Here is a 127,594-nt window from a genome sequence, read left to right as displayed (position 1 = left end):
TTGGGGCAAGGTTGGCGAGGTCGGTGGCCGCTGCTTTTGGGATATTATTTGTGAATGCTGCCCTTTGTGGTTTAATGCAAGAATTCCTTCAGGCGAGGAAAGCTGCTTCTGCAAAAAGGAAGTCTTCCATTTCCCCCGAATAGATAATACCTGTCATGGGGAGAGGAGACTGCTCTGGAAGCACCTGTTGAGCTTACTAGGCATTCCTGCCGCGCTTGGCGACTCAGTAGTGCTGGCTCCTGGAGAAAACCTGATTTATTTGTAGCAGGAAAAAAATCTAGCATTGGAAACTGGGGCTTGAAAAGCAGGGCGAAGCTCCTCCTTGGATGCTCTTATATAGGTAACGTTTTGGTGGGCAACCCTTTTTTTTAAATCTTGAATTGTAAGAAAATTTCCAAGCGTTGCATGGAAAAAGCTAGACGAATACGAACTTTTTTCTTGCTCTCATTGTTGGAAGCAAATCTAATTACACGTGCATGTACATACAATACTGTGCAAAAAGTTTTAGGCAGTTGTGCAAAAATGCTGTAAATTAAGAATGCTTTCAGAAATAGGAAGTGTTAATAAAAATAAGGATGAATTTCCTGACAGTTGGAACAATCAGGGGAACAACTTGCACTCCAGAAGTTGTGAATGCTCCAACACTGGAAGTTTTCAAGAAGAGATTGGACAACTATTTGTCTGAAATGGTATAGAATTTCCTGCCTAGGCAAGGGGTTGGACTAGAAGACCTCCAAGGTCCCTTCCAATTCTGTTATTATGTTAATAGTTTACTTTGATCAGTTAACAAAATGGAAAGTAAATGAACAAGAGAAATCAAAATCAAATCAATATTTGGTATGACCAACTACATTTTGAGTTGCATTTGCACAATTCAGAAGCTGTGTTTATGGTCCCCTGTGTTGTGTGAATCACCTAACAGTTCAGAAGGGTTTCCACATTGGGGACTTTTTCAAAGCTTGAATCTGGGGGCTTTGGCACTCAAAACAGATTTTTCAACCACTAGGTATGTTATATTCTGGGCATGGGCGCAAGGAACGGAGACAAGGCAGTGAACTTCAACTCTTTATTAACGATCAGGAACAGAGCAAAAACCCTGGGCAGCAGCAGCTCTTTTATAGGGCTGGCTGCTGTCCCATTAACCAATGACTTACGTTAAAACGTTTAAATTGTACCCAATGAGAGACGTTCCGCTAATAGCCAATCAGCTTGCTCCGTAAGGACCAATCCCAGCTCGCTATTCACGGGCCAATCAAAAGTGCAGGATTACGAGCCTGCTTTTCTAGCAAGGTTGTCAAGCTTTATTAAATATGTTTATGTTAGTTCATAACACCCCTCCCCCCTAGGTTCCGTTTGAGGGGTGTGGTGATATAATCGCGTAGATATGCAGGTCGTTTCACCTGCCTGTTTGATTTTCGCTGTTCCACCGGTTTCTGTCTGCAGTCTGATTCCGGTGGAGCGCTTCTACGGTTTTCTGGTACGGTTGGTTCCGTTTCGGTGCGGGAGGACTCGGCGCGGCTGCCATTGTTGTTATCCCAGTCTCCTAGGGTTACTTCCGGGTTCCGTGGGCTTGCCTCCCTCGTGGTATTTCCCCGCGGCGAGGCTACCCCGCTTCCTGATTCTTCTTCAGTTGGCACGCTTCTTTGGGTTGGTTGCTGGGTTTCCCTGATTACATCATCATCTATTTCGTTTTCGGCCCCCTCGATATCCCCTCCCCCCTCAGTTTGCGAATTAGGGGAGTCGCGGGAAATGGGTGGCAATCTGGATCGAAGCTGATCTATATGGCGTTTCCATACTCTCCCGTCATTAGTCTGTAGGCGGTAGGATCTGGGGCCGGTGGGTTGGGTAATGGTTGCAGGGACCCACAATGGGTCGCCGGAAAAGTTCTTAGCAAACACCAAGTCGCCTACCTTGAATTCGTGGCACTTCCCGCTAGACCCGAAGGGTTTTTCTGGTGAATAAGAAGGATGTAGACGGTCGAGGTGGGAGCGAAGTTCCCGCCCCATTAACAGTTCGGCAGGAGTTTTATTCGTGACGCTGTGTGGGGTGATGTGTTGAAGAAGCAGGATTCGGTTCAGCTTGTCGTCGATGTCCCCATAATCCATTTTTTGTAGTGTTTTTTTGACGAATTGGACCATTCGCTCCGCCCTTCCGTTGACCGCAGGGTGCGCCGGCGAGGTTAGCGCATGGCGGATGCCCCGGTCTGCTAGGTACTGTTCAAATGCCAGGGCAGTGAACTGGGGCCCGTTATCAGAAACTAAAACGTCTGGCAACCCATGCGTTGCGAATAATTTGTTCAGTTTGTTAATGACTGACTCAGTTGTGGTTGTCTTCATTTTATGTATTTCTAGCCAGTTGGAATAGGCATCCACTGTTAGTAGAAAAGTGTGTCCTTTGGTGGGTCCCGCAAAATCAATGTGGATGCGGGACCACGGACCCCGAGGGGTTTCCCACTCGGTTGGCGTCGCTTTAGGTGGGGCGTTGCTGACATCTTGGCACTTCCGACACGTAGTTACCCAGGCTTCGATCTGTTTGTCGATGCCCGGCCACCACGCGTAGCTCTGTGCGAGCGCCTTCATGCGCACGATGCCCGGATGTCCATCGTGCAGTACTTCTAAAACTGTCTGTTGTAGCCTCTCTGGGATGACGACTCTATCTCTCCAGAGAATGCAGCCCTTCTGAGAGAAAAGTTCTGTCTGCTGGTTTTTGAACGGCGCGAAGTTGTCGTGGAGTTGGTCGACTGGCCACCCTCGTTCGACCCAGCTGAGAACTCGTGCTAGGACAGGATCCCATTTTGTCTCAATGGCGATGTCTCTCGCCGTTAGCGGCGGCGAGTGCAGCATTTCAATTTGGAGCGTCGTGAGGGTTGGAGCTGGGTCGTCGACGGCTTCCGGAAGTGGGGAACGGCTTAAAGCGTCAGCGTGGGGAATGGCTTTCCCCGGGCGATGTTGCAGTAGATAATTGTAGGCAGCTAGGAACTCTGACCAGCGAGTCATTCTTTGCGATAATATATAGGGGGTTGGCTTGTCTCCCGCTAAAATACCAAGCAATGGCTTGTGATCCGTAATTATAGTAAATGCTCGTCCATACACGTATTCATGAAAACGCTTCACAGACGATACAACAGCAAGAGCCTCTTTATCGAGTTGGCTATAGTTCCTTTCGACCCTTGATAATGTTCGTGAGAAAAACGCAATAGGTGCTTCATTTCCGTTTGGTAATACATGACTTAAAACTGCTCCTACTCCAAACGGTGAAGCGTCGCATGTAATAGTCAAAGGTAAAGTCTCGTTATACTGCATCAATACAGCGTCGGAGGTTAGTAAGTCTTTCACTTGTCGGAAAGCGCATTCCTCTCGATGTCCCCAGACCCAGGTTGCTCTTTTGTCGAGAAGTCTGTGTAGGGGCTCAGCTACGGTCGCCTTCTGGGGCAAGAAGATGTTGTAAAAGTTAATGAGCCCCAGAAAGGCTTGGAGGTCTGTTCTATTCTTAGGTGTTGGGGCGTTTTTAATTGCTTTTAGCTTGTTATCAGAGGGATGGATTCCTTGACTATCGAGAAGGTATCCAAGGAATTCCACCCTCTCAGTACACAGTTGACATTTATTTTTTTTAACCTTCAGGCCGGCGTCTTTGAATTTCTGGAGAACCATTCTGAGACGCTTTTCTAAAACTTCTTTATTCGGGGCAGCAATTAAAACATCATCAAAATATGGCACGACTCCTTTTATGCCTTGTAAAAGTCTCTCCATCAGACTTTGAAAAATTCCCGGGGCTACGCTCACTCCGAATTGGAGTCTATTGCACTTAAAGGCGCCTCTGTGCGTAACGATAGTTTGTGCTTCCGCAGTTTCCGCATCTACGGGTAACTGTTGGTATGCCTGCGCTAAATCCAACTTTGCAAATATTTTCCCGCCACCCAGAGAGTGGAGAAGGTGTTGAACCACCGGCACCGGGTAAGCACTCTGCTGAAGTGCGTGGTTCAGGGTGGCCCGATAATCCCCACAAATTCTTAACGATCCATCTGGTTTGATGGGTGTTACTATTGGGGTTTCCCAACGGGCGTGGTCGGTTGGTTCTAAAACACCCTGGGCTATTAATTTATCGAGCTGCTCGTCGATCTTTGGTTTGAGTGCAAAAGGCACCCGACGAGGCTTAAGGCGGATGGGAGCTACTTCAGGATTAAGGCTAAACGATATTGGGGTCCCCTTGTACTTGCCTAGCTTTTCTGAAAAAACGTCCTGGAATTCTTGGACGAGAGACTCCTCCCAGTCTTCGTTTGCCGGGTCAGATGGAGCGGGTGGTATGGCACCACTGGACATATTGCCATTGTAGGTGCGCCTTCAGCCACGTGCTCTGTTTGTTGCGCTGTAAGTGTTCAGTCAGCTCTGATGTCTCCGCATCCCACCTTCGTCGCCAGTGTTATATTCTGGGCATGGGCGCAAGGAACGGAGACGAGGCAGTGAACGGTGAACTTCAACTCTTTATTAACGATCAGGAACAGAGCAAAAACCCTGGGCAGCAGCAGCTCTTTTATAGGGCTGGCTGCTGTCCCATTAACCAATGACTTACATTAAAACGTTTAAATTGTACCCAATGAGAGACGTTCCGCTAATAGCCAATCAGCTTGCTCCGTAAGGACCAATCCCAGCTCACTATTCACGGGCCAATCAAAAGTGCAGGATTACGAGCCTGCTTTTCTAGCAAGGTTGTCAAGCTTTATTAAATATGTTTATGTTAGTTCATAACAAGGTAAATTACTGAGTTCACACAATATACTAACTATGCCAGAGGTGGCTAACCTTTTGGGGCTCCTGTGCCAAAAATTGTGTGTGCACTTTCATGCTTGCGCTCACGTGCCAGCACCCAGAAGGCAATGCGTACGCCCCCCCATCACTTCCCCCCGCCCCTTACCTGCATTGTGCCTCCCAGCTGATTTTTGGCTTCTCAGAGGCTTGAGGAAAGCTTCTGCAGGCTTTGCAGGAAGAAAAATGGGCCTGTATTTCCGGAAACAGGAAGTGATGAAACGGGCCTATTTTTCGGCCTGCAAAGGCTTTCCTCAAGCCTCTGGGAGGCTGAAAAAGCCCTCAAACAGGCCGAAAATCATCTGGATAAAGCATGATTTACTAATCATCTGGGGTGCAAAGCCACCAATATGTTTATTCCACAAACCATGAGCACACAAACCATGATTTAGTTGAGTGAACTCAGCTCTGCCTAGCAATGACTATCACTGACTTCCTGTTGCCTATGTATTCTTCCTAATGTTAAATTAAATCCTTTCTAAATGGCTCCCAAATACAAGTGACAATGAGACTTTTCTGGTAACTCCTTTTTGATACTATGATTAGGAATTTTTTCATAGTTCCACTGGCCAAAGAATTCTGGTCTACAAGTCTCATTAGTTTAATCTAAATGTACATTAACAAACTGGACTTTTACATTTCATTTTTCTGCCTACTGCAGCAATGTTATGTGGCATCAATTTCCAGAAACAATTCTGGTACCTTTTAAAACACACAGCAGGAGAGAGGCTTTTATCTTTAAGTAAAACACGTTCAAATAAAGAAGTAAATAGAATTAAGGTCTGAGTAACTTAATGGAGCTGCAAGTTTGTTAAGAGCTGTTTATGCAATCATGCATAGCTGATTCAGGAAATATACATCAACTTCTTTGACTTGGATGGATTTTAAAAGTTCATTGATTTTAAGTCAACCCTTGATATACTTGAGAGAATTGGAAATGTGACATGCTTGTCTTTCAAACCCACTAATTCCCAATTCTGGCAATGTAGCTATGCAGAACAAATTGCTCTGCTTTAACTGTTAAGTGGTCTTCTGACTTTCAGTTTCCCCAAAGCAAATAGAGGCCACATCTGATTAAGTAAGCATTCCAGTTGCAGATTTATTTTCACATATGCTTCTCATTATTGTATTTCCTTTAATGTGTAATTTTCTTGTTTACAAACCAGAATTGCAGTAGCATCTTGAGTGACTAAGGAAATTGTACTGTAAGCCCGGGTAATAAATATACCATAGCCATATTTTGGCAGAAGATACCTAGCCACGCTGAAACTTTCTACATGTATAAAAAGGACAGCTGATGCCTTTCTCAGCGGAGGTTTGTTTTTTACATCCGTGTCAAGCTATAAACAATATTATGTGCATAAGTGGAGAACCTATATTAAAAGATGCATCTCCTTCTAAGCTGAGTTTGTTTTTGAGGCAATCAACTGGAACTCGTATTTAAAACAAAATCAACTGAGATGCTGTACTGTTCACAGAGGCACCACGTTAGTAAATCTTTCAATACGGCCATAGAAATGTGCTTTAAAATGCCATACAGCATTGAAACGGTGTTTTTATGTTTGTGTAAAGCTTGGTAACAATAAATTAGCACATAAGTAAGTGTAAGCAGGATTGTCTGTGTTTTCTGCTGAATTTAAGAGCCAGTTTGGTGTAGTGGTGAATGGTGCTGGCCTAGCAACCATGAGGCTTTAAGTTCTAGTTTTGCCTTAGGCATGAAAGCAGCTGGGTGACTTTGGGCCAGTCACACTCTTTCCGACACAACCTACCTCACAAGGTTATTGTCAGGAAAATAGGAGGAGGAAGGATGATTAGATAAGTTGGCTGCCTTAAGGTATTTATAAAATAACTAGCCCGATACCCGTGTTTTTCTGGTCAGGGTTAGTTTTTGGGGAGGAAAATAAGGGGGGAAAAATTCTGTCTCTGCCTACCAGCTTCCATCGGTATTCATCTGGCTAGCATCCTGTCAGTGTATGAGAGAGTTGAGGGCTGTTTGGAAACTGACACAGTATTTGCTGTGTGAGCAAGGAGACAGCAAGGAGCCTGTTCTGTACTAAAGCTGGTTGCTGCTGTGAAACTAAAACTGAAACTCCTCTGCTTGTGTTTTGCATTTGGAACAGATTTCAGGTGGCCAGGAGGAGTAGAACTCCTTAGCATCATAATGTGTTAATAATAATATAGGAAATACTAATGCTGTCATGGTCATTTTGAAAAATCCTTTCTTAGCGAGCACCTAGAAGCCAAGAGGAACATACGCGCCAAATTTCAAGTTTGTAGGCTTTACGGTTCTGGAGATTTTGTGATGATACATGAGTGGTATTTTGCTCATATATTTTATATATATTTGTATGTATGTATGTATGTATGTTTGTATGTATGTATGTATGTATATATGTATATGTATATAAAATATATGTGAGGTAAAAATCAAATATGCATTTTTGTCTGAATAGGCTTTTATATATGTTTTTAAAATTAGGCTACGCATGCTTGGGACTGCAGTAAATGTGTATGAACATTAATACATGTTTTTATATTAATTAGAAATTCCATCTTACATAAATGACTATCAACCAAAAGAAATATAATAAAATTCATAGAACAAACCAAAGTTCCAATCCTAGCACAAAAACCAAGGCAGGATCTTAATTAGGGCTTATTTTGGGGTAGGGCTTATATTGGTCACACATAAAAATCAAGCTAGGACTTACTTTCAAGGTAGGTTGTATTTTCAGCGAAACGATATTAAAGTTAGGTTTAAAATATAATTTTTAAAAAATCCTGACAATGTGCTTGTTCTCCATTGTCTCATCAATGTAATGTCAGATGATGTCTCTTCTAAGCATTAAGACGGGTCATTCCTGCAGAATGTCACCTTACCTATTTTATGAGGGCACAATCCCTACAAAACACCCATCAGTCACATGTCAGCTTTGAAATATGAGCTCATTCAAAGCTCTTCTGTGTTTATGGGCAAATGGATGCAAATGGCCTGTTTTATGAGCCGAAGCACAGCCATCAGCAACTGGAACTTGGCAAGGGATAAATTTGGAAAAATGAAAACAGAAAACATCCTTCAGAGATGGTAATTTAAATGGCAAACGGTAAAAGTGGATTAACACAACAATGGCTTGGTTCATGCATAATATGGTGGGCTGTGTGGATTGTGGCTGATCACAATTTTCAAATCCACCCATTTTATGTCTGTTGAAGCCCTATGGAATTGGTTTCAACAAACCAGTTTTAAACAGATTTTTATTACCTTTGTCAGAGTACATATGTACAATGAGATTGGCTGAGCCTCCCTTCGTGCACACAACCCCCCCCACACACACACAACTCACAGTGAGGACAGAAGTCCCTAACCCAAACCCAATGTTATTTATCCTATGACCTTGTTGCACAACGTGCCGGCCCTGCAAGCTTAACATAACATGGAAACTAGCCATGTTAAGTCTTTCATTAAAAAGATTGAAGTTAAAGACTAAATATTCTGCCTTCCTGCAGTAAATTTCAAGCTTTCAATAACTGTCTTATCCATTATTTAATTCTTCCAAAGTTAACAAGTCATTAGTAATTTCTGTATTATCGCTGTGTGGACTGTTCAAATGAATTGTACATATGTTGCATGACTTAATACCTCTTCATCAGATCAACAGCAAATAATCCAGAACAGGTTTTCTAGACAGTCTTCCTGTAATGTCACCAGAAGTTTATATATTAGGTTCTTTACTGGTTTTGATCTTGTGTATTGCCAAGGTAATGATATAAATATTTCAGAATTCCCAGAAAATACATTGATTATTTTTCTGGTTTCTTATTGTTGTTTTGTTTTGTAACAAATTGCACAGGACACATTTTGCTATTCTCACAGTTTTATTTGTAAAGACCATTGCATGAAAAGCTGCATTTCGTTTTAATCCAAACCCTGGAGAAAAACAAACCCGCTTCAGTCTGTGATATGTATGCTAAAGTGCTTGAAATAACAATACTTTTCAACCAATATTCATTTCCTGAATATTATCCAATCCTGATTAATCTCCTAATGTGAAAGATAAAATAGCAACATATTCCAAAGAAACAATGGTTGAGGAAAATGAAATATTTAGTAAGTACACCAGGTATTTTGTACATTTCAAGTTTAACACACAACATTTCCTTATGTGATAGACACTTGCTTGGGGAGGAAGGTGTATATCAATGAAATAACCACAAGCATATTCTTAAAACATATTCAGAAGAGACAATTAACAGCACAAACCCAAAATTCTTCACTCAGAGGTAAGTCTCATTTAACACAGTGAAACTTAGCTTTTGAGCAAATGGGTTGCAGTGGCAAAGTTTGCAATTAAAACAATTTCATTATGGTTACATATTAATCCACTTCTCAATTGTATTCTGTTTTCTCTGGTATTTTTTTTTAAACTATGCTAGCATAGCAATACTAGAAAAAACATAGCGTTCTTCCTTTTACTTTGTAAGTTAACAGAAAGCTTTGGTAATTTTAAATATTCAGCTTCTATAAACGAATAACCGGTTAACACTGATATGAATAGGATGTGCTAAATTTTAGAAAGCGTGATCTTCGCCATTTTGAGAAGTACATCTTCATGATTTCTGAATGTTTGACAGACCAAATCACTCGGGCCCAAGTGATCAGTGCTGCCTGTTTAAAGGAGGGGAAAAGTTGCACACTATAGGTAAGAAGTCACCAAAAACTGCACTCCTGAAGTCATCAAACAGACTAATCTATTAGAGCTCAATCCCATGCTTCAAAAATACCTCAAGGCTGTAATAATACTACATAGTTATACAGTACTTTATTGCCTAAAAAGAACATACTGTACATAATGTTCCTTGCACACCATTCATATGCTGTGAAACAAAACTATGTCAGGGAAGATAGTGAGCATGACATATGAGGGAAGATGTGACTTTCGAGCATAATGCATTTAACATTGTTTACATCCTGTCAGCAGGAAAGGATTTACAAACAAGACCCACGGATGCAAAAATGGGGCAGAAATCTGTTCAGCAATCTAGTTCGCTCCTGGTTCATCTGGAATGAATGGAGTCACCCAAGTAACATTAGCCTTTTTTTTTTAATGCCATACTATTGAAAACAAACCTTGGCATCCAGAAAAACAAAACATGTCATCTGTATTTTTGACAGCCTCAATTCCTTTTCTCCATCTGGATCCTTTCCTGCATCTGGGTCCAGATCCCCATTTTTGAGGCATTAAACAAAAGGCCATTAAACCAAAAGCTGAAATGGAGATTAAATAGAATCACAGTCCGAAGTCTGTCTCTTCGAGGTAAGGTGAGGGACTGGATACGAAATTACAATTATTCTCTGCTTATGGGAAGGTTGAAGCCAAGAGCTGAATTTTCAAAAGCTTAATTGTGAAAAGTACACACGTATCAAATAAGGAAAAATGACATAATACCCTTCTCATCAGCTTTAATTAGGATTGCATCTTAGCTCATTGGACAAATATGCCATGTCATAGACACACCTGCTCGGCATCAATATTACTCTACCTGGGGTTCCTTGTGGTATTTCAAGATCTTGTTTCCAATCACTGGGATAAAGTTCATAGTAAGGAATAATTGGACTCTTGCTTTCTTCCTGCGGAAGCTATGTGGAGATATTTTTTACACCTCCCGGTTGGATTTGAAGTTGCTGGCCTTCAAAAGCCAGTTTCACATTCCGCTTGTGAAATCCCCCTTGCGATGAATTTTATCCACTTGTATATGTCTCCCGGGGTAACCTGTGAATGCTAGGATTACATGGGAGAAATTACATTTCAGTCCATTTTCTGTGCTACCATTGCGTCTTCCCCAGTGACTATATGTTCCTTATCTTTGAATGGTGTGTTAAGGAGCAATGGAGAACTAGTTCCCAAACCACACAGGTACAGTAATGTAACTTACCGGCTTTCAACATTAAGTCTGTTCTGCTTAGAAAGCCATTTCTATATAAAAACCAGATGTGGGTGGGGTCTTATCTACAATTTTTGCAGCAAGGTTCTTGTTCATGCGAGGAATCTGAGCAGAAATATGAGCACACCATCAAATGGGAAAGTCGTCCAATATAATAAGCAATGTGCGAACTTTTCGAGATACAGGAGAGGAGAGGGAATAGACACAGGTTTATGAGCTGAGCTGCATACGTTGCTTAAATGCATTATGATTTGGTTTTGGGTTGTCATTACATGCCAGTGAGTTGGGGGCTAAATGGTAGTTAATTTAGGGTATTTTTATTACTCTTACTGTGGTTTGGAATGTTAATAAGCCTGCATGGTATGGTTTTTTTCCTGGCTTATTCCTGGTTTGTTTTTATCCAAATCAATCGGCACAGTGCAAGAACAGCAAAATAAACAAACCAGGTAAAATAAGCCTGTTTTGCACTTCTGCAAGGCTAATTCAAACTCAATACAACAAACGGGGTTTAGAATGAAGCATGGCTTATTGCAGTCTTTATCCAAAATTATTTGAAGGAACTCTACCTAAATTGCTGATGGCAAAGCATCACATTTCTTCCAAGTTTTCTTTCTACTCTTTTAGGAAAGTAATATGGAAGAAGCATTGTGAGCCTAAAATGAGCAAAGGGAGGAAATTGAAAATATAATTAACAATCACAATTATAATACTGTTTTTCTTCCATTGTTATCATCTCCAGTGGCAAAATTTCTAAAACATCTTCCTGTTCGTGGTACAAGGATTGCTCAGGGTTAAAAAAAAACCCGATTCCTTGAGCTGACGGACAAGATCCATCAGGAAGATGAAGAATCTCTATGTCCTGGAGATGATTCAGTGCACAGACAAAAAAAAAGTTTGAATCTACAGTAAATGGCATAACAAGAGATCAACATATACGAGGAAGCGGCAAACAACATAGACTCACGCAAGAGGTTCAGCAGTGGCTACCTTTGCAACACAACCTCCTTACCCCCCACTACATTTGTACAATATTTACAACATGAAGTGGTTCCCCCCCCCTTATGCGCAAGTAATACTTCCTCCCTTCCCCTACAAAGTTATTTTAAGCTACATTCCCCTCACCCCTGGCTCTAGAACACTGATTCTAAGAAAAAAAAATTAGCATTTCTAAAGGAAGACAGCCTATTTACACACAGTCAACACATGAAAATACTCTTTTGTACAAAACCTCTCATTTGAAAACTATGATACTATAGCTGAGCTCCTTTGCAGCGTTGGGGCAGAGTAAAAATACGAGGCATGTGCAAGTCTTGTCACAGCCACTTCCCATTTACCAACAAGCCGATCTACACACAGAGCGGGATAGGATCACCAACACAATTGCATTTTTACAGATTTCTGCCCATGCGGTATGTTTCGTTTGCCAAGGAAAGGAGAGAAAGTGTGAGAGGGAGAGACAAAAATTGTTCTGCAAGGTTACACATCCACCCCTTTGATGAGTGACCCTTCCAAGACAATGTTGAAGTCCTGCAGTGCCTGTAAGACTCGGATAAGGGAGTTGACCATCATGCGATCGCGCAGAAGAGCGTTTTCTTCATACATCCGACTAAGCAGAGGACATTCCGCCAGTAACGGAATCCACTGGGCAAGCAAATGGTCCCTGTAGAGAAAAGTATCACCAAGTTGTATCAGGTGTGACTATATTGTTGGCATAAGATGGAAAATGGATTTAAATTAAACAAAAATAAAATAAAATTAAAATAAATCCTGACTGCCAGGCTACATCTAAAGTAGTTAGAAACATGATTAAAGACTGGATGCCAAGAAGCCATAGGAGGATTTTGTAATGCATTCAGGGAATCAATTTTGTTCTGTTTTATTCTGTTTTTGCTAATAACATATTAATGAATTGCCTGAAAACCTAGGGATAGGCTGAAATGCATATGGCTTACCAGTAAATGCTATTTTTGTGTTATTTATTCATCTTTTTTTTTTTTTTTTTTGCATTTTGATAATACAGGGAAGGAAAAGAGCAGCTGCTGCTATCATCCTTTCAAGGTAGATCATTCTAGGGATACAACTTTATGTAGGTCAGGACTACTTCTAGTGTAAATTAGGGGTGTGAAACTCAAGGCCTGTGAGCCGAATCAGGGGCTTAGATCTGGCCCGTGGAGCTGCCCTGGAAACAGGGAAGGATCAGCCTGGAGTGCCTTCTGCCAGTGAAAACAGAACTTGGGAGCTCCGTTTTTTCTGGCAGAGGGTTGCAGGAGGCCATTGCAGCCGAAACTGGAGCCTGGGAGCCTGTTTTCACTGGCAGAGCCCCTGACAGGACTGATGTTGAGCTGCCCACGCTCCCCCCCCCCGATCAAACACAATCCTGATGTGGCCCTCAGTGAAATCGAGCTTGATACCCCTGGTGTAAATCTTTAGTAACAGAAACTTGCAAGTGTAAAATGTGTTTCCCCCTCCCTCCCTTTCTCTTTGTGGGAATTAAGGAGGGTCATATCTGAGACATTTACTCAGATTACATTCCTGCCCCACGCTCAGTTCTCCTTTATCTGACATTGTCTTTGTGGTGCCTCTGCTCTCTGCATTCATCACACACTCATCTATTAGTATCCTGCCTTTATTATTTTTTTCAAATAACTCAAGATGGCAAACATATGCAACACACCTTCTTCCTCTTGTTTTCTCCATAACAGCCACCATGAGGTTGGCTGGGCTAAGAGTGATTGGTCCAAAGTCACCTAGCTGGCTTTCACAGCTAAGACAGGACTTGAACTCACGGTCTTCAACTTCCTAGCCTCAACCACTGGACCAAACTGGCTCTCTATCTTCTGCTCATCTCTATCATCTGGTCACAGTGGCAAGAAATATTTTTTTCCAACCAGTATACTGAACTCTTAGTTCTCTCAAGGAAATAAAGGGCATTTGACCGTTTCTGTCTATCTGGATAGGACACCTGGATTTTTTCCCCTCCTTGGAAGAACAGGTATTCATGGACCCAAGACTATTTTTCGCACATGGGATGGTTATGTTTTTGAAGGTAAATCTATTTTTCCTAATGAGGTCTAAATATGCTAGAATGATACCTTAAGACAACAAAATACATCACTGATTTTATATTAAATACAATAATTATTTCTGACAACCCTTAAAGTAACAAAGTAAATGATATTTTTTAGAAAAGAGGTTAGATACAGATTATAATTTGAAAAATCAAATGAAAAAGCCTATTTAAAAAAAAAAACACCCTGCTTTCAAAATCCTAATTTAAAGGATGCCATAGAGGTCCTAGGCAAGTCACCACTTATCACAATTGTGACATTGGCTTGTACTTCTTCCAACAGAAGAATTAGTCTTACAAAAAATAGCAGATTGCGCAGAAATGGCTACACTCACACTAAAAATGAAGGAAAAAGAAGAATCTGATTATTACTCAATTTGGCATGGTTAGAAAATAGAGATAAGGACTGAAAAAAGATTATATAGGAGAATTCCTAAGAGAGTGATACATAGATATGTAGATATGTAAAATAGATAAAAGGTAGATATTAATAATAAATATAAGTAAAGATAACAATTATTTGACAATTGTGACATTGGCTTGTACTAAGAAAATCATATATTTCTTTGAAAGATTCACAATCTGCTTTTCTTCCAGGAATATAAGGTGGCTTCGTAGCACGCCCTCCTCCAACCTGACACCATTATACTCATTACTCTATGAGTAAATGAACTGAGAGATAATAGAACAGAACAGAATAACAGAGTTGGAAGAGACCTCGGAGGTCTTCTAGTCCAACCTCCTGTTCAGGCAGGAAACCCTATACCATTTGAGACAAATGGTTCTACAGTCTATTCTTTAAAACTTCCAGTGTTGGAGCATTCACAACTTCTGGAGGCAATGATGAACAGATCATGAACGGATAATGGTTTTGGTCAGCTACCAAGGCTGAGAATTTTGGCCTCCATCGTTCAACACCATTCCACGGTGCATAGCATTCCAAAACGCTTTTATGTTTTAAGTCTCTACATACCGCGTTCCAAAGCAAACAAGAATTTGGAATTTGCCATCCTTCCCTATGTTCCGCGGAGCAGTATTGATGGCACTGACGTAGTGGCAAAAGGTTTTGCGAGAGGATTTTTGAAGAAGGACATTGTCTTCATTGTCTTCAATCTGGTCAGTCATCTCGAAATAGGCAACAGCTTTTTCTGAACATGGACAAAAGAGAGAATGAAGTCACCAAACACAGAACAGTGTCTTAGTCAGTGAATTTGCTATTTTATCCAGGAAAGTCACTTGATTAAAAAAAATAGTGTTCCAATAGAGTCCCTGCCTCTTGCCTTTCTGATTTTTTTCAATTACTCAACACATTTAGGAATGAATTGAAGGCACACGGTATATTTCCACTGAACTCAGTGGCGCTTCCTTCTGACCCTTCACCCAACTCAAAAATTTTGGAGATTAATATAAGGCCCTTGAGTTTATTTTCAGATAAAATGCATTTGGATTTTCACAAGGCATTCAACAAAAGCTTTTCTTGGTAAAAGTAGGCTGCGCTAAACAGCATGTAGGTAGTCCTTGACTGACGACCACAACTGAGCCCCAAATTTCTGTTGTTAAGTAAAACATCTGGGTTTTTTCCCCAAATTTTGTTCTATTGTACTTTACTAATTTATTTGATTCTTTTTGTTAGTTTTTATTATTTTTTATTTATATTTTTTGTTTTAAATATGGTTTTACATTGTGTAAGCCGCCTCGAGTCACCATGGGCGAATAGGCGGCAATATAAATCAAATAAATAAATGAATTTTGCCCCATTTTGCTACCTTTCTTGCCACAGTTGTTAAGTGAATCACTGCAGTTGATATCTTAGCAACCTGGTTGTTAAGTGAATCTGGCCTCCCCATTGACTTCGCTTGTCAAAGGTCACAAAAGTGGATCACATGTCCCTGGAACCCAGCAACGGTCATAAATAGGAGTCAGTTGCCAAGTGTCTGAATTTTGGTCAGGTGACCTTGGGGATGCTCCAAAGATTGTGACGGTGAAAAACAGTCATAGGTTACTTTTTCCAATGCCGTTGTCACTTTGAACAGTCACTAAATGAACTATTGTAAGTCGAGGACTACCTGTACTATAAAAAATGGAAGTACTGCACCCAATTCAAAGAGATGATTGCAATATATGTTAGCTGTGCAATTATGTAGCTGAGCACAGTTCCGTTTTAAGCGTTACCTCGAATGTCTAGCTAGCAAGCCAGCATTAAGACAAGACTTTATTTGTGCCAATTATCACTTTGCAAATGCTTATTAAGTAAGGAAAAGTTAGAGTAAATTTTTTGCAGTTAGGTATGGAGTGAATGTTATGAATGACAGCAAAGTCAGTGCTAGAGCCACAGCTAATTTAGGTCCATAAATGCATTCCTAACATATTAAGACACTGTAGCCATGGATTTAGAGCTAATTGCTACCCTTAAGGCGTCTACTGCAGACATAATCTCTGCATTCTCTGACTTGACACTGGAACTGTAAATTAAGAATCACTCTGCAAAGGCAGACCTGTTGAAACAAAGGGAAGCTATGGCACAGGATATATTAGCGATTTGGAGAGATTCTGGCTACAATATGGGGAACAGTTAAACCATTTGTCTCCATCATTACTCTCTTTCAGTCTCAGTGTTTGTAGTGGGGGAAGAAACCCCAGCCAGAGCAGTCCCCCAAAAAACAACTGGATTAGCTCAGAAATAGCTCATTTTGACTATTCTAAAATCAACTAAGATCAGAGAGTTCCAAGGACCCCATAGTTTAATCCTGAGTTACAGTCTCTTCTAACAAAACTGCTTTCATTCCCACCTTTAAAAGCCCCATTACTCCAAAAAAAAAAAAGGTTTCAGACATCACCAACATTTGGGTGGGAAGGCTGGATGGGTGGGTGGGGGGAGCCCCCAATAAGGTTCTAGAATTGAAGGTGGTGGTCTCTGAATTAAGAACTAAACCAGAGGTCTCCAAACTTGGCAACTTTAAGACTTGTGGACTTCAACTCCCAGAATTCCTCAGCCAGCAAAGGTGCCAAGTTTGGGGACCCTTGATCGAAACTGTGGTTGCCTTATTTAATGACCATAATTCAGCCTGGAATTTTGGACATTAAGTTGTTGTGGTCCTTAATGAATCATTGCAGGAGCTGACTTGATTTTGCAATTGTTTTTACTATGATGCTAAAGCGAATCATCCTGGCCATTAAGTGAACAATATAATGGTTAAACAAATCCATTCTCCCGGATCAGCGTTCTTTTTTTCCAGAAATGTGCGAAACCAGCAAAAAAAGAATTAAAAACTGTGGTCACATGACCGCAGGATACTGCAACCACTTGTAATCTGAGCCAGTGCTTGAAAAGCAATCACATGATCGCGTCGGTGTGGTTGGGGTGACTGTTGTAGTAACTTCGTAAGTGAATTTTTTGGGATTGGTCATACCTTTGAATGCCCATCAAGGGTCCAGTTGTTAAGTGAGGACTACCTGTAATTCATACCAAACAACAACCAGCCAAACCTTCCACATTTTAGCACAGCTGCTGACTAACAGTAGGCTTGCCTTAGCTCAGGGGTGTCAAACTGGATTTCTTTGAGGGCTGGATCAGCATTGTAGTTCTCCTCTTTGGGCCGGGCCAGTGGGGATGGAAAGGGGAGACGGGATGGCGCCTCTTGCAGCACTTTGCTGGCCAAGCAGGGTGCAGGAGGCCATTCAGGCCAAAAATGGGCTGTGCGGGGGCTGCGTGGGTTCCCCCATGCCCTGTTTTGGCCAGCAATGTGCTTCAGGAGGCTGTCCAGGCTGACAACAGGCCGCATCTCCTCCCATGCCCCATTTTGGCTGCCAGAGGCACCGCAGGCCAATCCTTTACTATTTCCAGGCTGGCCCCATGGGCCACATTTAATTACCCGGATCTGGCCCACGGAACTTGAGTTTGACACCCCTGCCCTAGCTATTTTCAGCAATAAGCACCACTTACTCCAATGGATCTCTACTACCCAGAGCCCAACTGAACTAAAGAAGCAGTACATTACCTATGAAGTCCCAAATGAAGACGTTCTTGTGGAAGATACGTGCGGACTTGAAACCATGGTGGAAAACCTGCTCCAATGCCATCACCAGGCCATTTTCCCCACACAGAAGAACGGTAAGGCTTCCCCGCTACAGAAGGAGGAAAAAAAAAAATCTTGTTCAGAAATTTACAGAAATATTGATAGAGTTTTGCTGCAACTGGAATAACGCATTGCTGAACTGCAAGGTAGCATCTCTTCATTTTCGCCTATTCAGGAGAGGCAACTAAGCAAAAGAAAGCATGCATTTACAGGAAAAAAGGGGGCGGGGAGTGAAAGGCTCAAAATATACATTCTGCCCCAGGAATATCTAACACCAATCAGAAATGCTGTGTTAGCACTTTCTTCTGAACCTTTATTTTCACAGGCTCATGAAAACAGAATAGTGATAAGCTTCTATAGATTTTCACATACAGTATTCATATTCTTAATTTGGTACATTTCCAATTATAGACCATTCTTTTGCCCATTTAACCATTTTATATATAACTTTAAAATATTTTTTGTGATGCAGGGGATATAAAGAAGGCCCCAGAACAAGCAAGGGTTTATGCCTGTTTTCATTCTGAAGTGTAGAGCAGGGTCCCCAACCGCCGGTCCATGCGGACGTGCCGGACCGGGCCGCGGAACAAGCCTTACCGGGCCGCTGGTTGCTGGGCGCCGCCATCTTTTGGGAAAGCTCACCGAAGCGCTGTTTCGCCATAAAAAGATGGCGGGCGCTTAGCGCTTCGGTGAGCTTTTCCGGTAGAAAGCCATTTCTACCCGAAAAAGCTCACCAGAGCAGCGCGCCATCTTTTATTTCAGCGCTTCCGGTGACGCCACCGGAAGCGCTGTTTCGTCATAAAAAGATGGCGGCGCCCAGTTGACGCTGCCGGGCCGCGGCGCCCAGCTGATGTCGGAACCGGGCAGCGCGTCCGAAAAGGTTGGGGATCCCTGGTAGAGTGTTCTCCAAGAATGTCATTCCTTGGTGCACAGGATTGAGGAGATATGCCAGGGAGGCTTAAATGTCACTGTGTAATTCTCCAAACATTTGTTTTCTAAAGAAGATGTAGAAGAGAGGTAGGTAATTTTTTCCCCAAGGGCAATTATTGCTGGGATGATCTGGGGTAACATTACCTTTCTGGTATCTTAAAGACTAGCAAATTTATTACAGCAAGGTAAAATTGCAGGGCCTGCAATTGTGGTAATCACAGCACTCCAAAAGAGTGACTATAGAGAAGAGTCCAAAAAGTCAAGAAGGTAACTTAACAGCACAACAGACACAAAAGTTGTCCCTTTTTGTGGTTTGCTCCCATCTCGAGCTTTTTAACCAATGTTGTGGACATCCTGTTGGGTAATATTTTATTTAACCGAATGAGGTATGTGATGTGTTTGTGTGTGTAAATAAAAACAGGGCTTTAGTTGCATGAACACAATTGTCATCTTAAGTGTTTTGATCACCCTCCCCTGATGTTTCTGAAAAACAAAAACTGTTTGCAAGATGGCACAACCCTTGTTTTAAAATGCTAGTTCACATTTCATTGAGAATGGAAAGTGCTTGCACCAGAGTATATATATCTTCCATTGGTTTAAGGGCCCCTATAACAAAGTGTCCAAAACTTGTACCAAAGTTTGTAGTTGTTTAGGGACTCTAAGTGGCATTGTGATTGTTTTGAAGCTCCTCATAATGCATAAAGTAGCTGGGGCTGAAACAATAGGAAGATTTGTGCACCTTGGAGTTGTTGAAGCAAATTTCATACTTTCAGCCAGCCAGTTTCAGACATATAAAAGTGTAGGTATGCTATATGCATGGAGTTGTCTAATTTACGCTGCAGGATCACTGTTATTTAACAAAGATCTAATAAGATATTAATAAAATGAGGTAAAGGACTTCATGATTTGTGAGGACGATGAATCTGATGTGATATAAAATAAATATCATTCTGCCCACCTGTACAACATTTCACCAACCATTAAAGTTATTTGCTAACGTGCCCTATTACATCAAATGTTTAAGAGACTACCTCTTTTTCAGGCTTATGGAAATGTTTCACAATATTGTTCACAGCTTCCCCTATGCCTTCTTGGATTTGACCTGCATTAGGTTCTGAAAGAAATAAAACAGTAAGTAATTTATTCATTAGACTTATATGTCTCCAAGGACCAAACCGTGATGCATATAGTATTCTCTCTTCCAATGTTACTTCTACAACAAATCTGTGATTTAGTTGACAGGGAGGGAAGTCACCAAGTGACTGACCAAAAATCATCTCAATAATTTCCAGGGTTGACTTGAACCAAATTTCAAATCAGGGTCTCACTGTTCTAGTTCAATAATTTACCAGAGCGCTGCACTGTCTTTGTCTCTCAGATATACACTTTCAATTTTGCTGAGAAGTGACTTTAAATTTAGCACTTCAAGCACAGCAGCCAGGAGATTTTGAAAGATGGCATAGGCAGGGTCCACTATTATGAGATGCAGTGCCAGCCAACCATACTGTAGGTTTTAATGGAGGGCAAGTGACAAACCCTTGTCAGGATATCATGGCCCAAAATATCACTTATGGCCTTGCAGCCAATGTCTGGCTTGAGGGTAGAATGAAAGGCAGGGGGTCTGCATCATGCATATTACATTGTTTTTTTCATTATTACTGTTAAATAGTAGGCACCTACACAGACAACTTGGACAACTGTAAAATATGCACTGTATTTATGGAGTGCAAGATAATCAATAGCCACCAATCGTGACATCTGTCATCACAGAGTTGAGTGCCTGAATGTCAGTTGTTTGGAAACAACAATAAGTAGGACAGCGTTACAGCTGTGAGGCTTGTGAGCTTCTCAAAGAAATATAATTGCTTCAGGTAGCCTTTCTTTGCTTGCTTACTTGCTTGCTTACTTGCTTTTTTTAAAATGGTACTTGATTTTTAAAAAAAATCAATGCTTTTATATTCACCATAACATTAAAAATAACAAAAATGTGTATTTCAGAAATTGGGACTAGACCAACCTAAGAAAATTTTGGTCCATTAGAACTAATTTTATATTAAAGCAGGGATGCTTGTTTGAAAAATCTCACTTCCTAAATATCATCAGATTCTGGCTGCAATGTATGAGATGTCACTGAAGAATTAAAATATCAAGAGCAGGGAAGTGTTGAAAACACCTGGACTAAAAGCTCAGTGAAGCTTAAAAGTCTGGTAGAGTAACAGGATTCTTAATTAATAGAAGCTTGGCCTGACTCAGCCAAGATCCTTATGTATCTACTACATGTGGGAAAAGTTAATACGTGTAACACCAAGTCTACTAAAATTCTAAAGATTTATCTCTCTTTGGCAACAGATTTCCCCCAATAACTGCCTTGTATGCCTAATATCAATGCAAGAAGCTATTACTGAAGGTAGCTACTCGTACTTATATTCTTCCCGGTGAGGGAAGTGATGCTCAATTTTCGGGCCATAGTTGGGGATTTTTGTTGAGGTGGAGTCCGGCACTGTTTCCCCAAATCTTCTTCGGATGATGATGGTAATAACTCTCCAATGAGTATCCGTTCCAAGCTTCCATCGTCAACACCTTTTCCCAACCATCTTCCACAAGGGAACCTGAAGGCAGAAAGGAAGATGCAGTTGAGTTCTGTGTTCTTGCCAAGACAGGATTAATTGCACAGCATCTTGCACACAAGTGTTGCATATCACATTCTCAGTTTCTGGTCAGCCCAGAAGTTTGAGATCACTGCAGAATCAATATATATCTTAGCCATGAAGACTCCTACAGCCAGAAGGGAGAAGTTATTTGCAGTATCAACTCTTCTGCACATTAACTGATTTCCTAGAATTGTTTGAATATTGTATACATAGATAAATGGTGCTTTATGGTATAATGGGACATGGAATTCGGCTGGATTTTGGCTAAGCAACATAGAAACTGAAGTGTTTTTCTAGCTATGTTGTGCTTCCTGAGAATGCTCACTCTTCCCCACCCACCCAAAGCACAATGTTCCTACAAAGATAAAACTTTTTTAAAAAAATCCAGAGCAGAGAATGCTTTTAAACTTTTATAGCTGTAATATAATCAAGAAAAACAAAATACAAATGTTTGTACAGCATGTAAATCTGATTTATAGAGCTCAATTTCCTTGTCTGATTTGGTCTAGCTCGGTTCAACTTTTGACTTTCTATTAGCAGATGAATGCTTGGTGGTGGTGGTTTTGCCTTTTTTGGATCTGTTGTTAAGAAAAGGACATCTTTCTACTTGAAAACTTGCAGATTTCTTATAAAGCACTGCCAGACTGGACAAATAATTATTTTCTCTTTGAACAATTAGAATCTACTTTGAGATTACAATCTGGCGAACATTAAAACCACTCAATAAAAACTTTTAAATTTTGCTTTAAACAATGGTCACATTTTCAGGGCCACCGTAACTTCAAAAGGTCACTAAATATATGGCTGTAAGTTGAGGACTACCTATACATGAAAATAGTCCTATCCAGTTATGCTGACACTGCAAGGACATGAACATGAAGTTGAATCTGTGGTGGCCATTTAGAAATGATTTGTGTTTTCCGTGCTTACTTGTAGGTGTGCCCAGTGATTTCATTCCTGACCATGACACAATCCACGAGCCACTTGGCTAACAGTCCAGAATTGTCATGTCCTATCTGAACTGTGGTTAGCTTTCCCAGGTTTTGACACTGTAAAAGAAAAGGAGGGGGGAAAAAAAAGGAGGGGGAACATTTATATCCTAATTGTGCTTCTTGTATACAGAGTAGGCAAAAATCACCCCTCCCCTGCTTTTTTTTTTTTTTTTTGCTTAAAAAAAAAAGGTTGGGTTGATGAAGCTTGAATGTATATTACAAATGAATGGTCTGAGAGAACAAAGCAATTGTGGTCTTATTCACATATGTATCCATTGTTTGATGACTGTATGGATTGCTGAAATCCAATGAGTCAGACAGAAGTTTGTTTCAGCAAATGTCACTTCCAGCACAAAGCAGTTAATTCATACAAAGAGCCATTCGCCATCCAGGAGAATAAACAAATATAATACCAAATGATGGACACGCACACTTGAATAGTTTTGCTGACTGGTAGCTAAATGTGTGAAATCAGGCTTCCGAAAGCATTATGTCTGAAGCAATGTGGATATTTCATAAACGGGGGAGAAAGGCTAAAAACAGTTTCCTTAAATAAGGCTACATTTGAAACCCTTTATTACCTGATGTAATAAAAGGCAGGGAAGTGGACACCTGTCATATAATTTTTTTAAAAAACAACAGAATGAACAAATTCATTTTGATAAAAATGAAGACACACAGAAATACGAAGGGCAGATTCAGGCTGGGGTTGAATTCTATATGCCAAGTACTTTCCTCAACAACCATAAGATAAAAATATGCCACTCTTATAGAATTGCAGCTGTTATACAAGCTACAATGACATGATCAGGCAAATCATTGTCAAGGCTATGAGAAAAAGTTCTACGACCACTATTAACAATTTCCTTTATTTATTCCATTAGCTGACAATAATATTCAGGCTCTTACGAATTTGATTTACATCATTAACGCAACTCTGGAAATGAAACATCACCAGAATATCATGTTATGAGTGATGGGGGGGAGGACTTTTTTTTAAAAAGGCTTTATTGCCAAATCTTTAAAAAAGGAAAACAGGCAGGATAAAATTTGCTTCTATTGCATATGACAGTAGAGGTACTAAGGGTTTATTGAACAGCAGGCATGTTTCTTTACCTACCAACAATGCTGCACACATTTGTGCATTCACATTTGAACGGAATGCTGTGCTACGCTCAAAAAGTTTATCCCAGGTTTTTGAACAAGCACTTTCTGCAGATACTCAAAAATCCCACACTTGCTGTAGCAGGCAAGGAAGCACCCAACGTTGAACTCACCTCAAAGGTCATTTCTAACAAGTTCTTTGGAATCTGCATAATGCCAGTATCACCCAGTTCTCCAGAAACACAAATCCAAGGGTTTGATGTGGTGATTACGTTGCTTAGCTTTTTAATGGGGATAATCACAGTTCTATATGGAATCACTGTAATAGCAAAACGATGATAATTACAAGTCTGTTGAAGCCAGCCATAAATACAGCTTCTAGCAAGAAATAATACTAATGTATTGCAATTTCAGCAAAAAAAAGCCCAAATTAGAACAGCATCTAGACAACGTAACTGTTATCCAAATACACCCTCATTTTGCCCCGTGTCCTATACAGCTAATCCTTGACTTATAACCATAACTGGGACCAGAATTTCCGTTGCTGAGCAAGATGGTTAACTGTGTTACACCTGATTTTATGTTTTTTTTACCACTGTTGTTAAGTGAAACACTGTGGTTGTTAAGTGAATCGTGCAGTTGTTAAGTGAATCTCCCTTTCCCCCATTGACTTTGTTTGTCTGAAGCCAGCTGGGAAGGCCGCAAATAGCAGCCACATAATGCAAGTGGATTGACAAGTGCCTGAATTTTGATCATGTGACCATGGGGATGCTATAGAGATTGTATGATGACCCAGGGTGGGATACAAAATAAACACAGTCACAAAAAACAGGTGAAGCCCCTTTTATTCCTTCACTTTGCTTCCAAGCTCCAAATATCCTTGACTGGAGACAAAAAACTTTCATACAAGCAGTTACAAGGAGGAGGAAATGCCGTTTAAATTATAAAGAGTAAAAAACAACACAAACCAGGCAAGATAAGGGCTTGAAGACATCCACAGATATCAGAACACACACCGGGAAGGACGCCAAACTCAGAGAGGAACAATAAACTAGAGATATTGCCACGCTTTGTTTCCAGCACTCGCCCGTAAGCATGTCTGTCCTCTTATCCAGTTGTCACAGCTGCAGCCCACGAAGAGGATCAAGGCCCTCTCCTCCCCAGTAGACCACGTGTCTTCCTTATTCTCTCCTCCCTGCATGCCCTAGGATGGAGAGGGGATGGGTCTGGGTTCCCCTCTGACTGCCCAGCCAGCCTCTGCCCTTTTTCTCAGCCTCCTCCACAATCTCTGGAGCCACATTTCCACTCCGTGGGCTGTTCCTCCTCTCCCTCAGAGTCAGTATCCACCAGGGGCATGACAGATTGTAAATACTAGTCATAAGTCATTTTTTTTCAATGCCATTGTATGTCTACTGAATGGTTGCTAAATGAAGGTTGTAAATCAAGGATTCCCTGTACTCAAGGCTCTAACTTGTATATTGCATTTAAGTATTATTGCTAATGGATATTGATTGACACATTCCTATTTAATTGTTTTTCTGAATGGAAGGCTACCTACCACTTTATCTTAAGGTTTCTGTTATGTGTGAGCCACACATTTTAAAATCAGAAAAGTATTGCTTAGAGGCAGCCCAAGCATTAAAGAGAGAAGAAAAACACTTTATATCATCTAAACATGCTAAAAAGTAGCTCATATTCTGAAAAGCAAATAGGCTTCTTAAACAGGAGTTTCAGTCACACATTTTTGAGAAGCAGCTTCACAAAGAGTGCTCCTTCTCTCACAGGATCCAAGGCTAGTCAGTTTTTTTCCCTATAATATATAACATTTTACCACCACCACCCAATACATTCCTTGTATTTGGTTCTCTCTCATGCTTTTTAACATTTATAAGAAGCTGTTAGAAGAGTCATTTGTCTTCTAGCCGCTTCTAGATCTAGGTGAGGTACATTATCAATATGCAGATTATGCCAAACTGTTCATCAGTACCCTAAGCCTGTCTGAAGAGAACCTTGCTACAGTGACCCAAACTTTTATTGTCACTTGTCTAGACGACCACTACTACTACTACTACTGAAATGAAACTACTCTACATGAGGTTACCTTTGAAGATTGCTCAAAAGCAACAATTCAGAATGTTAGTTGGCTGGCACTCATAGCCATGAGCATAATTACACTTCTCTTGCTGCCAATAGGTTTCTCAGTGCAATTCACAGTGCTGGTTTTTAAGCTGTAAATCTCTTTTAAGCCTTTATACCAGAGGTCTCCTAACTTGGCAACTTTAAGACTTGCTCTATGCTGGCTGGAGAATTCTGGGAGTGGAAGTGCACAAGTCTTAAAGTTGTCAAGTTTGGGGACCCCTGCTTTACACCTTTGTACCTGGAGGACTGTCCTCTCAAGTCAGAACTGACTCATCCTAAGATTTCAATTCTGGGGAAATTTGCTGGTGATGTCCCATCATCATGAGATTTTGCTGGGCTGAGGCAAGGAGATGCTGCTTTTCATTCACGGCCTCTGTACTTCAGGACAACCTCCCTCCTGGAAGTTAGATTTGGAGGCAACCTTCTAAAAGTTAGCTAAACTACTTATTTTTCATTGTGCACATTAAAATGGTTTAAACTGTTTTAAATGTCATTTTGCATATTCAGTACTTAGGTACTTGTGAGGCTAAGTTTGGAAAATCGGACAATTAACAAATTGAAACCAAGCTTCCCTGCAGGGATGTTGAATTCTGCACAGAAGAGAAAATAACATCAGCATGACTTGGCTAGCTGAAAGGATGCATCTTGCATAGCAAAATCGTTGTCTTTTTATTGTATGCTAACGTGTGCATCCACTAGATGTTGCTGTTACTACACAGCCAAAATGGGAAGACAGATAAATTTAGAAACTGCAGATTCATGTCATTTTTATTTTTAGAAAACTGGAAAAATCAGAGGCAAAAATCAAAGAAAGAAGCCCCAACCTAAAAAAAAAAAGAAGTCATTCTTGTCCCGTTTCCATAGCAGCAGGTTAAGGCATATATTACTATGGAATGATGCTCACAAATAAATGTTATTTGTAAGATATGTAATACAAATGTATATCTCAGTGCAATACATGGTTCAGATGTGTCACCTTTAAGCTGTTGCCATTATCCCTGAGCTGCAAATATTTCTATCAGCACCAGGAAGGTAGTTCTACCAGTTGCCTTCCAAATTTTCCCACAATGCTACCAATATATCATTCCAGGGCATTGTCGGAAATTAAGACCTCTTTCTTCCTTCCTGCACAAAGCTTAATCCAGCTGAGTCCTCCTCTTCGGGGTGGCCATTTTAAACCACAGCTGCATTCGTCTTCAGGGGGGGAAAAGACCAAGCCCAGGAGGGGAGATGCGGCTCCCCTCAACCTGGCTTGCGGCTTCCCCTTACTCCGTCGCCCCCCGCAAGACAGCTTCAGCCCCTAATCGTAATGATCGGGGCTCTCCAACGAAAGAGCACGGACCATAGCCGCAGAGAGTCGCAATCTATGGTCCGTCAGCGAGGAGGCTCCGCCTTCTTCCCAATGCTTTTGGTTTTTTTCTATTGATAGTTAGAACTCTTCTGGCTTGTTGTGTTTTTCCTCTATCTGGTTTTTTTTTACAAGCCACACAGAATCATTCAGGAATTGGGTAGATAAATACATCAACAGTACTATTAGAAGTGTTCGTATTGTCTTGGGAATCATGCAAAAATGAATGGAAACTACACTGTATGTATGAAGTGGTTGTAAATCAGCAGGTCTTGCAAAAAAAAACCCCACCCCGATAGCAAACCAGGGCCATATGATTGACGTTATGCTGATTCCCAGAAGTTCTCCATCTTTGTTGTTGTGACCAGATGGCTGGATTTGACCCAAGGGACTTTCAAACAGTGGCCCTGTGACATCTCTGACTCAGCCTAAACCCACTTGCAGATTTGGTGAAAAAGACAGAAATCCTGGATCATTCAATGCCTGATATATTAAGTTCAGGGAAATGAGTATGATACACATCATTTAAAAAAATATATAAATTTTAAAAACCTAGAAAATTAAAACAGATTATGTCAGGATTCCATAGTATCTAGATTTTAAAAATCTTTTAATTGTTCAGACCATTAAACCTCTTTTGCTTGGTCACATTTAAAGAGAAGAACTCTAGCAGCATTTCCCAGGCAACCCATGGATCAGAAGGCATTATTCAGATATTATTTTGTAATATTATTTTTGGCTCAGAAAAACACAACCTGGGGTGAGATGGGAGGTGGAGAGAGGTAGAGGACTATGATCTACTAAAAGGTTATTTCACTGAATTATTTGTAACTTTTTTTAAAAAATCCAGTCTGTTATAGAAGCAGGCCAGAAAATAAATACATGAACCTAAACTTAAAATAATCACAAACATGTCTAAAATTAACATGGATTGAAATTAGCGTGAGCCATCTATTAGAATGTTATAGGTAACTGGATGTTTTATATGATCCAATATGTTTTTTCATCTCAAAGTGTTTTATTTAATTATTTTATCAATATCTGCCCATCTGTTAATGTAAAAAAATATTCGCTGTTTGGCTTAAATGGAAAAATAGCAGATACGACAACAACAAAAATATCAGTCTAAAAGCAGCAATTAAAATAGCTTCAGGATAAAAATTACTTATTTTCAAAAATAAGCAAGTTAATCTGGCAATGGAGAAATTAGAAATTAGAAATGTTTCCTCCAGAGGGTGTCCATAAATATAAACAAGGAACTCTAAGGACTCTGGGATCTGTTAGGTAAATACAAGGACACCTACTTTTTTTATTTTTCAGATTCTTTTTAATTTAAACACATAAAGTGATGTTACCATGCTGCAACCAAAGCAAACTGTATAATCTTAATTTCCAAAAATTTCCTGGACCAACATTTATCCTGAAGGGATTCTCTGCTTTCTGATAAAATGAGAGTTTTATGATGTCCACCACTATCAAGTCAACCATTTGGGGAGAGTGCTCTTCAAATGCTCCATGAAGCCACCCCACGGTCCACCCCAAATCTAGTACTGTTATCCTTAAGACATGCCACACCCTCAAGATTAGCAGCAGAGTGGCAGTTATAATCTGGAATAGAATAACTGTTACTAAACTTTTGTACCACAACTCTAACTCATACCTGTTGCTTGACGTTACAATGGATAACAGGGTTCCATGGGTGAAGAAAACCCACCATTCAAAAGACTATAGTCTAGAACATTTGTTTTTGGGTTAATGTAAGCATGATTTAAACTACTTTGGAACCATTAATTAATACAGTCTATTGATTAATAGAGTGAAAATACCATATAACCATTCAAAATCCTGGAAGTCACCTGCCTTTTTGCGAAGACCTAAAGATCTTGGGTCCTGCAGAAGACCTTCTCCATAAGTATATAATAAAGTTCTTGAATGCACCCACGTTCTGAACCTTGGAAGGTGGTAGGAAGATGGGAATTTCTCAGGAATGGCCCCCTGACTTCACCGTGCTTTGCAGCTCTAGACTAAGATGTGTATATTCTTCCATATTTTAAACACTTTAGTTATCCAAGATATATTTCTGTCCCTTATGCATTATTTTAAAAGTACGTAATTTTATATTGTGCATTTCTTTTTTATTCTGATTTTATTGTGTTATTTATTTATTCATTCAAATTCTATAGGCACACATCTTAACTAAGTGACTCTGGGCAACTATGAAATATCATGCTATAGAATTCATTTACTAGGCATTTAAATATTGTAATGATAATTTATATTATTATTATTAAACAAGTTATATTATTAATTATAGTTAAATAAACAAAATATGAATTTGGCCACTTCTTAAACTGTCTTCCCCAACTGAAAATCTTTTAAATTTATAGATTTCAATTCTCTCCCAGCAGGTCCATTGCTGAGAATTCTGGGAGTTGAAGTCCATATTAGCTGGAAAATATCCAGGTTGGGAAAGTTGTAACATAACATAATGTAGCATAACATACATTGTGCTATTATCCTGTGATAATTCCCAGAAAATTCCAGATAATTCCCTTTGGATGGCTTGATTACAGGTTTTTTAATGGAAGTATACAGTCAGCCTTTTATCCCTACTTACTGATGGTAGTGAAGACACTTGTAAAGCAGAAGTAATTCACAGCATTGAGAGAAAGAAGGTGATAGAGAAATTGTTCCCGTTCTTCTTCACAACGCAGGAAGGCATACCGCTTGTACAGTTTCCTGCAGGGAGTAAGAAATATCTTACGAACAACGAGTAAAGAATCAAAAGAATTCTGAGCTCAAGAAACTCAGTGACGTAACAAAATCTAACTCAAACTCTCCCCCTCCTCCATTTCAATTCTAGGCCAGTCAAGTTTTCTGTCTTTCAGTCTCATAATTTAGAACTGAATGAAGAGTTAATTGCCATGCTGGTTGAGGCTGATAGTAGTACTTTCAAGAACATTAACTGGAAAAGCTACTTTGGAACAACACAGGATCTTCACTGAAACTCAGGCTACTTCAATTCCAAGCAAAGGTTCCTAATACTCAAGTAGAATTAAAGAGAGGCTTCATATGCAATCCCAAATTTGTTTAATTTGTTTAATTAGTACGAAGCCCCCTTTGACTTTGAGTGACTTTCTCTTGGAAAAGATTCACATCCAATTGCTACCTGAAATGAAGATTCTAGAACCGTAATGGCGAACCTATGGCACGTGTACCACAACTGGCACGCACAGCCATTTGTGCCAGCACACGAGTCACAGACAAACTTACCTCACTGCGCATGCTGATTTTTGGCCCGTTTGAGGCCTTTTTTGGCCTCCCAGAGGCTTGAGGAAAGCTTCTGCAGCCTTTGCAGGCCGAAAAATAGACCTCTTTTGTCATTTCCGGTATTTCCAGAAATAAGGGAAGTGATGAAACGGGCCTATTTTTCAGCCTACAAAGGCTGCAGAAGCTTTCCTTAAGCCTCTGGAAGGTTGAAAATCAGCTGGGAGGTGCAGTGCAGGTAAGGGGGCACTGCGGGGAGGGATTGCGCATGCATGGTCAGGGGGTGTGGGAGGGCGCATGCATTGCCTTCTGGGTATTGGCACGCGAGCGCTCACATTTTTGGCACAGGAGTCCAAAAGGGTTAGCCACCACTGTTCTAGGAAGGACCAACCTTGGAGAACTTACTTTGCCAGAGCTTGATTAGAGAGGAGCTGTTTGAGATGTTGGGATAAGAGCTTCTTTTCAAGAGACAGTCTTATCCATGCCCGAGCCCGACCCACATCAGTTTTTATTTCACTCATGTTCTGAATGTGCCTTCAGGAAAAAAAAAAAAAGAAGAAGCACAATTAACATCTATTGGAAAGCATTTCCACACTACAGAAAAAAATTGACTATTAGTGTAAGGCTGGAGAAACCTCAAGCTCATGGAATAAGAATCAAGAGAATGTCCTTTCAGCTCATTAACAAATTGTGTGACCAGCAGTGAGATCCTACCTGTTCCACTACTGGTTTGGTGATCACACATGTGCGCGCGCACCTAACGTGCACCTTTCCACACACCAACTGAGGCCTGCAGCTGAGAGGATAAAGAAAAGAAAAGCGCAGAGGCGGGTGGAAGGGCCGATCCTGCACTTTTCTCTTCCTTCTCCTCTCAGCTGATCCTCGGAGGCTTTTTTTAACTACCAAACCGGGCCAAACCAGTAACATATCACCACTCTGTGTGACCCAGAATCTCCATCTAGAGCAGGGGTGTCCAACCTTGACAACTTTAAGACTTGTGGACTTCAACTCCCAGAATTCCTCAGCCAGCAAAGAGTTTCTTTGCAGTGAAATTAAAGGTATGTAGGGAATGGTAATAAAATTATAAATAAGAAGAGAAATTTAAAAGGGAAGTCTAGTTTTCTACATGATTCACTACAAAATTTATGTTGTGATCTGGTCAGCACAAGATAATAAAACAAGGCCTATAGATTTGGACTACTTGGGAGTTCTCAGAATGAATTATCATCCCTTTGGTATAGTAGAGCTACTTTGGTGTAGAGGTAAAGGTGTTAAAAACCAGGAGACTGTGAGTTTTAGTGCTGCCATAGGCATGAAAACCATCCGGGGGACTTTGGGCCAGTCGCTCTCTCTCTCAGCCCAACCCTCCTCCCAGAGTTGTTGTTGTTATGGAGATAATAGGAGAAGGAAGGAGTTATTAATTATACTGGCCATGTTGAGTTATTAAAAATAATAAAGACAGGGTAAAAATATAATAAATAAATTATGGAAAAGGAAAGAGTAGCTTAGCAAGCTGAAAAGGCTTGGTCATTGGGCCTGTACAGCAGAATAGGGCTGGTGCAACTTTTTTTCAGTTTAAAGACCATGCTTAGTCTTTGTACAGTGTGCTGGGGGAACCATTCCCCCAAAAAATAAACAAGGTTAGAAAGCAAATTGAAATGAAGAAAATGAAACAAACCAGCCACTGAAATATATGCAAAATCCACTGATATGTGCAAAACTTATGTTTTCTCTCACACTCAAAAGTAACATCTCAGCAGCAAATTTTTATAGAGGAGCCCCACAGTCTGTGAACCTCAAGGTCCCAGGATCTCAGCCATGGCCCTGTAGTTGGAGAAGTATGACCTGAAAACCGCATATTTAGGGCAAGCTCCCATATATCATAAATGGCACAACGACAAGAGTTAGGCTAAGCAAGCAAACCAAGCAAAAGTTGTGTGTAGTCAAAAACAAGTGCATTTTGACGGAATGGATCCTGCAATTCTGGTTCTTTGCGCCTTCTCCCAATTCCCATTCTTAGACCAAGTGAGCAAAGGGAAGGGATGGTGCAGTGAATATGTGCTGCTTGGAAGAAATTTCCTCCCTAGCACCTCCCTATGCCAGCCCTGCCCCCATTCTTGCAGCAATTGCTGCACCGTTGTAGCAAAGGTGGATTCCACCGTGTACCACACGGCTGCAATTCATTACAATGTATGGAAACTTTAAAAAAAAAAATACTGCAGAGCTTGCTTGCTGCTGCACTGGAAATAGTGCTGCTGTCAACACTTAATTAACATATCCCAACCTTCCTTCATCAGTTTTTGCACACAATAACAATGCAAACTGTGGTTCCCTCCACTGCTTGCATGAAATTAAGAGGTTAAATGAGCCCTTCTGATTCATCCAGCCATTTAAAGAGTGAGATAATCTTCTCCCAGCTCCTTTTGTAGTTTTTAGTGACTCCCACAGCTCCTCTCCTTGAGCTGTGACTCACACAACCATCCAAGCTGCTATAAAACAAGACTCCTCTCTTTTTGGGGGGGCACTGTCTTTGACAAGCAGCTCTTGGGGCAACACACACTGCACAACCAGGCATGTGATCAAAAGTCTTTGAGAAATATGATAAGCACGTGATGAAAAACACTCACTTGTAACTATTTAAAGCCTTTTGATAGAGACAACATCAAAGCTGAAACTTCCCACTCCTCGATTTTTGATGAGTTCCATTTAAAGCACAGCTTTGGTGACATCAATCATTTTCCTGATACTACCAAGGAAAATGCAAGCAAGCGAGTAACAACGGGAGAATAAATAATATTAGTGGCACCCAGGAGAAGCCCTAGCAGCCTCAGATCAAAAAGCTAAAAGCTTCGTTCCTGGCTTCTGCTTTCTCTGCTGTATGCATAAATATGCTCAAAGCAATGAGGCAGGGAAGCAGATCAGACCTGGCCAACGATAAGTCTATTATGCTGCAGCTCAGCAGGGTGCTATAATCTGGGAAGGAATAATCATGTTCAGGCTTTTGGCAAGGATGCTTTGAATATGCCGTCCTGTGCACTAGCTTGGATCTAGATCAAGGGTGTCAAACTAGTTTTCTTCGAGGGCCGGATCAGCTTTGTAGTTCTCCTCTGTGGGCCAGCTGGGGTGGGGAGATGGGACGGACGCCTCCTGCAGCACCCTGCCGGCCAAAATGGGGAATGAGGGGGCATGTGCTGGAGGCCGTCCATGGGGGGCTCCAGTGCTGCAGGAGGCCGTCCAGGCCGAAAACGGGGCATGGAGGGCCACACACTGCCCCCGTGCCCTGTTTTGGATGCCAGAGGCACTGTGGGCTGGCCCTTTGCTATTTCCAGGCTGGCCCTGTGGGCCAGATTTAAGTACCCCATGGGCCTTGAGTTTGATACCCCTGATCTAGATGACTGAAACCAGTGCATATGTGCTTTCTCATAGAACTCGACAATTACCGGTAGTCCTCAACTTACAACTGTATAATTGAGCTTGGCAGTACATGTAGGCCACCGGCCGAGCATCCAAAATGCAGTCACGTGACCATCATATCTGGATCTGGGTCACGAATACCTTTTGGGAGAGCTGAACTGAAAGTGAACATTGTTTTAGAGACAGAGACAAAGAGGATATGAAGTTTGGGCTTTTTCAAATGAACTGAGTATTTGTGTAGCTCAAAATACTTACATAGAATGGAAATCTCTTCACGTACACTCATGGCATACATACAAATTGTTTATCTTAAGACACATCCACATCCACAACCAGAAAGGAGTATGCATCATAACAAAGCAGGTAGACCTTCAGAAATGGCAATGGGCCAGCCATATTACACAACGAACAGATCAACACTGCACAAAAATAACTCTTGATTGGTTACCATTTAACCTTAAAAGACCCAGAAAATGCCCAAAGAAACACTGGGGAGGTGATGTAATTCATTTAGAGGTGTTACCTGCAAACAACTTGCAGCATGTTGAAGCATTTGGAAAGCAGCTCAAGGGGCCTTCATTCTGGAGTAGAATGATATGGGATGATAATACAGATAGTCCTCAACTTACAACTGCAATTGGGACCGGATTTAGAGTCTTAAGTTGTTACGGTCATAAGTTAAAGCGCCCATGTGACTGGATCTGATTTTACAACATTTTGGGGCGAGATCATTAAATGAATCGTTGTAGCCGTTAAGCAACCAGTCCTAAATCAAGAACCACCTGTAATAATAATGATAGATAATTCCATCTTCCTTCCAGGGCCTATAGGCAACATCCATAAACTACACTAACAGAGATGTTGTCAAGCCTGAAGCTGACCTGCCTGTGGCCTGTCCCTTTGCATTGGGGCTTTTGTTTCTATCGTGAGTTATCCTCACATGGTTTCAGGCTAACACAATTTGGAGTTGAAGGGGGAGAGTAGAGATAGATCAGAGTTTTGTAGTCAAAACAACATAGCTCTCTTTTTAGTCAGAGACATTCCAACGGCTGGCTGGCTGGCCAGAGGAGGAGGAGGAGAGAAGTCGCCAAGCAACCAGCCAGTATCCTGATTGGACAATGTGATTTATTGTTTTGAGAAAACAAGAAACTTTTACTTTTAATGTGGTGGAAAGCGCGGGAACCTTCAGTGCTGGCTTTCCACCAGTTTGTGCCTAGATGATGTATCTGAATAATGTTCTGACCAAGGCTTCCTAAACCGTAATTACGCACACACTTAAGACTTAATTTATTGCAACTCTGGGAATTGTTTTCATTCCCAGTTGGAATTAATCTCAAACAGTCCCGAGAGATAGGCACACACCTTTCCTTTTCTGTGAAGTGCTGCCAATAACAGATGTATCAAATGAACTAGAACAGGCATGATATTCCCCTCTGAAAAAAAAATCGGGGCCGGCCAAAAGAGACCCCCACCGCGTGCCAAGAAATCGCTGCCCAGCTCCCTTTTCCTGCCGCTCAGCGGCCTCTGCTCGCACCGCCCGCCCGCCCGCCCGGCTCCGCTCAGGTATCCAGCTGGGGCTGTCAGGAGTTGCTACCGCCGGCGCGCTCAGCGCCAGTCCCGTTGCCTGGGAAGGGAAAGGCAAAACCAGGAGCCGCTGCTGCCGTTGCAAAGCGCCGCCACGGCTCTTCCTTTTGCCTTTCCCTTCCTGAGGCAACGCGGACTGGAGCCACGCAGAGCCGCGCCAGCGGTAGCAACTCCTGACTCGGGCCTCCGAGGGAGGGGAAGGAGGAGAAGAAGGGGGAAAGGGGGCGATTCCAAAAACCGGAATTCGATTTTAATCGGAAGAATATCATGTCTGCTAGAAACACAAACCAACCGAAGTACAAAAAAACCAACCGAAGTACAAAGAGCTTCAAGAATGACTCTGAACCGATCGAACTATTTTGCTTCCTGCAAAGGTTTCATCACCTTTGCCTGTCCTTTATACCTTATGGGAGGGGCAATCACCTCCAAGCCTTACTCCCAAGTCACCCCTTTTGTCTCAGCTGCTCTTGCCTTCTAGCAGCTCTGCGCATACTCGCACTGGGAACAGGCTCCCCTGGGTCCTCTATCTCGCTGGTGCCAGACTCCGAAGGCTCTGGAGTCAGCATCCCACTCCCAGATGGTCCTGGGCCCATCCCTGCATCGAACGCAGGACCTTCGTCCAAGTCCTCTCCAGACTCCCTGACTGGTCCCTGTTCTTCCCCACTGTCCGATTCCGCTACCATCTGTACCAGCTGCCTGCGAACCTCAACAAATAAACCTGTTCTTTGAGGAGATGGATTGCCTTGGAGTTCGGTTTGCGATGGGTATATTAACCTGACAAATGTGATGAATGGCCTAGGTGTCCTACATGATTAACTGGAGGGTTGAACTGTTGTCCTAGCCTAGTCTACCATTACTGTCCAATTTACAACATTTCCTGAAAGGAGGAATCCTGTCTCACTTCCTTCTCATATTATTTTTATTCAGACTCACAAACCTCTCCACGGTAAACTGTGTTTGACAGCCATAAAGCTCTGATGCATAAAGTAGCCCTTTTATTTTTCCATTTGAAGCATAAATCTTTAAAACCAAAGTTTTAGGAATTAAATGTCCTACCTCATATCACTGATAAGTGAAACTCTTAAAGTAGGTAACATAAGACCCATGTCAGATTTCCTTCTTTCTGGTCCAACAGCAACTGTAGAGTGGTAGCGAGGAGAAGATTCATTAATTTATTAGTAACATGTTCAGTACAGAAATCTACTAAAGTATTAAACCTCTTTGAGAAATCTACCCAAATTAAGTCACAGAAAGAATAGCCTTGGCTGTGGCAGTTGGCTGTCCCTTTTATTTAATCCAGAGCTACGTCTGAACATTTCAAGGGGAATCATCAAAAACTTGACTCTTGATTTTGTTGACAAGTAGGGGTTTTTTTTTTCGTATCCGTACTGCAGAAGGTTGCCATTGCCTTGTTCCATGATGCTTTTTGACATCCCAGTCTATTTTCTGTTCCAGATGAACTTCATCCACATATTAACTAGGACCAATTAAGTTTAGCTTTTGTGCTAGACAGGGCAAGCCAAAGGTTGGCACCAAACTACATTTATTCCAAAGAATTTTTACACTTGAGAAAAGTTTTAATGTAAACATACAATGCTAAAATAGAAAAAAAGCAACTTATACCTAAACATATAACCTGATATCAGTTTTTACATCTCATATTTTTCATATCAGTAAAATAAAAACACTCCCTGATCTCAGTAAGTTTGTTAGAATTATTCATTCTGACCAGATAAAGACTTAAATATTTATACAATTTAACAGGTGAGAAAAGAATTTTTGACCTTCCTGACTAAAATAAAAGACTTTACTTTCTGTCCAGTCATATAATCCCAATTGATTCCTTAGATCTTTCACTTTTGTTTTACTCTCCCAAACTTTCATCATCATTCCCAACTGACAAATATTTGTACCTTCCTAATCAGAGAGCGAGGGAGAGCATTAAAAATATGAATACATGCCAACAAATCTGCTTAAATGGATATTTGTACCTAGAAGAGGTACGGTAAACCTTTGATTTGTGCTATTTTCTTTGATGGAGTAAAATAATCATTTATCCTAACTTACAAGAATAATAGCTTTTTTAATTTCATTATATACATTATACTAAAATGCTGCAACTATGCAAGACCATCTGAGACATTATATTCTTGGGTGTAAATATGCATCTACCACTAAAGATATTATTTTATTACTGAGTAGAAATCAGATGGTTTAGATGAGGGGTGTCAAACTCAAGGCTGGGGAGATGGATCCGGTCTATGGGGTGCTTAGATCTGGCCTGTGGCGCTGCCCTGGAAACAGTGAAGGAGTGGCCCGCGGTGCCTCTGCCAGTGAAAATGGAACTCAATGTCCGTTTTCGCTGATAGAGGGTTGCAGGAGGCCATCACAGGCCAAAATAAAGCTCAGGAGCCTGTTTTCTCTAGCAGAGCACTCGGGCCACCACAGGCGCCGCTGACACAAGTGACGTTGAGCTGGCCATGTCCACCCCAGCCGCCCGAAGTCAAACACAACCCTGATGTGGCCCTCAATGAAATTGAGTTTGACACCCCTGGTTTAGATCCACTATTTCAAGTCCAAAGAGCAATTATTAAAAAAAAAAAAAAAGGATTTGGGGGGGGAAAAAACTAGAGTCTCTGTCAAAGGTTCCATCCTTCCCAAAGCTGAGCTGTCATTTACTTTTTCCTTCATTGTCTCTTAATAGTCCTTCTAATAGTTCTTGGAACATTATCCCTGCAAACATCTGTAATACTCACCTGGAGATTCTGCAAGCTGCTCCTGCTTCTCTTCTCTTTCCTGGTACTGAATTAAATGGGACCACAATGCAGATTTCCCCTTTTTATAACAATAAACAGATAATTAGAACACAGAATATAACAGGGTTGGAAGGGGCCTTGTAGATCATCTAGTCCAGCCCGCTGCTCAAGCAGGAGATCTTATTCCATTCTGAACAAATGGCTGTCCAGTTTCTTCCTGAAAACCTCCAGTGATGGAGCACCCACAACTTCCAGAGGCAAGCCATTAATTGCTCTTACTGTCAGGAAATTTCTCCTTAATTTAGATGGGATCTCTCTCTTTAATAGAACTTAAAACCATACCAGATTATAAGAATCTGAAGTCTCATGTCAAAATTTACATGAGATTGCTTGGAGATTTCATTTACTGATTTGGAGTTTGGAATCATCATTAATTATAATTTGACTCTGGACCAGTCAAATTAGGCTGTTCAAACATTTCCAAACCTCTTCCAAGACATGGGACAAGATATTCAGCAATGAATGTTTTAGGCAAAGCAATGTATAGAAGTAATACAGAAGATGAACATATTTGAGTTTTCAAGTCACTAACCTGTTTGATCAGTAATCCATGGCTCCAAATTCTTTCCAGCAAATCACAAAGACTAGCAATCAGTGTATTCTCTTCTAGCCCTGTGATGTTGGCCTCTCCGTGGCCAAGTTCCACTGCTTCGTGGCCCATCTTCTCTACTAGCATACGTTTGGTCTGCAGACAAGCAAGTGATTTACAAAGCTTAAAATCCTCAACTTAAACTCAACTTTGCCTTTTCTGAAATGTCAAAAGGCAACTATATCAAATGGAGTGCCCTATCCTTAGGAAACTCTCAACAGGATGATGCACTTGGAATCATGATGTTATTTTTCTTAGTAACAGAAATAATAGCAATAACACTTAGACTTATATACCACTTTACAGTGCTTTATAGCCCTCTCTAAGTGGTTTACAGAGTCAGCATATTGCCCCCAACAATTTGGGTCCTCATTTTACCCACCTCGGAAGGATGGAAGGCTGAGTCAACCTTCAGCCTGGTGAGATTCAAACTGCTAAATTGCAGGCAGCTGGCAGGCAGCAGAAGTAGCTGCAGTACTGCACTCTAACTACTGCGCCAACGTAAATAACCCTTTTATTCTTCTAAAAAATTTTTAAAAGGTTTGAAAGTTTTCTGCTTTCATGCTTTCTGAATGCATAATTTTCTGTGGTTTTATGGATGATCCTGTTCTATCTTATGATGTAATTTTACATGTAAATTTTGGAACTCACCCTAAAAAAATGATATCCAACAATACAGATCTGTTCATTCAAGAGAGACAGGATAACAATAAATCAATCATATTTTAATTTCTGTCCATGTGAATTTCAATTGCATTGTTTACCTGAATTGTTATACCAAGTAAACCACAAAGTGGGACCCTCACTAGAATGCGGAACGATGACCATTTATCGTTCAATTCAAAATCCCAGAACAGCAAAATGAAAAAGCATTGGTGGGTTGGGAGACTACCTAACTTTATAACATGGATGTTTTGCCTGTGCACGTACATACAACAAACTTACCTTCATTCGACATTCTTTGAGCAAACCTTCTACAAATTTTGAATTTGTCTGAGCAATTACAGCAGGAGAAAGATCAGAGAGTTTGGGTTGCCTGTGATTTTTCCCCAAGGTCCTTGCTTCTTGCATGTATTTCTAATCCAGTAAGAAAAGAGAACATGAATGAACATAAAAAAAAACCAGTACAGGCAGCACTGTCCTGCTTAATCTGATATAATTTCCTAATTAACTTTGTACCAAAATGTAATAACTATACATTATGGTAATTTGAAGCTGGCAGCAGAGGATACTAGTACAGAAGGGTTTTTTAAAATGGTTTTGGGAAAAAGCATTATCATTCCCTATCCTTTAGGGAATTGTTTTTTGTTTCATGTAAGGCATTTACATGAAGGCAGAAGCAACATGTTTCAAAGAGTAACATGGGCAACAATGCGAATTGTTTTTAAGAGGATGCAATATATACAATATATACACAATTACCAAAGTAATTGGAAGAGTGTCAAGACTTAGCTCTTGCCACTGGCATGAGGAGAGGCCTAAGAATGATATGCACCCCTAGGAGTGGTTGCTTGCTTGAGGGAATTCACTTTACCTCTTAATTTTGTTTTTAATTGTTTTTTATCTGGTTTTGATAGTACTCTATGTTTTATTTATAAACCACCCAGAGTCACTCAGGTGAGATGGGGAAGTGTAGAAATGTAACCAATCAACCAATCAATCAATCAATCAATATTTCTGCTGGCTGCCTTTGGAGAAACACATAGACCGGGCTAAACCTGTGATGCTTCTCAAAGAGTAAACCTCCTGCTTCTCAGTAAATAATTTCTGGAGATCAGGAACATCTTTTCAACAGGGGCTGAAATCCTCAAGTTTTCCTGGCTTCCTTCAGCCTTTCTGATCTTTGAATTAAGTACACTGCTATCATGAATCAACTTCATGGTTGATTCCTCCCTCCCCTCTGTATGTCCCTAAATAAATACACACATAACACACAGAGGAATGGACAACACTACCGCAGGATTATCAGAAATGTCTGTAAGGCTTCCCTGCCCTAAAACTATAACTGTATTACAGTTTTCATGGATTTATTTATTAATCTAATTTATATAGCTTCCATGTCACAAAAAATGACTTCAGTGTCTTACAACTATTCCATCTGCAGTAGCAGAATTCTAGATAGCAAATAGATTTTTTTTTTTTTTTTTGCATACGGGGCAAGCTTTCATCTGGCTTTAGTTGGCATGTTAATTGCAGGCTTCCTAGGACTGGAAATCCCTAAAAACTGTGATTCATGTACTCATCACTTTATGTTTCAGCTACTGCAATATGCTTTATATGGGACCACCCATGTAATGACTCTCCAGCTGCAACGGGGCCAAAATGCAACATCCCAATAGCAGGAAGTTACAAGTTAAGTAATGTTACACCTTTGTGGAATTCACTGCATTGATTACCAATAGGCCTCCAGCCCCTGTCCAAAGTGCTAGTTTTATCCTTAAAGGTCCTACATGTTCAGGCAGATATATCTAGTAGTAGTATTTCTCCCGACCAGAGTAAGCCAGATCTGAGCATTCATCCCAAGAAAGATTGCTGAGGTCTCCACTCCACAAGAAACAAAGGGAGGACATTTTCTCAACAGTGGCCTCCATGTTATGGAACACATTGACATGTTCACTTTTGGCAACGTTGTTAAGACCAAAATTGTTCCAATAAGCTGTGGTGCTGACAGTAGATCTGAGTTGCTTCTATAATTGATTACTGTATTATGTTTATGTTAATTTCATGAGGTTTTTTTAAAAAATGTTGTACTATACTGTATAAATCACTTGAAATACGGTAATGCACATCATTTGAATGATGGTAAAGATCAATACTGGGAAAGCTTGAAACTTCCAACTTCCTCCTAAGTTTAGGGTATGTTATATAATCCATAATTTTGTAGCAGCATTCCATAGTTTATACACTCCCCCCCCCCCCCAATTATCCTGAATATATCAAGCAGCAACTAACTGGAAAAATGAAAGAACATTGTAATGAACAAACTAAGAAAAAAAAGAAAAAAAGAAAGAAAGAACAGGAAGGGAATTTGTGTTGGCCATTCAAAGCAAGGTTCTCATTGAATAAGTTGGAGTAAACATCCAGTGATATTGTCTTTATGGACTGTTTACAAGACTATATCTAATTCAATTTAGAGGTAGAAAAATCTCTAGCTAGTGAGGCAGGGAGCGATAGACCAAGGGTGTCAAACTCTATTTCATTGAGGGCCACATCAGCGTTGTGTTTGACCTCGGGGGGAGGGGGCACATGGCCAGCTCGACTTCAAACTGCGGGATGGGAATGGTGGGGTGGACACAGCCAGCCATGTTGTAGTTGCTTGTGGTGGTCCAAGTGCTCTGCAAGTGAAAACAGACTCCCAAACTCTGTTTTTGACTGTGACAGCTTCCTGCAACTTTCTGCCAGCAAAAACGGAGTTCAAACTCTGTTTTCACTGGCAGAGACACCACGAGCCGGTCCTTCACTGTTTCCAGGTATCAAACTCAGGGCCCGTGGGCCTTGAGTCTGACACCCCTGTGATAGATTTTGAAGAAGATGTCTAATTCTAGGGACCGAAAGCCCATCAAATAATCACCAAGGACGTTGCAATAGCAGCAGGTAAGAAGTCAACAACAAAACACAGCTGATATTATAATCAGGATAATTAAAGTATGTGGAGCTAATCAGGATGGCACACACTTGTATGTGTGCAGATATGTGTACATGAAAACGCAAGATATAGAGTTATAGAAAACTAGTCTAGCAGTTTAATATGCCTGTTTTATTTTTACTATGAAAATTATGCTGTCTTTTTATTTGAAAAAAATGCATGCCATCTATATTATGTAAAACAACTCTAGGCAACCAATGAATGCACGAAGATTAACACCCTAGAACACCATCAGCACTATAATGGTACTTTCTTAAAAAAAGCACACAAAAAAGACTTAAGTTCACTTCCCATCACATCCCAATGCTTGAGGGGGAAAAACCCCATGATCTTAATGAGGATGGGCTCTGGAATGAATCTGAAAGCTCAGAAAATTAAACCTCTGGTCCCAGTGACTGACCCAGATTGGACCCATGACCATAAAGTCCTTTCAGAAGGCAAAACAGGTTGGGACTCTCCATAACTCAGGAGAGAACCTGTTCCATATGGTAAGCGCAGCTATAAGAGGCTCACTTTCTAGGTCCTTCCAAATGACACTGAATGGAGGGGATCTGGAGCGAATCCAACCTATCCAATATAGCAGGACAGATAGAGATTCTCAAGAGAGGCAGTCTCTCAAATATACAATTGTTTACATATTCCCAAGTAATATGCGTAGCTGTCTTACTAGAGTTTCCTTAGTAAGACCATTAAAACTAAAGTCACATAACTACACTATTGAAGTCCAAGTTTTCATTTTTCACCAGCCCATGAAGAGGAATCTGATGGTTTCCTACCACTATAATACTGATACAAAACAGGGATTTCTGGTGCTGTGGGGATAACTTGCCCAATCAGAACCACACTTTCAATGACCACAGAGGAATGAATGGTGGTCTACCAGATAAAACAGCAGTGGTTAGCGTGATGAAGGAAGCAGCTCTCGGGGTGGGGGGGAACAAAATTAAAGAACAGCACGTACCAGGCAACATTCAGAGAATGATTTTTTAGGTGGCCGTAAAGGAGGGGGCAGGCCCTGATCCCACTCCCAGAATGCCATCGAGTTCTGGCGAATCAAGAACTCCTCTGATGGCTTGGAGGAGGCCAACAGAACCCATGGCAGAACAGCAGACAGAGAAAAAGAGAATGATGAAATATGCATGCTGCACATGAATCAAGGAAAAACATCCCAAAGGGAAGGCAGGGAATAAATACAGCACAGATAAACAAGCAAACAAATTAAATTAAATTTTAAAAAGCATGGAATATGTTTACATCAACACAAAGCAATGTTTTTTTAAGCTCATTCCACCTAAAAGAAGAACAATCAAACAATGGCTTGAAAAGGGTTGTGGTTATAATTGATATTCTTTAAAGAAGGTGAGAAAATGACAAATAAAATAAAAGTACAGACCAGTTTTTGTTTTAAGAAAGAATGTATCTCCATCATTTTCCATTATAAGATCTTGCAATAACAAGATTAACTATCTTGTACTGGTAAACCAATATAAGTTAACTTTAAATAACATGACATCTATTAACTTAGTTTCCTATGAAAACTAGTGAGAAGCACATTCAGAAAGTGCAACAAAATTGTGTTATGAGTACTTTAGCCTCCAAATATTCCTGACCATATTTTATTTTTTAAAAAAATCTATTGGAGAGGATTTTTGAATAATGTTGTCAAAATTTTCGGAATTGTTCTAGTTTAAAATGCAAAGGGATGTGTCAAATATTCTGTGTGTGAACAGGGGAAAAGCTGGTTCTAAACAAGCTATGCCTAAACTGAAACAGGTTTTTTGGGGGGGTTCTGGTCCATCCATGGGATGAAGTGGGACTATTTTGTAGAGATATGGGATGAAACTCAATTGTTTTGAGCACAAGTAATTTTGGAGGAGATAAGAGTGGGAAGAAGCCAAGGACACTAATAATGGCTATGGGGAGGCATGGGATCGAAGGGAACGATGAGTGAACTAGTGGGACATGATACATTGCAATGTTGGTAGCAGCTAAGGAGACCCAGAGTGGGACAAGAAAAGAAGGGAAGGTAGACAGAATGTCAGAGATGGGCCTGCAGAAGTCTCTGGTGGCAACAAGGACTGAGGGACAGAGGGAGGAAAGACATAGAGGAGATGCAAGAATGGAGAAGATGGTCTCAGCTCTTCAAGGCAAGCGAGGTGGACAACACAGGGATTCCACAAATATTACCCCATTGCTGCAGGTATCAAAACAGAATCTTGAAAGTCTATCTGAAACCTTCACTGCCCCCTTTTTACCCACAGCAAGATCAACATGGGGCTCTTCTGAGCTCCTTTCTTAGCCGTTTATTGGCCCAGGGCTGAGCAACCATTTCTCTTCTCCCGTCTCCTTCTGAAGCCCAGAGTGAAACTACCCTATAGCCACCCAACAGGACATGCTATGCTGGGAGCTACTGAGGTGAGGGGAAAGGAGTATCATCAGCCTTTTATCATTTGTCCCTTAATAACACTCAGAGATCCCTCTGGATTTTCTTCTACTGAAAACCCAGAACAATCCAAACATTCCAGATGTTGTTAATTAGTTTAGCATAATGATTTCCCCCCTTTCAATATAATTTGCTTTAAAATTACAAAATTATGCATGTATTTCGTATTTTGCATTGGTCATGAATCAAGAGCCGTTTTGGTGTAGTCATTAAGGCATCAGGCTAGGAACTGGGAGTTGATGAGTTCTAGTCCAGCATTAGGCATGATAACTTTGGGCCAGTCATTTTCTCTCAGCCCTAGGAAGAAGGCAATGACAAACATCTTCTGAAAAATCTTGCCAAGAAAACTGCAGGAACTTGCTTAGGCAGTTGCTAGGAGTAAAAAAACAGATAAAGGCACCCATAGTCAGTCTCAGTCTCAGTCTCTCTCTCTCTCTCTCTCTCTCACTCTCTCTCACACACACACACACACACACACCTGAATGGAAAGTTCTTCCTTGCACATTATTAAGTGATTAAAGCAGAGTATGGAAAATATTATATAACTACAAATTACTGAGGCTTGCAGAAACCCCTGACTTTATACATTCTTAACTTCAGTGCTTACCTCCCTTAACTCATTGTCCAAGGCAATGTGTTCCGAATGTTGTCGAATACGGTCTTTCCTTCGCTGGGCAGTATTACTGCGACTCACCCACCGACTGCAATTATTTAATAGAAAGGAAGCAGTGAGAATAAACTATAACCAATGTCACACCTGCTCATTTCAGAGAAAACCACATTCTTTTTTATTCACAAACCTCACAGCTCAGAAAGGGAATTTGCACAGAAGGGCACATTATGAACCAGAAAAAAAAAAAAAAATTGAAGGAAATAACTCAGAAAATAGCCAATGGAATCATAAAGTTAAAAGCAGGGGTGGGCTTCAAAATTTTTAGCAAAGGGTTCTCTGCCCGGTTGCTGGGTGGGTGTGGCCATTGTGGGCGTGGCCTAGTCAGCCTCCTGCACCACTCGGGAGGCTTTCTTCGAGCCTCTGGAAGGGCGAAAACAGACTCCTCAGACTCCAGAGGCTCTCTGGAAGCAGGAAACAGGACCATTTCCGGCCTCCCCAAACTTCCAGGAGGCCCATTTTTCGCCCTCCCCGAGCCTCCTCACGTGCGCTGCCCTTACCTGTATCCAAAACGGACTGCATGAGGACTCTTGGGGGGGGGCAGGATGGGCGGGGCTGGCTAGGAGTGGGATTTGGGGGTTCTTTGAACTGCACAGAATCTTAGCTAGGGGCTCTCCCGAACCCCTGCAAACGCCCAGCAGCCCACCTCTGGTTAAAAGAATCTCAAAGGTTGTCTAGACTCTAGACCAACCTATCTCAGTGGTTTTTCATTCATAAAATTATTTCCATATACAAGAAGGCTTAACCAATTTTTTTTTCTTTACAAAAGTACAGGAAAAATGTAAATCACAATGGTGGGTTATCTGATCTCGTATATAGTTTCTGATTACTTTGCCACATGCATTGTATTACGTGCAATAATTAAGTTCTTTTACAGGTAATTACAAAGGATTACAGAATAATTAGCTGAGATTAGCATATTAGCAATCTTATTTAATCATTTCTATTTTGCAGCAATCATTTCTGATTACTCCAAGTTAACTAGCACTTAGAAATCAATTGAGAAAAAAATTAAATGATGATATGAGGTCCTGCTTAATTAAATTGCTTTTTTAAATCAGAATAAGGAACATAAGAATAAGAATGGAAGTCTTAAAATTTTAACATTGGACTAAATTTGGAAAACCTATCTGTTAACACTATTCCACTAGCAAGGTTTGAATGTAATGGCCAGTGCGGAAAGAGTTGTACGATAAGCTTCTATACCGATCTACATAAGGGCAGTACATAAGTTATGCTACTTATTATGAACTATATAAGGACAGAGGATGCTCTCTCATTGTGATTTCTGGATATTCTTCAGGAAACCGGCAGAAAGTACATTAGATAGTGTTCCTAAAACCTCTGCCAGATATATTGTAAATATAATTATAGTTGGCTGGGAGGTTTGGGAGCTACAGATCCAGTATCTAGACAGCACTAAGTGGAATAATTTGAGGGGAAGGAAGAGATTACCCATATTTCCAGTAAATGAAGGAAATAGCATGATTATATTGCTATACACAAACTATGATTATAAAATGCTTTATACTGCCTACTTGTTATTGATAGGCCCAGCTGTCAACACATCTGATTGAAGTTTGGGGAAGAAACCTTGCTCGTATTTGCCTTGACCTATCTTCATATCAAGCAAATGTGGATGAATTGCAGCATGATCCATCTTTATCAGTCGTTGTTCAATTGCCTGAGCTGAAAGCAATAAACAAAGTTATATGAAATGCTTAGCCGTTTTTAAACAGAGAAATCTTACCTATGTACAGTAGTATCTCAGATACTGTTGCATCTGATATTATCGTATCATTTCATTCAGAGGAGACAAAAAAAAAAAATAGCCACTAACGGATGCCCTTATTCAAAATTTTGGAAAAGCTAGATGACAAAAAAGGAAAGTACGGGGAATTTCTTCATTCCTGACAAATCACTGGGGTTGTAGAGAGAAATAAAAAGCCATACTAAAGATTGTTGGATGGTCAAGAGTTTAAAGTTGGGGAAATCAAAGGGAAAAATGTAGGTCATCTCTCAGAGAGTTCTTTTCGATAAATTTAGAAGCTACACAACAGAGAGAAATTCCACCTCTTTCCTTAATATCCTCAATTTATGTTATTAAAAAAAGCTTCAGCTAATTAGAGCTACCCTTTGATGTCACTTCAATTCTGTCATCCTCTCAGATTAAGACAATGTGTAAGGGGAAATAATTTCTAAGCAACTTTTTCTAAGTTGAGGCTGCTGAAAATCATCAAATCATCAAATTTCAAAATTTATTTCAGTCTCCAACCATCAATTATGACCATCAGTTATTGAGGTACTATTTATTTAGAATAATTGTCTGCCATAAGAAATCTCCCATAACCCTTTGGTTTCACCATCATGGCTAAACCAGATGGTGATTGTATTCCTAAATGCATACAGTCTTCCAACATTTATTTAAAGTAGAATTTTGGTATGTTGCATGAACTTTTATTGAGCTCATATAAGATCTCAAACTGCAATCTGTGAAGTTTGTGAAAATGCAGCTACAACATGCATTTTGAGATCTATGGTAGAGGTTCTCATCTTAATATAGAATAGCTCTGAGCTGTACAAAAAAAATATCATACTCCCATATGAATCATACTTTTAAGAAAAGCCACAGTTTATCAATAGTTAATTGTTATAATGTGCTTTTTTTGATGGTGTGTCTTTGAAAGATATTTGGAATAAAATATAGTAGTTATTGCTTCTCAACCTCAGCAGGAAAAAGTGTGGGCTTCAACTCCCAGAATTTCGCAGCCAGTCAAGACTTAAGAGTCTACACCTCTTCACAGTTTCTGAGGTTGAGAAATGCTGCCATTACTCAACTGATTAACCATTGTTGCTATCAGAATCAGTAATCACTGATAGCTAGCTTCTGGGAGCAATTCATTTAACCCCTTAGAACCCCTAACCATGTTTATTTCCGATCATCCCCTGATTAAAAATACATCATTTCAACTTGAATGATGTAAGGTATTCAGTTCTCTCCTTAATCTTCCCAACCTCTCCGCAAAATGGTCACCAAATTTGGAACTAGCACACTAGCTATACACTTCTGCAGCCTTAGGAGATCAACAGCAGCTCCTGTGCAGAATAAAGTTGAATTTATTCTGTCTATTTTTAGATTTTTTGGGGGTTTAAACTTGTTGCAGTAACTTTTCCTAATGACAGATAGCCCACTAGAAAACTTTACAGAGGAACAAACAGAAAGTATGTTAGAATAAACAAGACCCAACTCGGACATTGGAGCATTTTTAGATTCACTTAAGAGACTTAAATATACTTTTACACAGATGGACAAAAACCCAAAGAAATTTACTATTCCTAAATAAATTACTAGTGAAAATCTTAATATTTTAACTCAAACAATTCCAAAGAACAATAAGGCCATTTTTCCTAGTTATTAAAAGAAGTAATTTAATATAAAAAAAATCTACTGATACCTGCTTCTTTTAATGTGGTGCATTTCTGGTATGTCGATGTTCTTAATGAGGGAATCCTGACATAGTGTCTCATTTTTTCAATTCGAGAGTCAAACACTCGCAGAAATGGGTCTTTTTCTTCCCATTGGGACATAATTTTATTGTCAATGAATGTTGCAAACATTTGGGTTTCAATGAAGTGGGAGAGGAAAGGAAGGTAAGGCTCTGGTTGATCTGAGAGAAATGAAGCCTACAGAGAGGGAGAGAGGAATCAAAATGAAACAAAACTAGTTATATTATTAAATATACTTGTGTTGTTTCATTATTTGCTCATATGCAAGGTCCAATAACCAAAGATAATTGCAATAGAGAAAAATCAATAGAAGGCTGTATTTCATTGTGCAGAAAACAGCTGAGAAATCTACCAATCAGTACAGTGGTACCTCGTACTCATCGTTAACTGGTTCTAGGAGGCACAATGAGTACCAAAAAGGATGAATACCACAAATTTTTCCCATATGGAATAATGTAATGAATCACAAGGCAGCTGACAACAAGTTCTAGCTTGTGCATTGAATACCAAACAAACAACGAGTACTGGAACAAAGTTCAATGAGTTTCAAAGCAGTTGAGTGCCAAGATACCACTGTATCTGCTTTAAATTTTCACACCACCATTTATCTGGAATGAGGAATACATACAACTTTAGGGAAGAAGATGAAAAACAAGAGATATCTCCCCGTGTTATTTCTCTTATAAATTATGTTCACATCAGTCACCATATCATTATTTGGTGGGCTATAAGAAGCATGACTACAATGGAGAGGGAGGGCATGCTCCACTCAATTCACTCAAAAGATAATTGGGTGAGAGCATGTGAAGTTGTTTTATTGTCACTCTGAATGCAATCATGAGCAGTAAACAGGTAGAGATAGACAACTTTCTTAGGAGCTAAATATCTGGGGCTAAATACCTCAGCAAATGAGGGCCTGAACCAGTTCACAGGAAAACTGCATAAAAGTACTTTCTACAAAGATTCCACCTCTTTGCAAATCCTATGGGCCTTTTCACCCATGAATAGGAATATTTAATTAAAAAAGAGGGGGAGGGGAGAACAAGGAACAACAGGCTTGTGTTAATGCTGAATTTCAAAAGGGGGATTTCAAAATCAAGAATATCAACTTTAGTTTAGAGAAATGTGACTGAATTTCTTCTCCAATCTAGTTCCTCTTGCCCATTTTGCAAACCAACTGTGCACATGAAATTATCTTAGACAAAGTCACATTATTTGGATGATCTGTTGATGTATCCAACAACAAGGTAGTCCTCAATATTTAGGACAGGGGTGAGATTCAACCAGTGTTAGTACCAGTTCACTGACTACGTTTTCAGATTACGTCAGGTGCGCAGCGTTTGAAAAGTCTCTTTTTTCCTGCTTTTTCATCCTCAGCTGTGCTGCACAAAGCAGTTGAGGTTAAAAAAGCAGGAAATAAAGGACAGGTAAGAGCCCAGTGGGTGAGTGGGCCAAACAGCAGCAGACACAGAACCGGTTCCTTGTCTGCTGCTCTTCAGAGCTATCGGTTCTGTAGAACTGGGCAGAACCGGTAGCATCCCACCCCTGATTTAGGAGCAGAATTTCCATTTAGGAGAATTTCCATTTAGGAATTTCCATTTAGGAGCAGAATTTCCAAGGAAGGCAGTTGTTAAAGTTGGTCACACCTAATTTTACAACTTTTTTGCCATAGTTAAGAGTATCATTGCAGTTGTTGTGTGAATCATGTGGTCATTGAGCAAATCCCCATTGACTTCACTTGTCACAAACTGACTGGGAAGGTCATAAATGATGTTCACAAGAAGCCAGGACACTGTAACTGTCATAAATACATCTTAATTGCCAAGCACCCAAACTTTAATTGCATGACTGTGGGGATGCTGAAACAGTTGTATGTGCAAGTACCTGTCAAAGTCACTTTTTTCAGTGCCATTGTAACTTTGAATGGATGTTAAACAAATGGTTGTAAGTTGAGGACTACCTGTAGTATGCCTCTAATAAAAAACTTAAGGCAAAGGTCTGGGTCAACCTTACTTCAAATTGTCCCAAAGAAGCTTTTCCAAGAAGCAACTGGACTTTCTGTTTTTTTCTTTAAAGACATTTTGCTTCTCATCCAAGAAGTTTCTTCAGCTTCTTCAGAGCTGAAGAAGCTTCTTGGATGAAAGCAAAACACCTTCAAAGAAAAAACAGAAAGTCAGTTGCCTCTTGAAAAAGCACCTTTGGGACAACCATGACCTGGATGACTGAGAATCTCCATAGACTTACTTAGAATCCTTTTTAATTCAAGGAAGGTTGAATATAGCAATATATGAGCTAACAGTGAGCTTTGACTATCCCAAAAATAAGGGTTGAAATTAGCTTAGAGCAGGGGTGGGATAAATGGCCCTTTTATGACTTGTGGATTTCAACTCCCAGAATTCCTGAGCCAGTGATGCTGGCTCAGGAATTCTGGGAGTTGAAGTCCTCAAGTGATAAAGGGGCCATCTTTCCCCACCTCTGACTTAGAAGAAAAAGAGTTTGGCTTCTTTTACTTTGTCAAAATTCTGCATCTGTTCCCTGTTGGTCAGCCAGGATTCCCTGTCCTGTGCCGCTTGAATGACAAAGGCCTCATAATCAGAAAACATCTGCATGAAGCGGTTGGCGAAGACCTCCCGGAGTTGGACATTCAGCTTGTAGTCCTTCAGTTCTTGTTCATCACAGTGGCGTTTAACATCCGTTTCTTTTTCTGCCAAAGAAGCAGTAATAGCCATTTTGTCTACTGCCACTCCTGTCCTCTTTGCCAAAGCGTGGAGGCGGGCGATTGTCTCGTTGCCTTTGAGCAGCTCATAGACGTTGATGGTGTTGTTGGGCACGTTTCCGTTCTTTTTGTCATTGGCCAAGTCGTTAAGGACAAGGTTTTTTAACTTGGCCGCACTCTCACTACAATGATGACGACCTTCGAGGGGAACCCCAAACTGAAGGAGAACCTCTGAGATTTCTTGGATGAAATTCGGCTTATTGGGAAACTGAGGAAGCTCTTCTGGTAGCTCAATGAAGTGATTATCAATATCCACAAAACACAGGTTGGCCTGGAAAAGAGAAAATAAATCATTTTGACAACAGAGGAGGTTTATTTCTTATAGGTTTACACTGAGAATAGAATATGTAGATATAAGGATTTAGAATGAAATCTTCTTGTTCAGATAAGCAAATACTATTAGTAAATTCAATATTCAATATACGTTTACGTTAGGCCCTTGGGGATCATTACAAAAACACAAAAAGGAACAAAAGGAACACCTTTCAGTGTTTGTATGCGAAGTGCAGACATTATTGTATGGCTCTGAAGATATCAGTTATCCAGTATTGTAAATCCAGTATTGTAATGTTAGCTTTTTAAGGATAAGTAGCATGTCAGTTATTATGCCTGAAGCAGCTAAATAAAGCTGTTTATCACTATGATTAATTTAAGCTGTACAACTAATTGGGAGCTCTGGCTTGTTCTTCTCTAAACAAGCCAAGAGCAAGCCAAAGTTTCTAGTTGACATGTGACCCTGAATAACCCACAAGTGCCATGGGACAAGCAGTTTTCATTATTAAATAAACCAGAAGGAAACATTCTGCCTTGACCCCAAATTAGCAAAAATACTTGAAATATAGGAAGGAAAATGTTTATTAGAAAATCCTTGGGGGACATGAAAAATTAAATATTTTCATGCTTTTTCAAATTGATTGGAACCAATGCTAGGCTATTCTGTTTACAAGATCAATTTAGCCCAATAACCTTTGGTTATGTTTAAAAGTACAGTTTGTAAGTACAGTAGAAAGGAAATAAAATTTCCTGCCTAAACTTTTGCTTGACAATAAAACCAACTGTCACCATGATATATTCTCTGAAGCGTAAATCTCTGTTGGGGACTGAAGAGTGAACTATATTAAGGACTTTGATAAAACTAGTAAAAGCCCAGATACAGAGGGATGCTATGGAAAAGACTAATTCTTCTTTTTAGATTGAACTCACTGTGACTTACTACAAGATTTGCCTCTTTTAAGTGAATCGAAGCAAGTTTATTTCTCCCAAAAGCCAATGAAATTAAATCTGAAGCATTCTTGAAAAAGGATAGCATCAGACCTACATATTTATAAAGGCAATGACAACTCATTCTTTTTAGCCTTTGAATGGATGTTTCATTGTTATGTTAAAGAACTCCACTTTTGAGAACATGCTTCTAAGAAGAGTGGAAAGGATTATAGCTTGAACTAAAGGCCAACATTTCATTAATCACGATGTTCAAATGTTGAAAAATACTTTTAAAACACCCCATTAAACAGCGAAAGACTCCAAAGTTATTTTTTGATAGGCTATATGTAGAATTCATTTCTCTAGGATTAACATATTTATTATTTTGGACAGAGAAAGGCATTTTCAAATTCACTAGTAAAATTGTCTGCAGTACTATAACTCTTTCTCCTCTTTCGGATCAAATAGACTACCATCTATCAAGAGTTCATTTAAAAGGCTTCTTAAACCCTACTTAATATTCCAAAAGCGCAGAATGAGATTTGAACCAAGAGGAAAATCTGAAGAGATCATCTTTTCGAAAAGCATCCCATGACAAGATGATGGCTAAGTAGCACCCTGAAGAATGTCTTATGACCAGCTGTTAGAATTTTATCCAGAATGCACAAGTGGTTTTATATTTAGCCCCTGAAGTAGCATCTGGTCTTAACAAGAAAAAGAAGGTAGAATTTAACGAATGCTTCCTGGCATTCCTACATTAAAAACTGGAAAGCTGCTTTAAAAAGCCCATTATTAAATTTAGTCTTCAGTTTCTTCCCCTTATTTGTGATGCTGGTTGCATTTTCCTAACCTGATGTGTCTCATATATATTAATCTGAGAAGATGCAATCTCAGTAGATGCAAAAACGGCTTCAACAAAAATTAATGGAAGCAAATATACATGTCCCCAGGATAATGGTGCAGGATCGAATATGAGTTGATCAAAAGGACCAGAATAGTCTGGAGAGAAAGAAGTTACTGAGAATAGGCTCCAGCACAAGTCCAAAAGCTTGCAAGAATAGAAAATAGGATAGGATAGGAATAGGAATAGAATAACAGAGTTGGAAGGGACCTTGGAGGTCTTCTAGTCCAACCCCCTGCTTAGGCAGGAAACCCTACACTACTTCAGACAAATGGTTATCCAATCTCTTCTTAAACCTTCTAGTGTTGGACCATTCACAACTTCTGGAGGCAAGTTGTTCCACTGATTAACTGTCAGGAAATTTCTCCTTAGCTCTAAGCTGCTTCTCTCCCTGATTAGTTTCCCCTGATCAAAGTTTCCATCCACTAAAACTGTGGTCCCAATGACTGACTCAGATTGGATCCTGCAAAAAAATCCATAACTGCAAGGATTTGCAAATTAAAGTCCAAATAATTCCTTAAGACAGAGGCTATAATCTTTAACCCAACTGCCACTGTTCAGAGCAAGTACTACAACCAAACATTTGTTTTCTATAGCCCTTTATTTACAAACAGACACAACTGTTTCTAAAACTTAATTTGGCTGATGGTGCAAACCACAGAAGTACATTCCATGATTTGTTTATTGTGATTTGCAAACCAATAACCTTGGACTGTCTCTCTTCCAGACAAATTGAAAATTGAAGATCAAGAAGAAAATCATAGGAGGAGGAAAATAATCCAGAATTTGCATATGTTGGTTTTTTTAAAAAAAACTAATCAAAAGCAAGCATCTCTGACCTCTTTTTCAGCTTGGCAGATGGTGAAAAAAAATGAAGGGGAGAATAAATGGTAAACTATGCTAAACGCATGCAGATTTCATTAAAACCTTTATCTAAACATACAGCAAGTCTTTTTATCATTTCCTCCCAACCCTCAAAGAGGAGCAAGTTCCTTGTAGTATAAATTATTTACTGTGGCTGCGTAGTGTGTTGAGTTTCATCTGTATAATACAGCACCTTTTTCCAACACCTTAAAATGGATGCATCTTTTTAGAAGACCAAGCAACTGCTTTCTTTGGTGAACCTTGTAATCCTAGGAAATGTCAAACCTGCTTTAACATGCTCCGTTCATTTTCTTGCACCTTCCAAAGTACACCCGCATAAGAATTGACCTGTTGTAAGAATTGAAGCCGATGAAGTGGGAAGCTCTGATTTTTATGCCAGAATATCATTTTATAAGCAGACAGATGGCAGAAAACTTCAAGGCTCAGAAAACAGAAGCCAAAGAGGCCCAGGATTTTAAACCTAAAGATTAACAATACATAAAGGACAAGGCCACCAAGTACTGTTAAGATATCTTTGTACCTATGGCCTCTTATTTCTCAGCAGTAAATTTTCTTACCTATCTTCTTGTGTGTCTGCCTGGGAATGTGAAGTGGGGAGATATTTTAATTACAGTGCCTGAATCTAATTGTTGACACTTCCCTGATCTGCATTCACAAGATATATTTGAATTTCCACTCACATCAGTGTAAACAATCAGAATGCCCAACAAAGTCTTCACCCAGGGAACCATAACTTTGCACTGGAAATGCTGCTGTTAATTTATTTATTTGGAAGATTTATTTGCCATCCACTCAGTCTCAGGGACTCTGGGTGGGTTACTAACAGTAAAAACTCAGCATATATTAAAAAAAAAACTAATAACCCCTCACCCCTTGACAGGGGTGAAATGAAGCATTTTACCAGCTCCATCTCACTCTAAGTTTCCCAGGTCCATTGACAGAACCAAGTCTTCAGGGCCTTACAGAATTGTGTCAAAGTGGGGGCTAGTCTAATCTCTGCGGGGATGATAACCCAAACGAAAGGAGCCACCGCAGAGAACATCCCATCAGTTGTACCACCTTAGGAGACGGGACCTACAACATTCCTTGCCTTGCCTCTCTAGCGGATATAACCAGCAAGAGACAGTCCCCTCAGATAACCCGGTCCTAAGCCATGAAGGGCTGTAAGCAATGTTTACCTCTTGAGGAAGTTCCAGCTTAGAACGATCTGTTCCCTCTTTGGATTGGAGGCCCATCAAGTAAGGTACGGGAGCATCCAGGAAATGTAAGAGTGAGGCTGGGAGGATGGGGACATACACGTGTTGCCACTGGAATGGGAATAGCAGAGTGGTGATCCCTTCGGCAACTGTCATCAGACGCTGATAGTCTAAACAAAGAAACCCAAAACAGAATTGTCTCTAAAATACCATTACTTTCAAAATCTCATGTGCATTTCAATGCCCAGCAGATGGCAACTGCAAAGCAATTTTTAAATTCACAGGATACACATTGTAATAGGCATTTATTGACTTGATTTAATGTGTAGTATGTTAACCTCCTACTAACCTGTTTAAAGTGGGTTAAATTATTAACTCTAGAACTGCCATTCAAAGCAAGCTATGAAATGTTTAGACAGCATGCAAATTCACTTTAAGACAGAATGAGAATTAATTACAGAGGTTAATCCTTAGGAGGTATTTTAAACCCATTTCCATAAAGTACTCTCTTCACAAGTATTTTGACAGCATTTTATTCCAACTGATTATGGCAAATCAAAATGCAAAGAACTAGCAGCCGTCACCGGTATTAACAGCACTGCTTTCTGAAACTTAAATAGTCACAACAGTAATGTATTTTTTGATTAATGAATACACAATTCTCAGAGTTTAAGCTCAAGTACAACCCATGAATAAAATACAGATGTGTTAAACAAGACAAACAAAAAGAAGTTAAGCACCAGGCCTTTGTCTATGTGTCTAGTTCCAAATAAAACTAGTGGAATACTTAACAAAAACATTCAAAATGGATGCTTGAGAAAGAGATAATTTAAATACTATTTCAACAACTGATTTTGAGGGGTGCCTCTAAACCAGGGGTGTCAAACTCGCATCGTCACGGCGGCATCACGTGATGTATCTGGACTTTTCCCTCCCTTCACTACACTGGGTGTGGGTGTGGCCAGCGCATGACACATCTGGCCCACAGGACACGAGTTTGACAGCCCTGCTCTAAACTATGACCTCAGAAAATATAGGTCAGTTCAATTTGAGACACATGTACTGTAAATATCACACATCACCAGTTATATGACTTCCCATTATCTCTCTGCTGGGGAAACATTAATGAGGAATAAAACTACTTTATTTCTCAAATATGCTACCCATGTTCATGCCTGATGTACATCAGAGTACATTACCAAGCTTCCAGCATGAAAAAAAAAAAGTTTGATGAGCGTTCATGCAGGAATTTAAATTTGAATGACAAGGAAAGAGGCCCCTGGAAATACACAGTTTTCTTTAATTCCAACCTAATTAATCCTTCCCAAGAACAGTAAAAGCCAGACAAAATAAACTTTTGCAAAAAACAAGAACACTCTTTTGATTTCCTCAGCCACCTGAGGCACATTAATAATGAAACCAAAGTTTGTAATGTTCTCATTGACAATACACTGGAGTGTCATTCCTTCTTTCTTGCTCGCGGTCTGAGCTAGTCTAAAAATGCATGTCTCCCACGGTTCTCCATTAAATATAATGGATTTCCACTCCAGCTTCAATGAGCCTATCAATCAGTCACCAAACATACACTCCACCAAGTACAGTATCCTAAATCAACCTTCTCAGCTGTACGCATCTCAGAATTCTCAGCGGGCGTAGCCTATGGCAGTGTTTCTCAGCAACTTTAAGATATATGGACTTTAACTCATGGCTGGCTGGGGAATTCTGAGAGCTGAAGTCTACATATCTTAAAAGTTGCCAAGATTGAGAAAGACTGGCCTATTATGGCAGGCCTATCAAACTGGCAACCCGTGGGCTGGATATAGCCCATGCAGGCCACGTCCACCCCAGCTCCGCAAAGGCAGAAAACATCGTGATATATCACGATACGGCCCGCGATGTGAGCAGGTTTGATACCCCTGGTTTGTGGGCTAGGGTTTCTAGGAGCTTCAAATATAGAGGGCACCCCTACTGTATTAAAGAGGAGAAGGAGGAGGAAGAGGAAGAGGAGGAGGAGGAGGAAGAAGAAGAGAAGGAAGATGCCATACTTGCTATCAGACACCATTTGTTGAAAAATAGAGATGCCCATAGACTTCCCCAGTCCCCTGCTATGATTTGGGGCAAAAATCCATTTTGCTGGTTTTGCAGAACCTCAGTTCTTCAAAGCAGAGCACTGGCTTCTGAAGCGGCCAGGAGTTTCATTTCCATCAGGACAGGAACTCCAGAAAATTTCAGAATGCTCTTGGAAGAGAAAACTATCAGGCCAAAAGCAATATTTTGTTTTTTTGTTGCTATTGTTGTTGCTGCTGTTATCGGACACTGTTTAATATGCAGGTAGTCCTCGACTTACGACAATTGAGCCCCAAATTTCTGTTGCTAGGTGACACATTTCATAAGTGAGTTTTGTCCCATTTTACAACCTTTCTTGCCACTTGGTTGTTAAACGAATCTGGCTCCCCCATTGACTTTGCTTGACAGAAGGCTGCAAGGGGTGATCACATGATCCCGGGATACTGCAATCGTCATAAATATGAGCCAGTTGCCTCCTAGCATCTGAATTTTGACCACATGGCCATGGGGTGGCCACAGTGTAAAAAGTAAGTGTAAAATGTGGTCATAAATCATTTTTCAGTGCTGTTGTAACGGTCACTAAATGAACTGTTTCAAGTGAAGGACTACCTGTATTTAGAAGGAAGGGGAAAAACCTTCTGGCAATTTTATCATATTTCATAGATATATTACTGTGTTTTGGTAAACTGCTTTGGAAGCTCTGCTGAGGAATGGTATATACCAGAAGTCTCCAAACTTGGCAACTTTATGTTCTGACCCAAGCCTTGTTCAAATCAAACAAACACAAAACATAGATAAAAGTAAAAATCTTTTTAATGCGTCTCTGTAAATTCTGTTCATTCACAGCAAAGCGCTATTAAAACTAATTGTCTCAGATAAGAGCAAGCCCTGTCAAGGTTGTGCAAGGCTGCCAAGAACACAAGATTAAGTGCAAGGAAATATTCAAAGCTTAAAGTCTCCGAAAACAAACTAGGATAGACCGAACTTCCACGAGGACTTGAAGTGCAAGAACTTCTTTGCTTCCTGCAAAGGATCCCACCTCTGAGGGCTGGCTTTTATCCCTTAAGAGAGGGGCCATTGCCTTGCAACCTTACTCCCGAGTCGTCCTTGCTGCTGCAGCTGCTGTTTCTTTTGAGCAGCCCTGTGCGCACACGCACTGGGCACAGGCTCCTTGGGCTCCTCTGCATCACTGCTGCCAGACTCCACAAGCTCCGAAGCACCCACTCTCTGGACAGTCCTGGCCCCATCCCTGCATCACACGCAGGCCCCTCATCCGAGTCCTCGCTCTCAGAGACCTCAGCTATGCTGGCTGAGGAATTCTGGGAGTTGAAGTCCACAAGTCTTAAAGTTGCCGAGGTTGGGGACCCCTGATATATACTATCATTAAAATGTTCTTGGGGGGGTTATTAAATGCTCTTGGACAGAGAAATATTTGTAATGTTATCTGGGAATGATTTTGAGGGGTGCAGGAAGAGATGCTGCTTAGGGAACCCTCAGACAAGAGAGGGAGGAACCCCCAGTGACATAAGGGTCAGAAGAAGAGAGTTAGCAAGAACTTTCCCTAACAAATCAGGCTGTTAAAAGGCAGATTTGTATTTTCAGACTTTCAAGATTTTGTTCCTGTAGCTTTACAATAAAGTAGCATTAGCCCATCTGGTACTGTTTCCTATCTGGTTTAGCTGGAGGGCTGACAGACTTAAAGTAAAAGGTTAGAAAATTCTATTTCCTTCTTTGGATTATTTGTAGACTAGCTCACATTCTATTAATACAGAACTAACAATTTAATTTATCCTCCGACCTCAATCTTGTGGCAATCATATTTTATTACGTCTCTCTAGAAACCTGTGTTATCAGTCTCAAAACAGTACTATTCCTAAACTACTGAAATATCTATTCTTTCTCCATCCAACAAATTTTATTACATTCTTTGTTGGCATAAGAAAACTTCCATGTGGAAAATTATTTTAAAGAAGCTAATCACGCTCAGGGATAATTGCTTTCAAAATATGTATGGTGTCTCCACAAAGCTATTTAAAACCAGAAAAATATTGAAGCATAAATCTTTGATTTTATCAATTAATAAGCATTTTCCTAACTTCCAGACAATTATAGCTTTCTTGGAAGATGGTTACTGCTTTCGGTGTCAATGTCCTGTCTTTAGCTTCTGCCTGCAGGTAATACTGTAAACTTTCAAAGAATCTGTCAGTTGATTTATTTTTTGCAATCTTGCACAGGGGGAAGGTGTGGTTGTAATTTTTGCAGTAAGGAGTGACCCATTATTAATAAATCTTATTAATACATCCCTTCTTAGCCCAAAAACCTCTGTGGTTGGCATATGGTAGGCAGTTCAAACTTTCCCTCCCTTTATCCACATCATTCGGTTGATAGATTTCTTGTCTGTCTGACTGACTGACTAACTGACTTCTTATATGGCACTATATAAGGAATCCTGATGGTGCAGTGGTTAGAATGCAGTACTGTGGGCAGTCTGGAGTTTGATCCTGACTGGTTCAAGGTTGACTCAGCCTTCCATCCTTTCAAGGTCGGTAAAATGAGAAGCCAGATTGTTGGGGGCAATATGCTGGCTCTGTAAACAGCTTAGAGAAGGCTGTAAAGGATTATAAAGTGGTATATAACTCTTAAGTGCTAGTGCTATTTTGGAGGCAAACGATGCCAGGTTATCCAGTGTGCTATGGAAAGATCTATATACATAGAAAAGGGAGACAAAATTTATCACTGGTCCTTAGTATTTATTTCTTGATTAAATTTGTTTGTTTGCTAGACAGGAGATAGCGTTTAGAAACCATAGACCCATCCTCCTCCATCCAACAAAACATCAGAATACCTTTTCCTTTTTATGAAAACACCCTTTATTGTGGTGCTATAAAAGCCATATCGTCGCAATGTTACATTTGGTGGCATCAGTATTTTGGAAGACAAGAAAAAAACTCAAAATCACAGTCAGGTTAGGAGAAGTCCACTTACCTTGAGAATAAAGAAGAATCTGCATTTCTAGGAGGACGCATGTAAACACCTGAATAAGATTCTCCAAGCCCAGCAGCTCAAAGGCTTCCCGGAGAGCATAGTCATAGAGGGGGAGTTCATTGGGGCCTGGTCTCTGGCAGACAATAGGCTCATAAACCCCATAGAATTTGAGGGACCTTCCTGGGGGCGGAAGGGGTACTTCATAAAGAATGTTATGTATGTAGCTTTCCAGAGGCAAAGGTGGGGGTTGCTGACAAGTGACTGCTTTGTAAAGCTGGATGAGGAATTTCTTGCAGGCTTGCATGAAAGGCAGGGGAGCAATGACACATATACACTTGGAAACATACAGTGTGTCCCTGTTGATGTCGTACGAGTTGCAGCGCTGCATTTTGGCCAGGGACGTGGAGTCTCCTTCATCCAGGCTGCTGGCCAGAGAGTCCATGCTGCATGACGACGAGGCACAGACGCTGTTGCATTGCTCCGCGTTGTGCATCTGATAAAGCGTTTGCATGGCTGCACAGATCTGCTTGCTCGTGACCTCCTCAAAAAACGTGAGTACAAATCCGTAAGTGCGGGACCCATCTTCCCGAGTAATGATGAACGAATGGAACTGGGGATCTCTGAGGTCTGACTGAGTCCTGAAGGACAGCCCTTTGGGCATACATAGCTGTGAGAAGAGACAAGGAAAATACACCTGTCAGCTGCATCGTAATGTCTATTATGGCCATTCCTATACTGAAAAATCTATAAAGGTTAAGGTTTTCCCTGCCCAGTTGTGTCCATCTTTAGGGTGTGTGCTCATCTCCATTTCCTAGCTGAGTGAGCCAGCGTTGTCTGAAGAAGCTTCCAGGGTCATGTGGCTGACATGACTATACACTGAGGTGCATGGAACGCTGTTATGTTCCCAGCACAGTGGTACCTATTTATCTACTCACACTTGCATGCTTTTGAACTGCTAGGTTGGCAAGAGCTGGGCCAGAAACAGGAGCTCACCCCATTATGCAGTACTTGGGTCTCAAACTGCCAACTTTTCAGTTGACAAGGCCTGGGTCTTAACCTACTCTGTGTTGTACATAGTACTTATTTGATAAAGCAAATAAAGCTTATTGACAAGAAACTAAGGCTGAAAAAAAGTCCCCACTTTCTTACCATTTAGTTAAACACAACATTCTTAAAGTCACAATTCCCAGTCTCAAGCTCCACTGATTTTTGCATAATTGTGTAGCAATGAAATTTGCCATAGTTCTTAAAATTAATTTATAACCTTGTGAATTAGCTACAGATTTCTCAAGAAAGCAGTTAACAAAAAGCCTATTTCCTTAGCAAGTAATGGGCATTATATAAAATTGAAAAGGATGTGAATATTACATGCATGTCAATTATATAACCCAGTATTAAGGCTAAAAGTATAGGCATAGTCATATATAGTAGCAAATATTTTGTATGTCAATTAAAAATGTGTGTCTAAACACCATATCTAAAGGGAATCCAATTCATCGTTATACAAATGCACTAATCTGTATAAAACTCTCTTGGAAACAATCTTCTGGAAATATTTCATGAAAAAAGAGGAAAAGATGAGGAAAGTGAAGCATGAGTTCACTACAGTATTTCTGATGTACTTGTTAAAGTGTATAAAAGGAGATTTTCATGAATTTTGTTAGCATGAGTTTCAATACAGCAACACTTCAAGTGCCAAAGCTGCCAAACCTCTGGAAGTCTCATGAAGCTTTTAAAAAAATTGTGTTGTCCACTGGCGTATGTTTGACATGCATACATGCATACACTGACCCACTGAATGCTCAGCATTAGTAGCCAAAATGGCACCAGTGATAAGAGGAATTATCAGCAAGTCTGGAACATTCTCAAAATAACCTCAATGGGAAACCCAACAAATTCCCAATTGAGAAAAAGAAATGAGCATGCTCAATGCTCACAAAGGAAGGCAAATATACGTGTCCCAGGATAATGTTGTAGGATCCAATCTGATTCAGTCACCGGGACCAGAGGTTTAATCTTCTGAACTTTCAGACTTGTGCTGGAGCCCATCCTCAGGGAACGAAACTCTCACCAAAATGTGAGACAGAATTCTGGTGAGAGAGAAGTTCCCTGAGGATGGGTTCCAGCACAAGTCCGAAAGCTCGGAAGACCAAACTTCCGGTCCCAGTGACCGACCCAGATTGGATCATGCTCAAGGCTGCTGGAAGGAGTGGCAGAATTGGAGGGTAACAACAGAAATTCTGAACATTGTATAATACGTCATTGCCATTTTTTCCCTCAACAGCAAATGGGTTGGTTTCATCAAATAGGAAGCCACTATGAGAGATCTGAAGCTCCTTTTCCACTCTAATTATTCAATTGCTTGGAGCTTCTTGACAACATACGAGACCACTCAAATGAAAACCCAGTTTGTACAGATCTAAAGTGTTGATCAATTGGGAGAGATGACACTTTTGCTACCAACTGAAGGATAGACTCTTATCAATTAGCAAAAGTTGAGAAGGGTAGACCAAGGATGCAGCACACAGACACTTCGATAACCTCTCTGCTCTTAATTAGACTATAATGTGTGGGAACCAGCCAGTTTCCAAGCTAATGGTTTCAGAACTAATTCTCTGTGTAACTTGAAGAATACACCTGGGTGTATATGAATGTTTTAAACCATTGAACAAAACCTAATTTGAAAGTATCCTGCTCAAGTGCTCATAGAACTACCAATCTTACTCCCTAACAATTCCCCATAATGCAGCAGGGATTCCCTGAAGCACTTTGCCCAATCAAAGATCAAGAAACAGCCATCACCATATGCAAAAAGAGCAGTTTAAACATGTGTGGCACAACTGTGAAAAGTCTGTAGAAAAACAAGAGTTTTGCAGTTATTAAAATGAAACTGCTCCCTTTCCATTAGCTAGCTTCCATTAAACAACGTTCTATTCATGTTTTGCCATCTGCAGTTCAATTAGCATAGAGTAAAAGCAGAAGGCTTTTCTAGATTAACCTAAAAATATTTGAGCATTTTCCCGCAAAAAAAAATAATAATCACTCGCTAATATAAAAAGCAGACAAAAATACAAGGTAAGAACAATATTAATTCTGAAAGAAATGAGCAACATTTCTCAGCGCTTAATATTAAGAGAAAACTCTTCATGTTCCACAAGACTTTTGTTTCCATCACTCAACCCTTCATGTTACAATATTACAAAGCTTGAGTACAGGGAGAGAAAAAAGAATTCTGGTATTTAGCAAATCGTCATTATCTCTTTAAAAGTTAAGAACATGAAGGTTTCAGAAGTCTTGATGATGCCTTGGTGGACATTAGGTTACTCCTCATGAATGTATATACAGCCAGTCCTCAACATATGACTGGTCACATAGTGACCACTCGAAGTTATGATGGACCCTGAAAAAGCTACTTACGATCCGTACTTAAAGTATTTGGATGCTTGGACACCAACTAGCATTTATGGGTAGTTGCAGTATCCCAAAGACATGTGACTGTGATTTGCAACATTTTTGCCAGAAACCATTGTTTACTTCTGGTTTCCAGCAAAAAATACTCCATAGCAAACAATGAGCTCATTTAACAACTGAACACGTAGGGAAAGGGATGGTAGAATCTAATGGCAGAGTTTAAAGAGGGATCAGCCTAGAATCTCTACGTAGCCACAAGTGAGCTAAATCCGACCTTCCTTGAATTCCATTCTGCCTTATCTAATCCCAAGCAGGTTCTGTTAGTCGAGAAGATTCCTGTGCATAGGTTATGAGTAGCAATACATCAGTTTAACTGGACCTTCATCTGTGGACTGGTCTTTTGAGCCTGATAGCAGCATTTGTTTTATATCAATACATTAACTTAATGACACAAAAAAGGTCATAAAATCAGGCACAATCATGTGGTGACACGGTTTATGACCATTGTGACTTTATAATCAAACTTATAGGCTCAATCATGGTTGTGAGGGATACCTGTAGCTTATTAAAGAATTCACAATTCTTTGACTGCATACAGTAATCAGATACTGTGGCAAGCTATACTATAAGGAATAAAGAGCTTTTATTATGAGTGAGAAGCATAGGGATATTTCATTTATTGTTGTATCATTGAGAAGCATGATACGTTCCAAACTTTCTACTACACAGTGGTAGAATTGCTGTAAGTATTGAGCCTAAGACAAATGTAAAAATACCAACCTATTGAAGGAAAAGACTGGAATTTAGAAAGCATAGGAAATAAAGGTTTGAGGAGGGAGGGCTTAGAAAATACTTTAACTTTAGCTTTACTTAGCTGCATGAAAATATTTTCTAAGTCTATGGTTCTCAACTAGAGGTCTGTGTGGGGCTGCAATGTCATTACCAGGGGATCCATGAAGACTTGGACAAGTATTATGATTTAAATCTTGAGTTAAATCTTGGGCTTCTGTGGCCATAGTCCGTGACCACAAAAGGTATTTAAGGGAGGGTCCGTGGTGAAGAAAAGGTGGAGAACCATGGTTCTAACTCCTCCTCAGGCTGAAGATGACACAGGGGCTGAATTCATATATTGTGATATTTCACAGCTTTGACAGTTAGTTAGATAAGCCTCAACAGGGTGACCTCACAGCCATTCATTCATTCATTCATTCATTCATTCATTGGATTTATATTGCTGCCTATTCGCCCATGGCAACTCAATGCTGACCTATAAACCATGGTCAGGCTAACCTGAACAAATACTGTAACTTACAGTGAAGTGTGAATCCATTATTGATTTCACACATTTGATTACAGCCCAATCTTTGGGCATAAATGTATGTATGAATAGAGAAATTTGGGTTAATCCTCCTCACTTAATCAAAATCCCCCTATTCAATTAAGGACTGAAATGGAAATACAGGTGAACTGAAACATGTAAGAAGAGCAGTAGCTGAAGACTAGAATGTGAAACTCCTTTAGAAGACGTTTCTCTACGTACCATGTTGACGGCATCTTGATCAAAGGGGTTCCATTCTATGTTTTGGGGATAGTGAGCCAAGACTTTCGACTTGAAAGTTCTTCTCAAGGGACTCTGGTCAAAATTTTCTCCTGCAATAGATTAAGAAGCAACAATCATCACGTCAATGAATTATTTTCTAAGAAAGCTTCAAGTTTGTTCAACCCCTGGTTAAAAAGAACGAAGACCACAGGAAAAAAGAGAAAATATTGTTATGTCTATTTAAAAAAAAAAAAACTACCTGAAATTTTTGGGAAAAGGAATAATCCATCATTAAACTGAGCCATACCATGTTCATCCCACTCCATGCAGTGATACTTCTTAATGCAAGTTTAAGGAGATATATTTTTAAATGATAAATATTATCAATATAGTATTTTAAATATTATTTCATATTTTTAATATTGTTTTAAAAATGATATTGAAAGCATCAGGCATTTAAAAAAAAACTGATATCATAACTACAGGTGATCTTCAACTTATGATCCCAGTTGGGACCAAACTTTCCATTGCTAAGGAAGACGGTTTTAAGTGAGTCGCACCCAATTTTACAACCTTTTTGCCATGGTTAAGCAAATCATTGCGCTTGTCAAGTGAATCACACAGTTGTTAAATGAATCTGGTCTACCCCATTGACTTTGCTTATTGGAAGCCAGTTGGGAAGGCCACAAATGGCAACCACAAGACCCGGGGACATTGCAGCCATCATAAATACATGTCCGTTGCCAGGTGCCTAAATTTTGATAGCAATAGCACTTAGACTTATATACCGCTTCACAGTGCTTTCCAGCCCTCTCTAAGTGGTCTACAGAGTCAGCATTTTGCCCCCAACAATCTGGATCCTCATTTCACCAATCTCAGAAGGATGGAAGGCTGAGTCAACCTTGAGCCTGGGGAGATACGAACTGCCAAATTGCAGGCAGACAGCAGTCAGCAGAAGTAGCCTGCAGTACTGCATTCTAAACACTGGGCCACCACGGCTCTTCGCCTTAACCACGGGGATACTTCAAAAGTCATAAGTGTGATGACGGGTTGCAAGTCACTTTTTTCAATTTCTAAATTTTAGTGATCTAAATGATCACTAAACAAATGGTTGCAAGTCAAGGACCACCTGTAGTTAATAACCTAATAGGTAAAATATGCTTCATAATTATAGTCCTAGTGTGGAGAGTAACTCTAAATGACACAGTTTGGATAGTTAAAAACAAGCAGTGGGGCTGAGCCAAATTAGAGTTTCAGTGCAAAGTCTGAGAGTCCAATACTTGTCCCCAGCGTAGATTCTAAATCAGTTTTATGCTGCCTGGAATGATTGTCTAGATCAGAGGTCCCCAAACTTGGCAACTTTTAAGACTTGTGGACTTCAACTCCCAGAATTCTTCAGCCATAATAGATAGATAGATAGATAGATAGATAGATAGATAGATAGATAGATAGATAGATAGATAGATAGATAGATAGATAGATAGACAGACAGACAGACAGACGACAGACAGTCTGGCATTGTAGTTTATATGTAGAAAGATGTATTTACAAAATAATGCAATCTTACTGAAATCACAGAACTTGAACCTGAACAATTTAAACAAATTTAAACATCAGTGTTTGAAAATGCAGCATGAATTACGGATGTACAGTTTGCATAGCCTGACACAATTCTAAATGCAAAGAGAGAGAGAGAGAGAGATAGAAAGATTGCATATCTTGCCTATGTTCCACGTTATCAGCAAACATGTAAAAATTGTAGGAGCAGAAGAGGAAAGGAAAATTGCATTATTAATCTGAATAGGCACTAAGACCTTCGCTGCCTTTGAGAATTCTCTGCTTATTGGCAATGAATCATTACTGGTGGCTGCAAATTCTCAGCTGGATGTTCAGTAGCAGACAGAAAACCAACAACTGAATTTCATTTTTCAGATGCTCTTCACAGCAGGCAATAAACCAACAGCTAGATTAATCCCCTTTCCAATTATTTAGGTTTTCCCCCGCCCCCGTCCCTAGTGTTCCATGTCCTGTTCCCCCTCTCCCCACCCGCAGGGCAGGCTTCGCTTTTTCAGATCAACTGAACATTGATTTGTTGGAATTAACTGAGCCCAGCCAGAGTCTGATTTGGCCAAAGGCACTCCGATGGCTTTCATGCCGAAGGCAGGATTAGAACCCACACGTCTCCTGGTTTCCGGCCTGGATCTTAACCACTAGACCAAATTGGCTCTCTTTTCCACTTATTTAGGACTTTGTTATATTAATTTCATCCTAACTTTAACCCCAATTGCCCACAGTGTCTTGGAATTACATGGGATTGATATTTAATACCTAGAAATTGATCTTTTGCCAGATACATACGGTGTGATTAAGTTATTTCAGAGACTTTACACCGAAAAAATTAAATGTCCTGTTAAATGCATCTGTAATGCAAATATGTATTTGCAAACATGTTTATCAAATTCGTGCTTCTCTCTTTTTTTTTAGTGCATATAACATTTTAGTGTAGTCATCACCCTTTCCAGGAAGGTAAATAGATATCTCTCTCAGATATCTCTCTCTGTGTTTGAGATTGTGAATTCTCTCATGATATTCTCCAGACAAATCAAATTCAGTAGGGGCCAAATGTAGCAGCACTTTTGCTATACTCACTTGGATGCTAAATCAAATGGTACAAGAATTCTTTTATTTAAGTTCTAACACAATGCATTTATTTAATTTTAATTTCCAAGCAGCTTAGAGCAACATTCAGTGGCCTTCTTTATAATCACCAGCAGTTTTGCTCATTTATGGAATAGGATTGCCTAAAAGTTGATTGTCAAATTTATACAACACAATCCACGCTCAGGCTCCTTTATCATTGATTCATGCATTCATTCTCATCATAGGATTGAGGTGGAATCCTTTCCTCTCTTTCCCCCACCAATTCTCTTGCAGATGGCTAGTTTCTCATGGCTATTGGTAGTTGCATCACAAGGAAAAGCAGTCCTTCACACATTCATCAGTTTTCTGTTGTCTAGTTACACATATTGCACAGTTAGCATTGGCTCCCAGCAGTTCTGCTGGATGCAAAGAGTCTGCCTGAAGCTTCCATTTACTATTATTTTCTATGGATGAGAATCCTGGTTAACTATAGCCTTAGCTGCTTTCACAAATCCATTTCAGAAAACACACTTTAAAAGTAGTAATAATAATACTGACCAATGTTTTCCAATAGCCCCAAGCAACTAGCAAGGGTAAAATCAAAGACTTCTGCTTTCATCCTCTTAGATAATAGATAAAAGATGATCAGAGTTGGGAGGGACCTTGTAGATCATCTAGTCAAACCCCCTGCCCAACCTTACACCATTTCTGATAGATGGGAGTCCAATATCTTCTTGAAAGTCTCAAGTGATGGCGCTCCCACAACTTCCGAGGGTAAGCTGTTCTATTAGTTGATTGTTCTCACTGTCAGAAAGTTTCTCCTTATTTACAGGTTAAATCTCTCCTTGTTCAGTTTCCATCCATTATTCCTTGTCTGCCCTACAAGCACTTTAGAAAATAGCTTGACCCCTTCCGCTCTGTGGCAGCTCCTCAAATATTGGAAGACTGCTATCATGTCTCCCCTGGTCCTTCTCTTCACTAGACTAGCCATGCCCAGTTCCTGTAACCGTTATTCATATGTTTTAGTCTCCAGTCCCCTAATCATCCTGGTTGCTCTTCTCTGTACTTTTTCTGGAGTCTCAACATCTTTTTTATAGTGTGGTGACCAAAACTGGATGCAGTACCCTAGGTGTGGTCTCTTAGAGTCCAATCATACTCCTAAACATGTCATATCCTAAACAGTTTAAACAATGTTACTCACAAAGACTTAAAAAGTTTGTTCTGAAAAAGCTGAATCAGTAAGGCTGACATCAGTACTACCACACAAAGAAAGAGATGATTAAAAATACAAAGCTCTTCTCAGCCTACTCATTTAGGATTAAAGTTAGTCATGAATTTTGTGAAAATGCAGTCTGCCACATATCTGGTATAAAAATATCCCTGAGGTTTTTTTTTTTTTTTTTTTCCAGAGGGAAACTACTTCATTTGTATGTCATGGCAGACAAATCTTAATTAATCTGCTTATTCTCAGTGGAGTTGGCCTTTCATTTCTTACACTGGGGGGTGGGGTGTATAAAAAGCATAGTAGGCTACATTTAGGCACAATGTACCATTATTGGCAGTTACAAGAATGAGCAACAGTGACCTATAGGTAGAAGTATTCCCTTTTCACGTAGAAGGAGAAAACACTAAAAGTTTCATCTTGTAGGTTGAAGTAACCCATACTTTGCTTTTCCATCCAAAAAGAAGCAAAGTATAATTACATTTGTTCTCAACCCAGGATCTCATTCCATGATCTAACTCGGGTTCCAGGTGCTCTTTTGTGAGCAAGCTATAATTTATATAAACTAAGTAAAGAAAAATTAATCTCCTCCCCATCGTGCATAAAGGGTGGTGTGAATAAATGCGCTCCTTCTCTATTCTATTTTGTAATTATGGTTTGTTATGGGATCTGTAGTTGCAATGAATAGCTTTTCAAGGGTTAGAGTTAGGAGCTGAAGAAACTTCTTGGATGAGAAGCAAAACGTCTTCAAAGAAAAAACAGAAAGTCGATTTACCTCTTGAAAAAGCACCTTAGGGACAATCATGACCTGGATTTTTATGAATCTCCATAGACATAGATTTTCAAGGGTTTTTATCTATGGAAAAGTGATCACTTGCTATCATCTCTTGGTTCAATGATGGAGAAATTGTGCCCTAGACGATACTGTTGGACGACAATGCCAATCATTTCTGATCACCAGTTATGCTAGCCTGAAGTACAGATGTTATTCCCAGCAATTCTCTACGGGGAGGAAATCCAGTGAACGAATTAAAACAATCTAAAAACAGAAATCTTGATGAGGCTCTCCCATCACCTGAAGAAACTTCTGAGATGAGAAGCGAAACGTCTTCAAAGAAAAAACAGAAAGTCCAGTTGCCTCTTGAAAAAGCACCTTTGGGACAACCATGACCTGGATAACTGAGAATCTCCATAGACTCTTGTTGAAGTTGTAAACCAGGGGTCCCCAACCCCTGGGCCACGCAAGTAGGAGGTGAGTAAGCAAAGCTTCATCTGTGTATGCGCAGGATTTAGGTTGTGTGCACGAAATCATTTCCCCCCTCACGGTCTCTGGACGACAATTTTGCTTCCGAAACTGGTCCCTGGAGCCAGAAAGAATGGGGGACTACTGCTGTAATCCGAGTTTTTTTTTTAAAAAAAAACAAGTTTTATTAATTTTTTCAAAACACACAAGTCATCATTATCCATTACATATTTAAACCTTTTTCCATTATAAATTTAACAAGTCAGATAAACTATAATTCTGTTTTAAACCATTTCCATATAAACATATAAAAACCTCTTATCCATTTTCTCTTTCTTTCTCTTTACTCTTATTCCATTTTATTATTATTATTTCATCTATTTCTTTCTGACTTAGTTACCATTATTCTCATATTAATTCTCCCCCCCAAAAAAAACATATATACACAACACACAAAACATAAAAAAAATCTTTTTGGAAAGTAACTTGGACCCAGGTATCTCTTTCTTCATGGACTTCAACTGTATTCATACTCATCTTACATATCATTACTTATTTTATTTACCATTCTAAATCTTCTATATTAACTTCTCCTCATATTTCACTCTTTTAAATTCTATCTTAATTAATCATCTTAATTTGAGTCATTATATTTGTATCTTTTGTCCATTCTTTATTGTACCTTTGTCTCATTCCTTATAAAAAAAAAGAAATTTCTCCTGAAATCACTAATCAGAGTATGATGCCTTTCTATCTCCCCACTAAATTAATCAAATTAATCTTTAGAATAACACCCAATGCCCAATCCGATTTTGCTTGGTACATTCTAACTGAATAATACATCCAGAATAATTAAATACATAATTAAACAATAGATCTAAATATTAAAAACAAATACTATAATAAAAATTTTATAATAACATCAATACCATAATCTTATTAAACTCTTTAATTAAAGTTCAATATTCTAAATCTCCCCTCATATTATTAAATTTTAAAACCAATCATTATTAACATTTCAACATTTTAATCTCTTATCAACTCTTAAGCCATTTAAGTTTTCTATTTCTAATACAATACTACAATATCATCTTATGTACCTTGCAAAATCTCTTTGAAGAAATTATACTTATCCTTTATCCCTAAAAAAAAATTCCTTTTTTCCCATTTAATTTCAAAACTTTGTGGCTTTTCTCCACCTTTTCCCTTTCTTTCTTCTCCCAACAAACCTTTCTACCCCCTTCTTCTAGCCTCTGCCTTACTGGCTTCCCTTCTCTGTCGTATTCCTCTTCCCTTTTGTTTACCATCATTATATTGATTTTGCACCTTGTTTTTCCCTTTCTTAAATGTTTTTTAAATCTCAAGTCCTTTATTTCTCTTCCTTTCCCTCTTCCTTCCCTCTTGGTCGAGTTCTGAGATTTATTAAAGATGGCTTCCTCTCCTTGTTCTTCTTCTGCTGTCTTCATCAGTTGCAATGTTTGTTGATAGTTAATGAACGCCTATTTCAAAGAAAGAGATGATTAAAACCAAAGCTCTTCTCAGCCTACTCATTTAGGATTAAAGTTAGTCATGAATTTTGTGAAAATGCAGTCTGCCACATATCTGGTATAAAAATATCCCTGAGGTTTTTTTTTTTTTTTTTTTTCAGAGGAAAACTACTTCATTTGTATGTCATGGCAGACAAATCTTAATTAATCTGCTTATTCTCAGTGGAGTTGGCCTTTCATTTCTTACACTGGGGGTGGGGTGTATAAAAGCATAGTAGGCTACATTTAGGCACAATGTACCATTATTGGCAGTTACAAGAATGAGCAACAGTGACCTATAGGTAGAAGTATTCCCTTTTCACGTAGAAGGAGAAAACACTAAAAGTTTCATCTTGTAGGTTGAAGTAACCCATACTTTGCTTTTCCATCCAAAAAGAAGCAAAGTATAATTACATTGTTCTCAACCCAGGATCTCATTCCATGATCTAACTCGGGTTCCAGGTGCTCTCTTGTGAGCAAGCTATAATTTATATAAACTAAGTAAAGAAAAATTAATCTCCTCCCCATCGTGCATAAAGGGTGGTGTGAATAAATGCGCTCCTTCTCTATTCTATTTTGTAATTATGGTTTGTTATGGGATCTGTAGTTGCAATGAATAGCTTTTCAAGGGTTAGAGTTAGGAGCTGAAGAAACTTCTTGGATGAGAAGCAAAACGTCTTCAAAGAAAAAACAGAAAGTCCAGTTACCTCTTGAAAAAGCACCTTAGGGACAATCATGACCTGGATTTTTATGAATCTCCATAGACATAGATTTTCAAGGGTTTTTATCTATGGAAAAGTGATCACTTGCTATCATCTCTTGGTTCAATGATGGAGAAATTGTGCCTAGACGATACTGTTGGACTGACAATGCCAATCATTTCTGATCACCAGTTATACTAGCCTGAAGTACAGATGTTATTCCCAGCAGTTCTCTACGGGGAGGAAATCCAGTGAGCGAATCAAAAGAATCTAAAAACAGAAATCTTGATGAGGCTCTCCCATCACCTGAAGAAACTTCTGAGATGAGAAGCGAAACGTCTTCAAAGAAAAAACAGAAAGTCCAGTTGCCTCTTGAAAAAGCACCTTTGGGACAACCATGACCTGGATAACTGAGAATCTCCATAGACTCTTGTTGAAGTTGTAAACCAGGGGTCCCCAACCCTGGGCCACGCAAGTAGGAGGTGAGTAAGCAAAGCTTCATCTGTGTATGCGCAGGATTTAGGTTGTGTGCACGAAATCATTTTCCCCCTCACGGTCTCTGGAAGACAATTTTGCTTCCGAAACTGGTCCCTGGAGCCAGAAAGACTGGGGACTACTGCTGTAATCTGAGTTCTTTGATGTTAAGAATTCTTTGTTATTAAGGCTATAAGAACAAACACCTGTTTTCCAGGCCTCACTTCTGAATGACTTCATAAAGCTTTTCACTTGATTACTTAGCCTGAACTTAGCAACAGATCTGGGGTGCAAAACTTCAGATAACCACAGTAGTGGTGGTATTCTACCGGTTCGGCCCAGTTCGACTGAACCGGTACCTTCGAGGATCGTCTGTGAGTGAATCGGTTCGCTTGGACAATCAGCTGCTGGACCCGCCCGCCTGCCCTGGCTCTATACCGACCTTTATTTCCTAGTTTTGAAGCTCAGCTGCTTCGCACGGCACAACGTATTGCTGCGCGTCAGCTGTTGAACACACAGGGAGAATGCAGGATTTCAGGAGGTCAGTAGGAAACCCTCTGCGCGCGAGTGAAGCAGCCCACCAAGCCACACTCACTGAACCGGCAGTAAAGCAATTTGAATCCCACCACTGAACAACAGATGACATAGCAAGCAAACAGCTAACATTTACTATATCTCTTGGCTGCTATCTAGAACAGCAGTCATCAACCAGTGGGCCGTGAGAAATTTTGGTGGGCTGCAGAGAAATCTCACCCCCAGAGCACACCCCCCAAAGCAATTAATCTAGGCTGCGCAGAAACACAAGGCTGCACCGCCCACATGGCCTGCAGGAACCCTCCCCACCTACTCACTCCTTGCCTGGCAAACTTGCCTGCTAAATTGTTATTTTTCTGACCATCAGCTGTTCTGCTGTGCCGGGAGATTTAGATTAGCTAGGAAGCAGGAAATGGTTGGATTTCTTGCTTTCTAGCTAGTCATTAGATCTTCGGCTCTGCTTTTAAGTACAGCCGTGCCTCCCTTAGGACTGAAGTTTCTATTATTCAGTGCAGACTCATGGCAAGCAAATTTATGTGACAGACTCGGGTAGCCGATGGCAGATAGATAGATCACTGAATGATTCTGTGAGCAACTCAATCTGCCTGCTTTGCCTGATTTTGGTTAAAGTTGCTCTTTTTTAATAAAAAATTCAATATTTACATACATGGTGTGTTGTGAGTTAATTTTGTGAGTTTGCTTGCAAGCAAATTTTATGTGACAGACTGAGCTAGCCAATGGCAGGTAGATAAATCTCTGAATGAATCTGTGATTCTGTGAGCAACTCAATCTGCCTGTCTGCTTTGCCTGATTTTGGGTAAAAGTTGCTCTTTTTTATAAAAAAAATTCAATATTTATATAAATATTTATAATATTTACATACAAGCCATGTCCATGACCACCAAGCCATACCCACAAATTAGGCCACGCCCACAGAACCGATTAGTGGTTCCTGGGATTTAAAATTATGAGTTTGGTGGTTCCTGAGGTCCAAAAGGTTGGTGACCCCTGATCTAGAAGGCATCTAGAGTTTTGCATCCAAGATCTTGGAGCCCAGCCATAAGTCCAGTCTTTGTTGGCAACACAAATAAAAACTTCCTGCTTGACAGGCCCTTACATAATTCTCACTCAACATTCCCTGCGTTCAGAACTCATTCACTGTTTCTAATGGCTGCCCAACAAAGCCCTTTTTAGGGAGTATTTCATTATCTGGTCAGCTTCTTTTCCACTTTGTATCATGATTGTTGCTACTAATTACCCTTTGTAGGGACTTTAAAAAAATTGATGAGGATGCTATGTTTTTAGTATTGTGACTGGAAGTGGAATGTGGTAAGCAAACTTTAAATATTTTAATAAATAACACCACATATTCTCCTTCCTCCTTTTACTAAGTGTAAATGTTGGACTTGGTGGATATCTATACAACTGTCATCAATGCAAAATGAGGTTTTGTTTTGTAGCTTTCAGCCTTGAAAAAATCAGCAGCCCAGATGAAAACTCCCAAATGTGACTGAGTACAACACATAATTCTAACATTAGATAGGTTCATATCAGCTGAAATATGGGTTTTTTTGGGTTGAAGTGTTAAATCACAAACACTATGATTTGCAAAATTGGGTTTACGGTTGGGCCTGATATGGGGAACCAGCCAATTGTGGCTTCCATAGGCCATTATGAAGCAAGCCATTTAACAGCATGAAGTACAAAAATCCCTGAGCAAAATGTGTGTATGTATTTAGGGCTGGTAAGGAAACAAAAAGCAAATGGCTGTTAGTTTAACTTAGAACTCCCAGGAAAAGGATGATAGCTGCTGATTAAAATAATTAGAGTAACCAATCAATGAATAGAATTTAAAGGAATTCAAGACAAATGAAAAGATGGAAAGCCTGTAAGTTAAAATTAGCAAACCCCCCATTTTTTTTAATATTTATTTTTACCTGATGTTCTTTTTGTAGTATCTGAATTCCTGCCATGGCGGTCGGCTTCTAGCCACTGGTATAAGACTACATAACATAACAGAAACAAAAAGTATGTATGAACAAAATGAACAAAAACTGCAGACACACATAAGCATGGTTTTTGAAAAACAGAGAAATATGGATAATGAAATGTGCAGTAGTATGTCTAGCGCTGTTCATGAAAAAGAGACAGGACGATGAATGTTAGTGACATGTGCAAACACAGATTAATAACCAAGTTGCCCTATGAGTCTCTGTTGATGGGAAGGGAAAACTTAACTTGCCTTCTGCTGAACACGTGACTTCATATGATTAATGGTGGTTGTGCAAGATTTCTGCTTCCAAAGATCTATCTATCTATCTATCTATCTATCTATCTATCTATCTATCTATCTATCATATATATATATATATATATATATATATATATATATATATATATATATATATATATATATATATATATATATATATATATATATATATATATATATATATATATTATAGTTTGCTTTTAAGTTGCTTTAAGTTTAGCAACTTTAGCTTTTAAAGTTGTAGCAACGTTTCGGCAGAATCTCATCTGCCATCATCAGGCTTCTGTATTGTGTTATGTATGTATGTATGTATGTATGTATGTATGTATATGTATTGTGCAAAAATTTTCCATCCAGATATAATTAGGTTGAAGCAAGTTATTTAATTCAGTTCTTCATAGTAGCTTGGCATTCTCTGCTGTAGGGTGTAAAGCCACCATGGCTGATGTATACTGAAAGATCTATCAAACAGTGGAATCCATTTTATTGTTTGGTTGGTTGGTCATGTGGGGTATAGTGACATCAAACACAACCTTGATCTGGCTGGGGAGGGTATCTGTGTTTTTAGTATATAGGCATTATGTATCAACAAGATGAGAAAATCAGAAAACATTTAATTTGATTTAACTAAATCAATGTTAAAGCAATTTAATGCAGTTAATATAATTACTCTTCAATTATTTCTTCCAACACCACACTAAAATTTACACTTCAGGGACCATTTTCAGGGAAACATGTGTCCTTGGGACCCTCCAGCCTGAAGCAACCTCCCCAACCTGATACTCTCTGTCTACTTTACTTGCCTACAACTCTTTGTATTCTGGGTACAGGCTGGGAATGATGGGAGCTGTCAGTCAAGAAACCAGGAAGAGATTAGATTGGGGAAAGGATATTAATAAGAAATGGAATAAGAAGCAGTGAGCTTTTCCAATATGTCAAGGAACACAGGAGACATTTCTGAAAATTATAACTTTCTCCAAAAGAGTGTCCCGTGTCTGAGCCCTGATTAGGCAAGGAAAGTTGTTAAATGACAGGTGGTAGTGTTGGGCAGCCCATTTCTTTCTGGCAAAGAAGATCCTCAGGAGCCAGTGTTCTGGAAATTATTTGTACATGTGTTTAGAAAGAAAAAAGCATCAATTTCACCTCCCTATCTTTGGCAGCTGGTTTTGTTGTAGTTGGCAATGCCATCATATGAACTGGCCCAGGAGATGTCATGTTAAGGTAAATAACAACAACAAAAGATGATTTAAGTATTTAATCAAAAATAAACAAAGAAATAATGCCAGGGGAAACGTTTTGGCAGATAAAAATGAAAGCTTTGTATTTTTAAGGCTGGGTGATATTGGTCACAATGGACCAGGGGTGTGGGGGGAGGAATCATTACTTTTTAAAAAGGAAGCTTTTCCCAGGAGCGGGTATGCTTGGAGTGTGCATGTATAAAATATTAAACACATACACAAACAGCTGTGGACAGATTTGATGTAGGTTTTTTTTTTCTGATATTAATCCGTCTCCGTTTTGCTTTAATCACATCTGCTTTCCCCTGCCATGCCCAGACCTAGCTCCAATGTATCTTGGTCTTTATTTTTGTTAAAAATGTTCAGGAAGAACAGAAGTTCACACTAAAATTTGAAATTAGTAAATATAAATAGGTATGATTTTGATCCTGAAGCAGCTATAGTGCCCTGAATGAACACAGAGGACAAAGAATCTGCACATCTTTGTAACAACTAAATTTTAGAAAAGAAAATGGTGATGGTAAGTGTCAGAACAATATCATACACTCAGTAGCTGCAATGGAAGTGATAATATAATGCAGAGTAAATACTTGATTAAAATTCTGAATAGCAACTAGAACACAGAAGGAATGAAAAAGGAACAAAATTGCTTATTTATATGATGTACCTATAAAATATATTTTATCTCTCAAGACTTCAAATTTATGCATTTTGAAGGGACGGGAAATGGTTATATTTCTTTCCTAAATGTGAAAATTCTTTTTTTTTAAAACCTACTTTTTAATCCAGAAGAAAACCTACTTTTTAAACTACCAGGCTAATTGAGAACACAGCCTAAAACTAAAGACTGTCACCTTCAATTTACATTAACATCTCCCAGAGAGCATTTTGCCTCTCCGGTGCATTAACACAATTTTAAGAGAGAATGCAGTTTAATTCATATTTCCAAAGAGGCCGAAAGAAAATAGCTTGAAAGCAGATAATTGGCAACTGATTCATCATACTCAGGACTTGCTTTAGCCATGGTTTATTGAACAAGCCCTAATGGGCTTTTAGCACCGAACACAATGTTTATCAACCACAATGGTTAGGTTTATATACCACGCTGATTCAATTCCAACCAATTATGAATTAGTGCAATGCAAGAATCTAGCCAATATGAGCTACCTCTAGTGAATTTAGCCAGCATCTAGCAAAAAGAAGCCACCTCTAGTGAATTTAGCCAGAATCTAGCAAAAAGAAGCCACCTCTAGTGAATTTCCATTCAGGAACCTTCTCAGACACAATAGTTAAGACTGATAGGTGTGTATATCTCTCACAAAGGGCTACATCCTTAATTGAAAGGCACAAACCCACAAAAAAGGGCATTTCCAGGGAGAGCTTTTCTAGCTCAAAAACGTCAATTTATAATGTTATCTTTAACTGAAGCCAGATTAATAAAATAACAGCGCCAATTTCTATCCATACATTTTCAGTTTTAAACCAACCAAAGGCAAGGATAGATGGTTAAAAATGCAGTACAATAAACCTGCACTGCAGAGAGTATCACACTGGTAATACAAGAGAAAAACAGTTTATGGGCCTCCGAGATCTCATTACCACAAGTCCTTCTATTCTGATTAGCTTTTACACAGAACTGAGACATTCTCAGTTGAGACCTGGAAATACTCCTTGAGGGACAAGAGTCCCAAATATTTTCAAACACAGAGCCACCGTTAAGCCTTAAATTCTCGGTTTTATCGAAGGTGTTAGAGCAGCTCATTGGCAAGTTATCCCTTTTTGTCATGCAATATGTATTTACACATGTGTGTATAAATAAGTCCCCTGTAATCTTTACACTTGCTTGATCACAAAAATGTTATGTTGAAAATAAAATCCATCAGAGACAATTAAGCCAGCCTCAATCTCTATTGAGTTAGCACTCTTGTCCATCTCAAGTGTTACACACCATAGTTTCCTCATCTTCATACAGCTGCACTTTCAAACACCAGCATAACTGTAGACAGCATTCACCTGAAAGCAACCTTAACAAATAGAAGCAATTCCCCAAAGAGATAGAAGACCTAGGATTTCAATGGTATTCATACTAGCAGCTACAGTATCTAAGCACACATTATTGCGGCAGAGAAATTGGGAAACTCTGTGAAAAATTGTGTTTTGCCCTAGGGAACCAAAAGCTCCATTACAGTGCAAATCATATGCCTGATTTCCAATTGTTCCACTTCATTCATGCACATATACAACCATATTGACTTCAGCCATGCATAACCCTGTGTGTTTTGAATGCTGGCTGCAAGCTAGTTCAGATTTCGGTAAGGGCAGATCTGACATTTTCAGAATTCTAATTCCGGAACAGAGGGTGTAATATACTTTTAGCTTCAAGCCTTTCTTTTTTCCATGTCAAATATACATAGAACGGAGACAGTTTTTTCTTTAGGCCAAATGGCATCCAATCCACATGCTTTCTAAGCAAAGACTGTTAATATAGTGATTCCATTGGTTGTATAACATGCTTAGTTATAAATAGCTAGATTTATTTGTATATTACATATGTGCCCACCTCGAGCATTTTTTTTAAAAAAATAGTATTATTACAATCTTATCCTAGGAAACAGCACAGGCAGCTTCCTCATATCATATTCTTTATGTAGCTCTGACAGTAGCTATCCAAATTTCCAGCCTGAGCTTTTCTATCACTACCTGGAACTCCAATGACATGGAATTAAAACTTCAGTATGCAAGCCAATTTTATTTCTATATTTATGTATTTATATTTTGTGTTTCTAGACTTTGCCACTAACATATATGCCATTAATATGGGTATACATTATATATCCCATTCCACATCCCAGGATACAAAATCTGTAAAACGTACTAAGCCAATCTATGGTTTGCCTACTTTGGTTAAGCACAATTTCATGAATCCAGCCATGATTTACAACACAGCATTATGGCTAGCTAGATCGTATACCTTAACAGAGTGTAATGATCTATATCTTCCAGACCTGCAAGGACTATGGCTTGATTGAAACATTACTTTTTAGCACATTTGTTTTTAACTCATTAATGCAAGTGTTTCTGATATGCTCAGCTATTTTGTCATTATCATACTGTATGTCTGCTGCTCATTGTCTGTACTCTTGACTTCACCGTTCAGAATTCCTCCAAACATTAGGAGCATCTGAGGGCATGTAATGCCATGACCATGTGGTAAAGGGCTGAAGTCCAAGGAATTTTACAATATAATAAATGGGGTTTGTTTGTTTTTTGGAGTTAAGAGTGTTGGGTGAGCTAGAAACCATGATTTTGCAGGGTGTGGACCAGCCATTCCCACACATAAGGATTTTTGTGATCTCCCCAAGCTGATGTGCAAAACTGATCAATAGTCAAGTAGATTTTCTTCATCAACCTTCAGGACTGTATGGATAACAGATCTCATTTTAGGTTATAAATATTGACAACTCAAAAGGGGTCACAAACTTTTAAGCACTACTGTACTTGGATTTCCACATTATCCTATACCACATTTGCCTGAAGTATAATTTATTGAACAAGCCATTATGAGTTGGTTCAAATAACTGATTAAACCTAAACCATGGTTTACAGATTTCAGTGACTAAGTTCACTTATTGTACTATTCCAGCCTAAAAAAGCTACTTTAAAGTTTAGTACAATGTGCAAATCTATCCAATGTACTCATTTTAAGAAGACACAATCTAAGTTTAAATCTCTGGAAGATAATTAAACGTATATGCTGCCCATTTCACTCTATAAAATGACTCTTTTATATATTTACAATGCTCTGAAAGACTAACACCCATTAGGAAGCACTCTTCATGGAAAATGAATATGATTTAACCATGATTTGAACAAGCCTAAAATAATTGGCTTCACACATTGTAAGACATAACAGTTTGCAAGTCACAATATCTGACTTCTTGGTTCTTAAACTATTTGCTATGGCTTAAGGTTGTACATGAACACTAATCTTAATATCCAGAACTCGGTTTCTGAACCACAGCTGGAAAAAAATCACTAATTGCCAATAGATCAATGCTAACAATACAATTAAACTTTTCATAAAATTCTGGGCTGCGTGAGAATACCCGCTAATGCAGATTTGCCTTCATGAAGAAGAACTTTATTGTCATTGTACAAGTACAACAAAACTGTGGATGCACCCCAGCAACTGTTCACAATACAATAAAACCAAAGCACTTAAAAATGAAGATAAGAAAAATAGAGTACCCACGTCTCCATTTGCAATTAGAGAGTACAATATCTACGAATATACATAAAATATACATCCAACACTGACTGTGATGCTTTGCCGAGTATAATACACAAGAGATGGATTGTACTGTAATATGTTATTATACATCTAAATGGGGTGTTGAGATTTCACATCTTAATAAGGTAGTGACTTTATGTTTATTTGCTGTTCGGATGGCCCAGGGAAAGAAACTATTTGTTAGTTTAGTGGTGTGGGATTTTATTGACCTAAAACGCAGTCCAGACAGCAGCAGGTCAAAAAGATAATTGCCAGGGTGTGAGGGGTCTTCTATGATGGCCTTGATTCTGCTTTGGCAGCGGGACCTGGCTAAGTCTTCCAGGGAGGGCAGAGGGCAACCAATGATCTTTTGAGCTGCACATAAATAACAGGAGAGGTATGCCAGAAAAAAACATAGAAAACTAAATACATATTCTAAAAGATAATACTTCTGGGTTTGAAATAAAATAGTAACTTGCCTATTTGTTCAGAGAATATATTGTTGTACACACAATGCACTTAAGGAAAACCCTTTCAGGATTGTAAATGTTTATAACACTACCAACTGTGACAGATTTTGCAAATGTAAGAATTTTGTGGGGGAGAAGATCTGAAGCTAAGCTTGTATTAATACAAAGGGAGCTGTTACATTAGGCTTCCTGCCAAAAAGACCAAATATAGATACACGGAGCCATCTGCCTACCCCTTTACTGATTTCTGAAAATTAAAGAGAATTCAACAGTAACTGCCCATTAACATCTCAGCTATTTTTAAGATGCTGCTAGACAGTTAACATAATGAACTTCACAGGATTAAGGAAGTACAAGCAACATACATGTAGTTTTCAGGTGTTATCATCAACACAGAAATGCTTGATTAAACCAAAAATATTAGTAAACTTTCTTGATACTGGGAAATGCTTCTCCTGTTCATTATTTTTTTATAAAATAAGTGTTGAATGAATGAATAAATGAGATTTTCCTGGATAATCACTTTGCAGGTATCTTAGCCAGCCTTTAAGACCTGGTCCTTGCCCAGGCCTTGGGTAAGTGTGATTGACACCTCTTCTGAGTAATATTTTACTTTGGTTATTTATTTTATTTAGTAAATTTTTATGTCACCGGTCTTCCCTATAAGATGACTCTGGGTGGCTTCATGCCTGGTTTGTTCCATCTTTGGTTTTATCAAATATATTATTTTATTGTTTCTGTCTGTGAATCGTCCAGACTCATTGAAAGTTGGACCAGGTAAACAAAACATTAGTACGACTAAAATAAAATGGTTAGTTACAGAGCCCCTAAATCTATCAATGCCAAAACAGGCTTCCGTACTAAAATGATGTTTTCCCCTTAATTAATCAAATTTAAATTAATTACAATTCAAAGCTTCATTCATTTCCCCTTAATTAAGAACAATCAAAAACTGGAAAGAAAAAGGGAATTTGAGAGAATTGTTGTTACTAAACTCTTTACAAGAAGTCTGAGCAGTCCTTGACATTCAAAGGGAAAAAGAAAGCGGCATAAATGTAATATCTGTCTGCAATTAATCCTGAGAAAAGACAGAGCTGCTTGCAAGAACTGCAGGTGGGCATGAGGTTCATACCTTCTAGAGATATGTTACTGTACAGGTAGTCCTCAACTTACAACGTTCCTTTAGTGACCATTCGAAATGACAATGGCATTGAAAAGTTAATTATGACCATTTTTCACCAATGCAGCATTTGATCAAAACTCAGAAGTTTGGCAACTGACTCATACTTAGGATGGTTGCAGTGTCCCGGGATCAACTGATCACCTTTTGTAACCTTCTGACAAACAAAGTCAATGGGGAAACCAGATTCATTTAACATCCGTGTTACTAACTTAACAACTGTGGTGATTCACCTCACAACTGTGGCAAGAAAGGTTGTAAAATGGGGCAAAACTCACTTAACAAATGTTTCACTTAGCAACAGAAATTTTGGATTCAACTGTAGTTATAACTTGAGGACTACCTATAATGGTATGCATGAGTGGGTTTGAGAGATGTGGCAAAGAGACAAAGAAAAGAGAATGGTGAGATAAAAGGAAACTTAGCCCTCAGCAGAAATGTGGGTGTGGCAAGAGGCACAAAAGGGACCCTCCGCAGTTTCTTCAGCTGTAAAGGGGATGGAGGGGGGAGAAATATGCTTTCAGACTTGCAAAATTGACCTCAGTATTGGGAGGTAGACCAGATAGGAAACACAGTCAGATGAGCTAATTCTACTCTATTGTAAGGTTAGTCCCTTCCTTTCACTGGGTCACTTTGCCATGCCTCCCAAGGCCATATCCACATACCATTACAGATTGGTGTGTAAGGAGCTGTGGCTGCTTTTTGGTCAACTGAATTTGAACTCAGATCTCTCCATTTTAATCCAACATTCTATCCACCACATCATTCTTCCAGCTTTCCCACGTTTATCTAACAAGTTTATATCTCACTTTATCTATGAGTAGGAGGTTTGCTTACCCACAGCAAATGCTTAGCCGGTGTGCTGCACTACTTTGATAGTAATGCTATAATATATATATGATGTAAGGTAACAACTGTAATCATAGCATTTATAACTACTGGTGGATATTTATGGCATCTACTTATGGCCAAGCATTCAACCTATTATTTGGTGTACCATAAGAAGAAACTACTCAACCCCAAAAAGCACACCTACGGTCTCTACCAAATAATCAGATGATGCAAACATACTCTATTACATCATGGAATTTTTATGAATTACTCTCCAACCCCAAATTTCAAATGGTGAATCCTATTTTAAAATAAAACTTTAGGGATTAAAATAAAATGCAACTCCGGGTTAGGACACTGCTGAATATAAGACATAAAAGCCCATTAAAAATGAAGGTTACATATAGCACGAAAGCCTGTCAGATTCCACAAAAAATTGTGTCCCTTGAGATAGGCTGATGGTTGAGTCATGGCATATTTTCCCACGGTTGTTAAGCGAATCAGTGCAGTTGTTAAGCAAATCACACACCGTTATTAAGTGAATCTGGCTTTCACAATTGACTTTGCTTGTTGAAATTTGCTGCGAAGGTAGCAAATGACGGTCGCGTGAGTCCAGGATGCTGCAACATTAGTAAATACATTCTGTTTGCCAAGTGCCTGAATTCTGTTTACAAAATGGTTGCAAGTGTGAGGACTAAGTTATAAGTCACTGGTTTTGGTGCTGTTATAACTTTGAACAGTAGCTAAATACAAGATTGTGAGTTGAGGGTTAGGGTTAGGTGCATCTTAGTTGGGAGGAGGGGATTTTATATCTACCTACCTACCTACCTACACACTCTTCCTAAAATTGCTCTGAATGGATTATGGTAACTTAGAACCTGTTATCTCCTCCATGGTAATTATTTGATGAAAAGATAACCTTAATCCATCAGATGTTTTCTGATAGGCCCATAACTCCTTCCTAAAATTCCACATGGAGCCACCAACTCAAGAAGGAGGGGAACTGTAATCTTTCATGAAAGTTTGCAATAGTACTACAACCTCCTCACCCCAACCTAAAGCATAGGTCTTAATGTCAGTCAAAGCACTGTATATTATATTCCCTGGAAACTCCCAAGAAAAGGGGAGTAAAGGGAGGGAAGGTGGGAGCATTCACAGACTGAAGTCATAGATCGCAGTCAATCCAGACTTCTACTGTAGAACACTTGGAGTTGAATATTCCCTAGGAGAATATTTAACAAAGAGAAACAAACAACTAGGAGGCAAAAGAAAACAACAAGCTATTTAGGGAATAACTATACACTCCCACATGATAGAAATGCTGCTACTGGAGAAGTGAAAACCAGCAGTGAAAATAAACAAGGGTTTCTCGCACATAAAAATAAAGTAATACTAGATGTACCAACACTCCCACTCTCATTCTCTCGAGGTTCAGTTCAAGAAAAAAACAGGGAGGTGGGGAGATAGAGACAAGGATATATATATATGCTATTAATAGTTCGCCTCCAAATGCAGCATTCTTCCTGGGTTTCTAGCTTGGGCTCAGCTGGAACTGCCCGCTTAAAATTGGAACAACAGGAGGAAGTGCGAGGCAAGAATTCAGATTCCAGGACGAGTGTCTTTTAATATGTGCCAATTTAGGAGCTCAGCTCAAGTGGAGGAGCTGGCTTCTTCCAAGCAGAAAGCTTTCTGTGGGCTGTTCTGAATTTTGCCTTCCTCTCATTGTTCAGGCTATATTTACTCATAATCCAGCTGTCGGGTAGCAGTACAAACTAAAGACACAGGCGTGCAGCAAAACTGATAAAGGAAGGATATGTTCCTCAGCGGGGTTTCTCCTCCTAATTCTCATGTCTCCACTTGAAACACAGATCTGCCTGCCGTACTTGCTGAAGGCAGATCACTGCCACTCATCCACCCCCACCCCTTATTGCCAGCCTAATGCCAGTTAATCCTGACACCCTTCTTCCTGGCAGCAAAAGCAGCAGCAGAAGTGGTTGGGGGAGAGGTGTGGGTGGAGGGCCAACAGCTGCCATTCTTCCACTTCAGCATCTTGTTTACAGAGGCCGCTGCTAAAATTAGAGGCCTGAAGATGCATCTAAGGCAGAAATGTCAAAAGATGCCTATGGTCCCTGAGTGGGGGAAAAAAAACCCATCAAATGCTGAGAATGAGCATTCCGATAAGAGGCAGAAGGGCCTGCAAATTCTCTTTCAAAAAGAGTAAATCTTTTTTTTTTCTCATCTAGGACTAGACAAATTCACAGCTTGTATTAAGCCATAGGGTGTTTACACAGGCTTTGTTGTATTAGCTATAGCACACTGGATTCACGTTATACGTTAAAACCCAAATGGCAACTTCCCAATGTGGTTGGTTGGTTTTTAGTAAATATTAGCCATTCTGATTGTAAGACTACACAGGTAGTCCTTGACTTATGACAGCAATTGAGCCTAATGTTTCTGTTACCGAATGAGAAAGTTAAGCAAGTTTTGCCCCATTTTATGACATTTCTCGCCACAGTTGTTATAGTGAATAACTGCTGTTATTAAAGTAGTAATAAGGTTGTTAAGTGAATCTGGCTTATCAGTTGACTTTTCTTGTCAGAAATTTGAAAAAAGTGATCACATGACCCCGTGGAACTGCAACCGTCATAATTATAAAAGAGTTGCCAAGCATCCACATTTTGATCACATGACCATGGGGAATACTGCAACATGTGAAAAAAGGTCATAAGTCACTTTTTTCAGTGCCGATGTAACATTGACTGGTCACTAAACGAACTGTTGTAAGTCAAGGACTACCTGTACTTTATGGCTCAGTGTGTTATGTGGACCCAAACAATGCTGGCTTGTAGAATGGATCATAGTTCGTGAGATGAATACATTATACCTCAGTAGAATGAGGTGGCAATACCAGGCTAAATAATAGATTCCCATACCAGACAGCCATAAATATGTTGCTTTAAAAAAAGAAATTGCCATAGTAAATATATGCTCTCATATAGCACAATCCTATATAGAGCACTGCTATCAAATAATTTGCTGATTTCAGCACAATGGAGAAATGCTGGAATTGACAAAGTCTCATTCCAGAATAGCTAAATGCTTTGGAAATTACAAATACAGTTAAAAAGATTATCTGAAAATCCTGGGTTGCTTACAAGCATCACTACAGGGGTTTTTGTAACTGCTTAATTTGAGGGAGACGTCAATGGCTGCTCCAGAAGTTCCCACCAAATTATAATGTAATCGGATAGAAGGGGTAACTATCACATACATATTAGAATACTTGCTGTGTTTAATAAACTCAATGTAAGTGAAATAAAACCTTCATTTCAAATAATTCAACCCGCATTAGTTTTTCTCCTGATCTTGTGAACTGCTTTGTCCTGGGGTCAGTAGTTGATCAAATGTGGCTTTCACCTTAACATGTTGCATACCGGAACTGAGAATTTACTATATTCCTAGGGTTCTTTCTATATTTTGCAGAATGTTATACTTTTATTGGTTAATGAATGGATGGATTAAAAAGGAGAAACTTTAACTATAAACTTTAGGTGCTTCATCTTATAGCTAGTTGAAAAAATAAATTAAATTATACTATTCAGTCAGCTTCAAGCTGCTCTAGACAGATTTATTTATTCAATTTGTATAGCTGCTCATTTCAAACCAGTGACTCTGGGTAGTGTAGTAACATAAAAACAATGAAAGCAGTTAAAACACCAGTAATACAAAAAGAATTTAAGATACAAACAGCAACCAGGAAGTATAATCCATTACTGTCAACATAATCACAAACAGGTCCTTTCACACATTTGGGACTCAAAGCCATCCTAATCGAGGGAGGATCTTCTAGAGAGTAGTGCAATGACAGAAATGGTACTCTTCTTTTCCAGAGCATCAAACCGGGGGGAAATGTGACACTGCAATGGAAGTGTAACTGTCTGAAATCAAGCGAAGAAACCTTCATGAATCTCTATGCGCTTCCATGCACACACAGGCTACATGGAGCACAGATTCACCTGACAGAAATGCCCTACTGTTGTTCCAGTGCAAGATATATTAAACAGCCAGCTGAGTCTTTGATAACACAACAGTAATTTTATTTCTTTGTATTCTGCCTATATTGTTTTTTTAGAAATATCTCAAGGTAGCAAACCTATCCAACACACCTTCCTTCTCTTATTTTGAGATCAGAGAGAGTGACTGGCCCATAATCACTCAGTTGGCTTTCATGGCTAGTCCGGCACTTGAACTCATGGCTGCTGCTTTCTAGCCTGGTGCTTTAACCTTTTCAGTTTTTTGAAAAGGCACCTTAAAGTCAATGTTTCTCAACCTTGACAGTCTTAAAAGTTGTGGATTTCAACTTCCAGAATTTCCCAGCCTGGCATGCTGGCTAAGGAATTCTGGGAGTCAAAATTCACACGATTTAAAGTTGTCAAGATTGAGAAACACTGCTTAAACAAAGCTTTGGATGACAATAAATGAATACTAAGTCACAACACAGACTTGCTGCACAGCTGCAGAACATGCTTCTAAGCTTGCTATTAAAGTTGCCATAGAAACAGGAAAAGAAACTAGAATACAAATCTGCAAGTGTTAGGCTTGAATGTGAAAAAAGGTAAAACTTACCAAGGACAGGATTAACAGAAAGACACATGATCCAGTTTTGATAGTTTTGACAGAATCAAGGAGACCAAAGGCTGAAAATGTCAGGAAAACAAACAGCAAGATTGACTAATTTCAGACCAAAACGAAGAAAACCAATATAGGAATAGAAGGTGTACATGTGGCTTAAACTGAATGAGTCATTATCATAACTCTTAAACAAGAAGGTCAGAATACAGCCCTGCCTCAGTTGGTTAGATCAAGAGTGCTTGAACCCCCATAAACTACACCTCCAAATTTCAGATTTCTAACTAGGGAGGAAGGTTACAAAAATGGCAGCGTCTGCTTAAAATATTACACTTACTTAAAAGAAAACCTAAGTTTCCCTTCAGGAATAATTTACTTTTAAAGGTCAATCAATCACAATAAAGTTGGAAGGGACCTTGGAGGTCTTTTAGTCCAACCCACATTTCAGACAAGTGACTATCCAATCACTTCTTAAAATATGAAGCACCCACAACTTCTGGTGGCAAGCTGTTCTACTGGTTAATTGTCCTCACTGTTAGGAAGTTTCTTAGTTCCAGGGTGCTTCTCTCCTGGATTAGTTTCCATCCTTTTTTGTCCTGCCCTCTGGTGCTTTGGTACATAAGCTGACATCTTAGCTGCTCTTCTTTGCACTTTTTCCAAGTCTCAACATTTTATTTTATTTTTTTGGTAATGTGGTGACCAAAACTGGATATTCCAGGTGTGGCCTTAAGGCTTCGTAAAGCAGTACTAATCCTTCATTTGATTTTGATTCTATGCCTCTGTTTATACAACCAAGGATTGTATTAGCTTTTTTGGCTGCTTCTGCACACTGCTGGCTCATATTTAAGTGATCCATCAATTGGATTACAGGTAGTTCTCAACTTACAACCACAATTGGGTCCAAAATGTTCATTGCTAAGTGAGTTTTGCCTCCATTTTACAATATTTTCCTCAAAATTGTTAAGCAAATAACTATAGTTGTTAAGTGAATTTTGCAATAGTTAAGCAATGGCTTCCCCCGTTAACTTTGCTTGTCAAAAGCTGGCTGGGAAAGTTACAAATGGTGATTCCATGACCCTGGGACAGTACAACTGTCATAAATACATGCCAGTTGCCAAGAGCCCAAATTTTGATCACGTGACTAGGGGGGATGCTGCAATGGTTATAAGTGTGAAAAATGGCCATAAATTATTATTTTTTCAGTGCTGTTGTAACTTTGAACAGTCACTAAATAAACAGCTGTACATCAAGGACTACCCGTACTGACAATGTGGAAAAAGATTATTATTTTTCTGGTCTAATATGGTGCTATTCTCCTTTTGTATACAGGGATAACAGGGGAGGGAGGGAGGGAGGGAGGGAGGGAGGGAGGGAGGGATCACCAACCTTTTTCCCTTCAAAAATATAGAAAAAGCTTGTCTCAGATTTTTAATTATAGATTTCCACCTGCCTCCATCCAACTCTGTTAAAATGTAACACTTAGTTCTCAAAGAATTATCCATTTATGTTCTATTTTGGGGGAGGGGGACTGAGAGGATTTGAAAACATCCCTATGCCTCACCAAATTTATATGGCAATTTTTAGTGGAAGCCACTAAATGAAACTGGCCCCAGGCCTTATATTATTTCTGACAGAAGATTAGATTCCTAACTGACAAAAAGGAACAAAATAGCTGGAACTTTAGATCTTTAAAATTTTACCTATTCTGTTGATCAACAGATTTTTAATCATCCAAGACCTGACATATTTAACTGGTTCCAAAAATGTGAAGAAAAGAAGCAATTAAGAATTCCAAGTGCATCTTTTAATGCTAGAAAATATTGGTCAGAAAACATTCATTTTCCGTTAGGAAAAGCAGCTATCAGTGCCTGGGCTTACACGTAGTACAAAAACACATATAATTTTCTAGGAATAAAGTCAGCTGCCTTAAAGAAAAGCAAATTGCATTTTCTATTCCTGTTTTGACTAGTGGGTGAAACAGAATAAAAGTTCTGTCTACACCAGAAATGGAGAATGCCTCTTTTGATGCCAGTAACCGGCAGAAGAACTGCAGATCCTACTTCCTTATGGCAAGAAAGGGAAAGTGGGACTTTTTTGGGGGGGTGCTAGGTCCTCTGTCAAAGGAAGAGGATCTTTTTGGTGGTGGAATGATGGGCACCTCATTCTCATCCTTGCCTCTGTAGTCTTCCTGCTATCCGATTGATTCATGGATACGAGGGGTGGCTTTGTGGCACTGTGGGAAAGTCCCGACTCACCAATTGCCAAAAAACAAATGGCCATGCAAGTGGTTTACCAGGATACCAGCGTGGGGAGATGCCCACAGCAGCTTCAAGTGGCCAATGCAACAGTGTGATAGGAGGTCATTCAGACAGATCAGATAGCATGGTTTGTGGTGAAAAAGCTGGAAAACACCACTTTGCAAATTAAGTAAAAAAATTTAACTTCAGACTGCCTTCCCAATGAGTAAGGGATAAGTTGTACATGACATCATCTGCTATGCTTTCTATATCCATTTGCAGAGATATCTCTGATCCACAATTATGTGGCCATGATGGGATCTGTTTGGCTTTGGCTTAAGTAGATATGTGAATACAACCAAATGAATCATAGTCTATAGCCATAATATTGAATTCAGCAATCCACAATTTAAAAATGTGATATATGAACCTCTAATAGCTCCCAGGGTTCGCACTTTTATTGATTTTTAGAGAAAATTAGAGCTTTTTCTTCCAAAGGGGAAAAAAAACCCTTCTAATTCTAACTATCATTATCTTCATTTTCTTTCCTAACCGAAGATTCTATTAAAATAAACTGGCAGAATATAAAGTAAAATACAGATATATAATTTTCCAAAAGTAAAAAGCATTCCCTTTATTTTTTTTATTTAGAAAGCATATTTGTCTTCTAAATATTTCATATCCAATGAGTTAATTCAAAAGAGAGGGGGAGAGTAAAGTTGTGCTAAATATTGATTTCATGTTTCCAGATGCTGCATATCAAATAGCAGAAATGACCCCCTTTTGTTTAGGAAGGGGGAAAAGAGAGTAATTGTTATTAGTAAATCTAGGATGAGCAAAAAATGTGAACCAGAAATCTAACACTGTCAGAAATATGTAGAAACTAGCTCGATACCCGTCCTTCGCTATGAAACTATGTGGTTGGGCTTAGTTTTTGGGGAGGAAAATAAGGGAGAGGGGAGAAATCTACCTCTCCCTAGCAGCATCCATCGGTATTCATCTGGCTAGCATCCTGTCAGTGAGTGGGAGTTGAGGGCTGTTTGGAAACTGAAACAGTATTTGCTGTGTGAGCAAGAAGGAGACAGCAAGGAGCCTGGCTGTGGCTTAGCTCAACTGTTCTGTACTAAAACTGGTTGCTGCTATGAAACTAAAACTGAAACTCCTCTCCTCTGCTTGTGTTTTGCATTTGGAATAGATTTATTTTCAGGTGGGGAGGGGGAGTAGAACTCCTTAGCACTCACAAACAAACAAAATCTCCACACCACAAGCCAGGCAAACACCTGGGCACAAACAGATCCCCCCTGATACCTCCAGCTCAAACACACCCCAACCAGGCACCCAGATGAAACCTAGCTTCCTAATAAATGATAGCCGTCCATTTACTCGGAGCCAAGCCGCACTAAAAGCCTCCAATACAGAAAACACAATGTTGCCAGCCAACCAAGACAAAAAAAGCCACAAAACATACAGAAGATATTAGAAACACCAATCAAGCAGAACACAGCAAACTCCAAGACCAATAAACACAGACCAAGACTCCCAACCAATCAGGATGAAGAAAAAACCATTCTGGCACAGTGTAGGCTAGCACCAAATTTAAAACAGAAACGGCTGTGAAAGTCTGACTCACAGACGAGCACAATACAGAAGCCTGATGATGGCAGATGAGATTCTGCCGAAACGTTGCTACAACTTTAAAAGCACAACTATAATGACGTGGGAAAATACCCGAACAAAGCTGAATACCATATATAGATAGACAGACAGACAGACAGACAGACAGATATAGATATATAGATATATACCTGTATTAATACAATTTTTAAAAGGTAAGATACAACATATGAGTTCTAGTCCTGCCTTAGGCATGAAAGTTGGCTGGGTCACTTTGAAACAGTCATTCTCTCTCAGCCTAATCCATGTCACAGGGTTGTTGCTGTGGCAAAAATAGAAGAAAGAGGTATTAGGTATGTTTACTGCCTTGAGTTATTCAAAAATAATAATAAAAGTGGGATATAAATGTAAAAAACAGACATGCTAATTACTGTTAAGGTTTCTCTGACAAGAGAGAAAGGGGGCAGTCTTGACATAATATTGTTCCTACATCTGTTAAGAATGGTTAGGATTCTAGCAGGACCAAGGACAGTTCTGATCTCCTTTCTTCAGTGCATTTTGACCACATTTGAGGATGTCACAAAGATGGAAAGAAAGCAATCAGCATAAGATTAAATCTTTGGAGATTGGGGGGGGGACGACGACGACGCTGAATTTAAAGTACAAGCAATTGTTAAAAAGAAGGCAGAGCTTCCAAAATTAACACTAATGTCTAAACAGGAAAATCAAAAAAAATCACTTGTCACCCAATGGAACTGGAGGTCATGGAAAATTGTGATATACAGCAATCTACCCATTGTTTGGAGGGCTACATTTGATGCGCATAGTGATGTGGGGTGGAACAATTTTCCAGATGAGGAAATGCATTTGCAATGAGCTGGCCTGCTACCTTCCACTTAAGGGATATCCCTTCACCAACCGCTAGCTTTGTGTCTACTTCACTTATCCTCTCTTCTCATATCCTCTTAACCTTGAGGACACAGGAACATCAAAGCTATTGAACAGTTAAGTGTCAGAGGAAGGTGTGTTGACCCAGCTTCACTAACAGCCTCAGGCCATAAAAAAGAACAGGATGAACAGTACATTAGGCACATGAGCAAGGCAGATGCTGGATCTTTCCCCCATAATCTTCCCCATGAAAAACACCTTTTATTAAAGAACCAAAACATAGGCAAATGAAGAAATGTGTTATTATTTTCAGGCCCTGTGTGTTATACTGTCTACGTCTGTGCATGTGTTATTATTTTCAGCATTTTTCTCAAAACATAATTGGAGTTGGTTCCCATAATAATTGAAGCAATAAGCAAATAATATTGTTCCTCAGTGTGATACTGGAACCTATGAACTTGGTTATTGATTTGTAAACATTAAAATGTTTGCAAGAATTCCAATACAAACAGAACAAAGCTTAAACGTTTGAATTTCTGAAAATATAAATATTTTAACACGCATTTCCCTAAGCACCTATTTTAGCTCTCTCGCTGTTATCTGCTGGAAAACCTTCCAACTATACATGCTTCACAGCATGTCAAATTTGCATGACAGGTTGTTGATTCTTGTTAATGTAAGTCATGTTACGCCTACCTCATTTGGATAATCTTGGCTATTGCTTCCTTATCCCATCCTCCAACCCCACAACAAAGAGACAGATTGAGAGGAATTTGAAAATATAGCATCTTAGCTCTGACTGCGTACTTTAGAACATCAGTAAGAGAGACTTAATGGCACGTTGCATCCCTTAAAATTAGAGTCTTCAAAGAAAACAATAAAAGGCTAGGCTCATGCCTGAAATCATGTATTATGGAGTAATCTGTCCACCTATCCCATACATAACATCATTGCTGCTTCCAACTGCTTTCCCATGGGCAATCTTTATTCGGCAATCTACTGCTTTGCTTCTCCAACAAATATGAAGTTCTGGGAAAATTAATGGTTGAGCAAAGGATCAATAGCACACTTCAGAAAGTAGATTTATGGAGAAATGTAATTTATCATTTCCTTTCTGAAACATGCCTTCTAGAGGCTTTCAGGAGCATATGATGTTCCCATGGGCATTATTTTTGCACTTCTCATTGAGCTAAGAAACCTGGAATGTCCACATCATCAGGCATTCTGCTCCTGTCAGCTATGTGAAAAAGGCTACAATCTATTGTTTTTTCCACATGTATTTAGAACTTCAATCCACTAAGCCAATATATTCTCTGCCTTGCTAAAGGAATAAATAATGTGAAAAGAAAAATAAATGAAAAAAGGGCTTTCTTCCCTAGTTGCAACTAATAGATTGATAACTCAGCTACGTACAGCCCAATCCTATGCATGCTTACTAGGAAGCAAGTCCAATGGAGTGGAATGCATATCTGTTGCCAAATTCTCCCAACAACACACTCCGCATTTATAGCAACTTGATTCAAATATAATCCTAAATTATAATGTAGTCAACTTGCTTCCGACTTAGCAACTTGGGTAAACCAAGACATTATGTCATAGTGCAAGAATCAGCACTTACTCATAAGAGGCATCATAATGTCTTAAAAGCCAAAACGTCAAAGAGGAACACCAAAATGTTATATGCTCCCATATAAAAACATACAATCTCATATAGGCTGAGGCTACCACAAAATGCTTTCCCAGATCAAATGAAAGAACCTAGCATCCATATTCACACATGCTACATTTGGTTAATTTTAAATTTGGTACGATTTTTTTTTAATCTTAAAAATTTGTGTGAAGTCACCCTGTTTGGTTATTTTTTTCCCTTTGAATCTACAATATATTGTACTAACAAACGTGAATTAATTCAATAAACAAGATCCAGGATACAGAGATGGAAGAGGACATTCCATGTCAACCTCCTACCTATACTATGCAGGAATCCAAATTAAAGCTCTCGTGACATAGATTGCACTTAGTGAAGAGGATCCCACCATCTCTTGGGGTAACTGGCCCACTGAAACCGCTCTTAAATTCATTATTCCTTGTTCTATACAGAATTCGAGAATGACAGAGAAAAAAGCAGTGGCATTTTTCTTCTTTTTATTGTATACATACCCTGTTTCTCCAACAATACGGCCTCCCCAATAGGAAGTCCCAGCATGTTTTATAGGCATGAAATGAAATTAAGCCCCTCCCCCAAATTAAGGCCTATATTAAAACATGCGAAATGGGGGAATGGTGGGGGCTTGCCATTAGGAAGTACTTTTGTTGCACAGCCGGATATGGTGCTGCCTGCGTTGACCCGATACGAAGTGCCCCACCAACGCCGAGGTCAACATCCAAGCCATCGCTGCCCGCCCGCCCAAAGATGCAAGGGGGATTAAGTCACCCCCGAAAAGACAGCCTAGCCATTTTTTCGGGCTCAAAAAAATAAGACCCGGCCTTATTATATGAGAAACACAGTATTCTCAAGATGTAACAAATCTAGAACCTCTGCTTAATTTAAGTGTTTAAGGACTTAAGCTTAAACTATTCTGATGATTGAACTTCATATTATAATACTCTTATTACAACAGAGCATGTTCTTTTACTTGGGAATGAAAAAGTTAGCTACCCTTAAACTAGAGTAATTAAAACTAGCATAATATAATTTGGATTTGGAATTAATGACCTCTAAAGCAAGCAAACAAGATTCCTCTTCACCCATTTCCTCTGTTTCAAATAACAGTATTTATAAATGAAAACCTGCAACAATTTGCAACACTAATCAACACAAAATTTTACACCTATATAGCAGTTGGTTACGATATCTAACTATATCTGACTGAAGGTTTTGGAATTAACCTTGAGCAACTTCAAAATAGGATGCTTACAGATTCTCCTGGGAAGATAGGCCCAATCACTGTAATTTTCATTTCAGGTCCTCCTGTCTCTTGCTAATATTCATTCGGCATCAGCCAGAGGCAGTCCTTTGATCATCCACTCCTTGAAATATTTTCCCCCCAGAAATAAAATATGTTCTGACATTCTTCTCATTCAGGCAGATGCTGAAAATATTAGTTTCCTGTGGCTTTTCATGTCCTGTGAGAATGGTTTTACATTACTCATTTAACACTGCTTATACTGTTTTATAGCCCTGATTACACAATTAGCTTGGAGATGCTAAAATGATCTCCAAGAACAAACCCATTGCATTTCTGCAATAAAATCCAGCTGCCACACTTGGATCCCCAAGACAGGCTTCATAAAGCTTTAGCGCTGGGCCAGCTGTAGAAAAATTAATATGTGGGCTAATCCCTCCTCAGCATCTAATCTAACCAAATCCACTCTGACACTAAGAAAAAGCTGTATCATGTTGGCATTTTCTGTTTTGTCTTTCACCAACAAGCCACAGCATCCACAAGCCACAGCAGAAATGTTGACTAAAGGAAAGAAATATGTCAAAGGATCAACTGAAGGATATAAGTATGGGATATCGGTTATGGGCAGCTTCCTTTTTGTTTTCAACTGGATGTGGGACGCCAAGAGAGATTCTGATAACTGCAGAATGATTTTGTCTGCTTTGATCTTGAGATTCGGGCAACACAATCAAGCAGCCAAAGCATTTGCAGAAGATATGAAAGGCGCCTATTGTTTCACTTGTAGTGGGGCCAAGAGCTGGACTATGGCAATTTGTATAAATGTGAATGTTGAGAGCTCATATTCTTTCCTACAGACACTTTAAAATCTGCCCCGAAGCATTTCTTATGAAAGCTTTGTGAAATTGTCTGCCCCCTTATTCGGTGACTACAATCAACTCACTTAGAGACAGCTATAATTTGCTAGTACCCCCCCCCCACCCCCCCCCCCCCCCCCCCCCCCCCCCCCCCCCCCCCCAACCCCCCCCCCCCACCCCCCCCCCCCCCCCCCCCCCCCCCCCCCCAAACCCCCCCCACCCCCCCCCCCCCCCCTCCCCCCCCCCCCCCCCAAACCAACACCCCCCACACAAACCCACACCAAACCCCCCACCCCAAAAAAAAAACACCAACCAAACCCAAACCACACCCCCCCCCCCCCCACACAAACCCCAAACCAAAAAAACCCCCCACAAAAAAAAACCCCCCACCGGCCCCCCCCCCCCCCAACAAAAAAAAAAAACCCCCCCAGAGACAGGGAAAAACCACCGCACAACCACCAAAAAGCACAAAAAAAGACACCCCCGAGCAAAAAAAAAAAAAAAAAAAGGAAAAAAAAAAAAAAAAAAAAAAAAAAAAAAGAAAAAGAGAATATGTACATTATTAGGCAAAGCTTGGCTGAACTTCCCACTGCAAACACTATTGAATATTAATGTAAGGAAATAAGGAAACGGCCCCTATAGATGCCTGGGGAGTAAAATGGGGGAAGGGATCAAGGGAGAAAGTCTGCGTCCTAATACAAGTTCTGCTCTTTTTTATATAATTCTATGTGTTGTTAGGACAATATAAGATACATTTCAACTTTTGCTGTCACTGTGATCAGGAATGGACATCTGATGGCCACAGCCTAAGAATGGTTGCCATTCTGGTAGGACATAAGATTAGCCCTGTTGGAAGATCTGAAATGGCTGTCCAAAACATGATGCTTCTGAGATGTCCACAAGCAGAATCTGAACACAAGAGATCTATATTGACCCCCCTCTGATTTTACAAATGCTATTCAAGTATTTGCCTACAACAAAGGTCTCCAAACTTGGCAACTTTAAGACTTGTGGACTTCAACTGTCAGAATTCCTCAGCCAGCTAAGGAGAATTCTGGGAGTTGAAGTCCACAAGTCTCAAAGTTGCCACATTTGGAGACCCCTGGCCTACAATATATATCTTTCCTTCAATCATCAACTCCCCAATAACCATGCTTGTTGTCATAAATTAACCATGGATCGTGACAAACAGTATTTCTTTATCCTCACTCTCTGGCCAATCTCTTTCATTAGTTATAATGAGCAGATTCAAGGATTGTCAGATTTCTGAATACAAACTGACAAAGTTTTGGGCTTATTAACACATCATATATAAATGTGATTGAAAAGAAGTGTGGATAATTCGTGAGGCAATACCAGGGGATAATAAAACAGAAAACAATGAATTAGAGAAGGTGACAAAATTACAACTTCTGAAAATCAGAACTGAAAGAGTATGCATAAATAGGCCGGAGTGGTCCCGGTGGTTATCAGCCAAAAAATCTTTGGATAGTCCTTAGAAAATCTGCACATTGACAAAATTTTCATCTGTCAATTGCAAGGCCATGCTGCTTGGAGCTACACATATACTACACCAATATATTATGACATCCTAGGTTCTTGGGTAGAACTCAACACGTATTAAGGCCAACATCAGCTAAACCAATGGGTGACTTCACATTGTTATGAACAGTGTACAATAATTGTATTTTTTGAAATGTACTGGCTGCCCAACTTCAGTGACATAATTAGGATAGGAGGAACATGATGATTTATGCAAATTAATACCTAAAAAGCTGAGGTGCTTTTGAATACGCAAACTAAAAAAAGGTGAGAGGATAAATGTAAGGAAATGAAACAGGTCAGCAGTTTATGTCTAGCTTGGCACCTTTTAATTGTGTTGGGACTACAACTTCCAGAATTCCACAATCCTAATACATTTGGAGGGCATCAGGCTGAAAATATCTCAAAGAGTTGGTAGAACAAAAGAAATTATTATTATAAGATGAATTTGCACCCCCAGCTGATCTTCCAATTATATCTGTGGTTTTCTATATTAGAATTAGGATTTAAAGGCAACAATCATTTACATATAAATAGTATGCCTTAAAATTGTCAGAGCAGTAACTGATGTTTATTCCTTTTTCCTGTCTCACACATACGCACACAGAAAGAACATTCTGAATAACTTCAACGTTCTTTAACCAATCACCTTAGATGTGTGATGAATTTCTCCTACCCAAACCATTCTCAAGTTACTGCACTTTCAAGCAAATGGGATGATTTTTAAAAGGTGCAGAGATGAATTTGTCACTTAATTGATTGGATTAAAACAGATTTTTTTAAAGCCTCTTTGCTTTGAGAATTGTCATCCTTGGCATATTTGTAAATTAGATTGTAATTTCTTCATAAATACAGAGGCTCAGATTAATTCTTTACACATCTAAGGCAACACACACACTTCTTGCATGCAAGCTGCATTATCACTTCATACTAACAAAGGTTTTCAGGAGCAGATGGCAGACTTTAAATCCCACAGACGCTTTATTAGTGGACTACAAAATAGGCCCCATTGCCTACCAAAGTCATGCTTCACTTTGTGAAGCAGTGACCCTAACAAATCCATTTTGTTTCTTGTCACTATGCTGAATCCAATGAATGAATCTGACATAACAAGAATGGTTGGCGAGAGAAACGGAGAAAGCTTTAAGCCTTCTTGCAAGATCCCCAAGGCTTGTGTGTTCTATGACATTTAAACAAGGCACGTCCAGTTCCACTGGAAGATAACTAAAATTAAAAGAAACATTGCCTATAAATGTGTAATCAGAGCAAAGAAGGGCCAATGAAAAGTGTTCATCAGAAATACTTGGTTATCTAGGACCAATTATCATCCTACCAGCAGACAAAGACCAAACCACAGTGATCATGGACAGATCACAATATATATAAAAAGTCAAAGAATTACTGGAAGACAAAGAAACTTACATCCTGGTGAACACCAATCCAATATAGAAACTAGACAAGCTGATTGAGAAAAAGGTCAAATCACTAAAGAAGAACAAATGAAAGCAGTGGACCCATCTTACCACGCTTTTATGGTCCCCCAAAATACATATGTCAGACATACCTCTGTCCAGCCAATTGTATAATTACCAGGAACCCCAACCTATAACATTGCTAAAGAACTGACAAATGAGCTTGGGCACCTCACAGAGGGAAGTAAATACTCCATCAATTCCCCATTACAGTGCATCCAAAAGATCAAAGACTTGACCATAGATGAAGATGAAATCATGGTCTCATTTGATGTCACAGCATTCTTCACTTTCATAGACCCCTAAACTACCAAAAGAATCCATGACAGCACTACTACACAGCACACCTGGCCTAACCCAAATATACCAAGATTGAAATACCCAGAATCATGGACCTTATCAACCTTTGCCTGACTGCATACTTTAAGTTTATTGGACAAATATATCAACAGATCAAAGAATACCCATGGGATCACCGCTTTTAGGACTCATTGCTAAGACCATTATACAACACCTGGAATCTACAGGACTCCCACCCAAAGTCTGGATGCAGTATGTAGATTATACCGTTGTCATAATAAAAAAGAATCACGTAGAGAAAACACCTGAAACTATGAACATCATCTTCAAAAGAAAAAAATTCACCAGGGAAGAAGAAAACAACATGCTCCCCCTTCCTAGATAGCAGCAAAGGCAAATGATGGCAAATTAGAAACATAAATCTATCGAAAAACTGCCCACACCAAGTGCTCTACTACCAAGGTAACAACCTAACCTCCCACAAGAGAAGCTGCGTAAGAACACTACTTAGATGAGCACAAACACACTGCAGCAACCCTGAACAGTGGGAAAGAAATACAGCATCTATATAATGTCTTCCAACAAAATGGATATTCATGCAACTTTATCAAAGTCCCTTACCAATTAACCCACAATAGCACAACCAACACAAGCTGCAAAAGGGATAATATTGCCACACAGCAAAAAGATCTCAGAAACAACAAACATGATTAGGGGACTGGAGGCTAAAGCATGCAATGAATGGCTGAGGGAACTGCATATGTCTTGTCTAACAAAAAGAATGACTAAGAGTGACATGATAGCAGTCTTCCAATGTTTGAGGGGCCATCACAAAGAAGAGAGGGTTGATCTGTTCTGTAAAGCTCTGAGGACAGGATAAGAAGTAATGATGGAAGCTTATCAAAGAGACCTCCAACCTAGAATAAAAGAGAAATTTCCTGCCAGTGAGAATAATTATTCAATGGAATGGCTTCCCTCCAGAAGTTGTGTGTGCTCTTTCACTGGAGTTTCCAAATAAGAGATTGGACAGCCATTTGTCCAAAATGGTATGGAGTCTCCTGCCTAAACAGGGGATTGGATTAGAAGGCCTTCAACTTTATTGTTCTGTTATCACAATCAACATGATATCACTGTAGCACACAAACCAACTAAAACCCTCCAAACATCCTATGTAAACCAAAAGACCCAGTGGCCCAGAAGGAGAAAAAAAAAAAAAGGAATCACCTACAACATACAGTGTCAGGACTGTAACAGCCTCTATGTAGAACACACAGGCAAAAGACTAGCAGAGCACATCCATGAACACCAACTAGCGGTCAGAAGACATAATGAAAATCCTTAAATTCACATGGGACAGACTCAACCAGTTTCAACTGGGAAACAGTGGGAATCTTAGATCAAGCTAAGTCCAAAGAAGCCAGATAATTCCTGGGGGCCTGACACTCAGACAAATCAGCCATCAACAGGCACAGAAACAACATCTACATATCACTCAAAAGAGACAATGCAAAAGCCCCAAAAGAAACAAAACAGCAACCAACACTTGTGTAAGATTAAGACCAAGATTAACAACAAATCAACTATCAAGTAAACAATACCCCAATCAAGGAACTACTACTGCAGACACACAAGCTACTAGTAAACAATCTAATCAAGGAACCACCAAATCCACCATCACCAGCACTGACAGGGAAAACCACTAAGTATATAAAAATAAGAGCAAACTCCACTCCCTTGTAGCACTGATGAAAACCACCAAGCTCAGAGAGCACCTGTGAGACCACACTACCAACAATTCTTCCATGGGGATCATTCCAATGTCTCAGGAAAGACCCCAGCTCCTTTCACTTCCTCTCCTCTTTCATCTGATTTTCTTGCGATGGCATTCTGATAAGATAATGCCTGCTTAATAAGAGCTTAATCATGTATCATGGGGATTTTATATTTGAAAGTACAATGTATGTATATAATTCCTAGATAATCAAGTGTTTCCAATGAAAAACAGTAGAAAACAATTAATATTTGGGAGGAAGGATGAGTGGCAACAAGTATGTTGCCTCTTCCCTTATTCTGAGGCAGGGACTTCCCCTGTATTATTCAGTGTGCCAGCCCTTTCAAAACCATCTGGATGAAAATAAGCTGTGGTAGCACAGAAAAGAAAAGATAAAAGAAAGGAAAGAAAAACAGGGAGCTGAAAACAGAATGCTAGAAGATTGGGAGGGAGAGGCAAGGCAGCAGGCCCTCAGGATAACAGGAGGAAACCTTGTAAAGTTAGCAAGGCTGTCTCCCAACAAGGTAACAGGAGAATGGAAAAGGTCCCCAGACATCAAGAAGGCAGCGAGGGAGCCCTTGAGACATGGTTGCAGCAGAAATTTCCTAGAGTCTAATCTCCTCGGTCTGCACCTATTTTAGTCCAACCACCAACAGTCTAACACAGAGAGTCTTCAAACTTGACAGATTTAAGACTTGTGGACTTCAACTCCCAGAATTCCTCCTCCAGTCATGTTAGCTCAGGAATTCTGGGAGTTGAAGTCCACAAGTCCTAAACTTGCCAAGTTTGAAGACCCTTGGTCTAGCAGAAGACCTGGCTCTGCCAGTTGGTTTGGGTCCCCAATGAGGAACTATCACACTGGAGATAGTTGATGGGCCAATAGCGGATCCCTTCTCACCTCTCTACACCCTGTTCTTTCATGCTTTTAACCTTGTAAGCTGCCCAGAGTTACCTTGTGGCTAGATAGGCAGCAAAAAACAATAAAAACAAACATCTAGTAGCAACAAAGACTAGACAAGCCATTAATCTGCGTGTCCACACGTAATTTAGAATTTATCGGATGGATACCAAAGAACTAGAACAGTAAGGGAGATGCTAGGAAGATAATAAATCATGAAAAAAAATTACAGTATTAAGAAATCACCCCTGAGTACTTAAAGAGCCCAAACGGTGGTAAAACTTACATTCCAGAACTCAGCTCACCAGGAAGCTGGGAAAAAGGATGTTTTTTATTTTACAGCCCGTTTTTTTTCATTCTCCCACTCTTTGGAATCCTCATCTCCATTCTGGGATAATTTGCTATGGGAAATTAATATTTCCATTTACTTTGATTGGAGAGGAAGAGATTACAAGAGAGTAAGTCACTTCAGACAACACAAGGAAGCCTGGAGGGTGAAGCTTATTAAGGTTTTGCCAATTTCAGATAGCAGCACAAACCAGCCAGAGAATCTTAATTAACTTCTTAGGGGAGCAGAGCAGTTTGGGAAGAGATAGCTCATTTAAGCGATCTCTCTGCTCTGAGAGGGGGAAGATCCTTCCAGGAGAGTAAAGGAAAGTGGGTCAGACAATGGAACAAAGGGCACCAGGATGGCCTTCCCAAAGCCTTAGAGATTTGCAATATTTGCAAATATTGGTGTAGGGTGAGGGTTTGTCCTCTGAGCTTGTGGACTGGTTTCCAAACATTGAGAGATAACCTTAGAGACTGCCAAGCAATTGCAGGCAGCTTCCAGCACTGACAAGTGAAGGGGAAGGCAAGTCAACACTAGCACCTAAGGGCAGCCAGCAATCCAGCATTGACTGGGGCTGGCCAAAGGGAGAGCGACATGGGTATTGGTCGTCTTCATCACAAAAAAAACATGTACTGAGTAAAGAGGATAGTCTTGAAGGGCAAAGAGAAGAGGCAAAAATCAGAAAGGGGGAGACTTGAGCCCAGACTAAGAAAGGGAAATGCCACATACCTCCCCAATTCTCCTGAATATAAACCAAGAGGGAGGGAAGGGAGGAATCTTGCAATCAGACTTGCAAGATACTTTTGCAATAGCTGTTCTCATCAAAGCAGCTTGCAATCTGCCTTTTAAGGCTGACAATTTGGGACGTAGCAGGGAGGCACTGCCACCAATCACCACTGCCAAGCCTTCCAACTGAGATCAAGAGTACACCAGCCATCAAGGTACACAAGTACCTTGGGATTGCATGGGTCTGGGAAGGCCGCCTGTAAGTTGAAAGAGTCAGCAAGGAAAACCCCTAAAATGTGGCATTATCTCTGTAAAAGAAAGGTAGAAGACAGAACAAGAATTACAGAATATGGACTTACAGAGCACAGCTGAATTAGAACAAAAAATAAGAGCTATGAAACTGAAGAACAAAGTAGTTTTTACAGAAAAAAATAAATAAAAACAAAACACCTTGGGTTAAAATTGTACTTTTGGTAATATTTATATTTATAGTAATATTTATATAATGAAAAAATTGAAGGTAATTAGGTGCCTCCTCACTGGTTCAATCAGTATGCATTAGCCAGTCTTGCAAAAGGGCCTAAAATAACAATGGATAGATTCCCATATTGCTTGATTTTCATGCTTTGTTCAACAAACTATGGCTTTGTAGCATATTTGAACCAGAATGTGGAATAAGTCCAAGGGTGGGCTTAAATCACAATTCTATATAAATTATTATTACATAGGAAAAAAATGCCTACATTTTTCTGTCAGTTCTTATTCAACTTAATGTAGAATCTGCTTTTGATTTTTTTTTTCAAAAGAGAAAATAGGCTTGATGAAATTCTCATGGATGGCAAATTTCTGCTGGCCTTCCAAACATCCATTAAATCACAGGAAAATACACCAGTAGGGAATTTCTCCCAGAAAGATTTCAGAGCAACAACAAGATACCAACTGTAGCATCCATCATCGCTTCCAATAATAAAAGTTTGCTCCTGAAAAAATGTATCAAGCTCCTAGAGATTAAGGTATTAAAGCCAGCACTTACTTCAGAAGGCTAAGATGCTCTTTTCATTCTGCTTATACATATTTTATGTGCAAAGACTATTTATCCATTTCACCTGACATGTTTTGTCAGTCACACTGCTTATCATTTGACAAGTATTTTCTATTTCTAATGGCAGCTGTAGACACTGACAGACTGACTTTCCATCTAAAACAGCAGGGGTGAATTTATGACATCACATCTAAAGAGCTGAAAACCAGCTGGATTTGCAATCAAAACAGAGTTTGCACTTCCAAGTTGGTGGGCTGGAATGTTTATTTGAACTGTATTCTTATTTCCAGTAACCTGATAGTGCCCAGGTGTATTTAATTTCAACCCCCTCACAATCCCCCACATTGGCTAGAGCACTGTTTCTCAACCTTGGCAGTTCCCCGTGCTGGCTGGGGAATTCTGGGACTTGAAGTTCATGCATCTTAAAGTTGCCAAGTTTAAGAAACAGTGGCCTAGAAGATTATGGAAAATAAAAGTCCAGTCTGGTGGATGCAAAGTTGGGGAAAGATTGCGCAACTTCAATATGCTCAATGTTGATATAAGAGTGATTTTTAATATAAAAAATTAACATTTGCAAGACACTTTTCCATTAAGGAGCCATCAGGGTAATGTATAACAATAAAAAGACCAAAAAAAAAAAAAACACCACCCTTTACAGGTAGTCCTTGATTTACAGCCATTTGTTTTAACAACTGTTCAAAGTTACAACGACAATGAAAAAAGTAACTGGTCCTTGCACTTACAACCACCACAGCATTTGGGCGCTTGGCATGTTCTTACAATGGCTGTAGTGTCCTGGGATCATGTGATTGCCATTTGCAAACTTCCCAGCTGATTTCCAACAAGCAAGATCGATGGGGGAATCTGGATCCATTTAACAACCACATGAGTCACTTAACAATCATGGCTAAAAAGGTCATAAAGCAGGGCACACTTAATAGTTCTAATCCCAATGGGTGTTTTGTAAATTAAGGACTGCTTATGTGTATTTGGTGGGAGGAATCAGCTTCTGGGCTGTTTCTGATTGGCTAGATGGATCCATGGCATCAAAGGTGAGACATTTCAATTAGCTTGACTAGTCATTCATCTTCCTGGAAAGGCTAGTTTTAATTTATGTTCTACAACTATATACAATGGCAAGACTAATTTTCAACAGTAAAGCGAATCAAGAATTAAGCAGCAACAGCCCAGCAGAAGATCTCTCTCTAACCATCCTCAGAGCAACATGTTATACACATGTTAAAAGAAAACTTTGGGCTGGACAGAAACTAATAAAAGTCATTTTCACGTGTCCAATCAAATATATGCATTGAGACCAGGGTTTCAATAATAGGATACCAGAATCAGATAGCAGTGATTAAAGATAAACAGGGACCACTTTGGTGGGAAGGTAACAGGTTCCCTACACCTCGGCCTATAGTCATGCTGTCCACATGGAAGTGTCTTTGGACAATGTTGACTCCTTGAGCTAAGAAATCGAGAAGAGAACCAGTCAGTCACGACTGGACAAGAGAAACCTTTACCTCTATTCTAAGCTTTAAAAAAAGCATATTTCCTGAAAAAGGGTGAGAGAAGGACAGGATCTGTGCTATTGAAACATCCTCAGAATGCAGTGTTGTAAGCAGTGATGGCCATCTCTTGCCATGCTCATGTCATACCCCTAAACATGAACTGGACATCAGTATACTTTCAGGTATGATGATTCAAGAAGCTGGGTATCATCCACAAAGCTTACATGGCATAAAGTCAGGTTACTGAAGAACTGCCTATCTTCCATGGTTTCTGCCCAACTAGTACAACCTGACAAAGTTTGTCTCTCGATCAAACAGTGTCATCTTTCGGGATCCAGAAAGTGTGTCTTCTCTGCCGCACCTGGAATGAAACTAACCTCGAGATCTGAATGGTTCCAACCCTGATGATGTTCCTGAAGGACTTAGCTGTTTTCCAAGGTCTTGAGTTAGAGTGGATGGAGCCCTTTGTGGGATGTGGTTTATAGATGCTTTTTTGTTGAGGAACTGGATTTGCATCTTGTTTATTCATTTTATATTCCGTGTTGGAGCTGCTCAGAGTCATTTGGGAGTTGAGCGATACCTCAGTAAATAAATAAATAATGGCTGGATTTGTATTATGCATGATGCTCAAACTGGAATCTTATTCTCTTTGTTTGCATTAAACTACAGTTTATCCCTAACAACAGATAAAGCATTTGTGCACCCTGCTAGAGTGGAGAACTGAAAAAAATATAGCCACATGAAAGAATCTCAAACAGGAAGATGATTTCCATGAATCACTAAAATGCTGAACTATAGTTCTTCAGCTAGCAGACATTATGAGATTTATTTCTGGGAAATCTTGCATAGGATTATCCTGGGAATCATTTATTTAAATGCCATTGCAGAGCATAGGCTATGCTAGGAAATTAGTTAGGTGAGCACTTCCTTCAATCATATGAATAGGATAATAAACTAAGTTTGTTCCCTTCCACTCTTTATTAAAATTGCTACCCACAAGACAGATAATATATAACAAAAAAAACTACAACAATTGTAATTTGAGGAGTCAAATGCAGAAAGAGAAAATATTAGGAACAAGAAGGCTGACGTTAATACTATAATGTTCTACTAAAGTCAAAGATTAAGAGTATCGAGGGAAAATTAGTCCATTTTTAATTGCAGTCAAACTCTACAAGCTATCACAGAAAAATAAATATATTAAACATTGCCTTTGGGTTCTGCTCAGACAGAAGATACTGGACACAGAATTCATCTCTTTGCCAAAACCAGGATTTAATAAATAATAAAGGATTTATGATGAGAATCTCTGAAACAAAATAATGGCAGAGGCAGACATGTCAACAATTCCATATTTCCAGTTTTAACAAGAAAAAAAATCTGTTTGGTCTTTAGGACTGATGAAGGTAAGACACACAAAGCAAGTAGAAGGATGCCTAAGCAGTGTTTAAATACAGGAAGCTGATCGGGATACAGGTAGCCCTCAACCATAATTGTGGTCATTGATTAAAATGAAAGTTAAGCAAGATGTCCCCGTGATTGCTTTGCTCAATGACCACAATCCCAGCACTCCTAGTTGTGGTCTTTAAATGAGTATGCAGGTTGTTAAGCGGGCGGAGCCACAGGTAAGTAGCACGGGGTCTCTCAGGAGAGTGAGGGAACTCTGTGACACTCCACTAAGGAACTGAAAATCCACCCTGTCAATATCCAAATAAGTTTTTAGTCCCTGAATGGAGGCCTCACTCACCTGCACTCCTCCCACTACCATGTTGACTCTCCACTCAGTGCTTGGATTTAGGTTCCCTCTCATCTCTGGGAACTGACTAAAAAGGCCATCAAAGAGTTCAGTTTCCCTTCATGCACAGAAGCGAACTCCTTTGGTGAGGTGCAGGAACAAAATTTCAGCTCTATTTCTGATCCCGCCAAGGCATTCAGCTCTTTTCAGTCAGCTCCCAGAGATGAGGGGGATTCCTCTTGTTAGCAACAAGTTTCCTGCCGGCTTCCCCATTGACTTTCTGGGGAAGTTGGTAAAGAAGACTGCAAATGGCAATCACATGATTGTGGAGTGATTGGCAACCAGTTGTAAGTACAAATAGGTTGCCAAGTCCTCAGATTGCAGTCATATGATCAGCGAGGGGGGGGGGGGGTTGCAACATTTTGTGATGGCTGGAAGTGCTTTAGGGCCGTAAAGCACCCTTTCCAAGTCTATTGTTATAATACTGGATTGTCATTAAATGAACATGAGCCTTGGTGGCGCAGTGGTTAGAGAGCTGTACTGCAGGCCACTTCTGCTGACTATTGGCTGCCTGCAATTCAGCAGTTCAAATCCCACCAGCTCAAGGTTGACTCAGCCTGACATCCAGTGGTGGGATTAAAAAAATTTTTTACTACCGGTTGCGTGGGCATGGCTTGGTGGGTGTGGCAGGGGAAGGATACTGTAAAATCTCCAGTCAGAGGTGGTATTTGCTGGTTCTCCGAACTACTCAAAATTTCTGTTACCGGTTCTCCAGAACTGGTCAGAACCTGCTGAATACCACCTCTGCCATAGACATGAAATACATAAGATGGTGTGAAATACGGAATTATAGAAATCTACCTTTTATGAATATGAAAAAAACAATCGGTTGATTGCTGAAAGAGTCAGCATTCTTTAAGGACTGAGTATTTAAGATTATTGTGTGCATTATCTCAGAAGTAAACCTCTCGGAGTTTGGTAAGGTTTATACCTAGACTAGACATATGTAAATGAGTGTAATCAGAAGTTCACATGTGCCTTCAAGGCCACATATGACTTTCAGCTCCCTTTCTATGACCTTTAAAATTTCAACATCAGAATTTATAGGCAAATAGTTGATTTTTGTTGAGAAATAAAAAAAAGCATTGATACTTAACAAGTCATAGTTAAGCCAGTTGGTTTTATGCACTTAAAAATCCACCTATACAAATATCTATCTCCCCAAATGGGAAGAATAAATCCTGAATCTTGCTGCCTGGGAACTCATAATTCCAGTGCCTCACTTTATGTTCTTGCAAAGAGATTACTAATCTCTGCACTAGAATATAATTTCTGCTCATAAAGGTGCACTAGAATTGCCTTAATCTGGAAAAAATAACTGCCCAATTTTCTTTTAGTTTCTTGACCAGTACATACAAGGCAAACATACAAAGCAAAAGAACAGAAATTCATAATTTTACCAGATCTTAATTTCCTTTTTTCTTTTGTATGTATAATTTGGTTATAATATATAGATGATAAACTAATGTGAATGATTGTTGTATGCTATTGACATTGCTAATTCTGTTTTAAGATCAGTTCTCCTTGATTTTAAGCAAGCACTTAGGAGAAAAATCATCCAAATTTTATGTGATTCAGCTCTTGTAGGCAGCAGTGTTCATTCTGCAGATCAAATGTGGAATAATCAGTTTGCAATGGATGCTTGTTTTTTTACATGGATCATAATGATAACTTTTTATGCTTTTTATACTAATTCCCCAATTTGTAATGTCAGGAAGTTGATATTATGGTGACTGCTGAAGGCTGAATTTAAAAGATACTGTACTCTTTTGTTAATATAGCAGATACAAAGTTTTAAAGTTTTGGAAATTAATTTATCTAGGTGGAAATATTATTCTTTGGGAATTTCTGACTTTTTTTGACTTGAAATTCTTGGTGTTCAAATTATATACAAATATTGCTGGAAGGGAGGTATAAATGGCATATATAGAGAGGGTTTGTTTGGAATGTAGGAAACTAGTTTCAATTATAAATGGCCCTGGGGCACTTACTGCGAAAATCTTCCTTTGTATAAGATGTTACCCAGTTTATTGTGGTTCAGTTAGGTTAATAAAAAAATCCTATTTTAAAAAATGAGAAAAGTTCAGAGTTTATAACTTTTGTGAGTATTGCATACAGCGGAGAGGTTGAAATTTACACACACACTATTCAAACCAAGAGTAGAAACAAGATGTTATAAAAGAATATAGTACAAGGTCTCCTTACATCTTATTTCTTACCCCATAATGCTTTGTCTGCATATTAATAGAAACTGCAAAATTCAAATATCCATTCTTAACACAAGTGTGCACATGTGTACATATATTCCAGATCCGTGATTCTTGCCATAAAATCAACTTTCCTCATCCTGGTGCCTCTGATCTTATTCTCCCATATTTTGAATAGGATATGTGTCAATTGATCCAATTGTCAACCCATGACCAATTGGATCATCTTTTAAAAGATATTTCCTTATCAGATTCTTCAGTGTCTTCAACAATGTCAGAACTTCTAATGTACTGTCTTCACTGGAAAAGCTGGAGTACTTTCAGAAATGTGTCTGCCTTGAAACTAAGCTATGTTGAAGTGTAGAACACAATCATTTGCACAGAAAATGTTTTATGTCATACAATGTTTTATAAAAATCACCAAATTTCAATTCCATTGGAATTATTGGTTCTGGAGTTACTTACATTCTGTAAGTTAGCTCATTTGAAGTACTTTGGTTCAAAAAACACTTCCCTATGATGTACCGTTTCATCCAGTTAAAAGTTATAGGAACCAAGTTGTGGTAGTATATAGGTGGCAGCAGATATAGGTACATATGAAGAAAACATTTATTTTAACAAAAACACATAATTGACATTAAAAATATCCTAACTCAGAAGTCTCCAAACTTAGCAACTTTAAGACTTGAAGTCTACAAGTCTCAAAGTTGCCAAGTTTGGGGACCCCTGTCCTAACTTCTCCTTACCGTTGAGAATTAGCGAGGAGAGATGGGGTGAAGGGAGAACATATGACCCAGATAGAAGAAGGCATAGTTAAAGAGAATCAGTAATTTGTGAAGAAGGATTTTACAGAGGAAATCAAAATGAAATATTTATAAGGATGGCATCTTAAAGGATACATTAAAATAGATTGATGATACTTTCAGGGACCTGTGAAGATAAATATTTGACAACATAACTAGAATTCAGTTTAGAAGATGTTCTTGGAAGCCTTTGATTTTGGATATTATCCATAACAATAATACTCTGATTTTATTTCATTCCAAACCATAACAGTTTATGGCTATTATATTTATTGAAATATATTACAGAAATACAAACTGTTGCTCACTTTTTGCAAAATGCCATTTGTTTTGTTAGAGCCCAGACAAAACATGGACTTTGATTTCTTTCCCTAGATATTTCTCTTTCTGTATTAAGTTTTTGTTTTTGCAGACTTTCAAAATGTCATCCATGCCATGTGTCATTCAAACACGGACAACTGTAGTTTAGTTAATTAAATAATGGTCCTTTTATCTTTATATTATGATAGTGATTGATTGGCTCACACATTAAACAAACCATGGATTACTTCAGTCATAATGCATGATTATCTAAGTTTGCACAAGAGATTAAGCCTGAACTATCATCTGCAAATCAGTATCTGAGTTCACATAATAGACTGAATCCAAACAAGAGAAACCACATTATCTGGACCCATTTCAGTCTTGTTTGAGGCCATGTTATAGTACCAAGGCTGCATTGAGCATACTTGTGGACTTAGGATGGAGGTGATGCACTCAATGACTTTCAGTACCATCAACTACAGTATACTCCTAGACCGGTTTAGGGGTTGAAGTGGACAGTATATACAGTAGTTTTCTTCAGCAGTTGATTCCAGTGAACATTGGGGAGGGAGAGGAGCAGGGGCAACTTTAGATCTGTTTTGTGGATTGGCTCAGAATTTGGATCTCCCACCAGTCACCTTTAACATTAAAATGAAAACACTGGGCCAGGCATTTGGTAGCATGGGTGTGGTATCGTCAGTATGCTGTTGATAATCTAGTCATATATCATCCCTGGCTGTGCAGGTGATGCCTTTTGGGTGCTAGGCCAGAGCTGGAGGTCTGGATGGAGAGGAACCCATTCTGCGGGCAAGATGGAGTGCCTTAAGGGTGTTGGCCCCCTGAATCTAGAGAAATGTCATATTTGACTCTTGATTGAGTGAGTACTGCCTTGGACGGAGTTAGTGTACACTTTGGGCATTCTCCTGAACTCCGTGAGTCAGCCAGAGTTAAGGTGCAGCTTTCTTTATTAATGAAATAATTAATTTAGAATACAGATTATGTAAATGCTTTCTTCCTATCTATAATTGTATCTATAGTTTTTAGAAACTAAAATGAATCTTGGGTAATGAAATTAACAATAGGAACGTTTTTTCGCTTTCTTCTATAGTAATAAAAATTGTTAATGCTGTGACATAGCCAATCATGTATATTTTTAAAAATATATCAAGTTTACACAACCAGCAGACTGGTTTATAATAATTTTTCAGATACTGGGATGGATAGCATTGCAAATTGATGTGCATTTGCAGTCATTTGAAATAATGTATTTGAGCATAAAATATGATGATTTCACCACAGGTCACCTAATTAAAAGCACCATGATTATTTTTGAAATGTTTATGCATGTGGACACATGTATTACATCAAACAAAGAAGACAAGATACTATGCTAGCTATACATATGAAAAAGCTTACTTAGCACATTAAAAAAGAGAAAAGTTTAGATATATATTGTTTTAAAAAGGGTGCTGGTTTTTTAATTAAAATATGTTTGAATACAGTGTGAAACCTAGCAATAGCATTTAGGCTTATATACCACCCCACAGCACTTTACACAACTGTGTGATTTACAACGAAGAAGTATTTATTTGCATATTGCCCTCAACAATCTGGGTCCTCATTTTACTGACCTTAGAAGGATGGAAGGCTTTAGGCCCCTCAGGATCAAAATCTAATTGCAAATGCAATTGAAATTCTGAATATTAAAAATTGTTTCATGCATTTGTCATCATTTTTGTATGAATGTCAGCTTAGCATAAACTCTCTGACTCCAGTTGTTAGAGACAGCTTAGGTCCTTACAATAACAAAGCAAAGAAACCTCTAAAAATAAGTAGCTCAATCCTTAGAAAAGCAAGCATCCTGTTTGCTGTCAGGACACTCATTTTTAGAAAATGTTTTGGCATCTAACAACAATCACTGTAGGGGGGCAAAGCAAGATTTTATAGTTCCCAGTTTAAAATCTGGGCACATTAAAAATTAAGTAGATTTGTTGTGCTGATCGCACTCTTACAATATATAATGCATGCATTGTTTTGTAAAGCAAAAAAATGTGTTGTCTTCATGGGTAGTTTGTTGTCAACTTAAGCCATATGATCCTAAAAGAATCTGTCAGCCTGAGAAACGAAAGGAGGCTGCATTTCTGATTTGTGGTCTAGTCTGATCCTAAAGGCTCCCTAACTAACATATAATTTTTCCATTTTCTTTTAGAAGTTAGTAGAGTTATTTGTTCGAGAGCTTGAGGGCTCCAGCAGGAAAGGCCATGTTCCTGATTCCTTCTTGTAGTTGGAAGTTTGCGGCTCAGGTACACTCATTCCTTCAACGTAGCATACAGAAATCTAGCTATTGGAAACTTGGGTTGTAATACATCAGCTTGTGAAATCCAATATTCTTTGTTTTTTAATATTTTATAATGCAAAAATGCACTATTTTATATTTTATAATGCAAAAATGAGGTACATGTACATAATTCTATTATAAATCTAAAAAGAAAAAATATACATTTTTCCCTTTTTACTTTAGTGCCTGGTTTAGTGCCTTGAATAATTTAGCCATTATACCCTGCTGGAGATTCAGTTTCCCCACTCCACATCTTGTATATTCTAAATTTCAAGCTTTTGTCAAATCTAATGTAGTAAATTAACATCTTTTTATTTTGAGAATTACAAATTGGTTTTTATTTATTTTATTTATTTATTTATTTATTTGATTTGCCAATTGTTTACAAGATAATAAGTATAAGTGAATACATAGTTGTGAATACATGAAATGGGTACATATAAGAAAAATAAAAGAAGAATAAGAGAAACAATAGGACAGGGACGGTAGGCACGTTGGTGCGCTTATGCACGCCCCCTACAGACCTCTTAGGAAAGGGGTGAGGTCAATAGTAGACAGTCTAAGGTTAAAGTTTTTGGGGTTTGGGGAAGAAACTACAGAGTCGGGTAGAGTATTCCAGACATTGACCACTCTATTGCTGAAGTCATATTTCCTGCAATCAAGTTTGGTGCGGTTAACATGGTTCTGAACACTAAATCCACTAAAGTTGAGTCAGAGAACAAATTACCTATCTTTGAGGCATTCAGCTATTGGTAGTCCTCAACATAGCTATAGCAATAGCACTTAGACTTATATACCACTTTATCGTGCTTTACAGCCCTCTCCAGGCGGTTTTACAGAGTCAGCATATTGCCCCCAACAATCTGGGTCCTCTCATTTTACCCACCTCAGAAGGATGGAAGCAGAGGTGGTATTCAGCAGGTTCTGACCAGTTCTGGAAAACCAGTAATGGGAATTTTGAGTAGTTCGGAGAACCGGCAAATACCACCTCTGACTGGAGATTTTACAGTATCCTTCCCCTGCCACACCCACCAAGCCACGCCCACAGAACCGGCAGGAAAAAATTTTTTTGAATCCTATCACTGAATGGAAGGCTGAGTCAACCTTGAGCTGGTGGGACTTGAACTGCCAAATTGCAGGCAGCCAATAGTCAGCAGAAGTGGCCTGCAGTACAGCAGCAGGAACACAAGGCTTGCATTGCGAACAAAATGAGGGAAGAGGGGAGGGGGGAAGGGCGGAGGGGGGGAACTTGCCCCACTCAACCCATGCACCTCGCCTGGCCACCAGCTTGCTTCTTTCCACTTTCTTTTGCTTTTGGCTGCACGCAAGGAAAGCAGCAAAAGTCTTTCTTTCTCTCCCCCAAACTCTGACAGAAATGAGTCTTTGGGACCCTGCAAGGCATCCTGCTACAACAGGCTGCGCCGGCATGACAAGTCTCACAAAGATTTATTTCTGGAGGAGTTTGGGGGAGAGAAAGAAAGACTTCTGCTGCTTCTGCTGCTTTCCTTGCATGAAGCCAAAAGTCTCTCTCTCCCTCCCTCCCGAGAACAGAGCTGGAAACAGAGCTGCGATCCCAAATAAAGAACGATCGATCGGTAGGAAAATGAAGTGAGGAATTTTCCTGCAGACTTTTTTGGGGATTTTCCCAGGGTCTCTGGTCCGGGAGATTTAAAATTATGAGTTTGGTGGTCCCTGAGGTCCAAAAGGTTGGCCACCCCTGACCCAGACGATATGGCCAGCATAAAAATGTAATAAAAAGATATAATACCAAAAAGTCTGGAATCAGATGGCAAAATGATCCACTAGATTCAAGAGACCACGACTGCACCTTGCTTTATTATTATTCAAACAAACTGCATTATATTAGATTCAATGTTGGTTTCATGCAATGCAATACAAATAGTAACGCTAATACAAAATGCATCTGATTCCCTTTTTCTTGGTTGCAGAAGAAAAGTTCTAGCATTTCAGATGTTGCTGCAAAATTGAGTCATTTGGCTGACCTATCAGTTGGCTACATATCTCATTGCAGTTTTAACATTAAAGTTGATTCCAAGTGGGAATAAAAACACAGCAGCCAGAAGTTTAGAAGTGTTGGGATATAACTCCCCAAATTTCCAAACGTGTTGAGAATGCTGGGAATTATAATCCAGTACATCAGGACAGTAAAAATACCCCTTTGCCCACATAAATACCTTTTCCCAAAATAAATTGACAAAATTAAGTGCACTATCATAATTCCTACATCCTCTTAACATTTAAAATATTTGCTACTTTAAATGGTCTCCTTTTTGTACAGGTATTCCTTGACTTACAACAGATTACTTAGTGACCATTCAAAGTTATGATGGCACTAAACAAAATGACTTATGACCATTTTTCACACTTATGGCCATTGCAGCATCCCCATGGTCACGTGATTTATATTCGGATGCTTGACAACTGACTCACATTTATGACCGTTGCAGTGTCCTGGGGTCATGTGATCACCTTTTGTGACCTTCTGACAAGCAAAGTCAATAGGGAAGCCAGATTCACTTAACAAATGTGTCACTAATTTAACAACTGCAGTGATTCACTTAACAATTGTGGCAAGAAAGGTTGTAAGATGGGACAAAATTCACTTAACAAATTTCTCACTTAGCAACATAAATTTGGGCTCAATTGTCATCATAAGTTGAGGGCTATCTGAATTGGTTATCGTTATCAACCTCATTGGCATAATTTATGCAGAAGCTGAACTCCTTTTATAGTAAATATATTTATGAATTAGTTAAAAAGCATAGGTTTAACAGAATTTAACCATATACTTCCCTGCTTATTCTGTCTTCATTTCCTTCAATTTAAATAGTCCAGCTACTCGTTTGAATAGTGATCATCAAATATTTGCATTTCCAGTGGTCAATAATAAAAAAAAACATCATTGCAATAAAGGTGTAATAAATATATATATGGAAACTAAGCAGAACACTTTATAGTCTTTAAGTCTTTGAAAACTGCTATGCCCCTTGATGGCTATACCCATAATCTCAAATCAACACAACACAAAGGGCATCAGTGTGTGGACCTTTTAAAAAACAAAAGATCCTGTCTCAACAAAAGCCAATATACATTTCTGTATTCCATTTTAAATTCCCTGTTGCAGTATACCACAATCAGAAGAGGTAGGAAATAAACAAGTATGCACTTAAATCTCGGCCTCCCAATTACACTTTTCTACCAATTAATCAACTAAAGCTTTTATTATTTATTCCAAAATTGATATCCTGCCAACCAGCTAAGAATGGCTTTCATGAAAGCTATCAATCCACTCAAAGCACTGAAGCAGGTCCATTTTAAGGCTTTATATAAACAAACAGGAAGCAAAACCAAAGCATTCTTAAAAGGCAACTATTTCATTGATTACTCTAGCAATTAAAGTTTGCCATCAAAAGCTATAATACTAAATACCATTCAGCTCGATATCCCCTAGGATTGCAGCTTCAATCAATCAATTAATCAACCAATCAATAAGTCCGCACCTTGCAAAACAGTCCCACTTTCTGCCTTTAAGGGGTTTAAATAAAATAGATGATCTGCCATTATTTAGCACACTCTTGGAGGTTCCAGGACCCTAAAATGAGGCAAAGAATCCACATACAGAGAACTTGCTCTCTTTTGGAATACTTATTTACCATTGAAAACAACAGGTGAAATGGTATTCATACAAGCGTTCCTTGCCTGGTATCCCCCAGAAGAGTAAGAAACCCCCGCCCCATTTCAAACCTGTTAAGCTTCTGGTTAAAGAAGGAAATTGGATAAAGTAGTGACAGAAATACACTAAGATTTATTTATTGAATTTGTATGACCCCTTATCTTTCATAAATGTGCTTGGTGGCTCCCAACAACCAATAGAAACAATAGCATGGCTGGTTGGGGAATTCTAGAAGTTGAAGTCCACAAGTCTTTAAAAGTTGTCAAGGTTGGACATCCCTGTCCTAGCGCAGTGCTTGAGTGGGGAAGGGGAGAAAGCCAGGTTTTCAGGTCCTTCCAGAAGGCTAAAGCAAACAAAGTTATCTAAGGTAAGGGCTAAAGTTCTAGATTCATTAAATCATCACCAATTTTATTTGTGAACCTTTGTTTTTAGGAAGGTTCCAGAGCCTAATTCATGCCATGTAAATGTTCACAGAAATTATGTTTTGCTTAAACTGTCATATCCAATGTGAGATCTCTAAAGTCAATTCCCAAACAGTAGCAGAAAAAAAGGTGCAAGAGTAGCTTCAATATCAGCTGAAAAGGAAGCTAATACTGAAAAGATCAGGTTTAAGCTATCTGCTGTGGATATTTGCATTCGCCCTTGAGACGGATGCAAATCTGCTTTTACAGTTCTGAAAACAACAGCATATTCACACTTGAAAGGTAACAGCAAACTCCCAATTAGCATAGCAACGGAAGTATTGTGCAGCTATTTTCAGGAAGAGGAATTCGAAGTTATTTTAGTTTAAACTCCCCAAAGGTAAGTATTATGAAAATGAAATTGGGTTCATCTTCAGTTTCAAAGAACCAAAAAGCTTCTTCAGAGAAAAAGAAACATTTATGTAAATAAAAACTAGACTGCATACTATAGCTAAATCCAACTTTAATTTAATGGTTGAAAATGGAAAAACTAGAGGCAAAGTATTATCTTGGACACTAAAGTATATTTCATAAGGAGAACACATGAAACTAATGTCTATTTTTGTATCTGTTATACTTTTAAATTCAATAACAAATACTCTGGACAACATATAATTTACCAAATTAAGCATTTTCTCATAGAAAAGCAATATTTTTCTGTGAAGTAAAAATAGGATGCCTTCAGTCCTATGCTTTCATGGACATCTCCATGCTGCTTTCTTGGTGATAGTAGAAAAGTAATCTGCCTTTGTCTTTTTCCAGGAATTGTTTTCAACTTCTCAGTCTAATCCAGAGTCCTTGTGGTCTCCCATCCAAGTATGAACCAGCTTAACTATGTTCGTTTCTGAGCCCAGGTCTGTACAGAGCCTACCACCCATTGAAGCAAAAACTTTTAAATGTCTTGCCATTATTGACCCACCACCCCAAAATAAAAATCTATATTAAGGAAAATATTAAGACAAAACAAATTATAGGACTAAGTAGTGTAGGAAGTTAGCATCCACCCCTTTCCTAGAAAAATGAAATATCCTAGGAAATATTAAAAAGGCAGAATATTTGCCCTAAAAAGAGTGGAAACTCAGAAGCAGAAACTAACTTCAGAAGTAGAAGCTCACCCCCACCTTTGTTAATTGGTGGGCCATTAAGGCCTGGGCCAGAATATTTTACATAACAAAGATCTCCAGGTAAAGCTATAGCAATTACCTAAAGCCCTTTTCATTACATCATCATCCAGCAAGGCTCAACCAAGCCTGGAACTCAGGACAGCCTGCAGAGTTGCCCCTGCATGGCCCCATGGGAGTCTGACAACCAATCAGAATACAAGTTCAAATTCAAATCTCAACAGAAGGTATAAAACCAGGCACTCTCAGCATCTCAGCCCTTCCTTCTCTTTTCCTTCACCTTGGAGCATGTGATCCTCCTTGTTGTACAGCGGCGGTAGAGACTGAGACGGACACAGGCTTAATTTTAACAGGCTTTATTCAAATGAATAAAGGGTTGCCGCGGCTGCCAAGGCTAACTGGCAGTCAGCTGGCGGCAACAGCTGATGCCGTTTGACAGCTCCTTTTATAGCCGGCTGTCAAACGGCATCAACCAATGGGAGCGATCGGTGCTCCCGCGCGGGCGGCGGACCGGAGTGAGGACTGCTGTCAGTCTGTGGACACAGCACTCCTCCTTTGGAGCTCCAAGCCATGTAGTCCTATCCACCATTAAACCATCTTTCCAAACAGCCTCCATGTTTCCAATGTCTTTTTCCCCACTTGGAACTTAACCCAGAAGGACATTTCTTCCAACAGTAGAAAATTATAGGGCTAACCATGGAAGTCTTCTAGTCAAAACCCTTGTGCCCAAGGCAAGAGTCCTCATACCATCTTATTATTCAACCTTTTCTTGAAAATCTTGGACAGTCATTTATCCGAGATGGTATGAGAGGGCAGGGAGTTGGACTACAGCACAGTGGTCCCCAACCTTTTTTGTACCACGGACCGGTACCGGCATCAGCACGCACGGCCAAGGCAAGGCGAGCCGAGCGACCAGCCAGCCGTCCCCCGCTTCTCCCCGCCACCTTCAACTCCTCCTTTGTACCTTCTCGCAGTCGATAGGCTTTTCGGGCTCTTTCTTAATCTCCTCCTGAGTAATGCGAGACTCCACCGCCATCGGGACGGCTCTTCGTTCGAAGCTGCCCCCCACTTCGACAAAACTAAGGCGCAAGGATTCCTTCAGCACCCAAACGCCGCTTTCCAACTGACAACCGACAAGCTCACCAGGAAGCACTTTTTCAAGCGCCATCGAAACAAGATGGCGGCGCCCAAGCAAAGTAGGCCCTACTTTTATTCTTTGCGGCCTGGTACAAAATGATCCACGGACCGGTACCAGTCCGGGGCCCGGTGGTTGGGGACCCCTGGACTACAGGACACAAGTAATAGAAGAGAATTATCTGTAGCTTGGGGTTGAACTGTGCTCTGATATTACCCAGCTGAGGAATGAACCATCTACGAGCAACGAAGCTCAGAGAGCACCAAGGACTTTATAGTCACAAGCTACCTCCGCTGTCCTTAATCAGGGAGATTAAGGGGAGAAAAAGTTGGGGCAAGATATTTATCTCACTAAAATAGAAGAAAAACATTTTACTAGCTGAGATGCTTAGATTGCATTAGGATACAAACAAAGTTGTAATCTGAAGGCAACGCTAAGATGCATTATCATTACACTTCTTGCACCTATCCAAGTTCTAAGAGCAGTGTTGTCACATAGACAAAAATGTCCCTTTTCAACCTATGGATCATGGCTGACCAATGTATCCAAGAGTACTTTATTGCTTGCCACAATTCCACATTCAAGTCAATTGTGCTGTATTCACTTGCCTTGAAGTATCCTCATTCAGTTCCAAAATATAGACATCCTAGAAAGTAAGCTCAACAGCTGAAAAAGCAGCAGTTAATTTCCCGAAAATATCAAGTAAATAACAATAACAAAACCCCTTCATTGAATTAATCTTTAATTTCAGAGCAGCCTGGAGACTTGCTTAAGGATATATACTTCCTTTGCTAGGGGAAGTTAAATATGATAACCGAACAACAAACATAATGTCTCTGTTTCTAGTCCTCTAAATATTTTATTGCTTACCAAGCACTCACGTCCTTGTTAAAATACGATACTGGAATGAATACATGATGCCTTTTCAGAATCAGCCCAATATCAAAGATAAAATCCACAATTTTATGTAGCAATAATTAAGCCACTACTAGATCGCTGGTCTTATTTTGAACAGAACAAACTGAAGTTCATGTATTGAATTCCTTTTTTTATCTATTGAGACACTGCAGAATTTCCTAAAACAGCACTACAATTTAAGTCCTTTTCAGAGTCCACAAACAGCATTCATTAATAGCTTTTAAAATGGTTTTCGCATTCTTGTTCCCTTATCTATTTTTTAGCAGATTTTTTACAGCTGATTATACAAAGAGGCTCTGACATTTCTCTAGCTTTAATATACATAAAAGCAAATTCTCCTGAAATTAGTAAAAATTATGTGGGCAAGGGCTTTTCTCTCAGCCTGCACAGATGCTTTTTAAAGATTGTTGCTGATAGAAAAATTCAGTTTAAAAAAAAAATCAAAGAAAGCCTACTAGAGAAATAATCAGAGGTCCAGGCAGCTCTGGAGGAAACAAAGAGAAGAATGAAACAGTCCTGCTGAAAACCAATATACCATATTTTGGAGAATACATTTGAAAGTGGGTTTTTTTCCTTAGATCATTGATTTCCCTTTATTCAAATATCACAATCTATTGGTGAAGATCCCTTTCCCCCCCATTACACGCTTAAGTATAGTTCAATTATTATTTCTTCCCTGTATATTTTTGGGACAATAAGTGGACTGCGTTGCCATATCAATTAATACTGGTGCAACATTAATTAGCATCTTTTCCTCTGTCCATCAGAGGTTTGGACACCACAGCCTAAACCCTCCCCAAAAAGAGGTTTAAACCAGCCACTTTCAAAAAGCGCATTCTGTATAGCAACACAGCAGTTACAAAGGTGTTTTTTTCCCCCCTGTTCTTTGGACTTCAGCAAGCCCTTGGTTCAACAGGGAGGCCGGCGCAACAACCAGGGAAGTGTATAAATCTTTCACAACACCTGGGCCTGACGACAGCAAAGGCCACCGGGAGGGAGGGGAAAGCCGATTGTATCCAACCTCTCTGATAAAAGACAACTGCATTGAAACATGGTTTACTCCTGCCAGTGACATAACCAAACCTGGCTACTGCAGGCAGTGGAGGCATCACGATTTTTTGGGAAATGGGAGGGGATATAAAGGAAAGGTGGGGGGGGGGGGAGAAATCAGGGCCCGATTAAACCTGAGGGATAAAACATTATGGGGCAAGGAGATGAGTTGCTGCTTCGTAAGAAAAAATTAAACCTCCTTTATTCCCCCCCCCACCTTTTCTTTTAACATGTGGCTCGTATTTGAGGGGAATTGGAAAGGCATAGCGGGGCGGAAAGGGGGGGTCTCAAGGGGACCGAAAGGCTGGCGATTGGAGGGGGGGTCTCCTCCGAAGTATCTCGTCCCAGTTAAATCTCCTCCTGGCAACCCCAGGGAGAGAAAGGAGAGAAAGGAGGCTCCGCGGCAAAGCCCCTCAGGGAAGGCGCAGCGAGGAGAGTCCTTTTTCCAGCGGCGCTTCGCCGCCACCTGGGGTCCTCGCCAACGCCACCCGCGGCGCCCGCCCCCCTTTCTTGCCAGAGGGGAGGGGGGAGGGTCGGTCGACGGCACCCCGATAATCTTCTTGCCCTCAAAGGGAGGCGGGCACAAATCCCCCACCCACCCGGGAGAGCCCGGCATAAGCTGCCTTTGCGCTCGGCGCCCCAGCAGATCCCGCGCGCCCCGGGGAGCGCGTCGGCGGCTCCCCACAAAGGGCAAGCCCGGAGGGCCCGAAGCCGCCGCGGGAGACCCATGCCCGAAAATAAGCAAGCAAGCAAGAGCAAGAAAGGCAGCGCCGACCTACATAAGCGCCACCCTCGGAGCCGAGCCGAGCCAGGAGGACGGATGCCCCGCTATCCCTTTTGTCCTCCTCCTCCTCCTCCTCCTCGAGCTTACCAGCTAATTCATCCGGCTCCAAGCCGCTGTCGGCGTCGATCCCGCACAGCACAAAGTAGTGGGCGAAGCGGCAGGGCGCTGAGCCGGAGCCCGGCCCCGAAGGAGCGCCGCCACTACCGCCGCCGCTCATCTCTCCCCCGCTCCGGCTTCTCGCCTTTGGTCCGCTTTGCCTTCGCGCCCAGGCAAGCGCCCTTAACGCCTCCGCCGCGCTTCTTCCATGGCGCAAGCCAGTCCGCCCGGGCCGGGTGGCGGCCTCCCTGGCCACGGGGCTGGCGGCCGGGGCTGCGTCGGCACGGCTGGCGACGGTGCGGGCGCCCCTCGGTCAGCTGAGGCTGCAGCGGCGCCCGAAGCCAGGCAGGCACCGTCCCGCCTCCCCTGCTAAGCGCTGCCGCCGCCAATCAGAGCCGCGGGAGGAGAAAGGAGGCCCGCCAACCGCTTCCGCCCCGCCTCCTCGGCGGGACATTTAAATCGCTCTCCGGCCCGAGAAGCGCAGCGTCGGAGTTGGGAGCAGCGGGAGGTGGGGGCCGGCCGGAACTGCTGACACCCCCTCCCCAATATCTCTATTTGAGGCTCGTACGGTGCGGAAATTTACGCTCCGGTGTAACACGGACAATTAAGACAGTTCAAATCTGAGTAACAAGCTGCGTAAATAGTGTCTAGGGGGATGGTCCTGACACTTTTCCATTCATCGACCCTTCGTGAAGTTTCGGATTGTTCATCAGAATAAAGATGGAAGGGACCTTGGAGATCTTCTAGTCCAGCCCCCTATACCCATGATGGCGAACCTATGGCACACATGCCACAGGTGGCATGCAATTTGTGCAGGCACCTGAGCCCAGCCAGGGGTGGGATTCAAAATTTTTAACAACTGGTTCTGTGGGCGTGGCTTAGGTGGTGGGCGTGGCTTGGTGGTCATGTGACTGGGTGAACATTGGTTGGTGGTCATGTTATTGGCTGGGTGTGGCCAACTCAACATCACTCACATCGAGGCACGCATCTCCTTGCCTGGCCTCTCATGACTGTGGGGATGCTGCAACAGTGTAAAAAATGGTTATAAGTCACTTTTTCAGTGCCATTGTAACTTTGAATGGTCATTCCACACAAGCAAAGTACCAGCAAAGGAGGGGAAAAAACTCCAGAGATGTTCCTGAGACAGGAAGTCTAGTCCTGCCAAGAATGTAATAAGGGTTAACGGAGAGGCAGTTTCTGTAAGCAACACCAGAATGTTTCCTTCCTGTCTTCCTTACAGGATTAGGCCAGTAATTTCTTCTAACAACCAGTTCTCCGAACTGCTTAGAATGTTAACAACCGGTTCTAGAGAATAGGTGCGAACTGGTAGAATCCCACTCCTGCGCGTGCCTTCCAGCTAATTTTTGGCCTCCCAGAACCTTGAGGAAAGCCTCTGCAGCCTCGGGAGCCCGAAAAATGGGCCTTCCGGAAATACCGGAAGTGCCAAAACAGGCCCATTTTTCAGCCTCCCAGGCTGCAGAGGCTTCCCTCGAGCCTCTGGGAAGCCGAAAAAAGCGTCAAATGGGCCGAAAATCAGCTGGGAGGCGTGCGGATGTGCAGTGCAGATAAGGGGATGGGGTGTTGCGCACGCATGCTCAGGGGGGGCAGGAAGCATTGCATTGTGGGTGCTGGCATGCACACACGCTGTTGCGCATGCGCATGCTTTCGGCACACCACAACAAAAAGGTTTACCATCGCTGCTCTATACCATTTCAGACTGTCCAGTCTCTTCTTAAAAGCTTCCAGTGGTGAAGCACCCACAACTTCTGAAGGCCAGCAGCTCCACTGGTTTAATTGTCCTCACTGTTAGGAAGTTTCTTCTTAATTCCAGTTTGCTTCTCTCCTTGATTAATTTCCATCCATTGGCACCCTGCCCCTCAACTAGTCCTCAACTAGCAGCAGTTCATTTAGTGTTCAAAGTTACAGCAGCACTGAAAAAAGTAATTTATGACCATTTTTCACACTTATGACCACTGCAGCATCCACATGATCCAAATTCAGCTGCTTGCCAACTGGTTGATATTTATGATGGTTGCAGTGTCCTGGGGTCACGTGATTACCTTTTGTGACCTTTTCTGATAAGCAGAGTCAATGGGGAAGCCGGGTTCACTGAACAGCCGTGTTATTAATTTAACAACTGCAATGATTCGCTTAATGACTTGGCAAGAAAAGTGGTCAAATGGGACAAAACTCACACAAATGTTTCATTTAGCAACATAAATTTTGGTATCAATTGTTGTAAATTGAGGGATACCTGGTATTATATGAAAAGGATTTAATACTACTTTAACTCTTTGTGTGCCTTTGTCCTTGACTCCTGGAGAATTTCCTGCTGGTTTTCTTGGCAAGGTTTTCCCCCCATGGTGGTTTGCCACTGCCTCCTTCCTTGGGCTGATAGAGAGTGACTGGCCCAAGGTCACCCAGCTGGTTTTAGGACCAAAGTGGGGCTGATTTTTATCTAGATGCCTTAACCACTATACCAAACTCACTGTCCTACTTTAATTTATAGCACTATGAACAACTAACAACAATAATATGGCTGCTCATTGGAGGCTGATTGTTAGCCGCTCAACAGGGCACTGAGCTCTACCCCAAAAGATTAACTGATCCCAATAGACATCTGTCACTTATTGTCCCCCAGACATTTACTGTCGTCTTGGATAGTCTCATCAACCTTTGGGGGTCAGTATTGATCACTTTGGAGAGCCCTGGCCTAAAGAAATCCAAAAGGTATTAAATGAGGTTTAAGTTGTGACAGAAATGTAAATGTTCACTTGTATTAAACTATGTTCCGCATCATCAACGTGCATCAGCCTCTCTCAATCTGACGATTGATTTAAGATTGATTAAGAATATATATCTCATGCCCTGGTTATCAGACACCACTGAGGAAGAGTTAGTGAGGTCTGATGCAAAGAAAGCACTGAAAGTAATACTATTTCCTAATCATGCACAATTCACTACATTGATATATGTTTACATTGGTTGGTTTCGACCATTGCATTTGTCAAAAAGTGGTTTTATAAGCCATAGTAGCTCCATTCACACAGGGAGTAAAGCCAAAAACGGATAAAAGCGTTCCTTAATTTCTCTAGAGAAGGGGTGTTAAACTGGATTTTTTTGAGGGCCCAATCAGTATTGTAGTTCTCCTCTGCGGGCCTCCTGCAGCACACACCCCCGCAGCCAATTTGGGGTGGCAAGAGTGCTGCTGCAAGAGGCTGTTCAGGTCAAAAGTGGAGCATGGGGGGGTTGTGCACACACCACACACCCCATTTTGGCTGCCAGAGGCACCACGGGCCAGTCCTTTGCTATTTCCAGACTGGCACCGCAGGCCAGATTTAAGCACTCCATGGGCCGAATCTCTAGAGGAACAGGGAGGCACAGCTCCCATCAACCACAGCATGGTACCTGGGGATCAAGGTAGACGTGGTACAATAAATCTGGATAGCATCTTTTGGTGAACTCTGTCTTAATTAAGCTAATTCCAAATGAACTGGAGAATCCAAGTGAAGAACAACCTCTAGTTCTACTTCAAGGCAGAATTAAGAATAGGGAATTAAAACATGATGATCATTAAGTATTCTGAAGCTGTGCCTTTCCATTCCTCAGTGCTTA

The 127,594-nt window shown here is 39.9% G+C and overlaps 1 protein-coding gene across 4 annotated transcripts; it reads right to left on the bottom strand.

Moving 5' to 3' along the window:
* Window positions 1-8,659: 8,659 nt before the first annotated feature.
* Window positions 8,660-124,320, bottom strand: DENND5B (DENN domain containing 5B). Of its 4 annotated transcripts, XM_087968519.1 has the most exons (23): window positions 123,971-124,288; window positions 76,230-76,295; window positions 65,953-66,062; window positions 61,002-61,668; window positions 55,932-56,119; window positions 51,499-52,035; window positions 48,937-49,165; window positions 47,020-47,170; window positions 45,419-45,512; window positions 43,330-43,440; window positions 39,668-39,799; window positions 38,666-38,818; window positions 38,074-38,152; window positions 36,374-36,455; window positions 30,725-30,853; window positions 29,670-29,791; window positions 23,739-23,884; window positions 22,400-22,518; window positions 21,240-21,427; window positions 19,850-19,932; window positions 17,811-17,937; window positions 14,786-14,960; window positions 8,660-12,405 (listed from the first exon to the last, which is right to left on the bottom strand). In XM_087968519.1, exons 1-23 carry the CDS (start codon window positions 124,098-124,100, stop codon window positions 12,222-12,224), a joined length of 4,002 nt encoding a protein of 1,333 aa, XP_087824645.1. In that variant the 5' UTR covers window positions 124,101-124,288; the 3' UTR covers window positions 8,660-12,221. The 4 variants fall into 4 exon arrangements, with proteins under 4 accessions (XP_087824645.1, XP_026550881.2, XP_087824646.1 ...); XM_026695096.2 differs by lacking the exon at window positions 43,330-43,440 and having other exon boundaries at window positions 123,971-124,292; XM_087968520.1 differs by lacking the exon at window positions 76,230-76,295 and having other exon boundaries at window positions 123,971-124,232.
* Between the last annotated feature and the right edge of the window lie 3,274 nt (window positions 124,321-127,594).

Source organism: Notechis scutatus, chromosome 6 (assembly GCF_049901735.1).
Source record: "Notechis scutatus isolate UNSWTSFEM ecotype Mainland chromosome 6, rNotScu1.2, whole genome shotgun sequence".
NCBI lineage: Eukaryota > Metazoa > Chordata > Lepidosauria > Squamata > Elapidae > Notechis > Notechis scutatus.
Note: the sequence above shows the minus strand (reverse complement) of the source record. Positions and strands in the feature narration are given on the sequence as shown.

Coding starts and splice junctions, on each gene's coding strand:
- DENND5B (XM_087968519.1), bottom strand. CDS start 124,100: ATGAGCGGCGGCGGTAGTGGCGGCGCTCCTTCGGGGCCGGGCTCCGGC. Junction 45,513..47,019: donor GCTGGGCCTATCAATAACAA/GTAGGCAGTATA, acceptor AAATAATTGCAG/TCGGTGGGTGAGTCGCAGTA. Junction 38,819..39,667: donor TCAAAGAATGTCGAATGAAG/GTAAGTTTGTTG, acceptor GCTTGTCTGCAG/ACCAAACGTATGCTAGTAGA.